The sequence below is a fragment of the Mytilus californianus genome, unplaced genomic scaffold (assembly GCF_021869535.1).
Source record: "Mytilus californianus isolate M0D057914Y unplaced genomic scaffold, xbMytCali1.0.p SCAF_6, whole genome shotgun sequence".
In the NCBI taxonomy this organism is placed as follows: domain Eukaryota; kingdom Metazoa; phylum Mollusca; class Bivalvia; order Mytilida; family Mytilidae; genus Mytilus; species Mytilus californianus.
In genome coordinates, this window is record NW_026262712.1 from 103,047,399 (window position 1) to 103,191,577 (window position 144,179).

Consider the following 144,179-nt stretch of genomic DNA (forward strand, 5'->3'; position numbering starts at 1 on the left):
ATTATACCCATATCCTCAGTGATTGATATCATCTTGCATCCAGGTCAAGTTAAGTTATGGGCATAGAAAACTCTATAGGAGAGAACCGAATATAAGATAATATCTATACATTTTAGAAACCAAAATGTAAACTACTTTGCACAATTTAATGCATAAGAGCACACTAGATAAAGCGCTGAATTGTTTACAACATAACTACTCTGGAGATCGAAAATAAAGCATAATAATCAACAATATTGTCATCTGAGATCTATCATCTGATTTACCATTAGAATGAAATAGCGAACACACATATACGAATCCACTTGCTCTCATTGAATTTTCCCGTGAAAATCGCCTCATCGGACGCTAAAGTAAAGGTGTGTTCCTTCAAACATTTGATCACATTGTAATTCTTGTGTTTTTCTAATGTTGTCTCGTGCTCATCAACCCAAAATGCAAACATGTAATACCAATAACAAATCTAAATATGAAAACCTATCCACATTTTGGTACTAATGGGTGGGAGAGGGGTGGGGTATCAACCCAAACAGTCAATATGTATTGCCTGACCAAATATAGCCCTTAAACCAACCACTTGGATGTTGAAAGAATGAATGTATCACATGTTCTTCCGCCAAAGATATCAACCAATGAGACTATACCCATATCCTCAGTGATTGATATCATCTTGCATACAGTTTATGTTAAGTTATAGGCATAGAAAACTCTGTTGTTCATACAGCATATTTGCAGGCCAATCTCATATTACACCCCTAGCAAGGCTTTCCCTTAAGGAATATTATTCCGAAACTTAAAACAAAATATCTTCAACACTTTTATTAAATAATATTCCTTTGTTTCTTTACAATGCTACTAACTATTTCAAGTTAAGTGTACACAATTCTTTATCAATAATTTCCCAATTCAAAATAATCTTCCAATTCAAAAAACTCATGAATTTGACCACATACAAACTTATCAGGGTCGCGTAAAGGCAATGAATTCATATCAAAATGAACATTATTTGAATCGATATTCAGCACGTTGAAAGCTTGTTGTAAGCAAAGGGACTTCACCTCCAAGTGTCAACCATGCTGGCTTGTCTCTTAATTTTACTGTCGTTGGATCAAACCCAATCTTAACTTCCCAATCAGGAACATTGACAAATGTATTTCCAGTTGATTACTCACAACTCTGTAGAAAATATACTAACCAGTAATAACTCGTTTAGTTGTACTTGGCCAGCATTAGCCACACTTTGAAAAGGAAAAATCCCTTCGCCTACAATCCACGTGAAAAACCACTAGGGAATCAGTGCCCCACGAACTGTAGACAAAGAAATTAAAATGTTTAACCATACATAACATTCTAGTATACATTGGTATAAAAAATCATTCAACATTATATTTCTCAAATAAAACAAAACAAAAAATGTTGCAACACTGCAATTTTTTTTTAATTCAAGTAGATATAAGAAGCTGTGGTATGAGTGCCAATGAGACAACTCTCCATCCAAGTCAAAATTTATAAAAGTAAACCATTATAGGTCAAAGTACGGTCTTCAACACGGAACTTTGGCTAAGTACCCATATTGGCATCTTCTGCCTTTCCCCTCAATAAAGACAAACATAGATTAGGTATATCCAACTTAAACTTATGTCTATTAACATGTCTTGCTAACTCCTCACTTAGAACACTTAGCAAGTTCTTCTTAATTTAGTAATATCAGAGATTCACTTGGGCCCTGTTGCATGCATAGCGTTTTCACCTTTTCTTTCAATTCTTACACCTTCTCAATATTAGTCATTTCTAATAAAGTTATTCAATCTTCAAGGCTGTCACTATCATCTGACCTTTTCCTTTTGTTATTATTATTATCAGTTGTACTACTGGTGGCAGAACTCGTACTAGGAGGCTACAAAATAACCATATAAATATCAATGTATAAACCATATTACATACATCATATGCAATCATAGTAAAATATACAATCAACCATTAACAGCTAAACTTTGAACTTTGGATGAACCTCGATCAAATCTGACTAGTTTGTGCATAATCAACTCCTAAATGACATTCACATAAATCAAATAAAGCCCCATATATGTATTAAAGTCTTAAACAGCATTTCAAAATTTCATTATTTGACCTTAATCATGAAATCTATAGGATTCAATACATTTAGAAATCAAAATACAATTAAGACCCATTATACCTATAAAACGTCTACATTGAACTAACAGACAGACAGACAACGTCTAAACTGAACTGACAGACAGACAGACAATATATATTCATTGAAATCAGAAAAAATTTCAAACAATATACCTTGCATGTTAGCATATGATCTTGATTTAAGAACGGTTAGGGTTATATTCATATTTACTCCAAATCTGGTTTTCATTTATATTTTATGAAATCAAAACATTACTAAAACTTGTACTCATCCGATTCTGATCAGAAAGATCCTGTACTTTAGGTTGACCGAACTCATTGGCATGAATTATCATGCAATGTAAAGCCCATCTTGCTTCTCCTTCATTCATCTGCTTGTCAGGTAATTCCAAAATCCCTAGATCCTCCCCTGTCATTTCCCTTACATTCTTCATAATATCCTCCATGTTAATTTTATTGGTTTCAAGTCTTTTCGTACCCTCGCATATTCCTTGGGCGATTTTGGTTGTCCTTTTTTTATTCTTTTAATCACTTGTATCAGCTTCATGTTATTTAGTGAATGTCGTTTCTTCAAAACTGTAGGTAAACCATCTGAAAACAAAAACAATCAATGTAATTCTACATACAATTAAACAGACTGCTGAACGAGGACCTCGTCGAAGACACCTTATAATTCAATACACATCACTACTCCGGTCGACAAAATCAATATCACGTGACATGTAATTTCACACTTAATTCTTTCATTTTCACAATCTTAGTAGTCTTTTCTAACAAAGTCTTAGAAGAGCATTTTCCGCATCAGTATCTACGATATTAATAATAAATAAAACTCCATAACACACAAGATACAAAAGAAACTATATTTACTATAGTAACAATTTATTATTTTACTTTCAACATGTTCAAATGCATGTCACCAAAATGGCCAGAGCCCCATTTATACATAAAATATTTTAACTCGATAGCACATGGCCCGACGTTTCACCGACGCAGGGCATAACAAATATCTGACCACCTAGGTTGATAATAACCACCTGCAAGGTCTTGAATCCACAAAATAATTCCAAAAACATTTTGCCACAAAGGCAAGTCAGTATTTCTGACAAATTTTTGCCACCAAGGCAAATGTAAAAAGTTATTAAAATGACCACCTAGGCCCATTAAGAAGCCACCATGGCAAATATAAATGACTACCAAGGTCTTTAAGCCACCAAGGCTAGTATTTTTCATTTAATGTTGCCACCAAGGCAAATGTAAGCAAAAGTTATAAAATATAATTATTTTGCCGACAACACGTGGAGCACGACCGTCCCACAGCTTGGGTGTTGAAAGAATGAGAATGTATCATATGTACTTCCGCCAAAGATATCAACCAATGAGACTAATATTCTAAGCTGTGCAAAACTGTATTATGAGTAGCAATCGATTTGCATCCACAATCTGATAATTTGTTTTATTCACTCATCTCTTATAAAAAATGTGTCCCTTTCTGTAATAACACTCCCATTGTTATTTGTATATATAATGACTCATAATGAACTTTCTTTATACTATTGAATTCATTGACTGTATTTTCTTACGTACATATTCATTTGCTATTCAGCATGTAAACACATTATCGTAATTCTATTTTTGAATTTAGGGAGACGAATTCATATAAGAGCACTGCTCTTGTTTCCTAATCTCAATTGTTGAATTACTTGTATATTTCGTATTTATGTATTTACTCTAAGCAGCTTTACATAACAAATTCTGTAATGAAAATATATTTACACTAAATGTTAGAATTGATTCAGATTAAGCAACAACCCAAACTTCCCACTTGTACAGTACGGCATTCCTTTTTAGTTTTCACAATGACAATTGTCGAGTCTAACTGTATCTGTACGAAACACTTCAGATATGTTGATTGGTAATCTATGATACATTTAATATACCGAATACCAAGATGACCCGTTAATGTCACATTTGAAAAAAGTGATTTTTTTTTCTTTTGGGTATTGTTTGTCGTTTAATTGTTATCTGTCGAATTTCGGTACAGTTGTGTCGTACATCTCCCTTTAGTTACGATTTAACGAATCAATTCCAACATTCAATATTAAGAATGATTTAAATTCATAAACAAATATGTGTCATTTCAATTCCCAATCCCAAAGTAGTACAAATAACTACTTCTTGACTAGCCGGCGAGAAAAACATTTGGCGAGTAATAATGTTTAGGTATTTGAACCATGAACCAGTGTTATGTCAAAGATTGCTCGTACTTTTTCTGAAAAAGTTTACCGGAAGATACCAAGACCTTGTTGATAAATATTTCGTATCAACTTTACAATTAATACATGATAGTCTTGAAGTGTAGATTCTAGGTACTGACGTTGTTTATTATCTTAATCACGTGTTACAGTGTTCTTTATTTGTCCTTGTAAATTATTAACCTTTACTGTTTAGTCCAATTATGGTAATATCCTTTTGGCGTGGCTCGACACGTATGCATCCCGCCAATGTGTTGTTGTGCTGTGGTCATTTTTGGTATTCTTGTCTTTTATTTTTGCTTATGTGCTTTGTCTATATGCCTTTTTGTTTTTCTTTGGTGACATATTTGTTTGTTTTTATAGTGATTAAGGTTATAACACAATGTTGACTGCTGAACCCTATTTTTGACATTTTTTACCTATTACGTCTGTTTGTTTTGTTCACACATTTTTGTCAATACAATGGAATTGCATGCGACTGTCATACAAGTGAGGGGTTTAGCTAGCTATAAAACCAGGTTTAACCCACCATTTTCTAAATAAGGAATTGCCTGTACCAATTCAGGAACATGACAGTTGTTTTCCATTCGTTTGATGTGTTTGAGCTTTTGGCTTTGCCTTATGATAAGGGACTTTCCGATTTGAATTTTCCTTGGAATTCGGTATTTTTGTTATTTACTTTTTATATATTGTTATCCTTTACCATGTTATCTATTTTGCTATTTTTAATAAATAAGCTGTTTATCCTTGAAGAACATTAATATGACAGTTCAGTATTTTTTTAAACTTTTTTTTTATTTTACTTTCTATTCTTTAAAGGAAAGTCGAATTTACATACTTTTTATTCTCTGTGTTTAGAAGGTTTGATTCGAGTGCCATTGCTGAGTCTTATAGATACGAAACGCGCGTCTAGCGTAATTATAAGTACTGTATTGTAATGAGTTATTTTAGCACCAGTATCAGTACTATTCGTCTGTGCCGCACTTTGTTTGGTTGTAATTAAAACAGTTATTAACATATGCACTTCAACCACAGCAAAACAATACAAAAACACACAAAAACGACGTAAATTCTAAATTTCTAGTGATGGTTGTTGTAAATAATCTGCCTTCATTCCCAGTACACATACTTTGCAGACCTTTCCAATTGGATTTATTTTACAATTGTTTTCGTCCTGATGATGAATTAAATAGTTGTCATTTGTCGTTTTCCAAACAACAACCAGATCAAGCAAATCCAAATTTAAAATTTAGAAAATACATAAATAAATTCAAAGAAATTAGTACAGCTTATTGTTCTCTGCCTGATAATACGACGAGTCTAATCGCAGAGTAACAACGCGAATTGTATAGGTAAATTTTATTAAGAATCACCAAAACACAATTTGATAGATATTTTCACTAAAATACCGTTTTGCATTTCCCACTTTATATTCGTTGATTATACTTGTGAGTGTAGGATTTCAGATCTTTAAGGAAGATTAATTGTATACCGCCATCTTGGATCGTAAAATAGCAGTACTCAGACGGTGTTTTGCTTTAATCTGCAAATTCTTACCGTTTGGCAGTTAATGTGTAAGACTGTTTATTTGAATAAATAGAAATACATTGCCTTGGCATTTAATTTCAGTTCAATTTTCGAATGTGCTATAATCAAGGTTTATAAATCATTCAAATATAATATTATTTATAATTCATTTGTAAATTCGGTATTGATTTTGTTTAAGATGTGATAATGTTACGTTTTTCGATTCTTAAGCAGGATCTATGCCGAATTTACAAATACATTATTGTGTAAATGATTGATAATTAAATCCTGTAAGAATTCCTGTAATAGTATTTGTATTCTTTATGTTGGATTGAAGTTGAACTCAAATAATATTTTTACAATGTATCATTACTCTGTAAAGGTGGTGTTATGTTTAAAAAACACTGTGCATTATATTAACATCACAAGAATACCAGGGGCCGGTATCAAAAAGCAATATTAGTGCTTAAGATCACCTTAAGATCATCTTATCTGCTAAAAGTGTATCTTGAAGTAATATTAGAATGATTGACAGCCCTTAAAATTCATGTTGCACTCGCAACCCTAAGAGTACTCTTTATCCTTCTCGGAACGCTCTCTTAGTTTAAATCTTATCGACTGGGTATCTCCAACGTCGATAATCAACTTAAGATCGTCTTTGATTACTCTTAGCAAATTTTAAGTGTATCAGCATTCTTTTTTTACTGAGAACTTAACAGAAAATTCTAAGAATGGTCAGGGGCACCCCTATCTCTCTCTTAGTTGATAAAATGTCGCTTGCAATGTTCTTGCATGTGCGTTCAAGAAAACAAAATAGGATATCCAAAAAGATCCTAGAGATCGAACAAATCCATTTGATTTCCTAGACGACCGTAGGATTGTCCATGATTACAGAATCGGAAAATGTCCCAATTAACTGCATTTTGTTCTGCTGAATAGCTGTCAGCATTGTTTTCAATTCATCTTTGTTAAAGTTGACTTTTCTTATAAAAATAAGGAGATGTAGTATGATTGCCATTTAGACAACTATCTACCAAAGTTCAAATGAAGTGGATGTTAGGAATTATAGGCAACCGAACGGCCTTCATCAATGAGACATGAAAAATGTCAAACAATTCAATTTAGAAAATCAATGGCCTCATTCATAACAAAACAATTTACAAAATACAAATATGACAAACATGAACCAACGACTACATGCTCCTGACTTAAGAAAGGCACAAAACGAATGTGACGAGGTTAAACATGTTTGTGATCGCTCAACCCTCCCTTAATCTGGGAAAGTGGAGTTACAGCACAACATAAGAACAATCTATAAAAATCAGTTCAAAGGGCTTAACTCATCAAATTGATACAAAGCAGAAAAAAAAACATCTAACAAAAAAACAAACCGGACTCGGCAGAGTATTTATACATTCATAACAACAAAAAAGACACAAAGTACAGATCTAAAAGTACTCGCAGTTACTGACAGCTAGTTCAAAGGCATGTATCATGTATCTAAGACTACAATATCAATCACTACACACCAAACATCCAATGGACCCCGAAAGGAAAAAAAATTGAAAACCAAATCTTTGTATCTATGGAAGAATTTAGTAAAGGTTTAAATAAATTGTGGTAACGAAATCCATGACTAAATAGTTAATCAGTTATACATAGATAACGTTCATTAAATCCAAAAACGTCGCTACAGACACGGACATACCGAACGAGTAGTTTGGATATATAAACACCGTCAGACGGTGCCAAGGAAAGATCACCGTTCAAAAAAGAAAAAATAACAACAGGGAAAGAAAAATCGTCCCTTGCTCCTTATGCTATTTTTGTTTTTATTCAATGTTTGAAAATATTTCGTTAATATATAAAAAAGGGAGATATGATATGCTTGTCAATGAGACAGCTGATGAACTATCTACCAAAGTTCAAATGAAGTGGATATTAGTAATTATAGGCTACCGTAAGGCCTTCAACAATGAAAAACCCATACCGTATTGTCGGTTATAAAAGGCCCCGACATGAACAATGGGAAACAATTCAATTGATTAAACTAACGGCCTAAATTATGACAAAACAATTTACGAAAAACACATATGACAGACATGAACCAACGACAACCACTCAATTATAGGCTTAGGACAGGTGCATATAGAATGTGGCGGGGTTAAATATGTTTGAAGACGCAAACCCTCCCCTAAACTCGGACAGTGGTTGGACAGTACAACATAAGAATAAACTATAAAAATCAAGTACTTGATTTAAGTATGTACCGATTTTGCTGCAAATTCTAATATTTTCTTCAAAAAATAACTGCGGTCACTTCGGAAGAGTCGACAAGAGAGCTCACAGTCGTAAATGTATACTAAGATAGCCGTACAATTGTTAGGAGGAACCTACGAGGGAATTGCAGATACGCTCTTAGCACCAACGTAACGTTCTCGTAATGCGTTCATACGTCTTCTCTTAAATGAAACTTAAGATAGGTTTTCATTATACTGGCCCCAGGCATCTGGGAAAAAGAACTTCAATAGCGATAACAATGTATGATGAAAATGGCAATTTCAACCAAATCTTAAAATCCCCAATATTTGTCCCCAACAGAAAAAAAGGTATTATTGTCGATGAGACAACTAGGCACTACAGATGAAAAGGATAAGAAAATATTTATTTACCCATCTGCATGACTTCGTAAGGCGTTAAAAACGTTTTAGTGACCGTTTAAAAATCCCAAATGACCACAATTGATTTGGATCCCCTACGGGAACGATTGTTTTGAGGTCATATGGGAACACAGGTATTGATTCTCCTGGCCGAATTTATTGAAATCCCTTGAGGAAAACAGATATCGAATTCAATTCGGAAAACAATTTTAGATTCATTTTGGGAATTGCATTTCCATTGGCAACTTTAAGTTATGAATGAAAAAAAAAAAAAAAAAAAGTTATGAATGATACCTCTGCAAAATGAGTTTTTCCTATCACTCTGAATGTAAATATATTAGAAACCTTTCGCAGTTAAGTGAAATTGAGTTTCTCTTGGTAGCGAAAAAATTATTTCATGGTCGAAGAGTTCAACATGTTAAAGGAAACATGTCTTGTATATAAACGCACTAGTGTTCCATAGGAACTGATAGGAACCAGTTCCCAAGAGGGACAATCTGGAGTGCGGTTTATTTATCTGCCTAAATAGCACAAGGAAAATAGTTCCGCTGATAGATGACCAGAGGTTACCCTAACATAAACGGTTAAAAATATCTCTACGGGACAGAAGATAGTGCATTATTTCCGGTTGAAAAGTAAAAGTAAGTGAAAGTATGCTACGATTTGTTCTACAGAATAAATAGCCTATTATTGCTGGCATTTAATTTTATGAATATGAGGTTTTTTTAAGGTTCGTGATTAACTTATGTCTAAGGATATTGTCATGTCATAAAGTGAAAAAAAAGTAATAAAGAAAACAAAATGACTTTTGGTTACCTCTGGTCACCTTATAGAATGTTAACTTTGGTTACATCTGGTCACCTTATGCAAATATTTATTTTGGCTACCTCTGGTCACCTAACACAGATACTGACGTTAGTTCATCATGGTAACCTAACCCTTATATTAACTTCGGTTTCCTCTGGTCACCTTACACAGATTTTTAAATCACGTGGTTTAATTTGATTCCCTCAGTTCTCTTGACTCAGATGTTGACTCTGGTGATACAGATATTGACAACGGGTACCCCTTTTCACCTAACACAGATATTGACTTTGGATACCTCTGATCAACTTACATATATATTGACTATGGTTACCTCTGGTCACCTTTCACTGATTTTGAGTTTTGTTACCTCTGGTCTCTTTACACATAAATTGACTTTGACTACCTACTTTCTCTTTACACATATGTTGACCTTGGTTTCACATGTATGATGGGAACACCTTTTTTGTCTTCTTTTGTATGGTGACTTTTTGTTTTAAGGTGAATATATTAGATTTATTAAATTACCTATACATCTTAATTTAATGACAGCCAACATGCGTATACCAAAATTGCTGAGACACAAATAATTCATTGTTCAAACTATCCTAACATTATCATTCACATGTACATACAATACACATGTAGCATAAATGACATTTGTGAAATATTATTTTATTTCAAGTTTTATTCTTATAAAATTGAGAATGGAAATGATGAATGTGTCAAAAAGACAACAACCGACCAAAGTGCAGAAACTAGCTCAAAGCAACCAATGGGTCTTCAACACAGCGAGAAAATCCCGCAATCGGAGGCGGGCTTCAGTTGGCCTCTAAACAAAAATGTGTACTAGTTCAGTGAAAATGGACGTCATACTAAACTCCGAAATATATAAATGAACTAAAATTTAAACAAAACACACACAAGACTAACACAGACCAGATGCTTCTGACTTGAGACAGGCGAAATAATGCGGCGAGGTTAAACATGTATTGTGAGATCTCAACCCTCCCCCTTTACTTCTTGCTAATATAGAATAATCAAACACACAGCAATACGTCTATATAATAATATAAGTCTATTATACAACATATTGTACTTATAATTTTAGATTTATGAAGTTTCGGTTTTGTCCTGTAAGTATAATTGCCATTCAGAATATTTAGCTGTGCACGTGAAGTTTCGCTGTAAATAAAAAAGATGTATGTTTCCATCACAAATGTATGAAGCAAACATCTACAATAATAAAATATAAATATTCTATGAAGAACTAAGTCTGGAACTGTTATACTAACTTTCTTTGCAATTAAGGAGGAAATCTATTAATTAAAGTACTTTAATTGAAAAGAAGTAGCTTTCAGTAAAATACATTTTATTTTTCATATATATACATGACATTGCATAACATTCATAGGATCAACAAACATGATATACATTTATACATGTATGTAGCAAAAAGTAATTTACTTGCAACAATGATAACCTAATTGAGATAATAAATATAATACAGTTTGCACATTTTTGTATATATCTAATTTCTAGTCATACCATTGTAATAATTACACCAATGCAATGACGAATTCAAATATATATATAAAGATAGAAACTGACAAATTTCAAATGTTGACTTGTTTTTTTGTAAAATTTTCGACCTAAATTTATTTTTTGAAAATAATTACTACTTTCATAATTCCTTTGTGAAATCAATATATTCAGTATATTTGAATTTAAAAAAATGTGTTCTTTACATGTATTAAAGGCTTATTAACCAAAGGAAACGATAAGCTATCAACCAAAACAAAAAGTCAATTATCCGCTATCGGAACAATGAAATCTTTACAGATCGATCAGTTTCAAGTTCCGTTAATGTTTGTTTGCGACCTCCCGGTTTGTTGTAATGGGAAGACAAAATGAAATGCTGATATTGCTTTTTATGATATTAGAAGTATAAAATGCTGATATTGCTTTTTATAATATTAGAAGGGTAAATAGTATAATTATATTTACGAAATTGAAATATTTGTGTGCAATAATGTGTAACATAAAATAATGTACCTCATGAAATATTGTCCGTCAGACAAAATTTCATGTACAATATTTGAGGGCTGGACAGGGGGGTAAGTTTCTCCCTGCTCCCGCCCCTCTTCTCCCTTCTCCCGCCCCTTTCTCCCTTCTCCCTCCCTTTTCATTCTTCCTTACCTTTTCCGACATACATTTCATTAAAATCCATAAAACAATACCACTGAGGCATTTTCCATAAAACATTCAGGAAGAGTTTCGCTTAGAAGATAAGTAATGCCATATATTAAAGTAACGAGTATCTCCTCTTTAACATTTAGAATTTTCTCGTGTAAAAATTTCATCAATATCCATCCAGTTGTTCAGGAGGAGATGCGCTTAAAAGAGATACATTGATAGACAGATAGGGTAATTCTTATATGTACTTAGTTTCTAAAGAAAAGAATTCTGTCAACCGGTCATTGAATCAGAAACAACAAGGATGTAATGTTTGAAGTGATTGCATATACTGAACATGAAACGACTTCCAGACACTCACTTAGTATAGACCCCACAGTATACTTGTCGTATTTGGTTCTTATTGACTAGTGCTTATAGTGACGAATTGTACGGACGGATGACAATAGACATATAGGATCATATAATGATACACAGCAATGATGAATACACACATAATCACACATGGGTGCACATACCATTTATAACACCAAATATGAATTGAACTGCATTGTAATCTCATATTAACTACAAACATATTTACAGAGATAAGACATTACATCATATACATATTTTGCATGTGAACTAAATACAAATGATAAATATAATAAAAACATTTACTTTGTTGGTAAATCTACAGAGTTTTTCTAAAACTACAATATTGAAATATTTAGGGGGAAAGTTGGGTATCAAAATTGGCGACCGTGACGCCTTTTGAACAGTTTTCTTGGTGTCCATGAAAAGTAATAATTGTCAGGCAAGTATAATTCAAGTTTTTGTTATTAACCCTACATCAGTTTTGAAAACACAAGAAAAAACGTGTCAAATTTGAATGGGGCAAAAATGGTTACCTTACGAGCCTTATATTAGTACCCAGGCATTTTTTTTCCTTCCCCTTTTAACACATTCTTAAATGTATGTGTACCGATAGCGTAAGGTCCAAAGAGTTCATTGGTATGCAGATTTTTGTTACAATTCCAAAAAAAAAAATGTCTACTGTTGCTGCTGAAAAAAAAACAATTTCAAACGAAGGTGGTCCTTAACTTTTTGAGGGGAGTGAAGTTACACATTCCAGACATATACTTTAATAATGATCAATAATAGTCCAAAAGATACTTATGAGTTCCAATTCTTCTTCCACTACGTGTCTTTGTATTATCACAGACAACAAACTCTGCTTCAAAGACGTTTTCGATTTCATTTAATTCCTCTTCGACAGAAACATGTTCTGTGTGTCTATGAATGTTCAGTTCATTGAACTTATCATCGTCCATAATGTATACGGCACCAATATCTTGACCAGAAATATTTAGACTTTCGGAAATAAAAGCACACGGAACCGATGAAGGGGAAGGTTCACAATGAAACTCAAGTGGCTGGTCTCGTTCTTTGTATAACAACACTTTGCATGTTTCGGATGCATCTTTTACACTTTCGACAACTTTGCCAATACAGAATATGTCATCTATTGTGAAGGCCAAGACCTCTCCCACATGATGAATGATGATAATATCATCTGTTGAATTAATGTTACCGCTACCATGATGATTTAAATTAATTGGTGAACATGGTGGGGGTACATTGTTTTTATATAAAACCAAAGTTGTCGGATCCTTTGTCTAGCCCCTTTGCCAAATTTCTCCCCAAATTCACGCAGTAGGCGCACATCTTCTTTTGGCAAAGCATGAACCATTTCACCCTTCGTCCTAACCAAACGTTCATCAAAAGGAAAAAAATGTTTTTTAACTTCTTCGTAAGTTGATCTGTTCTTGCTAGTGAAGTAATGAAAACCGCACCAGCTTAATCTCTTCAGAAGCTCTCATAAAATCTAAGGCGCAATCGAGTACTGAAGCCGTTTCGACTCGTAATCGTAACATGCTATGGCGCTGCTCATTAACTAAAGTTAGAAGTGAATTAACATTAAGACTTTCAATATAATTATGGTTGACTCTGTTGATGGCGTCAGCCAACAGCAGAACATTTCTCGGAGCATACAAACAGAATAAATAGTCTTGGAGGCAGGAACTCCGTGTTGTCCTTGCAATGCGTTTGCCTTCAAATGAAGAAGTTCTTTTGCGCCATCTCTCATAGATTCAAGAAAATGTAAAATGTCATTTAATGTACTTGCACAAGTTGTTATGTCAGTCCTAGGGTTTTTTCCGAGTATACTTTCATGAACGGAGAAAGTCTTATACAGCTGGCCAAGTTTTGACAAATACTTGACAAGAGGCAGTATCGATGTCACTATTCGAAAGTTTTTGACCCCAGAGTCAACGAGAATTAATGTCTATCCCTCACTACATAAACCTGTCGGTTGGGAAAATTTGCAAAAGGTACCTATCCCGTCTTCATTTCCATCCTGACCGGAACCAACTACAACGGAGATCCGAGAAAAATCATCATCACCATTTATTGCAACTCTGTACAATTTCTTATGGAGAACATCAGAAAAAAATATTTCGTTCTGTACTATTGCGATTCCATGCGGACAATAACTTTGAGTTGATTTATCAGTTATACTTGTTGTGACACCCGAGTCGAGATTTATTCTTAATATGCCTGCAACGTGATCAGACGCATACAAATCCCCATCTAGGAGGGACATTACAAAGCAACCTCCCATATTTTCGATTTTAAATGAGTTCAAGACACTGCCGACAAGTTCAAATCCTTTCCTAGTAGGTTCTTTTTTAACACAAAGTTGCATAATAGATTTTGTTTGTATGTCAGCTACAAATAGTAGGTCTTCATTGACTTTATAAACGGCTGTGGGGTTCATGTCGTTGGAACCGTTTACTCTTAATTGCAGGTTCCTTTTCTGTTCTAACTGGCCCGTCAATATCCATTACTTCAGTCATTCTTTGTCTTAAGTTTTTAACGGTCGACTTCTCAGGAGGATGAATATTTAAAAGAGTGCATATCTAATAAAGAAGTTTTGTTTGCCTTTGATATTTCTTGTTTTAATTTTTTCTTGTGATCAATGTAGGCGATCCTTTTCTTGCCACTTTCGCAGACTATCAGGACACCAAATATTTCAGTTAAGTCCAATGGACTGCTTAGTCCCTTGGCAATCAATTTAACTTCTGCTGGATAATGCAATCTGGTATAATACACACAGCCACTCCTATCAGCTATGAAAAAAAACTGAAGGTTCATTGGAAGAGCAAACCTTCAACAGGTTCCTTAAGTAGTTTCGTGTGGTTGTTATCACATTTTCTGAACTTTTCTGGAATGACAGTACACACAATATAATCAGTTCCGAGGGTGTGTTCGGATAAAGCATGAAGAACTGCAGGTGAGCTTATCTCAGCCACGACCTCTGTTGATTGCCTGTCCTTTCGTTGGACAGAATCAATTGACAAGTGTTTTCGCAAAATTTTACGAAGTTCAGATTGATGTTGCCGAAGCATTCTGAAGAGGACCAAATTAATGCGGTAATTATCAACAAGCAACCACCAATTGGCTAAACTGCCTGTGAGACATTTCCCAACACAAACACTATCAGGGCCGACTGCTGTGAGTTTCAATTCTGGAAGAATACGACCGTTAACTGAATCGTCTATAATTTTTTCCATGGTCGTCTTGTTCTTCTGCTCACAATCATGTATTATTGCCAAAACCGCTATTTTTACGCATTTCCTTCCATGTGAAATATAATTTTGACAAGCACGCAACTAAAGTTCAATGAACTGCTGTCCAAAACTTTCGCAGGTAGAACATACTGTTCCTTGACTAATACATGTGTCACAACGACTATTACAGCATTCATTTCCTGTTATAATAATATCTCTATTCATTTCCTCAATACAGCTTAAACAAATCTGAACATCATTGACTCTTTTTTCAATTAAAGTTTTTACCTCTTCTCCTGATTGGCTATGGGAGGAATAGTCAAGTCCAACTGGAAGACTTATGGTATTTGAGAGGTCTGTAAGAACAATAGTGTCGGCATCTTTTACTGTTGCATCTTTAATAACCGTAGTGTCTGGATTTGGATTCCTTTTGACAAAATCAATGTCAATATCGAATTTCGTCCCCACAAGAACTTTTCGCACAGGATCAAAAGCTAGTTCAGGTTTCAATGCGATACCGTCTCTACCCATTGAAACGCCAAAGATCAAGGAAATGTCACTGTCAAATAAAGAGGAGACTTTCCTGTCTTTCATTAGATGTATGAAAGACTTTATAAAGATTGTTATAATTCCAAGTCGAGTACTGAATGTACTATTATGGCGTCGGCATGTTCTTTCATCTGGAAGTGGGATATTTTATCTACTAGCATCAAAATCGGATGTTTTACCTCGTTTAATATTTGCAGGTCCTCTTAAAAAGTTGTAGGTTTTATTTCCACCTAGGTATAACACACTATTGCACCAACGGACAATAATGGGATCCCACTCGAATTTTACACCAGAGGTGTTGCAGGATGTGTGCTGAACATATCTACTGATGTTATCAATAAGTTTGTAAATAAAGGCAACAGTAGTATACCGCTGTTCGAAACTCATAAATCGAAAGAGATAAAAACAAATCCGGGTTACAAACTAAAACTGAGGGAAACGCATCAAATATAAGAGGAGAACAACGACACAACAAAAACACAACATTAAAATGTAACACACACAGAAACGAACTATAATATAACAATGGCCATTTTGCTGACTTGGTACAGGACATTTTAAGAAAAAAATGGTGGGTTGAACCTGGTTTTGTGGCATGCCAAACCTCCCGCATTCATGGCAACGTCAAACACAACACCAAAACGACAACATCACATGACAGGACCACAATACAAATAAATAGGTAAAATAGATCATCTTTTGGAATATGTCCTTGAGATATAACAGTATCTAATCTATGAGCAACTGCATCACCAAAAGTTATGTGATCAACACCAGAGTCATAGGATGGATTTGTCATTTAAAGGGGTAACGTCGGTAATGCTTCACTTTCATTTTGGTAATCTCGATCATGTAAATCAGACTCATAATCACTGCATGAATCATCACTTTCATTGTCAAATGTCTCATTAATCTCTTCAAACGACCTCTTATTAAATCTTTTAAAATCAGGAGTAAGACAATCATTTTCAACACTAGAACAACTTCTTGATTGGTTCTTCCTATCAAACTCTTTCGATGAATCATGAGAAGTCTTGATTGACAATTCAACCAATGTAGAATTTGAAAGTTCATTTGATATAGTTTTTGGTAATTCAGCTCATGTCATGTTTGGAATTCCGGTAAATTTGGAGTTTGGCATTTCATTAAACATAACATTTGGATATTCACATGGAACAGTGTTTGGCATTTTACTTGATGTAAAGTTTTCAAATTCACTTGATCTGGTGTTTGATTGTTCAGTCAATGAACTGTTTGGAAATTCACGTATATGTGGAATTTCATTTGATGCAATATTCAAAAACTCAAATCATTGGATCATTTGGAAATTTACTTGATATGTTATCGGACATTTCACAAGTGATTGCACATTCTCTGTGTATCATGTTTGGATTTTCATTTGATGAAATGTTTGAAACTTCGTTGTTTTGAGTTGTTTTATAATTTGGAAATACGCTTGGTTCAGTAGGTTGCCTTTCCCTTACTGTACCATTTGGACATTCCCTCAGTGTGATGTTTGGCATTTCATTTTGTGAAATATCAGGGAATTCACTTGGTGAAATATCAGGGAATTCATTCGGTGAAGTATCAGGGAATTCACTGGATTTGATTATTGGCATTTCACATGACTTGATGTTTGGCATGTCACCTGTGTCATGTGGAAGTTCATTTGATTCACTGTGTAGAAATGCATTTGAAACGGTGTGTATCATTTCATTAGATGTATTACTTGGATATTCAATGTTTTTCATTTCATCAATGTAGCATGTAGTCCATTTAGGAATTCCTTTGTCTCATAATCGACACCAATTTGATCTTTGCAAAGAAAACAAAGACTATTCAGACTTTTTATTAAACGTCAAAAAATAAAAAAACAAACAAAATATATAAAAATAACCAACGAAAAATAACAGATAAATCTCTTAAATTCAGCAATTTTGACTAGATAACTATATTATGCAATATTTTTATCACAAATATCATCGATTACATACATATCAGTCTCAACTCAATATAAAGGTAATTCAAACTGACAGTGCAGCATAACATGACCACAAAGAAAACAACTTAAATAAATACAAGAGAATGTGTCTGAAGGACAAGGATGCAAATGAATTTATTATCATGCATACTGAGTAGGAGAACAAGTTGCAAAACAGAAAAGGGGCATAACTGAGGAACGGTGAAAAGGAGGCCATCCAAATTCGATCTTTGTTTTATAATACTCTGCATTGTGTTAAAGTTTCAAAACATTTGGTTGAGGCCAACTGAAGTTGGAGATCAGAAACCAATTAGTGAATTACTACATTTCCCCCCCCCCCCTAAATGAATTCGCAATTTTGATATATTTGTATTTAATAATATAAACTGTAAACAAGAGTGCAACCCTAAAATGTCTCGCCTGTTTAATTAATTCTATACACATACTATGGATTGTCTATTGCTTAATAGTGTCTAAATATAAAAAAAAAATACAAAAAGTTATCAGTTGACTGTGATATTGAGGTCAATGTCAGGTGACAGGTGTCAGACAGACATGTACACCTTCAGATGATTCCATATACCAAATTTAATTGACCTACCATGTATAGTTGTTGAGAAACAGACTAAATCACAAGAAACAAACATGGTGAGTGGACCATGCAAATGAGGTCAGGGTCGGGTGACAGGTGTCAGACAGACATGTATACCTTCTGAAGATTCAATATACCAAATATAATTGAACTTCAATGTATAGTGATTGAAAAACAGACCTAACAACAACAAAACAAACATGGTCAATGGACCATGAAAATGGGGTCAGGGTAGGGTGACAGGTGTCGGACTGACATGTACAACTTCCGATGATAACATAGACCAAATATCCTTGACCTACCATGTTAAGTTACGTAGAAACAGAACTTGTCACATCATTTTAATCTGTTCAGTGAACCATGGAATTGATGTCAAGGCCAGATGAAAGACGCCAGACTGACATGTACATGTACACCTTCCGATGGTTCCATAGACCAAATATCAAAGGCCTACCATGAACAGTTTCTAAAAAGTAACATAATCACAAAACTTTGATAAAAGTTTACGCTGTCTCCGAAAAACAATCCCTATGTTTCGTTTTCCACGACTTTTGTCACATTCTCTAAAATATATCATTGATATTTTTGTTATGAAGAAGTGAATATATAACATGCATTTACATTAAATGTAACATGTATATCAACAATTCTGAATTGAAACATATGTTCAAACCTTTAAGTGTGTTCACTTAAAACTAAAAAATGTATGCACATAAATGATGAAAACCAATCATTTAACTACAGCACATCAATAATGTCATGGAGACCAAATTTTAACAAATTGTATTTGACAAATTTTTTACCCGTTTTTGAAATACTGATATGTAAGTTTCACATCTCTTATCTGCATAAATTGTTCCTATGTAATTAATCAATGACATTTGTATTTTCACTGGTTATATAAGGCTGATAAGTCACTTCAAGGTCGTACAAGGAAATGCGGATTTCATGTAATTAAACAAAGATGTATAGTCTGTTTTAACTTTGGCACATGCTTTATCATTTTCTTCTCACTTTGTTTCGCCTTTATCTGTGTTTGATTCAACATAACATCTTGGTATAGTTTTCTGTAACTTCATTGTCTGCTTGCATTGACTGTAATGCCCTGTAAAAGTTCAATTAATTAATCAAAAACTTGTTTCAAGTCTCCCTTGTAATGAAAAACTAGAGGCTCCAAAGAGCCTATATCACTCAACTTTTGAACTGAAATGAATCTCACAAGACTTAGTAGCAAAGAAAAAAATATTGTACATGACATAGTAATTAACTATAATTTCAATCTAGATGACATCCACAAGCATCCATTTTGAATTTCCGCTAAAAAAACACTTGTAAAGGACCTTGGTAGGAACATTTTAAGTTATATGGTTTGCTACTGACCTCTACAGATCAGATCCATAGAGAGTTAGTAATTTCCAAAGGGGGTGATGCCAAAGATTGAATCACCTATTGATTTTTGATAATCCTCTTTGGATCAATTGGGGTCAGTAGCAAACTGTTTAACAAATGCATAGCATTGAGGGCCCGTATTTTTATTTAAAACACAAAAAAGAGGGGTGGTCTGCTAAGTGTTTCACAATTAAAGCATGTGAAATGTTAATGGACTGATGGACAACAGATCCAAACGATGATGGCAAAAACTCACATTGACTTTTAGTCAGGTGAGCACAAAAAGCTTAATATTTCATGCTCTGGTAATAATAGTAGACTAACTTCAGTTACACATGACTTTTATACCAATATGACTGCATGTTTCATGTTCATTAATAAACATATACTCATAAATTTGTTAACATTTTTTATTGTGTTTTTGTTTTTGGGTTCAGACTTATTTAACTGTTTACCAAGATTTTATTTGGTTTGGAATTGTAAGGACTGTCAAGACAAAGAAAAGGAATAAAAGCCTTTTCCTTGATAACTTTCATTGTTTATGAATTATGTGGTGTTTTGTTACATGACATTTATTCAATATCATTTTATTTCTATTCTCATCTTACTTTTGACAAAGTAACCTCTGGCTCGGACTTTGTTGAGTTGAATTTTTTTTCTGCATAGTCCACAAACTACCAAAGCCTCATTCTCAGTCATTGATGATGATAAAGCTGCAATATCTGAAATACATAGGTCAAGGAAACCAAGACTATACTAATAATCAAAAAATTAAATCATTAGACAAAGACAATGCCTAGTAAACAGAAACCATTACAACAAATAACAGAAAATAACTTACAGTCAATAATAAATATTATATTAAAGTTTTACTACAATGATATCAGAAGTATGTCCACAATTATATATCCACATTGTTCATAAAAAACAACAACAGTTACAATTCATTTTTTGTTTAAGTATGTGCTTAAAGGCTTGCTTCTGCTAATAGAGAATTCTCTTTACAGTTGTACATACTATTATGCCTCTATGAGTGTGGACTTTCGAAACATCTGTCAATAGACTTGCATGTTCTTACGGTAGGTAAATCATGCTTACTTTAATTAAGATCCATGCTTCATGCGTGAACAATCAACCATTGATACCATACCGTCACAATTCAATGGTGTAATTGATTGGTACATGTAAGCACGTGCAAGTCTATTGACAGATGTTTCAAATATGAAAAAGAACAGATATGGGTCAATGGCACGAAGACATCACTAACTCACTAAATGCATTACAAAAAGAAATCGAGTGCTAACCACATGAACTTCTACAAAGCAGGAGTTACCCACCTACAGGCAGCCAGCACTGGATGGCCCTAAAAACACAAAAAGAGCAATCAGACCCGAGGGCACAGCAAAATGTACAAATATCTAATTTTAAAATAAAAGGTTTAATGAGACAAGGACACACCAATGACCAAAACACTCCTGACTAAGGACAGGCGCACACTAATGCGGCGGGGAGTCCACACTCATAGCAGCGTAATAGTATGTCAAACTACGTCAGGTACTAACTATATTTATTTTAATTAACTTCCGGGCCCAACATGCTTACTCATTTTGAAGGCTTACATTACATATTTTCATACCATTTTTTCTAACTACTTACCTTTCTTGAATGCAACAAAGAGACTTTGTTCCTCTTTGGTTCGTGTGAAGTCTGTACCACTCCTCACTCTCTTCCACAAAGAAATTCTTGCCATGGTTTCTGTGGAATGGCTCTGGTGATGACTAAAAGAAAATATTCAAGATACGATAGTAAAAAATGTACTCTGAATACATGAGAGTTTGCTTTAACTATTGTAATCTTGAAATACACTACATGTTAAGAAATGTTTTCTTTATTGTCAAGAAGACACACCATGCAAAGAGTATGGTCTATAAGAACATAAAGAATATGTGAGTTAATTTTCAACAGTAGACATACAACAAGGGTTAAAATAGGATAACTGTTTCAGCAATGTTGTTTCAGGGCAACACTTAATGCCCTATCTGTAAGGTGGAGGCATAATAAAAAAATATTTTCCTCTTTTGGTTTTACTTAAAACCAAAAATTGTGAACATGACAATCAAGGATATAACAATAATCACAAATAATCTAGAATCTTTTCAAGTATTCAAATTAATTAATCCTATTGCTTCTCATTCGTATGTGGGGGATTCCTTCTACCTGCAATTTGAATATTACAAGTAAACAGCATGCTGTCTATTTTGTGTATTTAATGTTTTTTAATTGAATACTATATTGAAATTCATGACAGGTGTGCTGTTTTGTCACCCAGCCAGAAGGGTCTGGGATATCCATATTTAATAGAAATAGTCATGACAGAATCATACTTCTTTAATCTTTTGTTTGCAGGCTTTGTATCTATAGAACTCTCAGAACTACCCTTAACATACATATTCGTGGCCCCAACATGCAAGGCATCAAACAGTTTTACTGCAAAGAAGTTAAAACAAAAATTATAAATACTGTGAGCAAAGCTTACTAATAGATAGCCCCAACCCTAACATGATATATAATCTTAAAGTCATGATTTGCTCCAGGAATTCATAACAAGAGTGCAACACTAAATATCTTGGCTGTTTAATTGATTCCATACACATAATATGGATTGTTAATTGGTTTAAGTATCTAAATATAAAAAGGTCACAAAATGTCATCATGATCAGTTGACTGTGAATTTGGGGTAAATCAGGTGACAGGTGTCAGACAAACATGGTCACCTTTGGATGAATTCACAGACCAAATATCATTGACCTACCATGAATACATGAAGCAAATGAAAATCAGACTAAGCACAAAAAATAAACCTGGTCAGTAGACCATGAATATGAGGTCAGGGACAGGTGTCATACAGATATGTACACCTTCCAAAGATTGCATATACCAAATATCAAAGACCTAGAATGTAAAGTTATCAAGAAACAGACCAATCCATAAGAAACAAACATGGTCAGTGGACTATGAATATGAGGTCAGGGTCAGGTGACAGGTGTCAGATCGAAATGTTCACCTTTGGATGATTTCATACACCAAATATCATTGACTACCATGTAAAGTAATTGATAAAAAGACCTAATAACAACAACAAAACCATGGTGAGATGGCCATAAAAATAGGGCCAGGGTCGGTTGACAGGTGTCAGATGGTCATTGGATATGTTCACCCTCTGATGATGTCACGGAATGAAAAAATGAATAAACTAGAAAATGAGTCTGTAAGACCACAGGTGTCCCTCCTGTAGATTGTACTTTCCGAGATATGGACCTAAACCAACAACTTAACCAGAGTCAATAAAGCATGAAATGTAGGTCAAAGTGACCTAAAAGTTACTGGGCCGTGGAACACTACCTAAGACGCTTCCACAGGTGAAGTACCATTACTATACCATGTATACTCCCTGAGATATGGACCTAAATTAAACCAAGAACTTAACCAAAGTGTGACGTACGTACGGACAAGGGTAACACTATATGTCACGTCCACATTCGTGGTCGGGACATAAAAAAAGTATATTGTTCTCCTGTCTTCAAGAATTGTTCTCTATAATTACAATATTTTTTTTGCACCAAACCGTAGTTATCTGAGTCTGTTTTTCCCCTGTCTTGTTAGCATTTTTTTAAAATGTATTCACGTAATTCAACCAACAGCAGACATGCGAAAATACTACAATAATAGTGTGGGCCGAAACAACTTGGGACAGAGAGGATTGGAGCTGGAGGCGATTGGATTCCGACGGGTTTGGGGCTGGAACCACATGGAAGCAGTTGTTCTATGTTCACAGAAATCCGCGATATGCATTATTTATCAGATATATGACGTCATATATGCTAAAATCTCTTTTTTGTTCCAATGACAAAATAGGTACATGTAGTTCATTCATTTCCTGTAAAGTGTTTATGTTACCCTGATTTTTTTTATACTTATTTCATTTAAAACTCCAGGGGTTAGTCTGCACACACAGGGAATTTGGAGCTGTAAAACACGGTCAATTTTGGTCGTTTGTTATAATGAAACTTAAAGCTTTTGCCTTACAACTGTACAAAGGTATGCAGGAAAATACAAAACATTTTTTCACCAGGGACTTGAAAATTTATATATGACTTACATATTTGTCACCCCCCTTTTTTATTCAGTATGATATATATGTGACAAATGATGTGACCTGTGTTCTCACCATGTAACTCCGCTTATTTCTTCTTACGTAGATCGATAGCATGTTTCCACACAAACGTGTAGTGAATTACAACCAATCTGCCTTCAGCCTTTTGGAAGATGCCGACTTCAATCTCAAAGTTGAGGATTTGGAGCCGCCTACACCTCTCTGCAAACCCATAACCCGTCTTTAAGTTACGTAAAACGGACGAAAAATCTATTTTGTGATTAAGTTCAAAGAAAAAGCAAAAATCTTCGACGGCCTTGGGTATGTTTTTTCGATATATATGTATCCTGGCCGAAACGATTTCTGTCATTTCTGTCATTTCTGCCATTTCATCGACCGGAAATGTCCAAGTAATTGTAAAAGCCAGAGGCAAGACGGAACGGGCCCGCGAACCATCGCAGCCCAGCAAATTTCGAGTATTGGCTAGTTTTTGCCAATATTGTTAACATAAGATATTTTTTTCTTATGAGTGTTTATCTTTTTATATGTTCTGATCTGTTCTATACGTTTTATATGTTCTTATATAAATGAAGTTTACCATTGATGCTCCCTACTATCCCATCTCCCTCCTCCCGCCCCCTCTCTCCCTTCTCCCGCCCCTCTCTCCCATGCTCCCAATACCCTGTCCAGGCCCTCATATTTCACTATGAAATACTGTCCATGAAATTTTTCTTAATCTAATTTTGTCTTCCCTGAGGAATCCTTTGCCGTGCAATTGTGAGCGTTTCTGGAGTTCAAATGACGAGGATTGAGTGTGGCGTTCACACAGTGCCGATTATGGCTACCGTTTGAGATCACACAGCGCTAATGCGGCGTTCACACAGTGCCGATTATGGCTCCCGTTTGAGATCAGACAGCGCTAAGACACGAAAAGTGAAAAAGTCGGATTACTATCCTCAATAATCTGGAATGTCCTATCATTGTCTGAACTCAGTCGTATACGTTCGTAACAGATCGGGAATGGTCCGGAGAGGTCGGCCAAGCACCCCCGACAGTTAGGTGCGTCCCGTAACATTCGGGGAAACTCAGCCGATTTTGTTTAGTCGGATTACAATCGTGACTATGTCGTGACAGATTCTGCTGTATCGGATCAAAATCGTAACAATGTCCTGTGTTTTCTGGACGGTTTCCTGTAGAATTTGAATTTGTCATTGCTGTTTTTTTGCCGATTGAGTCCAGATTGCATCCGGAACAGTCTCGTTATTATTACGAAATTTTGCAATAGTACCCACGTCGGAGTCCCGACAATTACAGAACACTATACGACGGAGTCAAGACAACGCCGTTTGCAATGCGGTACATCAGACTGTGATAGGATTGCGTTCCGGTACAAATGTAGTACCTGATCATCCCGAATAAGGCAATTTGCTTTTATAGGACGGGACTATCACATGAAACGGTTTTCTAACGGATATCTTCCGTCAGCGTCGGTTAACTGTCTGGTCACTGTCTGATCTCTGTCGGATCGCATTCGGCAGAATCGGGACGTTGTCGGGACATATTTGGTCGTTTTTTACTATGCGAAAGATACAAATCGAATTATAATCGGATTGAAACGGGATAATCGGGACAAACGGCTGACTTTGGACGCTTCCTGAACAATATCTGATTTTTGTCGTGATTAAATAAATGTTTTTACAAATTTTAATTAAAGTTTGAATTTCCAGCCGCGATTCACCGGATCTTGATCAGACTTTTGACAAATTTTAATCAGAAATGGTCCTATCAAGGACGGCAGTAAACATCGTGAATGTGTGACCCCGGCTTAAGACACGAAAAGAAAAAAATTCGCATTACTTTCCTCAGTGATCTGGAATGTCCTATCATTGTTAGAACGCAGTCGTATTCGTTTGTAACAGATTCCTACAGATCGGGAATGGTCCGGAGCTCGAGAGATCGGCCAAGCACCCTTGACAGTTAGGTGTGTCCCGTAACATTCGGGGAAACTCAGTAGATTTTGTCTAATCGGATTACAGTCGTGACTATGTCGTGATAGATTCTGCTGTTACGGATAAATATCGTAACAATGTTCTGTGTTTTCTGGACGGTGTCATGTAAAACGGGCATGATCTGGAGAAATTTATATTGCTGTTATTTGCCGATTGAGTTCAGATCGCATCCAGATCTTGCCGAATGCGAACCGTCTTTGCCGAAACGGTTTCGGAACGGTCCCGTTATTAATACGGAAATCGGCAATACTACCCACGTCAGAGTACCGACAATTACAGAACACGACACGACTAGGCCGTGACAAAGCCGTTTGAAATGCAGTACAGCAGACTGTGATAGGATTACGTTCCGACAGTACCTGATCATACCGAATATGGCGACAGTTGTAGGATTCCGGATGCTTGGATTGCCTGATTCGGCTGAGTTGCTCATGTCTGGAGTATCGCATGTGTGTGTGTGAGAGAGTCATTCTTTGACAGTACTCTGACCTGTCAAATGGTGCTCGTAGGCTGAGACTTCTGCAGCAGGTTGCTGTCATGGAAATAAGAATAAGACCTTCAGTTTGCCAATTATTATTTGAACAGAAGGGCACTGCGACCCGGTAGAAATAGAAGATACTGGGTAAAGCCCTTGATATCCAGAAGGGAGCAGCTCGGCCAGTGTGACACATTAATGAGAGAGCTGAGTAGAAGACCCAGAAGCTTTCATCAACTACATGAGGCTGCCTATAGAACTGTACGATGAAGACCTCGCTCGAATCACACCCCGCATCACCAAACAAGATACCTGGTGGAGGCGTGCCCTTGATCCAGAACTGAAATTTGCCTGTACCTGGCGATAGTTACAGCAGTATAAAGTGGGATCCCAGTACCACCATGCCAAATTGAATGTTTGTTCCTGAAGTCTGCCAAGCCACCATTGATGAGTACGCTGCATAGGTAATCGCATGCCCCACTATCCCAGCTAAGTGGAAGGAAATCGCAAATGAATTTCTCCGCAGATGGAACTTCCCAAATGCGTGCGGTGCATTGGACGGCAAGCACGTTGCGTACAAGTGCTCACCAAATACCGGATCTACCTATCAAAACTACGAGGGCTTCTCCTCCTTAGTCCTGATGGCCCTCGTAGATGCGGACTATAAATTTATCTGGCTTGATGTTTGGCCAGATGGAGCAGCTTCAGACGCACAACTATACAATGCGTTTGAGCTGCAAGAAGTACTGCAGAACAAAACCATTGGCTTTCCTGATCCTGAGCCACTTCCTGGAGAAGACAGAACTATGTCATAAGCTTTTTTGTTGCTGACAATGCCTTTTAACTGAGAACTGACATGATGAAGCCTTTTCCTTTACGTAACATGACAGTAAAAGAAAGCATCTTTACTACAGGCTGTCAAGACCACGCAGAGGAAAATGCGTTTGGCATATTGACTCAGATATCAAATACTGTTGTCCACCATGCAACATACTCCTGACAATGTGAGAATCATCGACTATCACATGAAACGGTTTTCTAACGGATATCTTCCGTCAGCGTCGGGTCACTGTCTGGTCACTGTCTGCTTCCTGTCGGATCGCATTCGGCAGAATCGGGACGCTGTTGGGACAGATTCGATCGTTTCTTACCTTGCGAAAGATACAAATCAGATTAGAATCGGATCGAGAACGGGATAATCGGGACAAATTCGGCTGGAAACGGCTGAATTTGGGCGCTTCCTGAGCAATATCTGATTGTTGTCGTGATTGAATAAATGTTTTTACAAATTTTAATTAAAGTTGAATTTCCAGCCACGATTCACGAGATCTTGATCAGACTTTTGTCAAATTTAATCGGGAATGGTCCTATAAAGGACGGCAGTAATTAAAAATCGTGAATGTGTGACCCCGGCTTAAGCAATAAAAGGTCGCCGTACTTTTTTTCCAACTATTTCTATCTCCCTGTTGTAAATATAAGATTTATACAAAAGTTCTTTATGACTTCACCTACTTTCATGTACTTAATGATTTTTATTTAATCAATTTTGTAGATCTAATTAAAAATGTTATTGAATACGCTACACTTGATGATTAATAAAAGATAGAATTGTGACAGTGAGTATTATTTTGTTCATATAATACAATAAATTAGCGTTAGTGTCGTAGCTCTTGTGGGCATTGTTCACAACTATTAGTGCAATAAGATATTGGAACTTGTTAAAGAAAAAAAGTGCAATAGTTATAGATTTTAAATTATAATTTTTGTCTTAAGAAATAAAATAAATAATGTTTTATATGTACCCAGATGCGGATTCAGGAGGAAACGTAGAGGGCTTAACCTTTCCTCCTTCCAACTTTTAATTATTGCATAAAAATCGCTTCTTTGAACAACTACCTAAATGTTCTATGATAGTATTATCGAGGAGATAACATGCGTTATATGTTAAACATTTATTAATAAAGAGGTGATTTGCATTAATTAATATACAAATGCCGTATCTAGTTGTTTCGAGTATAGTTATCCCAATAAACATAATTGTCGAAGGATATGAACGAACTTAAGGGGATCATGCATTACATTACCACGATAACACTGAATCAATGTTTAATCAGAGAAAAACGGCATTATTTTTATGAATCAATTTTATCTTTAAAAATTTAAGCATATCAAAAATCAATTTCCCATTTAATATTTGAAAATAAGGAAAATAGTATAAAGTACCCTTACGTCCGATACAGGTTTACATACATTTTGCGCGGGACTTGTTCAATTATGCGTTTGTTTAATGTTTACACCATTACTATTTTAGAGAAATTCTTAAAGTATGATGCTTTAAATTTAACGACAAAACTAAGTCTTTGGCTTAGATATTCATATAATAGACCAAGTCGGATATCAATAACAGGAGGCTAGGACTATGTCACTCTGCTAAGTAGGGAAACACTTCTAAATCTGTCCTTGAGCTCTAGTCATAGATCAGCTAATTATAGATCTTGGTTTGTTCATTTACATACACATTTAAACATGCATCAGTATGTACATAAAACACATAAGAACAGTCTTTGCACGATATACATTCTGATACTGATGATTAAACAGTACACATTTTGGCAGAAAACGCAATTACACGCTGAAAGAAAGATTCAATAGGTAGGATAAAAGACCTGTATCCAACTCGGTGTATAGATTCACCACAAGGCTGCAAAGCGTATAACCGAGGGCGGGGGAGACAAGAATATCAACAATACTTATAAAACGAGCCACATAATTTTTTTTGGTGTGCATGTAGGTGTGATTTATTTTTTGGGGTTTCTTTATTTAGAAGTTTGATAGTTTTTGTTTTTGTTTTTTTTTTTAGGGTGGGGGGGGGAGTGAGGGGTAATGCATTTGCCTTTGTACTTTTTAGGCTTATGTTAAGTTTATTTTGTTCAGTTATCTCTTTCGTTCCGAAATTCCCATGTAACGTTGCATGCAGTGAAATGGTTTTTTTATAGGCAAAAATTCAGACGGAACGCCATCGAATTCCAATGACTACATGTATCTTCATCAAGATTACATAAAAATGTCATATTTAATTTAAAAAAAAAATCAAAACTCAAATAAAGGATCCCTCAAACGGGTCTTACGTATGATTTGTCGACCGAACGTACCTTTCGTCAAATTTTAGGAAAGCTAATATGAGTTAACCATAAGCCAGGATGTTTATCTTTTTTGAACTGTTTTACATTTTATCATGCTTAGTCTATTTTATCTTTACTATAACTAATGATAAGAAAGTCCTTACATCACTAAAACTAATCCATAAATGAAATGCCTAAAAGGGACGTGATGCATAAATTATAAACATTGCACTGACAAGTATTAGATACAATACAAAGGTAACAAAGAAACAGGCCGGGAACAACCGTTGCCGGATAGTTTTTCTGCACGAGTAGTCAGGTGAAGGTCCGAGGCGATAGCCGAGGACCTTGACCTGACTTCAAGTGCAGAAGAACTAAACGGCAGTTTGTTTCCGGCCTGTTTTTTTTTTGTTACCTTTGTTTTGTATCTGACTTGTACGGCGTTTCAAGAAAGAAGTAGTACATTTTGCATTTAGAACAGATAGCAAAATTAAACAGATTAGAAACTTAAATGGCCATATACCAGTTAATGTAAGTTACAGTTTAAACAAACTTTTTTTTTCACTTCCCTGCAGCCGAGAGTTTTTTTCTCAAGAAATTCAAGAATCTAATAATTTTATAAAAAAGAACCATGTCAAGTAAAAGATGAATGTCGTACACATTTGAGACTTTTTAAAATGCAACTTCGCAAGAAAGTAATGTATGAAAAACATTTCAGAGGTAAGCAAGCTAATATTTGATTTTTATTGCGGGAAAAACGAAACGGGAGGAAGGGGGGGGGGGGGGGGGGGGGGTTAAAATAAATTTAAAACAAACAGACTTGATCCTTTTTTTGTTGAAAAAATGCAGGATGTGCCATTCCATTCCTCCATTCCCCCTTAAAAAATAATAAAAATCGTACGTTTGCTCCCAAATATATGAATTCAATATAAAGGTATAAAAAGAATGAATATTTCATTAATGAATGAAATGTTATGAAAAAATGGATTTTGTCTTGTTATAAGATATATATAGGCATATATTTTGGATTTGTTTAAAAATTTTCATGCTTATATAGGTTTTTATATGTCTCTAATATTGTTGATCAGGATTAGACACGTGTCACAATATGATCCAATCGTAGCTTACCGTCCATAATTGGTGACATAAATTGAATGATTTTTTTCAAGATTTGCTGCCTATTTGAACATGTATTACACGGACACTTTTTATTTATAGGATCAATCGTGCATTGGTGAGTTGATAGGTATTTTATCTTTTGATTAGATTTGATTTTTATTTATGTATATTTCCTGTCTTTTTTATTGAAATATAATCGTATGTACCAGCATTTCTTTACTTTCAACATTGTCCAGAATACTATTCATGTCCATATATTGAAAAAAAAAAATAATACATTTACGGACCGACCATTTAGCTACAAAAGGGGGTATGTTTTTTCTGAGTAAGAAAATTATTTAGTTTTTCAACGCTATCACCCAAATATTTTTTTTCTCGAAATTAGCACTATTATATACGGTATTCGGAAAATCAGGAAACAGAACATTATTTTGTCATCTGCTTGACCACAATATATTTTTTCTCATAAAATTGGGGATCAGAATATTTTTTTAAGGAAAAAACCATAACCCCCCTTTTGAAGTTAAATGGTCAATCCCTTAGTGTACTGATATGAATAGTAATATACTGGAATTGTTTGAAAAAAATATAGTTATTGATGCCAACGTAAATATTTTAATAAAAAAGACAGGAAATATGTCGGTGAAACAAACAGTTCAAATCTAATTGAAATTTAAAGTGCCAATGAACTCACTGATCATGCACGAAGTGATTCTATTCATCCGTGCATCATCTAAAAAGTGTCCGTGTAACACCCGTTTATGTACTGTTTTTCTATAGCTCTGCTGGGGGCAAAAACGTACAATGAAACTAGTTCTTAACTCGTCCTCTTCTTCTATACGTATTAACTTCCAATTATGGAACACCTACTCATTGGAACTATTTCCGGATGAGGAGTTAAAAAAAAAACAGTTTATGTCGCACACATAAAAGTTTCTAGTAAAACTAAGAATATATACACTAAAATCCAAAGTTCACGGATTAAAATATAAAAAAAAAAAAAACAAAATAAAAAAAAACAAAACAAAACAAAACAAAACGAAATCACTTAAGCTTTATACAATAAAAAAAGCGGGACACCCCTGCCTCTACCTTATCACATATGTACAAACAGCTCATATCACAAATATTCAATATATATATACGGTTTCACTTTATTTACAGTTAATTGGACGGATTTATGATTTCTGCAAAATGCAAGTTCTCTGGGTATGCAACCTATAACACATATCGGGAGACATTTTCTGAATTTTGTCTAAATCGGTACGACTGTTAATCTCAGGCAACACGAAGGTACTGTCAATAATCAATTTAACTATATCTGATTGATTTTTAAATCTTGCGTCCATCCTGACGTGCCAATAATAGAGATCACTAATGCCTTTAGATTAGAGAATGTCTCTTTTCTCTGCTGATGTAATGCAGGACAGAGAAGTAAGAAGTGTGTTATGTCCTCATTAGATGTTCCACAGCATCTGCATAAAGAAGACTCTTTTCAACTACTAAATTTGTGTTTATTTGACTCAAAGAGGTAAGTTCCAGTTAAGAGACGTATTTGTATTGCTCCTTTCTTCACATCTGAAATTGTTGATGATAAGCTGGTCCAAATAGGGTGTACAGATCCGATTTTTAAGAGAGTTCTATCCAGATGTACCAAAGTAGATTCTATTTCTTTAAGAAAAAATTGACCAATAATCTTGGAGAACCAGTTTTACAGACGATTTTCATTTTAGTTTTGATGGTGACCGTTGCTTTAGTGAATCAATGCTAGGCAAATCATACAAGGTTAACGTACCTGCGACCTCACAGAAGAAGCTATGTTGATTATCCAAATTCATAATTAGTTGCCTGTCTACCAGATCCTGTATTGTTGAATTGTCGCATGAAACAATGTTATCAAGGAAAGAGAGTTGTCTTTTATGGATTTCAGCCTCAATTGACAGTGCGCCTAAGATGAGGTATACAGCTCCAGTAGATGTACTTGCTGGCATTGACTGGAAATTTCTTAAAGTTTTTTTTATGAAAGCGTGACAAGATGTCCAATTGCTTCTGGTTAAGTGGTAGAATCTCCATACCATACAACAGACGTGGAATGACGTAGCTCTGTTAGATTCTATAAGAAGTTTGCGGATTAAGACCATTTGTGCCATGCAGACCAGTGTTCATCAAGGAATACAACGTTCTTCTAGCAATGCTGATACGTGCTTCGATGTTTACTTCATTTTCCTTTATTTCTGCTTTTATTAGACCAAGGTGTGTAGTATCGTCTGAAGGATATATAGAGTTGTTGCCTAATGTCCATTGTAAATCAGATCTGTTAACGTTTTTAGGTTTATTTAAGATGACTGATTTAGTCTTTGAAGGATTGATGGTTACTCTAGATTGGTTGGCATGGTGATTTGTTACAGAGAGCATACATTGCAATTCCTGTTCACAGTTACTAATGAAGGCTACATTGTCTGCACATGTTGGACAACCAACATATGTTGTGCCTATTTTAAGTCCAAAACTATGTGATTTAAGATCTTCAAGGAGATTGTTGACATACACTTTGTAGAGAAACGGAGAGAGGAACCACCCTGGCGTACTCCTTCATGAATTTGGAAGCTATCGCCAATGTTTCCTTTCCATTTGACCTTTGAGGCTAGACCACTGTATAAGGTTTTTACTACAGTCCACATTGAATGGTTTTGTGTGTGTTCATGTAGTTCATCCAGCATAATTATATGATCCACTACATCAAATGCTTTCTGACTGTCAACAGTAATCAGGTACAAAGGTTTAATTGTGAGATGTTTAACTTCTGCTCTAGTCTCAGTGATAATTAGCCCAGCCATAAGCATAGACATGCCCTTTGTAAATCCAAATTGAAGAGTTGACTGTTTAAAATTTTGAGTCAGAGATGGAAGTATGGTACATTCAAAGAGCTTTGAAACAACAGGTGTGATGGCAATTCCCCTGTAGTTGTCCATCATAATTGGATTTTCCCCTTTTTTTAGCACGGGTATTACAATGCCAGATTTAAATATATGTGGAATAAGTTTATCTTTCATGATAGTATTAAAACAGTCTGTAAGAAATTGTGTAACTATTGCTGGAGAATTTTTGAAATGTTCAGCAGCGAGACCTAATTCATCTGTTGCCTTGCCAGAATGGTGCTGTGTAATGGCATCGCAGATATTCTGAGTGCTGAATTCAGTTGTAATATTTTCCTGTTCGCACAGTTGTTGGATGATTTTGTGCCGGACATTACATAGGTCTAGAAATTCTGGGTCATATCCTTTGTCTTTGAGGAGAGTGAGGTCCTCGAAATATTTTGAGAAACTTTGTGTTTGATCAGTGGCAGAGTGCTGAAGTTCACCATTTTCCATTATGCACATCGAGTCCTTGTTTCTGTTGCATCTATAACGACGAATTAGCCTATGGAACATTTCGTTGCTTTGATTGTCCATCACTTCTTTGTAAAATTGAGCCCTATCTATGTATTGTTCTCTCCTCATTTGTGTTCTTAGATTGCGTTGAGCCAAAATGTTGTCAGACTTGAAGTGGTCATCATGTTTACCATGCGATTTCCAAAGATGATATTTTTCCTTACAGATTTGAAGAAGGCTGAGGGTTGTTGGTGATGCCTTGAATTTAGGACCTTTCAGTTTGATGATTTTGGATGGAACGGCAACTGTTGCGACTTTTTTCAAACAGTTGCACAGATATTGAATGTTTTCTTCCAAAGAGTGTTTTTCTATGTTGTATTGAGTAAGTTCTGCATTTATGAGAGTATTAAAGGATTCAGAGTCTAAATCTTTCCATTGAAGTTTGAATTGCCTTGCAAAGTTTGGTTTGACTTTTATTTGTTTAACGTTTGCTTTTACTTCGATTTTTGCACTGACAAGCACATGACTTGAAGTATTTGATGGACATCTATTATGTGTTTTATAGTTAAAGATACTTGTAGAGGTGGTATTGTCTAGAATATAGTCTATTTGAGAACAGGACAGTCCAGAATGATGGAAGAAAGTTGATTTGTCAGTACAACTCTGTTTTAAGTTCATTTCTTGCACAAATGCTTGTAGCAGTCTGTCATGTTTGTTATAATTTCTCGGAGGCTCTAATGTTCCATTGAAATCTCCCGCTATGATAATTCTATGGGTTGCTGAATATGTTGAAAAGATGGAGCTAATGATATCGAGACATTCAGTATATTCCAGATAAGAGTCTCTATAGTTGTTTATATGCATATAGACACAGATAATACATAAGTTAAACGGAGACTTTATTTCAACTGCTATTACCCTGTTGTTTCCGGATTGTATTTCTTGGACGGATGGCGTCAGATGATTTTTCCAAGCTATTGCAACACCCCCTTTCCCTCTTGGCAGTTTAAAATTATCAATTTCCTCATTGGTGTCACTGCATCTTATATGCATGTTCATATTAGGTAACACAGGCCCTAAAATTTGTTGTTGAAATTCATACAACCAGTGTTCCTGGATGCAGATTATGTCTCATGGCATTTCCAATGTATTTAAGTAAAATTAATTTCATTTTCCTTCCATATTGATTGTGGTTAAGTTTAGAAAATCTTTGATAATTTTTTTTTTTCGTTTATATTTTTTAATTTTGCTGGCTTTATGAGATTCTGATTGTGCTTGGATCTGGTGGTGGGTTGATTTGGTCGACCCCTAAAAAAAAACTTGTCTGAATTTGCTTGATGGGATGTAGCTCTTACAGGCGTTGACGGGCAGTTCTGCATGGTTTCGGTTGTGTACGTATCATCTTGAGGACTGCAGTTCGAGATTGGAAGTGCCTGTTGTTGGTTCTCTTGCAGATTTACGTTAGCAGAAGTTTTATTGCACGGAATGTCCCCAGGTGAAACAAATAATGGAGTGCCAGATGGATGATTTATGCAGTTCGTATGAATTGAGCCTCCTGTGCATTAGATGGATACACGATTGGACACTTCTGTGAAGACTGGTTTTTAGACGCTTGTACAGAATTTTGATGCATATTAACGCTGTGGAATCTTGGTATTTGGGATGTAGCATGGTTCGACCTGTTGTGATGTTTGTCACGGTTGTCTGGTCGTCGTTCAGAGCTTCTGTTACATTCTGCTGGTCTTGCTTGGGGTGGCATATTGTTTCTTTTTTCTCTCTGTATGGGTTGATAATTAGCAGAGTGATGCATGTGCTGTTGGTATGCGTTTTGTCTGAAGAAGGGGCTGCTGAAAATGGAGAGGATGCTGATTTATTCTGACGGGAACATTTGGTATAATATTTTGAGGATAGCCAGGAGGAGGTGAAATATGCCTCGGTATTGACATGTGTGGATACATGGAGAAGCCGAGATTTGGCCGAAAAGATGATTGCTGAAATGGTGGTTGGAGTATATACTGTTGTTGTTGCTGCATCATTTGCTCTTCAACTTTGTGCTTGTTTGGCTTTATAACTATTTTGATCTGAGCGTCACTGATGAGTCTTATGTAGACGAAACGCGCGTCTGGCGTATTAAATTATAATCCTGGTACCTTTGATAACTATTTACACCACTGGGTCGATGCCACTGCTGGTGGACGTTTCGTCCCCGAGGGTATCACCAGCCCAGTAGCCAGCACTTCGGTGTTGACATGAATAACAATTGTATGGTCATTTTTATAAATTTCCTGTTACAAAACTTTGAATTTTTCGAAAAACTAAGGATTTTCTTATCCCAGGAATAGATTACCTTAGCCGTATTTGGCACAACTTTTTAGAATTTTGTCCTCAATGCTCTTCAACTTTGTACTTTTTTGGCTTAATAACTATTTTGATCTGAACGTCACTGATGAGTCTTATGTAGACGAAACGCACGTCTGGCGTATTAAATTATAATCCTGGTACTTTTGATAACTATTGTTGTTGTTGCATCATTTGTTGCTGTTGTATCATTTGTTGTTGCTGCATCATAAATTGCATTTGTTGATTAGCTAACATGTTGTTCATGGACATGTTCTGCATCTTCTGCATGTCTATCATTCTGAACCTTTGCTCTACAGTGTCATTTCTATGATGGTTAGAGTTTAGATGATTTGATGTTGAAGATTGTTGTGAAGAATTAATGCTGAAGGATGCTGCTTCTGGTTGCTCATTTTGGTGACGTAAGCTACTTTGCAGTTCAATAGTGGATTTTAGCTTATTGATCTCATTTTCTTATTTAATTATGTATGCTTTATCTTCAGCATTATTGATCTTAGGTTTCATTGTTCTTATAATTTGTCGTTTGGGCTTCTTCTGAATGTTATCTGACAGGGATGGTTCAGAATTTGGGAATCTTTTTGGAGTAGCTCCATAGGATTGGTTGCTAGTTTGCTGAGAATGGTTATCCTTTGCATTGTTGGCTAGGACACTAGTATCATGTTGGTCATAAATTTCCTTTACCAATGTAGTTTCATCCGAAGCATCCGATACAGAGTTTGTAACACCTTCTGGTAGAGTAGTAGGTGGCGTGGGTGGTCGCACGTAGGTATCAGGAGAGGTGTCATTTACTACTAAAGGATTCATATCAGAATGCAGATTATGAGAATTGTTACAACCAGTTGTGTCAACCTCATACAACATGTTGTCCGTGCACAGAGCACAAACAAAGTCTAAGGCGTTCAGTGCACTAACAGCTGATTGTGAGAGTCCTGCACATTCATAGTGTATCCAAAGAGAGCATTCACTACACTCAATAGTTTCTAAAAGCGATATTTTGTTGCAAATTGGGCATATGTCTGCTGTATCCTCATTTAAATCTTTGCTTTCGTCAGTTCTAAAAGATATAGCTAGATCATCCAAGTTGTTTTGACAGTTTATATTTGCCGCAGCAAGATTTTGATTTAGATTTGGCACTGTACCTGGTGAGTTTTGAAATTGTTCATGTGATGTTATCATTTAGCGATGTAAGCATGTGACCTTTTTTGGAGAGTTCATCACATAATAGTTTGTGAATATCAGCCACAAAAAGGTCTACTCTAGAGCCATTAACTACCATTGTTGAACTTGTATGGTATAGATTAACAACGAATTTTAGGTTCTTGCCCTGTGAACTATCTGCTTTGCGATTATATACTTTAATACATGTGTCTACCTTTGTCCCAGAAGTTTCTTCACTATGTCTAACCATCCCAACATATTGTGTAGAGCTATCAAGTATTGTGATGAGACATTGACTAGCATACTCGTAAGCTGCTGTACTAAATTCCAGTACCAGATTATTCCCAGATTTCACTGTTGATTCAATGTGAGGTTTAGCACATGCATCATTTTTTCTTTGAATGGCTTTCGTTTTATCCAGAACATAGTCCTTGTATATTGGGCTTGAGATGTGTAGATTACCGCCCGAGTTCATACGGGTAATTCGTCTTGTTTGAACCTCTGATGTAGCCATTTTACTGATTATATTGAACTTTATTGTTCGACTCAGGAGTTACGAGGAGAGAAGAGGTGTGCAAGCAGGTGTATCTATGAGGCAGACTTTTTTGTATATGGATATTTGATAAAGATGCAGAGCAGATAGATCAGCAGCGTATTCCACCAAGCAGTGTATTGAATATTTGTATATGTTAGCCGGACAAATATAAGATGAGTATAACTGCAAACGAAAAGCCTACGGCCCAAGGAGCCAACGCGTCGTGGATATTCCCACCGTTGGAAGGCTCAATGGGGTGACGGATTAAGCAGCAGATATGTGTTTATATGATTCAGGAGAGAGGTTATTTAAAGCAGTAGTTATATGCAAAAGATGAGAGCAATGAAAGTCAAAATCCAAATAATATGTATATAGCCAAGATTCTTGGAAGGCTGAAATAGAGAGCTTTTACATATGCAGAGGTTGAGCCAGGGAGCACGTCGTGGATATTCACACCGTTGTCTATGATATCAACCCCAGCACTGTCTTTGTATCTGTGTTGCCAGTTTCTTTAGCCAGACTTTTGACAACGTCTGTTTCGGATGACTTACATCCCTGTAGAGTTTGAACATATAGTTGTCTCTAAGGGTTAGTTTTTTGGACTTTGAGGTTTTTTCTTGGTGATGATGGTTGATGTCTATGGCAAAATTTGGTGAGGATGTGTCTAAAGTAGAGTTGATATATCGGATGTTGTTATATAATTCCTGAACGTTTTTGATTAATTGTTCCTCCTTTTTAAAGCTTGATTGATTATCGTGTTTTTTGTAGCTATTGAAATCGATGATAGAATATGGCGGAATTTCAAGAAAGGTAATTTTGCAGCCTGGATATGATTTTAGAAACTCTACTATTTCTTGATAGATGTCGGTGATTTGCTGGATGATGTTTTGCTCAGTTGAGAGAGATATGAATTTGCTGTCGTATATTGTAAGATCGCAGGTACCTAGCCAGACGTACAAATGTAGATTGCCTATACGTTCGATCTGTGCTATGTTTTGTTTTAGCCAAGTGTAGCCCTGCTGTGAAGTGCGTGAAGACTTACACCACCATCTGATTTCTAATTCTACCTGGGTGGTCACTTGATCCCATAAACCAAAGCCTTTACTGTCAGTTAGGACAACAGGTGTAAGTGTTTTATTCCCAATTATAGGAGGCAGTGCTCTTTTCAAGTATTTCTTTAATTTTCTTTCCGACATGAATAACAGGAGAAAGCAATGATGTTAACTTTGTATCTATTGTTTATAAGTATGACTGTACCAATATTATATGAGGATGCGAAGCAAGTCTGCAGCGTTCCAAGCAGTGAAATGAGGCTTTTTACAAGTTCTATGCTACTGTTGATTTTCAGATGAGTAAAACTATGTGCGAAAAGCAAAAGTTCCAAAGAGCCAACACGTCGTGGATATTCCCACCGTTGGAAGGCTCAGTTGGGTAACTGATTTAACTTCGGTTTGATAACTGGAAAGCCAATTTTTGTATTAATTTAAATTCAATTTTTTTTTAAATTGTCTATTTTATATTCCAAAATCGACTTTGTTGCACTACTAGGGTACAATGTGTATGGTAGAGGCAGAAGGCTAAAGTTTTTCTAAAAAATAATGGCGGCCATTTTTTCCCGGGCAAGGTGTGTTTAAAAAAAAAATCAAATCAAAATTATCACTTGACTTTCAATGTGCAATAAATGACAAGGATAGGATCGTGCAATATTCTATAACTCTATGCTAAAAGTTTTCTAAAACTATGTGGAACTAAACACTATAAAATCTAAAAGATTATTCTTCGTGCGAAAACAGGTGCGTCTGTGAACAGGTGCATCTTGCATTTAAATACAACCAATTAGACGTGTTACGAAAAGGTATTTATCCTGCAATCGAACTTTCTACTAGACCAATACAGGTGTACAGATAACACGAAGCGATAAACGTATACTAGACGTATATATTCTCCTGGTATCCTGCTTCTGTTGCGAGCGAACGGTTATGTCAAATTACTGTTTACATCACAGTTCAATTTGGGGTCCTCATTGCGGTCCGCGTCAAGTCATGTCGATTCCAAAAACTAATTCAACGATTGGGATGGAAAAAAATGTACAAAATTAATTGCAGGATAAAGACAATAACTGTTTAGTGTCTTTAAATATCAGGTGTATTTGTACTCGGCTCGAAACAGGAGTTATAGCTCGCTGAAGCTCGCATTACACCTGTTTCTTAGCCTCGTACAAATACAGCTGATATTTAAAGTATGGCATGGTATTGGTTGCAAAAATTTGATATTTTTCATTTAAATGCAATATTTTTATTTTAATTGGTATATTTCTTCATTTAAATGCAATATTTTTTTATTTGAATGGTATAATTTTTCATTTAAAGGCAATATTTTTTTATTCAAATGGTATAATTTGTCATTCAAATGCATTTTTTTTTTATTTGAATGGTATATTTTTTCATTTAAATGCAACATTTTTTCATTTAAATGCAATATTTTTTTCATTTAAATGCAATATTTTTTATTCAAATGGTATAATTTGTCATTCAAATGCAATATTTTTTATTCAATTGGTAAAGTAGTTTTTTATTTATATGCAATAATTGCATTATGGGAAATTCTTTGACGTCATAAGGTCAAATTTGCAACAACGTTTGTGATTGGTCTGTAATTGTTTGGATTTCTCCCCTTTCTTTCTAAACATGAGTGACCAAGAATTAAAAAACGCGTCAGAATATCACCCCTCTAACTAAATCTGGCGTTCGTGCGAGTTCTGCACTGGCTGTTAAAATCTTCTGGTCCTAACTATTATTTCTATTTCAATATTTCGATGGTCAAAACGTTCGGACCACCACTTTTCAAAAACTTTCATTATTTATGGATCTATATGCATGTATAACGTTTTTTTTTTTAAATAGATTAGACACCGTTCACTTGGTTTTCCCGTTTAAATGGTTTTACACTAGTCATTTTTGTGGGGGCCCTTTATATCTTGTTGTTCGGTGTGAGCAAAGACTACGTGTTGAAGACCGTACTTTGACCTATAATGGTTTACATGTACAAATTATGACTTGGATGGAGAGTTGTCTCATTGGCACTCATACCACATCTTCTTATATCTATATACAATGTAAACCAGACGTTTCTCAGACTGTTTTCTTTTTTTTAATAAATCCTTTGTCGCGCGTTGTGTACTAATTGGTACTTCAGTATGGGAGAACAAGATTTATTTCAGTACTAGTTGTAATTAGCTTTGAGCAAACTTCCAGTAATTGCAAATACTCTTATGTCGGTGCTTTGTGTCTATTGTCCTAATATTAGGGTTTTTTTGTGTGTCTTCTACCGATCTTTTGAGTTAATCTAATTGCAACTGATTAGTGCAGGTTGTTCTTTTATTGGACTGTTACACCACTGTCAGAGCTTCGGGATGGGTTGAGTGCTCACAAACATGTTGGTGTACTGTTACACTACTGTCCCAGGTTAGGGGGAGGATTGGGATCCCGCTAACATGTTTAACCCCGACACATTCTGTATGTATGTGCTTGTCCCAAGTCAGGAGCCTGTAATTCAGTGGTTGCCGTTTGTCGCTGTGTTATACATATTTGTGTTTCGTTCATTTTATTGTACATTAATTCGGCCGTTAGTTTTCTCGTTTGCATTGTTTTACGTTTGTGATTTCGGAGCCTTTTATAGCTGACTATTCGGTGTAGGCTTTGCTTATTGTCGAAGGCCGTACGGTGACTTATAGCTGTTGATTTCTGTGTAATTTGGAGAGTTATCTCATATGCAATCATACCACATCTTCGTTTGTATATTAACCCTGCCATATTCTTTATTTGCCTGTCCCAGGTCAGGAGCCTGTAGTTTAGTGGTTGTCGTTGGTTCATGTCTCGACTCATATTTGATATTTTGTAAATTGTTTTGTTATGTATAATTAGACCTTTAGTTTTTCGTTTAAATTGTTCACACTTTTCATGTCGGGCTTTTTAAAGACGACTTTACAGTAATAGGTTTTTGTCATTGTTGAAGGCATTACGATTGTCTATAATTGCTTACATCCACTTCATATTTGAACTCCGGTGGATAGTTACCTTATTAGCAATCATATCCCATCTCTTCGTTTTTATATTATATACCGGACTTTTAAACTCGTGTTGTCCTGAACAAGCATGAAATATTTGTCACTGGGCGTTAAAAATTAGCAACAAACAATCAATCAATTTAAACTTGTGTTAAATAAGAGGAAAACCATTTGATATTTATTTATTTGTTGGGGTGGGGGACAGAAGGATTTCATATATGAATATGGTTGCCTGGTATAAGAGCTGAAAAAGAGGCATGATTAGCGACAGATTATAATGAATAATAATGCCCTCTCATCCCTTCCCCATCCTCCATCTATAAATTAAACTGACCACAACGGTATAGCCCAATAGTGTTGAAAGTAGCGTTAAACACCAATCAATCAAAATCCCATCCCTAGAATATCAAATAATAGTCCCTTAACTGTTATTGTCCGTGTAGTTCTTATATTTATCCAGCTTATCGTCCTACAGGGATGTCCCACTAAGGCTGGCATACCATAAAAACGTTTATAACACAACTCACATTCTAATATATCTGCATACATAAATTTATTAATGTCATTTAGACTAAACGACGCCATATTTGTTATGTGCCTCTGCCGTCTAAACAACCTATAAAAAAAGGAAGAGATGGAAGAGAGCCAGAAGATCTTCCCAATGCAAAAAAACAGAAATGGACTTCTCCTGGCTCACTACCGAAGAACAAACAAACGCGCCCTATTAATATGTTTTAAAAACGCCTTGCCCCTACCCTTTTTTCCAAAAAAATTGGCATTGTTAAATATATATACATATATATAATCATCATTAAAATGCTATATTATATTTTTATAGGACCTACTTTATTACATGATCTGGGACTAATGACATCTATCTATAAGTCAAAGCATACAGTAAATTATTATAATATGAATATGTTTCTTGTTTTAATAACCACATATGATGCTATGTATGAGTCACCATTTATCAGGACAGGATTTGAGTTTACATAGAGAGAATAATGTGCAAAAAATAGATAAGGGGCGGGACCAAACCTATAGATAACATATTGAAAAAATGATGAAATATGAAGAATACATTGATTGTTTTTTGGTTGCCTTATGTCCAGTGGCAAATACTTCACGCATGTTTAGGACAAATATAATAGAGATCAAAGGATAAAGAAAAGAGTGAAATGGTAAAAACTAAAAGATATAGAATTATAGAAACGATCTTTGATCTGAACACCCTCCCCCTCCCCTCACACACACACACCATAACCATTACTGCCAATACTCGCATATATACATCTCTATACAAATATCTAAATCTGACCCCCCCCCCCCCCCCCCCCCCTAGACACAGAGGTTCTGGATCCGCCCCTGTTAAATGTATCTTATTATATACATTTTGTACGGGTCTAGATAATAGCTTAACGTACAATTCTATAATTTGTTGGATACAAATCATTAGAGATTTGTATCTAATTATATTATATACTGTGTCACAAAATAAACTTGTATATCCCCCCCCCCCCCCCTTTTCCAAATGCAGTATTAAAAAGTAAATCATTTAAAAGTCCTGAAGAAAAAATATGTTTTGAAATATGCCCTGCATACTTATTTATGCAAAGACATATAGTAATTATTGAACTACTGTGGGGCTTGAAAAAAAATCTATTTAAGGGATTCGGAGATGGGAACAGTAAAAACATCTCAGCAACGAATCCTAAATGTAAAATGATTTGCGGCATATGACATGAGAGCACATATTATAGATAGTCCAAAATATGAAGTTCACGCCTTATACAGTGTACGTCCTATGCCATATAACTATTGTTGTAACATGGGTTAGTAACTGGTTCCAATTTATCCCGAATTGTCTTTATTAAAGAATTAGTTCCGGAGTATCACAGCTCAGGTCTCTTCTTGTGGGTCTCTGGTTCTGCTGTCGTAATTAGGTGATTTTTTTTCTACATGTAGCAAAAAAGACGGGGCTTGGTCCAAATAATTATAACGTCCTGGAAGGCTTTTTATTCTTTTTTATGTTTGCCTCTTGCAACGTCTCTGAGGATCAAGAAAAGTAAAAAAAATGATATAGCATCAGAGAACGTCATGATTACATTTATCTGGACTTAGAGGGGGAGTGGGGCTAGCTGTTTTTTTTTTTTATTTCAATGTGTAGACTGAGGGGAGTTTTTGCCATGCACGCAGTCATCTCTTTCTATCCATGATCATCCATGAACAGGTTGTGTGTCAAATTAATTATTATTACTTGTCAAATTAATAATTATTATTGGCATTAACAGCCAGTGCACGAACTCGCATGAACGCCAAATTTAGTTAGAGGGCCGATATTCCGACGCGTTTATTTAATTCTTGGTCACTCATGTTTAGAAAGAAAGGGGAGAAATCCAAACAATTACCGACCAATCACAAACGTTGTTGCAAATTTGACCTTGTGACGTCAAAAAAATTCCCATAATGCAATTATTGCATATAAATAAAAAAACTACTATACCAATTGAATAAAAAATATTGCATTTGAATGACAAATTATAACGTTTGAATAAAAAATATTGCATTTAAATGAAAAAATATACCGTTCAAATAAAAAATATTGCATTTGAATGACAAATTATACCATTTGAATAAAAAATATTGCATTTAAATGAAAAAATATACCATTCAAGTAAAAAAATATTGCATTTAAATGAAGAAATATATATATTAAATAAAAAATATTGCATATAAATGAAAACTATTTAATTTTTGCAACCAATACCATGCCATATTAAAGACACTAAACAGTTATTGTCTATATACTCGACACTGAGATTTACAAATTAGACTTTAAATGTGGGGACTGTTTCAAAACATTGATTATCGATTAAAACAGGTAAAATTCAATTTGCGTGATGTTTCATTTGAAACCATGTTAATTTAGTAAGATTATTTTCTGATATCATTGCTTATGATTATAGGACGGGAAAGGTGTACGTGTGTGATGGGGAGTGGGTTGATGGTAATTCAAGTATGCACTTCTAGATTTGAAAAAAAATCACATAATAAGCCAGTTTGATTTTGTTTATATTAATTACTTAATAAGTAGCAAATTATCTCTTATTGCAAGCAACAGTATAAATAGAAATCATGCATTTTTCAATCAGTGCTATGACAGCTATCATTGACATGGAAACGGGCATTTTTTACACCGCAAGTACCCAAGTGTCTCCCTTATTTCTAAGGGAAATACAAAGAAACCGTATATTTTTTCAAAAGAAAACTTTCAGATGGGACCAAAACTGACTATTTTAACAGGAAATAACTGATCATCTCCAATTATTTCAAAGAAAAAAAACACTATATATTTGTAAAATCTATGCAAATTTAGTTATCTTCTGACACCGTTTATTTCCATTTACTAAGGTTACTATTTTGTTATATTTTTTTGTTTAAATATCTGCATAAAAGTTCATTTTAATTGTTCTGTGAACGATTAGTTAACATTTTTTTTTTTTTCAATTTATGTTTGATATGATTTATTGTTAAGAACTAGCTATTTGCCCCTACAATTATGAGATGCATATGTTTTTTGTATTCCGGCAATGTTTCTAATCTATATCATTATCATACATGATTATGGAAACACATCATGTCAATTTGAAATTAAAGTAGGCAAACTACATAACTAAGGCCAATAAGAGATTGATGAGAACAAAACCAATTGTAGTGAAATTAGTGAAACGTCTCCTTTTTTTATAAGTTAAAGGGAAATGTGTCAATATATAAGTGACACACACAGGCAACTAGGAGCCTCCGTTTTACTATTTATGTTTGACTGACCTAAATAGCCATTGTTTGGTTTGATATTTGATCATGTTGTGACATGCTCTTCTACTTAAAGGTAAAGCATAAATTCGTTTGATAATATATCTAAAACCTTTACAAACATATTTTTTCCAATCAAAGACTATCATGGGGAACACGACACAGAAATCATAAGTTGTGCATATTTTAACATATTATACAGGAAATGATTCAAAAAGAAAGTTTATGATAATCGTGGTTAGCAGTTTAATTAGTGACCATAAGATCGGAGTATTGTAAAATAAATAAATATGTTTTACTTTATTGATATATTCAAATATTTGGCCAACAATATGCGGAAAAGATGATGAAATGTTGTTATCAATGTTAATTACCATGCCGCCATTTTGCCCTCTTTTTTCTATATATATATGATAACCAAACAAATCATTACCAAGGAAAATCGTTCCAGGGCAAACAAATCTAATTTAAAGTACATTTTCATGAAAAACAAAAAGAAGAACAAAAACATATTCTAATATTTTAGGTTTATATATATGATTTTTTTACAAGGTATGATCAGTTATCGTATGAAATAAGGTAATACTTATATTCTATAATTTATGACTGACCTAAATAGCCATTGGTTTGGTTTGAATATTTGATCATGTTGTGACATGCTCTTCTACTTAAAGGTAAAGCATACATTCGTTTGATAATATATCTAAAACCTTTTAAAACATATTTTTTCTAATCAAAGACTATCATGGGGAACACGACACAGAAATCATAAGTTGTGCATATTTTAACATATTAGGGACTTATCATTTTTTACCTGGGAGGGGGGCTGGTCATTTTGAAATAAAAAATACAAATTTTCATGATCCCCCCATAATATTTCACTATTTTTATTTGATCCCCCCTGTGAAAACATTTAAAAAATGTGATCCCCCCTCTATTAAACATGCCAAAATTTTAACATGCAAAACACTTATCATTTTATTTCACGAACATATTGAAAATGAAATATTCTTAGTGGATTGAGTCCACAAACATATTTGGGGAAAATTGCCTTGAAATAGGGCTCTTCCATGAATATTAGAAGTTGAGCAAGCTAGTGCTTTGAGTAGCTTATTCTGACTTTTTTTCTAATTTCCTATAGTGGGCTATTAAAGAAAACTTGATCCCAAGTAACTCTGTAAAAATTTACATTAAAAAGTTAACTTTTCGAAACAGTAACAACACATTATTTACTAAGAGGGGTCTATTATATGTCCCTCTCTTGAACGCTGCTTAAACTTAAGGCCTTATTGAAACCTCCATTGAGTCGCTAAACTTTTATATCGATAGTTCATTTCAGCTTGAACAATTCAATTACTCATTTATTGTCACATTTCATTCATAAATGTGTGATAGTAACCTCAAAATTTAGATTTATTAGCCTAAAAAGTACAAATTTTGAGGGAGTGTGAGGTATAAATGGAGTCAAAGGGATCTTGTAATGAAAACAAAAAGATACATAAGAGTTGTTCATCATCTCAGAATCATCTTTTGTATCAATATTCAACTGTTTGTATGCAATATTTAATCATTTATTGGAAGAGATATTGCTCTACACTATATTCTTTCATGATGCGGCGTGATTTGTATTTTTGGACAAAATTTTGCACAAATCGCTGCATGCAGATTTCGTTTTAATTTATACTTATTTTCTCTCAAACTATTAAGCTGATTATAACAAAACTTGGCAGTAATGCTTGTCAATTTAGTGATCGAAGTGAGTGAAATATAACTACTGAATAATTCGGATTATGAAGCACCTATGCATTTTATATGGGACAAAATGACACAAAATGGCAGCTTCCTACATCACCAAAGTCTTGTGATGTCTTACTTAATTGTATATGAATGGTGTTAAAGATATATTTTCGATTTGACTGTTTTGAAGTATATGAACTACTAATTTCCATGTGCAAAAAATATTGATCCCCCCACTTTGAATTTATAAAAAATTTGAACCCCCCTTTTCCACATACAGAAAAAAACTTGATGCCCCCTGCATTTTGACCAGCCCCCCTCCCAGATAAAAAATGATAAGTCCCTTATACAGGAAATGATTCAAAAAGAAAGTTTATGATAATCGTGGTTAGCAGTTTAATTAGTGACCATAAGACCGGAGTATTGTAAAATAAATAAATATGTTTCACTTTATTGATATATTCAAATATTTGGCCAACAATATGCGGAAAAGATGATGAAATGTTGTTATCAATGTTAATTACCATGCCGCCATTTTGCCCTCTTTTTTCTATATATATATATGATAACCAAACAAATCATTACCAAGGAAAATCGTTCCAGGGCAAACAAATCTAATTTAAAGTACAGTTTCATGAAAAACAAAAACAAGAACAAAAAACATATTATTATATTTAAGGTTTATATATATGATTTTTTACTGAAAAAAAAAAATCTTTAGTGTACATAATATCATCATACACAATTCAACTAATTATACATATATATGTATATAATATATATGGCAAGACGTTGGGAAATTTATTCCCTTTTTTAAATTAAGAAAAATCCTTTTTTTTTATATTACATGTAAGCATGGTAATAGTTCGAATATTAACAGATTCATATTATATAAAAATTTAATTCTAATACTATTTTTTTTATACATTTAAATGACTTTTTAATTTAAAAATTCTCAATGGCTTATTACCATAAATATATGTTTGATGCACGCTCAAAACATTTAAATTTTTTCGAACATCTTTTTTTCTAATATAATTAATAGTTTGCTCCTTGATGTCGAGCAAATAAAAATCAGTCAATCATCTATTAGCATGATTAGAATTAAATGTAATAAATACTTTTTAACCGGATTTTCGAAGTAAACATCGGTGATTGATTTGGGGATGTACGGCGGGCTTTTGCCAAACAGTGTCCGTTCATTTTTCAAATTTAGATATGTTGTTTCCTGTGACTAAATAAAGGTGAAGTTCAATTTTCACGATTTTAGCTTTTCTCGTTGTTCAGTTATAGCCCTTTCCCATGCTGTACAAAGGGAAATAACTCATTTTTACAGCCAAATTTACTAATCAAATATTTGTACCTATGAAAGAATTTAGTAAAAGTTTTGCGTAATTTATGGTAACGAAATCCCTGACTTAATAATTTACCAGTGATGCATTGATTACGTTCGTTAAAATCTATGATATCACTACACAAACGGGCATAACGAACGAGTTGGGATATATAAACACCGTATGATGGAGCCAAAGGAACATCGCCGTCTAAAAAAGGAAAATTAACAATAGGGAATGAAAAGTCGTCTCTTTTGTCGTAAATTGTAGTATGGAGTTTTCCTTTAGAGATTGAAATGTCCAAATCTAGAAAAGGACAACTACTGTTGTTTATGTTAGATTTAGTTAAAGTAAGTTCTTTTGGGTAAATTTCGGTAGTATATTTAGAGAACTCTGGATTATTTAACGAAAAAATATCATCTAGATAACGGAATGTATTGTTGAATGTATCAACCAAATGTAACAATGACGTGTCTTTACTGAGTTTGGTCATAAACTGAGATTCATAGCAATACAGGAATAAATCTGCTATTAAAGGGGCGCAGATAGTGCCCATAGGAATACCTACTACTTGTCGATACACTTTATCGCCGAAACGTACATATATGTTGTCCAGGAGAAAATTTAAAGCTTCAATCATATCTTCACATTTCCAGTTAGTGTATCTAGCATACTTTCCTTTTTCGTTACAGAAAAAGGCTTTAAACGAGTTACAGCAAATAAATTTGTAATGAGATTTTTCAAAAGACCATTTAATTAAATATGAAAACTTTTTCTTGTGTGGAAGTGTTGTATAGAGAGTAGAAAAATCGTAACTGTCAACAGAATTAAAAGGACCATCAAAAGCATGTATTTTATCTAAAGCCTCTAAAGAATTTTTAACACTCCAAAAATAATTAATACCATTATTTTCATAAGCTTTATTACTAAAGTTAGTAACAAGTTCTTTGATAGTAGGAAGGGAGGTAGTTAGAAGCACTGATATATTGGTAGTAGATCACTTACTAGATGCGAAGATGAAACGGAATCTAAATGTTTTTTTGTGCAATTTAGGTAAGCAGTACATAGTAGGGACTTTCAAATGTTCGGAAGAGGCTTTAAGCTGGGTAGTGGCAGTGATATGCTTGTTTACAATTTGACTCTCTGTGGAGCGTACGGACCTGAATGTAGATGAATTTGTAATTTCGTTTTGGAGAACTTCCGTTTAGTATATGCGTCACACCACCACTACATTATTTGCTGCTTTGTCTTCCGGTACGAACACAAACCGCTTTGCGAGTACTTGGAGTTTATTTTTTATTCTAGAAATGGAAATATCATGGACCCTATTACTAATTTCAGAATTGTTTTCAAAATGAGATATACGAATATTAACAGTATTCATAATTTTATTCAAATAACTGTCTAGAGATTTTTATCAGATTTTTCACGTTTACACCAATTTTTACAGTAGACAGTCTTTAATGGTCTGACGACACTGTTTCCAATCTATTTTAGATGGAGGACGATATTTCGGTCCTTTCTTAAGAAAAGTTATGACCTCACGGTCTTCGACGATGTTGAGGTCTCCTGTAAGGACATGACCATAGTGAACATATCTAAAACTAGATGTTACCTGAATTTATAAGGAGACTTTGAGCACTGAGTGTAAATACACGAATACAATTCAGAGGCATTTTAAAATGATATTTTATTTCCCAATGAAATGCAACATTCATGACTGTACATGCTTCCAATGACAACATCACATGAGGAAAAAAACACTAAAAGATAAATATAAGTAATTATAAGAATTGATTGCTTTAAATTATAGTTTTATAGGATTGTAAAAGCGTTGATTGTGTGCACATTTTTAGTATAAATTTAAGCTTCATACAAAATGTTCTTTATTTCTTGCTACATGTATCACATCCAAATAAACTTACAAATAGAAACTTTCAATTATTAAATAAAACGATTAGTTAGGAAATGACTAGAAAGTAAACAGTTGCAATAGAGATGTCCATAAAAAAATAAGTTTACTTCAAAAATATCTTACCTATAATGGATGACATCAATAATGATTGTGAGATTTTCCTCGGTACATGGGAGATAATCCAATTTGAATCATGTCCAATCGCCTTACAAAAGCATATATGACCGTTAACTGTTAAGTCAAGGACGTCTCTAATTGATGAATATGAAGATCTTTAATAAGTTTGTAGTTTGAATTTTGGAGTCTTATTAAATAAAAGTGTTCTTGTTTCTGGTGCAGATATTATAATCTTTTTAACTATTACCACTATATTTTTTATCTCCAACTTTACAATTAACTCTGTTTATTCAATATATAGATATTTTAGTCTTCTAAGTATTAACAATTATTTAATAGTTTCTACATATAAAGATAAACTATCGGATATACATACATGTAAGCGGTTTAAGATGACAAACATATCAAAATTTAAGTGAATGTGTAATTACAACTTATGAGAATAACAATAAAAGTAAAATAAAATGATAACATCGGCTGTTGGTATACCACAGCTCCTTTTTATATTTACCTCAACAGCCAATGTCTATCTGAGATTTTACCACAACATCGTTGAGCTTATAGAGTACTAATGATGTTTATTAACATTTATATGCATGTTATCCCATTCGTTTGCCCAGTATTGTCACTTGTAACTAAAACAGAACAAACTTGAAATGTTAATTATGAATCAGATGTCATTCACAAGTTGTAAGATATGCATTAAGTAAAAAACTAGTCTAAGAATTTGCACCAGACACTCTAAAAATAGGTTATATTTTGGCAATGTGAACCACATACGTCTAGATTTAGAACAACAACTTAAAAATCATCAGTTGTAAACTTTACTTAAATTTAAGTATCAAAATATTGTGTAAAATGTTTTGAATAGCTCCAATTTAGCCAACTTTAGTCATAATGAGAAATACTTTGGATAAAATAAAGTCGAAGTATAACTGTGAAATGACAGATCTCAAAATTTTCACAATCGAAAGGATCTTAAATCAATAACATTGCATATACGAAAGCTTTCTCCTACAAATGACAGAAAAATATTAAACTTTCATTTAAACGATGTTTGGAGCCCAATTAAGTTACTTAGTAGCACATCATTTTTCTTTGTTATTTCAGAAAGTATTAGTGCACGTCTTGCAGTATCAGACGATATTTGTCTTCTTAGGATGGTCTTGCCTCGTAGGAAGAGGAAGCAACTTTGTTGACAGTCAAACTTCAAGTAAGAACATGAGGGTATTTGGTGTTAACAAGGATTTTAGTACTAACAAACTACTATAAAACTCCTTGGTGTTGGTGTTTTCTTCAATTTTACCCTTGTCCGTCCTTACGTACGTCCGTACGTCTTAAAGTTGGTTTCCGTTCTCTCACTTTAGTTTGCCTCAACCAAATGTTATGAAACTTATACAAAATGCTTATTACCAGAAAACACAGATCAAGTTTGAATTTTGGTGACGTCACTTTAACCGTTCTAGAGTTATGCCCCTTTACAAATGGAAAAATTGCTGAATGTGTTCCCATTCTCTAACTTAAGTTAGCCTGAACCAAATATTATGAAACTTGTACACAATGCTTATTACCACAAAATACAGACCAAGTTTGAATATTGGTGGTGTCACGTTTACTGTTCTAGAGTTATGCCCCTTTACAAATGGAAAAATTGCTGAATTTTTCATTTCCGTTCTCTAACTTAAGTTTGTCTCAACCAAATAATATGAAACTTATACACAATACTTATTACCACAAAACTCAGATAAAAAAAAATCATAGTTCCCATTGAAACCTTACATAAAATCACAGTTTTATTTTCATTATTATGATTGAGTGACAAAGATGACGAAATTGGATCATTTATTACCATACAAACCCTTTTGAAAGTCATATTTTCGACTTGTTGTTTGAAAGTACTAGGACAAATTTGACCATATTTATTTGATTCTACAAGGTACTTCATTTGCTTTGAATGAGGAGAAAATATGGCCACCAAATTGCCGTTCTTTAACATTTCTTTACGAAGTAAGCCACGTGTTACTACTGTTACATTTCACTGGTTGCAACAAAAGTAATGCAAGTCTAGTTGTTGTATCTGTTGATCGATACGTCTAAAAACCGCTCAGGACCTCCTGAGTGCACTCAGGACATGTAATAGATGTTTTAGTGAGCGTTGAGAGTATGCATTCGAAAGATAATTTAATTTTTGATCTTATAATTTTTGTTTTGGTAAAATCAATTCAATATTTGAGAAGTTATTTAAGCTTTTTATCGGCACGCTCCGTTATTTGGGATATGTAATGCATGACCTATGATCATATTCAATACCAATTATCATGTTAATTTGGTTGTTTGATCTTTAATAATTAAGAGTGATTAGTCATGGTATTAAACACCTACAAGTAAACTTGACAAACAAACAAAAATGGTTTCCTTGAAAAAATAATAATTCAATTCAATTCTTTATTACATATATTGTTTTTGCACAAATGTTAAATAAACTTTTCGTTTTATTTGTAATAATTGAAGCCAATTGAGAAATCTTCACGAAGTCGAGAAATATTTCCTTCATATTATTTCATTTTAAAACGTTAAAAAAAATACAGTTCTATCGAATTCAAATGTGGCGTCCTTGGGGACCAAACCCCTGTTTTAACAACATTTGTCTACTTTTGTATATTGCCGAACATTCTCTTTGATTATTTTGCCGTATATCAATTTCAATAGGAAATGTTGTGTTCAATGTTCTAAATCTACAAAAGAAGCACTTTTTTTGTCATATAGAATATCGAAGTAGGCTTCGAAAGTTAGACTGTTTTTGCATAGTCTTTACTCGTTTTTTTCCCTTAAATTTCTTGAAACTCCTGATAGAGTTGAACATTATTAATAGACATCTTACATATGCAAATTTTATTTATCTCATCATATAGTAAGATTTTATTTCTTATTAAAATAGTTCGTGTCCAGTATTACAAGCCTTGAAGGAATTTCAATGTGAAAATAAATTCTGAAAAATGAATTTATAGCTGACTATGCGGTATGGGCTTTGCTCATTGTTGAAGGCCGTACGGTGACCTTTAGTTGTTTATTTTTGTGTCATTTGGTCTATTGTATAGAGTTGTGTCATTGGCAATCATACCACATCACCACATCTTCTTTTTACATATCTCCGTTTTTCCTCTCAGTTTCTGTCATTTATCATATTTGGGTATTTTTCTTATAATCAAATTAAGTTTTTCGTATCACATTTCGTATCACACTCCGTGCAGTGTGATACAAGAAATATCTCTTCATGCAAGAAACATGCTAATGTATACATAACAGGCCACGATCATAAGAGAAACGGTATAAAAATGCATTGAAAGGGAGTTATATTTTTTTCTCCATAATCGTAAAAATGCACTACGCATAAAGTAAATTTAAACAACTTTAAAACACCGGATAACATGTATAATTCATTTTTTTCTCAAAACACTGTTCTAACAACATGATATTCATAAGCAATAATAATAAAAGTACTAGGCCAAATCTTTTGATAGTGAAATTTTGTAGTTGACAATTGCCTATTCAAGACTGCTACACTGATATACATGCATATGCACATGTAAGTATGTAGGATTCATGTGTTATTTATTTATCATTTTGATTTTATTCATACAGATTTTTTTTATCAGTATTCATTGAATGAAATTAAATACGTTTTTTATACATTTTGTTATTTTTACATTGAATTATTGCTAGGATGAGTTGTACAAGTAAAAATCTTAAAACTCTCATTTTATGTATCTTCCAACTCCTTAATTTCCTTTCCCAAACGTTTTGTTGGTAGAATTTCAGATTCGTCCTTGCGATGGTACTGGCGCACTCGAGCTGGAACCATATGACCTAATTTTTCTCCGAATTTTATATTATTGTACTAAGACTGTACTAAATATTGAAAATAGGTAAAGGATTAGGTACATGTAAATAAAGAAAGATGTGTATTTATTCTTGCTGACCATGAAACAAGAAAACGATGTCTGTATGCTAACCCGTTATTTGATATCATATATTTGTAATATCAGAGCAGAACTTTGTCACTTCAAAATTGAAATATTTGTTCCACTAGATTTTTAAAAAACTTTGGTTATTGTCTAATCCAGACACGTAGGTATGCTAAAGGCTGAAATATCCTCATTTAAATGAATAACTCGCCCCTTTAGATGTGAAACTCGGTGCGACACATTGCAATTCAAACGAAACAGTTAACTTAAAAACCAATTTGGTTGTTATTCTATGATATGAATTAATTTCTATATAAAGGTGGCAGACCACCCATTACTCCCTCCAATTTAGAACGTATGTAAAAGTAGCCCTACTCTGACACAAAATAGTGCTTTTGATGTCCTTGTTTACTTAAACTAACCAACAAATTTGCAGAAATGAAACTTTTGGTGAAAGAGAAATATATTTAGACCATTTTGAGCCAAAATTTACTTGTCTATGAGTTTGCATTAAAAATTGAGGATTAATGCGCTCCATAGTATACTAATTTAAGATTTCTAGAAAACCAGGGGTTATTTTTGAAGTACCTCTTTTTGAAGGTCAGTTTTTTTTCTTAGACGGCTTTAACGGTATGTTGAAAATTGGCATGCAGAAAGCTGATACATGTACAATTCAGGATATACATGGTTTCTATGAAGTTAAACTTAAGGTAAAATAATTAGAAAGCTGTGAAAATTGCAAAATTTGGTTGAACAGATAGGGATATTTAATTGGTGGTCTGAAACCTATAAAGTATACGGAAAAAGGTCGCCGAATAGTATATTTTATCTTGAAACTTGTATCTGAAGTCTCAAAATCTGCGACACGGAAAACTGAGGAAGAGTGTTTGAGAAAATAGAGCATTTAGCTAGGGACGTCTGCTTCTGCTTGTTGGAAATAGATTATGGGTCATTTTGTTATTCAATTTTTCACCGCTTACAACTGTCTGCCTCTTGATTTATTTTATACATTAACTTTTAAGTAACAGTTACTGTTCATTTCATTTTGTTTCGTTTCTTTAAAGTTTTCGTTTTGTTCGTTTCGTTCCGCTTTTATTCCGTTTCGCACTTTACATGTACCCCGAACGCAATAATGATACGTATGGTCTCTTTTCGCCCGTTTTTCTATTTTTGTATTTTAATAAAAAATAAAAAAAATAAAACTTTCTAAAAGCGAAATAATCAAAACTGCACGTTAAGTTTAGTACTTTTAAAGTTTGATCAAATATCTAAATTATCAAATTTTAAAATGATTTTTAGAATTTTAAAGTTTTAATTATTTGGTGAAAATTTCAAATTTTTTAAAAAATTTGGGAATTTTGATATTTTAAAACTTTGATCAAAATTCCAAAAAAACTAAAATTTGAAAACTTTTTAAAACTTTGAATTGATAAGTGTTACACGGACAGGTACCTTCTGTGTACTATATAAATTGGTGCTAAAAATAAAAATTATTAAAAAAAAAGAAAATTTGATACTTTTTCTTACGTTTCACTTCGCTTCGGAGCAGCCACCCCGTGTCAAACTGTGTCAACATCCCGCATGTGGCTTTCTACTTAGTGAATTTAATTTTGATTTAATCTTTTAGGTGAGTCTTCTAAATTACATCCTGTTTGTTGTTGCTATCAACAAATGGATAAACTCCACTACAACTCCGGTTTAAAGATTCGGAATCGAAACCCTTCCTTTGTAATATTGTTTTTACTTTTTTAAAATACACAACATCGATATCAATAGACTTTTTTCTAATATGACTAAATAGGTTGTGCTTGCTTAACGTCCAATAGCAAAAAATTCAAATGAAAACGGAAAATGTAATATATCAAAGAAACTGCGAAAAAAATGTGAATAAGTTAAACAGAAACTATCGAAGTTCTGCATTCAATATTAAACTCATAGGACAACTAATGACGAGGTTCCTGACGAGAGACAAGTACATGGACACGAGGTGGGGTTGAATACGATTTTTTTTTCAAAACTCAACGTTACCCCCTTTTAATCTCGATTAGCGGACTAGCAAAATGAACATAATAGAGAGAAAAGGCACTCCAAATTTAAAATAAATTAAATGATTAGGGAGCTACCATGGTCCTGTCTTTTTTTTTATTAGTTCATCCTGACTTTTTTTACATAGATTGTCATCCTGCCTTTTTTTTTGCCAAGTTGCTCATCCTGCCTTTTGTTTACTCAAAACTCCTGTCCTGCCTTTTTTTTCAAATTTCATCCTAGCCCTCCATAAAAATGGTAGCTCCCTTACCTAGACAATGAAAATACGTTTATACAAAGAATAATAAAGCGAGCTTAACTGAGATCGTTACAGGACGGCTGATCGATATGAATTCAACTAAAAAAAAAAAAAACCTTTAAAAAGAAGATTCAATTAGGGTACCGTACTGTGCTTGCATATGAATATTTATGAATATTTATGAGTCTTAATAATAAATTATACGTAAATAAAAAAATAAAAAAGTTTCAACAGTATCAAATGTACAGTTAAACATTAAAATGAAAATATTATTCAGCTTAAGACATTACTGTTGAGGTGGCAGCTACGTTATTGCGCGGTCTTCTGGATTGATAAATGGTAGGATAAGAGACCAGGTGTTTCTGCATATGAGTATCGAAAGAGAAACAGAAAAGCATGATGCGCTTTATATACGGTCAATTTGCTGTACTTAACATTTTAATTTGATCAGGTGATAACTATTTTGTATTTCTTTTGATTCAAGGATTTTGCAAAAGAGAGGTGAAAGATAACGATCGGACATTTAAACTCACAAGTCGAAAATAAACTAACAACGCCATGGCAAAAAAAAAGGACCAAAAGACAAACAAAACACAACATAGAAAACTAATGACTGAACAATACGAACTACACCACAACAAAAACCGGGAGTGATCTCAGGTGCCCCGGAAGGGTAAGCGGATCCTGCTCCACATGTGGCAACCGTCTTGTTGCTCATGTAAGAACAAACCTGGCAATAAGTCTAATTCGGTAGGTGACATTGGGGGAAAGAGGACGGGATTGTGGTAACGATAATTAGAACATATCCGTCGTCACCTATGAAACAGGTATTCCTTAACGATAAACCAACTCGTAATGGCGTCCGTAATTTTTTCGTAGGGACGATTTCAACTTCACCACTTGGGACTCTTGGTTTAATAGCTTCCTTGTGAGCAGCAACCCTCTGTCAAGGAAATCATGATAGGAAACGCAAGCCCTGGAATATCGTATCAACTGAGAGATATATACTTCATATGCAGGCGCTGCTGGAATGTTGCTACATAGAAATGGAAAGTTCACAATTGGGAAGCTGAAATCATCTCTTTTGTGGTTAAGTTTTTGTTCTCAACTGACCCTCATTGTCAATTTATAGATGTAAGTCAAGATATGAGGCAGACCTAACTGTATCTGTTGTATCCTATATTTTAAATTCGATGGGATAGATGCTTTTAACATAGTCACCAAACTTTGATTTGTATTTAAAGAGAAGATAGAATAGGTAGTTTCATTATGATTTTGAAGCCCGACTTTGATTGCTAATTAAATTGATTGAAACCTGATTGGTTAATCACGCGGGTGTAAATAACACCCCAACCCAGTTCAACTATTTACAATCGAAAAAGGTGTTATAAAATCTTTTCCAGCATATGTATTTCATTCAAGATACGGATTGCAGCATTATAATTGTTAAAGTGATGTCAATGTTAATATAAATTAACATTTTGATCTATTAGAGGAGGAGGTTCAATTTTCCATTGAAGGGGGTCCAAATGCCATGGGTAAGAAAATGTGCTATAAACAACATATGTTTTACATTTAAGATTGCAGTATTATAACTAGTTAATGTGATGTAAAAATGAAAACAATACGTTATAAATATCATGCTCCTGAAGCGCTTAAATGGTTGTCGTTTGTTGATGTATGTCATATTTGTTTTTATACGACCGCAAAAAAATTTTTGTGGTCGTATATTGGTATGACGTTGGCGTCGTCGTCGTCGTCGTCTGGCGTCGTCCGGCGTCGTCCGAAGACACATTGGTTTTCGCACTCTAACTTTAGTTTAAGTGAATGGATCTCTATGAAATTTTACCACAAGGTTCAATACCACAAAAGAAAGGTTGGGATTGATTTTGGGGGTTATGGTACCAACAGTAAAGGAATTAGGGGCCAAAAAGGGGCCAAAAATAAGCATTTTTGTAATTTCCAGACATAACTTGTGTGTTAGTGTATGGATCTCTCTGACATTGTACCACAAGGTTCCATATCACAAAAGGAATGCTGGGATTGATTTTGGGGGTAATTGCTTCAAAATTTTAGGAATTAGGGGCCAAAAAAGGGGCAAAAAACAAGCATTTTTCTAGTTTCATGACAATAACTTGTGTGTAAGTGTATGGATCTTTCTGAAATTGTACTACAAGGTTCCATATCACAAAGGGAAAGCTGGAATTGAGTTTGGGAGTAATTGCCGAAACGTTTAGGAATTGGGGGGCCAAAAAGGGGCCAAAAATAAGCATTTTTCTAGTTTCCAGACAATAACTTGTGTTCAAGTGTATGGATCTCTCTGAAATTGTACTGCAAGGTACCATACCACAAAGGGAAGGCTTGGATTGATGATGGGGGTAATTGCCTCATTATTTTAGGAATTAGGGGCCAAAAAGGGGCAAAAAATACATTTTTCTAGTTTCCAGACAATAACTTGTGTTGACAAGTGTATGGATCTCTCTGAAATTGTACTGCAAGGTACCATACCACAAAGGGAAGGCTGGGATTGAGTTTGGGGGTGATGAATCATAAGGGGGTTCAAAAAATTGGGGGGGGGGGGGATTTGTTTTTTTTTCCTTTTTTTTTTCTTTTAAAATTTTCCATTTTAAGTTGGTTATTTCTGATTTATATTTAAAAGCAAATAATAATGATATGGTAGGAGATACACACCAAACAGGATGTGTAAATTATTATATAATAAGTATTGTGCAATAGCAAGAAATTTTCAATTGCACAGTATTGCACAATAGAAAGAAATATCCAATAGCACAATATTGCGCAATAGCAAGAAATTGTCAATAGTACAGTATTGCGCAATAGCAAGAAATATTTAATTGCACAGTATTGTGCAAAAGAAGATACTTCGTATAAATTGCTTATTTCTTGACCAATTTCAATGGGATTTTATTCTTGAATTCTTGGGGTTCTTTAATATGCTGAATCTAACCGTGTATTTAGTTTTTGGAATTTGGGCCCCTTTTTAAATTGGTCCACATTGAGGTCCAAAGGGTCCAAAATTAAACTTTGTTTGATTTCATCAAAAATTGAATTATTGGGGTTCTTTGATATGCCGAATCTAACCGTGTATTTAGATTCCTAATTTTTGGTTCCGTTTTCAAATTGGTATACATTAAGGTCCAAAGGGTCCAAAATTAAACTTAGTTTGATTTTAACAAAAATTGAATTCTTAGGGTTCTTTGATATGCTGAATCTAAACATGTATTTAGATTTTTGATTATGGGCCCAGTTTTCAAGTTGGTCCAAATCGGGGTCCAAAATTAAACTTTGTTTGATTTCAACAAAAATTGAATATATGGGGTTCTTTGATATGCTGAATCTAACCATGTATTTAGATTTTTGATTTTTGGGCCCCGTTATCAACTTTGTCCACATTGAGGTCAAAAGGGTCCAAAATTAAACTTTGTTTGATTTCATCAAAGATTGAATTCTTGGGGTTCTTTGATATGCTGAATCTAACCATGTATTTAGATTTTGGATATTGGACCATAATAGGTGAATGTCCAATTAAAATTTTTTAAGTTCTTAGACCACATTCATTCTGTGTCAGAAACCTATGCTGTGTCAAATATTTAATCACAATCCAAAAGCAAAGCTGTATCAAGCTTGAATGTTGTGTCCATACTTGCCCCAACTGTTCAGGGTTCGACCTCTGCGGTCGTATCAAGCTGCGCCCTGCGGAGCATTTTATTTGTTTATTGATTTGTACATAAATCAAGCCGTTAGTTTTCTCGTTTGAATGGGTTTACATTTTTCATGTCCAAGCCTTTTATAGCTTGATATGCGGTATAGATTTTCTTCATTGTTGAAGGCTGTACTGTGACCTGTAGTTGCTAACTTCTAAATCATTAAGTCTCTGGTGGAAGGTTGTCTTCTTGTTCATTGTTGTCTATCGTACCACATCATCTTATTTTCAAATTGACAAAGTCCTTCATATTTTAGTGTATAGTTGTCTCATTGGCAATCATACTACTTATGGGTATATCTATAATGCCAGAATTATAAGTATCGACAGGATTTAGTGGGAGGGGGTTCACTTTTTCCGTGGTAGGAGGGTCAAACTTTTTTAAGTTCCATGGTTAAGAAAAAGAGTTCCAACTTATGTTTTGCATTCAAGATACTTATTGCAGCACTATAACAAGTTAAAGTAGTGTCAATGCTATCTAATGTTAAACAAATTGACCTATTAGGGGAGGGGATTCAATTTAACATGGTAAAGGAGGGGGGGGGGGGGGTCAAATACCATGGCTAAGAAAAGTGTAATCAATATTTTCAACATATGGTTTTCATTTAAGATACTTATTGCAGCATTATAATTAGTTAAGTGAATGTTTAAATGCGTAAAAATGCTTTAATGAATTATGTTGGAAAAGAATTTGTAGCATTTTTAGGTAGCAATTGTTTTTTGACCCCCTTCCATGACAATGTAGACTTCACATTTTCAAATCATCATAGATATTCAAACTGCTCCATATAGTATAAAATTGAGAATGGAAATGGGGAATGTGTCAAAGAGACAACAACCCGACCATAGAGCAGACAACAGCCGAAGGCCACCAATGGGTCTTCAATGCAGCGAGAAACTCCCGCACCCGGAGGCGTCCTTCAGCTAGCCCCTAAACAAATATGTATACTAGTTCAGTGATAATGGACGTCATACTAAACTCCAAATTATACACAAGAAACTAGAACTAAGAATGATACAAGACTAACAAAGGCCAGAGGCTCCTGACTTGGAACAGGCGCAAAAATGCGGCGGGGTTAAACATGTTTTTTGAGATCTCAACCCTCCCCCTATACCTCTAGCCAATGTAGAAAGAACAAACGTACAACAGTACGCACAGTTAAACTCAGTTTAAGAGAAGTCCGGGTCAGATGTCAGAATAGGAAACAAAAGAAAATAAACAAAATGACAATAATACATAAATAACAACAGACTACTAGCAGTTACTGACATGCCAGCTCCAGACCTCAATTAAACTGATTGAAAGATTATGTCTTCATCATATGAATATCAGGCACAATCCCTCCTGTTAGGGGTTTAGTATTATACCTTATAAAATATATGAGAAGAACATAACCCGTGTCATGCCAACAACTGGTGTTAGAATAAATATGTTTAATTCCGATGCAAAGACCCTATAAGTGCATCAATATTAAAGCCAAAATATGCAATTTTTAATGACCTGACAACAGTATCGTAACTATATCCCTTCTTAATAAGTCTGTTTAAAGGTTTTGTTAGCTTTTGAGGTGAATACTGACATTTTTGTGCTTTGTAAAGAATATTACCATAAAAGATTGGATGTGAAATACCCGAACGTATAAGATGTCTGCATGTTGAGTTATATTTACGACTGATGTCCTTATACCGATGATAAAATTTAGTAAATGTGTAAACCAATGAAGATTTATACAAAGTTCCATTTATCTTCACACAATAGTTGATGTAATCTACTAAGAATATCAGCTATCCTTTGTACATCAGTTGACGGCTTCAAAGAGAAGAATTCAATGTCTGCTCTTTCACAAATATTCTGAAAAAATGAATAACATGTACATAGTTTAACCAGGAAATATACATAGGATAGCAATCCACCAAAATATATAAATTAATCACTGTAAGATATTTAACTTTTCTGTTGACCAAATATTATTAGTTACATAGTGTGCTAGTGAGCTAATACAATATATATGGGGTCAGTTACGTAATATTTTTCGTTTTTGTTTCTTTTTCAAAATGACATAAGCCACTCATGCAACGGCACGTAAAAGTCAAATTAACCTTTAGACCAACAAAAAGATATATATACGCTCCATAAAGTTAGACAAACTTACAGACGGAAATAAACTCACATCTTTAAGATATAAACATTCAAATAACCATAATGAAGGTATTGAAATGGTCAATATCACGTGCACCACTGCGAAATTGTTCCAAAACAATTTCAGTTCACTGCCATCGCGCGTTATGAATCCTTTATGTCCTTTATTATCGTCTGTCCATGTAAATCTTTGATTACAATCTGGTGCAGTAAATCTACAAATGAAGCTTACTAAGGTCAGTTGGGCTTTATTAGCTCGAGTGCCATTATAACAACATATTCCATTCAAGGGAAATGTCAGCTCCAACATTAGTACAATTTTGTGCAAATGCAAGCAAGAATTTGTATAGTATAAATTAAGTCTAACTATAATATTTATACTTTACAAAGTCTTGATAGCCGAGTGGTCTAAGTAGTTTATCTACTGTTCCATTAGCCTGTAAAGTTGTGAGTTTGAATCCAGTACGCGACAGGTGCGTTCATCTCCAACCTTAATTGACTAGGATTGTAAGTTTTCCTGCAGAAGATTGTTAGTTCTCTCCGAGCATACCGGTTTTCTCCACCAATAAATACTGACCGCCACGACACAGTCAATAGTGCTGAAAGTGGCGTTAAACATAACAATCAATCAATCAATTGTATGACCGGAGTATTTGGCCTTTATCTCAAGTCCTGGGTTGATTGGCAAATAATCGCAAACAATTTTGTGTTTGCACACATCTGCTAAATTATTATTGTGTTATATTTATTTGTTTAATAAATATTGATATTGAATATATTTAGAAAAAAAAATTAAAGTCCATTTTAGGCATTTTCATTTAATCACATTTTCAGAAATATACCTTGTATTGGAACTTTAAAGTATTAATTAACAAATTAAAAAAGCTTTTTAAAAATGATCTCCTTTTATTGCTTTCTATGTCGTATGGGTTTTGATTATTGTTTAAGGTCGTACGGTGACCTATAGTTGATAACATCTACGTCATTTAGTCTATTGTGGATAGCTGTCCCATTGACAATCATATCACATCCCTTTATTTTATATTGAATATTTAAAATAATTTCATAAAAAAATAAGCGTCCTGAATAAAAAGGTGATGAACTGCATTGCTTTATAAATAAAGTGGAAAACAATAGTCATGCTTGTTGTGCAATACTATTCATGTTTTCCTTAAATCAGACGCAGACTTCTGAGAGATGAAAAAACGCAGTGTCTTACCATATTCATTTTGTTATCCAAATGAACTATAAATAGCCTAACACCGCCCTGAGTTGTGATTTTAGATAGTATATAGAATTTAAACGGGGTTGATATGTTATATTTATCTGATATATTGACTATGATAACGAACATCAATCTAGTTGAAATTGGTGAAAACCTTAATATATTCAATGAAAAGAAAACACAGTCTAGACTATTTTGTAAGGTGCAAGCTTTTGCTCAGTGTGGAAGGCTCAACTTTGACCATGAGATGATAGACAGCAATATACATGATATCAGCGCTTTTCTGTCGCTTTCGTTTTGACTATTAAAATGTACAAGTAGGGACTTTGTTTCCTAATATCTTAATTCACCATATGCCGTCTTTTCAATTCTAGTAAAGAAATATCGATATTGTTGTAAGGCAGAGCCTGAGGAGGGACGACAGCTTAGGTGCTGTGTGCTGTGTGCAAAACTTATCAGATAACGTGGTACAATTTTTAGCGTTCCTTTATCAATTTCATATATAGAAAAAGATCGATTTATTGATGTATTTTTAGCTCACCTGGCCCGAAGGGCCAAGTGAGCTTTTCTCATCACTTGGCGTCCGTCGTCCGTCGTCGTCGTCCGTCCGTCCGTCGTCGTTAGCTTTTTACAAAAATCTTTAACCAAACTTGGCCACAATCATCATTAGGGTGTCTAGTTTAAAAAATGACCCCGCCAACCAACCAAGATGGCCATGGCTAAAAATAGAACATAGGGGTAAAATGTAGATTTTGGCTTATATCTCTGAAACCAAACCATTTAGAGTAAATCTGAGGGTAAAACTGATTATTAGGTCAAGATCTATCTGCCCTGAAATTTTCAGACAAATCTGACAACCTGTTGTTGGGTTGCTGCCCCTGAATTGGTGATTTTAAGGAAATTTTGCAGTTTTTGGTTATTATCTTGAATATTATAATAGATAGAGATAAACAGTAAACAGCAATAATGTTCAGCAAAGTAAGATCTACAAATAAGTCATGACCAAAATTGTCAGTCGACCCCTTTAGGAGTTATTGCCCTTTATAGTCAATTTTTAACAATTTTTCGTAAATTTTTGTAATCTTTTACAAAAATCTTCTTCTCTGAAACTACTGAGACAAATTTAATCATACTTGGCCATAATCATTATTAGGGTATCTTGTTTAAAAAATTTGTCCGATGATCCAGCCTTCCAACCACCATGGCCGACTTGGTTAAAAATAGAACATAGGGGTAAAATGCAGTTTTTGGTTTATATCTCTGAAACTAAAGCATTTAGAGCAAATCTGACAGGTGGCAAAAATGTTCATCAGATCTAGATTTATCTGCCCTGAAATTTTCAGACAAATCCGACAACCTGTTGTTGGGTTGCTGCCCCTGAGTTAGTAATTTTACAGAAATTTTAGTTTTTTGTTATTATCTTAGATATCATTATAATATCTAATATCTAATACTATTAATTATGATTTCAACCTTATTTTACATGATTTCCAAAGCATCAGTAAATACAGGTGAGCGATACAGGCTCTTGAGAGCCTCTAGTTATCGAATGTACTCTTTTGCATCTTAGGAAGTTATGTATCGACGATCGATGATCACATTCATATCAAATGTTTACTTTTTTAAGGGTATTCTTATTATTAAAGAAGCTGTCTCGTAATTGCAGGAATATTTTTTTGATTTCTGTAAAAATACGAGGCACATTTTTTGGTAAATTTTTCAAAAATTTGTCAATGACAAACATTGTAATTAAATCAGTAAATCAGTTTACTGCTCATACATTCTAAAATTCAAAAAGTCTCCTTAAGTCTCCATCCATTGCTGCCATGATAATAAGTCGCTGAAAACGAGCGATTTGTTTCCGGTAAGGAGTTTTCTAATGAAATTTCCCTAAAACTGTTCAAATTTGAACATTTTAGTTATATTTAAGATTAAATGAAAATAATGCAATCTGCAGAAAAAACAACAACACGTAAAATAGCTTTTTATTTTCTATATTATTTATATATAGCGCCTGGATATGTAGTATATATCTCCCAGTTGATACGATGTTCCATTGGAACCAACTGTGCTCCGCTTCTTGTCGCCTTGTTTCTTTATTCATATGAGGCTGACTTCATACAGAGCTTCTTAGAAATAATGAAAAGAAGCTAGCATTGTCCTTTAACTTCACTTTCCGCTATATAGATGATGTCCTTTCACTAAATAATTCAAAGTTCGGTAAGCAAATCAACAAGAGTAAAAATCAATATAAAAATCAACATACTACATACTAAAGAAATTATAGCGTTTCTTTGTTTACATTGAAAATGACCCTAAATCCCTAACAACAGGACGAACATCTCGGAAACGTTTCCGTATTTCCGTTTCTATTTCAACAGATTCTGGAGTTAAAGTATGCTTGAATTAAAAAAATAATGTATTATACGGTAACACCTGCCACATATTAGGTTTCAAGATGATGGTAAACATGAGTTAAAAATTTGATTTAAAGGTATCAACAGCTGTAGGAAGGCAATTGACGATTTAAACCATTGAACTTATTTGTTGAACCTGCTTTGTTGTGTATTTTTCCTTGTTAAAAAAAAAAAGAAAAAAAAAATCAATCTTCTAATGAACTCAAAATCGTTAACTTTTTTTCAGACTTTTTTTTAGTTTCCCGCATCTGCGAATCTCTTTCTTTCTTCCGGTCACGTTTGTCACGAGACTTTGAGTAACATATATATTTATCAGTCTAGTAAAATATAGGAAGAAGCACAATAACAATTTCATTTAAATTATTCTTTGATTTGAAAAAAAAAAAAACGTTACCTGATGATAGCGTTTGAAAAAAATTCTTTGTTTACATTGAAAATGACGTCACAACAAAATTTCCTAACAACAGGACCAACGTCGGAAACGTTTCCGTATTTCCGTTTCTTTTTTAAACAGATTCTGAAGTTAAAATCTGCTTGAATTAAAAAAAACTAATGTATACAGACTTCGTCCCTTTTCACAGGTAACGCCCGCATCATATTATTACTGTAGTTTTCACAACAAAGCAAAACATTGGTAAACATCTTCATTAAAGGGCAATAACTTTTAAAAGAATTCGATTGACTTCTAGTATTTTGGCCATGTAACTTATTTCTGGATCATTTCAAGCTTACCATTTTTGCTGTTTAAAATCTCTCCCTACTTATAACAGATTTCAAGATAATAGGAAAAAAAGAAAATTGGTAAAAATCGTCATTTAAGGGAAATAACTCTTGTAAGTAGTCGACTGATGATTTCGTTCATTTGACTTATTTGCGGAACTTGTTTTGCTGAAAATTTTTGCTGTTTACATTTTATTTCTATTTACTATAGGCTCCATCAACAAATCCCGAAAAGATAGATAAGATCGTCATTAAAGAGCAGTTATAGATCGAAACAAAGTGTCGACTAACGATATTCGGCCATTTGATTTATTTGTATATCTTGTTGATCATTTTTGCCTTTTCAAGTTTCTCTCTTCATGTTCATGTATCTATTGTAGTGTAAAGGATGATAGCATAAAACGTATAAAAATTGATTTCAGGACTATAACTCCGTAAGGAGTTGTCTAACGACTTCGGTCATGGTGACATAATCGTCGATCTTGTTTTACTGATTTAGAAGTTTCTCTCTATCTATAATTGTTTTTTAGATAATTGCAAAAAAGAGCTAAAAATACCATGGTAAACTCGACATTTCAGGACAATAACTTCTATCAAGAGTTATTATCCTAGTGATATAGGTCATGTTGACTGCCTTTTATGTCATGTCTTGTTGATAATCTTTGCTTAAAAAGGTTCTATATTTCTATTCATCTTTTTAGACAATTACAGTCAAAAATGCCAAATAAAATGATTACAGTTGTAACTTAAAGGAAACGGTAATAAGGTGGTCATCTGACAATTTTGATTAAAATGGCCATTTGGTAGATATCGACATTCTGATTTAATTGAACGACCAGATTGTTTAAATCTTTTACGGTATCAAGATATTTGACAGTACTTTTATTTTACCCATGTTCTATTTTAAGCAATGGTGGCCATGTTGGTTGGCCGGCGGATTCACAATTTTTTAAAACCCAAATACTTTTAAGAATTGATGGGGCCATGTTGTGATGCAATTCGCCAAGTGATTACAGAGGAGAAAATTTTTGTAAAAGATAACAGACTATGAGCTCAAAAGGCGAATGACTCACTGTAATTTCCGCAATGTCAAATAAATGGAGAATGTGTCTATGGGCCACAGATTATACATGAGTCAACTTCACATACAACACATACAGGTGCAGGATTGACGTAGTTAAGACTGTTTTGTGATTATAAACATTATTTAGCAATTTTTCCATTTATAAAGGGGCATAACTCAAGAACGTTAAAAGTGACGCCACCCAATTTCAAACTTGATTTGTGTTTTATGGTAATAAGCATTGTGTATAAGTTTCATAACATTTGCTTGAGGCAAACTAAAGTTATAGAACGGAAACCAATTTTGTGGACGTTCGCGACGGACGGACAAGTGTAAACATACAATACAAATGAAAAAAATGAAGATAAACATGAAATTTTGAAAATAATGTAAATGCGTATGTATATATACACGCCAGTTTACCAAATCGTCTTACACCAACCAAACTGATTTCACTGTCATTTTTAAAACAAAAATTATATCCTGATACCGCTGGAGAAAACTAATTCCAACTATATATGTAATTTTCAATTATTGTTTTCCATAAAGTGAACGACGCAAGCCCTCTTTCAGTAATCTGTCGCATGTCATTCTCCATTGTCACCCACAAATCACAGTTGTGCAATAATTTGACGATAGGTCAACCTACCTCTATAAAAATCTGTATTTTCGTACTAAATAAGCACAGCATGAAGTTCAAGTAAACTTTTTTCATTTTTAAATGAACTATAAATGCAACTCTTTTACATTGACGATCACAAAAAGTATACTTTTCTTCGTCACAGCTACCATTCTGATAGTCATGTTTCCATAACGTATAGTAGAGGTTTCCCAATTTGCTACCGTACCAACCGTATTACGAACTGGGAGCCGTCATCAAACGTTTGAAAATAATTTATTGATGCCCTTAATGTCAACGTATGTTTTATGAATCATTATCAAACATGTCAAAAGTATTTGGATAATTTTAATCTACAACTTTGTAATAATTTCATGTGGATATTTTTTCTATTCATAGCAAACGATATTGTGTATACTCAATTATGCTTTCAACCAACCGTTGCAAGTAACCGTTGCACGAACGGTTTATTGTTGAGATTATTTCCCCTGAAATTGCACAGGCTGAAAGAAGCTAAAGATAAAGCACATTCATATTTTATCTAATGTTCGCTTGTTATATTGATAAAACAGTATAGAATGAATAGGTTGGCATTTTTGGGTAGTCTTTTAAGAAAACGTGATAGAATAAAAAGTAAAATCACAAAAATACCGAACTCCGGGGAAAATTCAAAAAGGAAAGTCCCTAATCAAATGGCAAAATCAAAAGCGCAAAAAAACATCAAACGAATGGATAACAACTGTCATATTCCTGACTTGGTACATGCATTTTTTATGTAGAAAATGGTGGATTAAACCTGGTTTTAAAGCTAGCTAAAACTTTCACTTGTATGACAGTCGCATCAAATTCCATTATATTGACAACGATGTGTGAACAAAACAAACACAGTAGGTAAAAATGTCACAAATAGGGGAACAACAGCAACACGAACCCCACCAAAAACTGGGGGTGATCTCAGGTGCTCCGGAAGGGTAAGCAGATCCTGCTCCACATCTGGCACCCGTCGTTTGCTCATGTTAATACAAAGCCGGTAAATAGTCTAATTCGGTAGGTCACATTCGTGAAAAGGGAACGGGATTATAGTTACGACATAAGGAACATATCCGATATTATCTTTGAAACGGATATTCCATAACGGTCAACCAACTCGTGATGGCGTCCGTAAAATTTACGAAGTGATGTTTTCAACTTCACCATTTGGAACTCAAAATGGAAAGGTCATGATTGGGAAGCTGAAATCATCTCTTTTGTCGTAAAGTTTTGTTTTCAACCGACTCTCATTGTCAATTTCTAGATGTAAGTCAAGATATGAGGCAGACTTAACTGTAAAACGGAAAGTCCCTAATCAAATGGCAAAATCAAAAGCTCAAACACATCAAACGAATGAATAACAACTGTCATATTCCTGACTTGATACAGACATTTTCTTATGTAGAAAATGGTGGATTGAACCTGGTTTTATAGCTAGCTAAACCTCTCACTTGTAATAAGAGCTATTTTAGCATACAAAATTGACCTTATTAAAAATGTATTAATGATGAACATAAATACAAAACCGGTTACACATGATTTCACCTACTTAAGAAATTTTCCTGTACAATTCAAATGAAAGAATCAAAATATTATTCCTACTGAGCCATTCTTATATTTTGCTGCATTTTCACAAAAATCGTCAAACACACGTTTGAGAAATTTTACCAAAGTTAAAAGTACGAAGAAAGGGTCAAATAAAAGATCCGCTAATAAAATATTCAAAGAACACGAGTGTCGGTACAATTTGCTATAATTATATGATAATTGTTCTAGTCTTTTTTAAATTCAATGATTCAAGACATTGTTTTTTTTCATCGGCAACAGAATAGTGAATATTTATTTTTCAATATTTTTTTTCAGTTTACTTCTTTAGAATGCATGCATTTCTAGAAAAAAAATCTTCAGTTGTGGACAAAAAAAGATGAGAAGAGTGCCTTTTTTTCACTCAATATGAAATCTCAGCTCTTTCATCCTCTCAAGAAAAATTATTCTGCTGTAATGATCGAAATAGATTACTTAGATAATAATAATAATAGAACTATATGAAATCAACACAATTTTGACATGTTTACGAATATAGCCAACATCAGTAACAATGCGACGTGTTTTAGAAAGTAGTTCATAGATGATATTGTAATTATTCCAAATTCTGTTTATACATAAGAAAAAAAATAATCTCTAAATAAACAAAACAAAAACATTACCTATAACAAACAGCAACACAATTCTATATTTAGAATTTCAAGGTCGTCTCAACTCAGTCCGTGTAAGGTCTGTTTGATTCATGCACTAATTAAATAGTCGTATATAGAGTCACAAACAATGTGTTCAGACATTTTTCAGTGTTGTATCGTTCTTTCAAAGTTAGAACTGACACGACTTCGGAATTGCGACTTAAATTCCTACGTTTAACGTTTTATGTTCGAAGGTACAACTTTACCTGTATCTATCGGAATAGATTCTCTCTCCATGAAAACTCGGCGAAGGTATTTTTTGTTCGACTTATGGAATATGCGAGGAGTTGTGTTTATTTATTCCGATGTCGAATAGACACATAGGCGTAGTGGTGATATCACAAGTTTAAGATTGATTGATTGATTTTGCTGTTGAACAGTTACACCATTTTTAGCACTATTGGCTATATCGTAGTGGCCAGTTTTTATTAATGCAAGAAGCCGGTGTGCCAGGAAAGAACCACCGACCTTGGGCAGGAAAGCTGGAAATCCTAGTCAATAGATTATTTTCATATTACCGACTTTTGAGTTCATTGTATATATTTATTCGACAGGTTACATTATCTGTGGTAGGACGTTCTGGTACTCGGTCAAGTAAGAGCAACCAAAAGAAGTAAAATAAGCTTACAATCGGTGCAATGTTGGGACAAAATAAACTGATTTCCGAAAATTTTGTCGTGAAAAGAAAAATTAAAAAAGTAATTTTTTCTCCTAAATTGCACCGTTTTCTAAGCTTGATTTTACTTCTTTAACTAACTCTTACTTGAACAAGTACCAGATTGTCCCACTACAGAGTAGGGACCCTGTTGAAAAAAAAAAATTTCTCCGGAGTCAAAAGTCGGTAATATGAAATTAGGTTATTTGGATTGGATTTGAACGCACCTTCTATGTGCAAGGTTAGAATTACAACATCAATGTTGATAAGCTAGTGATATAGTAGATGCAATACTTACACAACTCGGCAAACGAAACCCCGCTCAAGTTTGAGAAATATGGCCGCTACCTTTGCAGCTGCAACTTGAATATATATCAAATTTATCAATCATCTTCTGACACATTCTTTTATCGGGGATAGATGCTTTATTAATGTGATGTTTACTGAATTTAAGTTTAGACAGTTTAGACTAGTAACCGATTGATAGCAACCTTATATAACGTTTTGGTTATACTTAGATAAAAACATAGAAATAATATTCGGCGGGTTAATTGTAAGTCAGGTCAAATGTAAAGGGATGTTCGAAGGTAAATTTTAAGATAAACAATGAGGAACAAAAGTCAACATCCCTTCTGCAATAATGGTAAGGCCCTAAGAACCGTATATAATCAGACGATAATTCTGGTTCAGTATCCGATCGTTAGAGACCCTCATGGGTAGTCAAGGTCGTGAAACACCCCATAGTAGTGGTTCATTGTCATTCGTCTTAAGTCTACGAAAATGATGGTCACGATATGAACATTACATGATTATTAGAGTTTGTATAGTTTCTAATATGAAATTGCTCTGTATTGCAGCAAAGGAAAAGGTTAGTGCCTGTTCTTTAAGACTTGTATTAGTCGTTGCTTGTCAAATATAAATTGTACCGTATTAGACAAGTCGTATAGCTTGTAAGGTACCGAATTGTACCATTAGGACAAGTTTGTTCCTGACCAAGGATACATTTGTAATTGAACAAATTTGTACCAGTTGTAAACATAGCACACCTCAAATGGAATCGTAACTTATTTTATCATTACTTTTGGATATTTCTGGAAATATTTTGCACCAACAAGCACACAAAAGGTAAGACTTTGTATATATGCACAAATTTCTAGCCGTCAATGAAGATTTCATAGCAAAATTGGGTCTCAAAGTTCCGCCCAAAATTCTCTCTCAGACGAAAAATTAGCTTCAGTATATGACGTCGCAGGAAGGCGTCACAAAAAAAAAAATAGCCTTCCAAGACGTCATAATAATTTGGACTATATAGAACGCAAAGAGCGGTTGCACAATATTTTAGTTCATTGATGTCAGTTTATGTTTAATAAAGTTTACTTGTTGGATAATCTGTAAATCAAACATTTTGGATCCATTATCAAACTGGTAACGAAAATTGTACATAATAAAAATAAACAATAAAATCAACTTAATATACCGACTCATGCAAGCTTTAATGGGCTTTATTTCAGATTTCACTTTATTTAGATACGTGTACCCTTAGTAAAGAGTCTTAATTATGTTAAAAGTCCATATGTCACAAAACTTGTTCCCATTTAAACAATTAAGTATTGACCAAAATCCGATTTTGGAAAACGTTGTTACAGACCTTGAATGATTTACCGACACAAATGTATATTGAAATTGACATTTTTCCCATTTGTATGCCTCTTGATTAAGCAGAAAATACGTATGTTACCACCAAAAAAAACATGGGAAACCTTCAATAAAATCATTTGAAGTTAACACAAATGACAGGTCGAGTGTTATGCTTTAACATTTTTTTTTAAACTTCAAGACAAAGTTAAAGTTTTATATAGTAATTAAGTGTGATTCAACAAAGTTATTTCCCATTGTAAATGGTGCTAGGAAACATATTGAAAAATTATAAGGCCCCTTCAATTTTATTTGAAATTGCTTGTTATATTTATTGTGTGAACCCTTAATGGAATGTTTTTAGACCTTACATGAGCGACAAACATATCTAACGGAGTAAAGTGAAAGAACTATTTTCCTATGGGCGTATATCTGTAATTAAACTGTGCCCAGATTTTTAAATTAGTTAAACATAATTCGGTCGTAACAAAATTGGGATGCGATGAAAAGCTTATAAATCTTACTTGAACAAATGTTGATACGTTTTAAATTTTTCAGGCAAAAACCCTTAGTTTTAAAAATGTATTTTATTTGCAGAAAGACAAGTCAATATACGATAGTGTTTAATACAATTATGTTCTTTTTTTTGTAGAGCGCTCGTCGTATTTCTTGTTACTGATTTATATAGAATGTGAGCAAGAAACGTTACTATTACCAAATTGTATAAATATATTTCAGTTTCCTGGGAACCATTGGAGCCGCTTTTGTTCAACGAGGATGTCATTCTTAAGTGCAACATTAAAGACTGTTGTCCAGAGGGAACACAGTGGACTGGTGGGAAAACCAATTCACTTCTGACATTAGGACGAGTGTCAAATGATAAAACCAAATATGAGGAGTTGTGGGGTGTGGATGCTTCATATTTAAGAATAAAGAAGTTTGGATTAGAAGATGGAGATAGCTTGTATACTTGCTTTCATGGATTTTCTAAACACTCAAAAAACCTCACAATCAATGGAAATAACTTTGCGTGTAAGTATTTCAGGTGAAATTAAATGTGTTATTTAGTCTTTAATTATTATTAATACAATCCCTTTGCAATATTGTTTAACTGTAATACGCAAATAGTGCGCTTTGTATTAATAAACTGAAGAAGGGATGAAAGATTATCACTCTGAAATTGAACTCTTCAGTGTATGGCACGTTCTCTAAGTGCTCTAAGTATATTAATCATCCGAAATGGATAACTTCTTATTTCGGTAATAGCAGGATGTAATTTAATATCAGCTCTAGTAGTACTTAAAGCATTTAATGATATAGAAATTTCAAATTTCAAAAAATAAATATAGTAATTTTACATTGCATACTCTATGAAATCACCTCTTTGAGAACTGGTGTATTAAATTCAAACCAGATATGTTTAGTAGACTTATCTTCAGTATTACCAAGATAAGCTTTTATTTGCTAAATAACCATGAACAATCATACAAACAGTTATATTGTTGCATGCCAATCCCAATTGAATGTATATTATAGTGATGCCTACAGAGGAGAGTGTAAAAAAGAATGTTACTGTAATTGATGGTTATCTAAATGCAAACGTTGAATTTTTGGAAGTTTACCCTGAGCCAGTATGTAACTGTACATTTCAGGTAAGTAAAATACCGTTCTTATTTCGATTTCCTCCTACCGTGAATGAATGAGTAAGACAGTGATTTCCCAATTTGAGATGCTCGTTCTAGGAGCTCGTTCCTATGGGTATGATGATATCTGAAAAACAAAAAAATACAATCTTTGTCATTTCTCATTAATAGTTCACCGTAGTTAAACTATATCTATAAATGAAAGTTTTGGAAATGTTATAGAATACATATGACTATGACGGGCTTGGCGACAATTCTTTCCTAATATATATTGTAAATATAATTTCTGTGATGTTCTATTACCTTCTTCTGATGACCAAACGGAGTTTGAGAAGTGAAATATCTGTCAAAGATACCGGGCCCTCAAAACAGAAAACACTCAAAATTACACTTAAAGGGATTCATCGATGGGGTATCTAAGTACTAGAAGTTAGTGTTTTGTACGAGTGTCCAAAGAATCAACTCAGATTTTAATAAACGTTATAATGTGTCTTTGCTAATTAATATTACATGAAGACGATACATTGATATGATAGCATTAATTATAGGTTTCAAAACGAGTGCACATTGGATGTTGCTTGCTATCAACTCGAGTCTTTCTTAATTTTAATATAGTAATAAACGAGCCATTGGCGAGTTTATTATTACCATTTATGTAACATAAACAAATTTGTATCAAGTTATATCCAATTCTCATGAGTTGTTTGATCTATATCTCTTATGGTAAACATTCTCTTTCATACTTAAATTCGCAGCCTATGTTGTAAATATTAATGTTGCGTGAACTTTGAAATTTTTGAATCATACAAGCATATTACGGTTTTTGATTTGTATTACATTCAAGATTGTTTTAATGAAATCAAAATAGATTGATAAGATACATTTTACATCATACTGATGAGGGATATCTGTTATCAGAAATATTTATTGATACTTGTATTTACTGTTTCATTTTTTGTCTCGCCTTGACGTCGGCGGCGGCGGTGGCGTTAACAATGTATTAGTTTGTGATTTAGTCGGTTTATGAGGAACCGCTAGCGGTAGGTCAATGATATGTCGTATGCAGTTGCACATCTCATTTTCATGGGATTATTCACCCCCGTCTCCTCAGTCATGTTCGATTGACTTTGAAACTTTTGCTTAGTTTACATGTATAAATAAAGGCAACAGTAGTATACCGGTGTTCAAAAGTCATAAATCGATTGAGGGAAAACAAATCCGGGTTACAAACTTAAACCGAGGGAAACACATCAACTATAAGAGGAAAACAAAGCAACAAGAGGAACACGTAAGTGCAACAAAAAAAAACGCCAACATACATAGAAACGAACTATTTGATAACAACTGCCATATTCCTGACTTGGTACAGGACATTTTAAGAAAAAATGGTGGGTTGAACCTGGTTTAATTGCTAGCCAAACCTCCCGCTTTATGACAATGTTAGAAAATATCGCTAAAATGACAACACTACGTGACAAAAATACAGCACAAACACACATAAGAACATTCATCACAGAGAAACGCACAAACAAATAATATAATAGTCGACACAACATGCAAACCGCAGAACAACAACGAACATTTTCCATCAACGACAAACACCACATGATATCACAAACAATGACACGCTTACGTAACTTAACATGCAATCTCGAACTTTATACAATTATTTTCACAATACTTGTCCAAATAATTTTCATGACAATGATGGTATTGAAAGGCAATTTTATAATTATTTGGGCTACAAACGATAAGACATAACACATTATCCAACCGAAACCATCAAACATCAAAAACGAATACATTAATGTTGGATGTACAAAATACCGAGACACGTCGTATAGCGATGCAAATTCACACTCAGTATAACAATCATATTCAGGAATATGACCATGATGGTATTGAAAGGCAATTTTGTAATTATTTGGACAACAAACGATAAGACATAAAACATTATTCAACCGAAACCATAACAAAAACTTTAAAATAAATACATGAATGTTGGATGTACAAAATACCGAGACACGTCGTATACCAATGCAAATTCACACTCGGTATAACAGTCATATTCGGGAATAGGTCACTTTCGGTACTTAGCAGACATACGACATAGATGTAAAACCACTATCTAAGACATGGTAAAAATGTCATTAGTTAGTTGAGACACAGACACATCGTATAGATCAACCAATTCATGATGGTTTCCATGAAATTTACGGAGTGTCATTTTTAATCTTTCCTTCTCATAACTCTGTTGGAGCAGTTTCTGCGTAAGGAGTACACTCCTGTATATGAATTCAGTATAGTGTGAACATGCTCGAGCATAACGTAGCAATTGAGATATGTAAACACCATATGACGGAGCAGAGGGTATGTTACTGCTGAGAAATGGGAAATTGATAATTGGGAAGTTGAAATCATCCCGTTTGTCATAGATTTTAGTGTGAAGTCGTCCGTCTGTGTCAATATTGAGAAAAAGATCAAGGTATGAAGCAGTTTTTCTTTTATCAGTAGTATCCTTAATTTCAAGTTCACTGGGATATATGAGATGCAAGTACTGACTGACATATGGGTTATTCAGTGATAGGACATCATCAATATATCTGAAAGTAAAATTAAAGAATTTTGCAAGGTGCTTTTTCTTTTTGTCTTTAAGAAGGTTCTGAATCTGCTTCATACGAGTACAAAAACAAGTTGGCCAGAAGGAGATCTAGAGCACAAATAGTACCCATTGGAATACCGACTGTCTGTTGAAATATTAATCCTCTAAACTCAACAAATATATTGTCGATTAAAAAGTCCAGCATTTTGATAATATCATCTTCACTGTATTTTCTGATAGAATCAGTGTGGTTCTTCACAAAATAAGAATTATCATAACCCAAAACAAGAAATTTATATCTACGATTCCCATTTTAATAGAAAAAGCTATGTTTTTAATGAGATGGTGAAGTCGATCTTTCAATTTAGCATAGGAAATAGTAGTGTAAAGCGTAGAATAAAGGTATTAATGTTGCTGCAAAATTGCAGATATTGTGATCTGAGATTTAGCAGTAGATCTTTAGAATTTTTGAGAATCCACATCTGATTGACACCACTGGTTGAATATATCTCGTCACAATACTTTTGAAGGCCATTTACTGTAGAAAGAATAGTAGTCAACACTTTAGAAATAAGTTTTAGTCGAACATCTTGATGATCCAGCTATGTATCGTTCTTTATACGGAGTTTTCTGAAGTTTTGGTATCCAGTATAATGACGGTAGATTTTCTTCGTTTTCTTTGATGTTAATACCAAATGAAAGAAGGACAGATTTGTGATTTTGTAAAATTTCGTCCTTTGTAAATGATGTTAAAGAATATGTAGGATTACCAGTTGTGCTGTTTATTCCAAGCTCTTTTGTGAGACATTGCAAATAATGGTTTTTACATACGAAGACAATATTATTGGAGGCTTTATCTGCTTGAACAACGACATATTTGTCATGCAAAGAGGATAAAGCATCCACAACCTCCGGGTTCTTAAATGGGTTAAAAACCCTTGTGCTCATAGTACATCGTAGTTTCTGAATGCATGATCGAATAGCTTTAATCAATTCAGACAAAGTGTCCAGTTCTGGTTTGTCTGGTTTGCGCTTTACCCATTTTCTAGCATAGTCCTCAACTGCATCCATCAGGAACCTGAAGTTATAAGTTTTTGATTGAGTCAGTTTATGGGGAACCACTAGTGGTAGGTCTATTGATATTTGAAATGCAGTTGTATTTGCATTGCCACATTTCATTTCCATGGAGAATGTTTGCCCCTGTACCTTCAGTCATGGTTCAATGACTTTGAATATTTACCATAACTTACGTACACATGTTAAAGTATTGCTATTTTAATTTCAGCATTTGCGATTTACTTTCAAATTAACAAAAATGCGAGACATATCTCTGTGTTAAAAGTTTATTAATATGCTCTTTTTTCTGGATTTTTGTCTTTTTAAACTACACCAAGATTTTCTTATCGACGAATTACTACTTAAGTAAACGTTAAACCACGTAATATTAATGTAAGATTTTAATTGAAATTTATTATTTCTGACTGCTCCTCTTCCAAATGTTGATTTATTTTTTTTAAGAAATTAGGCATTACAGAACACATAAATGTAAGCAGTGAGTTTTTTTCAACAACAAGTTTTTTTTTAAATGGCAAGATACATATTGCCCATCAAATATGCCATGGAGAATGTTTAGGAACCATGCAGATTGACTGCAGAATCGGAATACATTCGTACAAAGTTTTAGAAGCAATGGAAGATATACAGTTTAAATGTAAGTACACATACAATATCATATTATACGTTTAAATATTTGAAAACTTATATCTCGATCCCTCACTGTATAACCGAAACGTATAATACAAAGTGCATCACTGTATAGTTTAAACATATTTTATTGTTCAGAAACTAAACAAATGGATGAGACACAAGTTTTGCTGTATGCAATTTAAACCTGTATACACATCTTTACTTTAATTCCAAGACGACTTTTTCCGAACGGTTGGTTTTTATAATTATCAACAAGTGATTCGTCTGATCTCAGTTCTTCTTGATAAAAAATCGTTTATGATGTTAAAATTCCGCTGACAAACGAAAAAATGCGACAATGCCTGATTACAAAATCTTAGTTTTTTAGTAGATCAGAGCTTCCATTGGTCTAAAATTCGCTAAAGAAATAAACTAACCTACCTTTCGTCGGATACGATATTTTTCAAAATTTGACTGATAATTTAGTACATTTTGTATTTTGAATTTGAAAAAATAAATTGTCTAGATTGGAGAAATATCGTTTCACATTTGACGCATTTATTCATTTTTATGCTTGGGAAAGTAGTGATTTATATTTCCGTAAAGTCTGAGTTTATTATGACTTAAGAATGATCTCTTTAGCAAACATGTTTGTCAAACTAGATTAATTTTTATACGACCGCAAAAAAAAATTGTGTGGTCGTATATTGGTATGACGTTGGCGTCGTCGTCGTCGTCCGGCGTCGTCCGGCGTCGTCCGAAGACACATTGGTTTTCGCACTCTAACTTTAGTTTAAGTGAATGGGTCTCTATGAAATTTTACCACAAGGTTCAATACCACAAAAGGAAGGTTGGGATTGATTTTGGGGGTTATGGTACCAACAGTAAAGGAATTAGGGGCCAAAAAGGGGCCGAAAATAAGCATTTTTGTAACTTCCAGACATAACTTGTGTGATAGTGTATGGATCTCTCTGACATTGTACCACAAGGTTCCATATCACAAAAGGAATGCTGGGATTGATTTTGTGGGTAATTGCCTCAAACTTTAAGGAATTAGGGGCCAAAAAGGGGCGTCGTTGTAGTCGTCAGAAGACATTTTGTTTTCGCACTATAACTTTAGTATAAGTTAATAGAAATCTATGAAATTTAAACACAAGGTTTATGACCACAAAAGGAAGGTTGGGATTGATTTTTGGAGTTTTGGTCTTAACAGTTTAAGAATAAGGGGTCAAAAAAGGACCGAATAAGCATTTTTCTTGGTTTTCGCACAATAACTCTACTATAAGTAAATAGAAATCTATGAAATTTAAACACAAGGTTTATGACCACAAAAGGAAGGTTGGGATTGATGTTGGTAGTTTTGGTCCCAACAGTTTAGGAATTAGGGGCCAAAAGGGTCCCAAATTAAACTTTGTTTGATTTCATCAAAAATTGAACTATTGTTGTTCTTTGATATGTCGAATCTAACTGTGTATTTAGATTCTTAATGTTTGGTCCTGTTTTCAAATTGGTCTACATCAAGGTCCAAAGGGTCCAAAATTTAACTTATTTTGATTTTAACAAAAATTGAATTCTTGGTGTTCTTTGATATGCTAAATCTAAACATGTACTTAGTTTTTTTATTATGGGCCCAGTTTTCAAGTTGGTCCAAATCGGGGTCCAAAATTAAACATTGTTTGATTTTAACCAAAATTGAATATATGGGTTTCTTCGATATGCTGAATCTAACCATGTATGTAGATTTTTGATATTTGGGCCCGGTTATCAAATTGGTCCTCATTGAGGTTTAAAGGGTCCAAAATTGAACTTAATTTGATTTCATCAAAAATTGAATTCTTGGGGTTACATTGAGGTTTAAAGGGTCCAAAATTGAACTTTATTTGATTTCATCAAAAAATGAATTCTTGGTGTTCTTTGATATGCTAAATGTAACCATATATTTAGATTTTGGATATTGGAATACCACAAAGGGATGGTTAGAATTGTCTTTGGGAGTTATGGCTCAAACCGTTAAGGAATAAGGTGCAAAAAGGGGAGAAAAGGGTTTCCAGGTTAATGGACAATTACTTAAGTTCAAAACATAATCTAAAAGGCAGTGTAATATTGGTAATTGAAACTCATTTGAATATCTCACCTAAACTGCTTTTAAATTATGTATTTTGGAAATTTGCCAAAAACTTTATTATCAATAAATTCCATTGGAAATTTGCCAATAACTTTAGTTTAATGAACTTCATTGGAAATTTGCCAATATAAAATTTTGTTGATGAAGCTTTTTTGTTTATCTCACCTAAACTGCTTTTAAATTATGTATATTGGAAATTTGCCAAAAACTTTATTATTAATAAATTCTATTGGAAATTTGCCAAAAACTATAGTTGAAGGAACTTCATTGGAAATTTGCATTTGATATCATTAAAAATTGAATTATGTGGGTTCTTTGATAGGCTGAGAGTTATGGTCCTAACAGTTTAGGAATTAGGGGTCAAAAAAGGGCCCAAATAAGAATTTTTCTAGTTTCTGACAATAAAGTGTGGAATGGTGTATGGATCTCTGAAATTAAATTGAATTCTTGGGGTTACATTGAGGTTTGAAGGGTCCAAAATTGAACTTTATTTGATTTCATCAAAAAATGAATTCTGGGTGTTCTTTGATATGCTAAATGTAACCATGTATTTAGATTTTGGATATTGGAATACCACAAAGGGATGGTAAGAATTGTCTTTGGGAGTTATGGCTCAAACCGTTAAGGAATAAGGTGCAAAAAGGGGAGAAAAGGGTTTCCAGGTTAATGGACAATTACTTAAGTTCAAAACATAATCTAAAAGGCAGTGTAATATTGGTAATTGAAACTCATTTGAATATCTCACCTAAACTGCTTTTAAATTATGTATTTTGGAAATTTGCCAAAAACTTTATTATCAATAAATTCCATTGGAAATTTGCCAATAACTTTAGTTTAATGAACTTCATTGGAAATTTGCCAATATAAAATTTTGTTGATGAAGCTTTTTTGTTTATCTCACCTAAACTGCTTTTAAATTATGTATATTGGAAATTTGCCAAAAACTTTATTATTAATAAATTCTATTGGAAATTTGCCAAAAACTTTATTATTAATAAATTCTATTGGAAATTTGCCAAAAACTTTATTATTAATAAATTCTATTGGAAATTTGCCAAAAACTATAGTTGAAGGAACTTCATTGGAAATTTGCATTTGATATCACTAAAAAATGAATTATGTGGGTTCTTTGATAGGCTGAGAGTTATGGTCCTAACAGTTTAGGAATTAGGGGTAAAAAAAGGGCCCAAATAAGAATTTTTCTGACAATAAAGTGTGGAATGGTGTATGGATCTCTGAAATTATACCACAAAGGGATGGTAAGAATTGTCTTTGTGAGTTATGGCTCAAACTGTTAAGGAATAAGGTGCACAAAAGGGGGGAAAAGGGTTTCCAGGTTAATGGACAATTAAGTACAAAACATAATTTAAAAGGCAGTGTAAGGTTGGTAATTGAAACTCATTTGAATATCTCACCTAGACTGCTTTTAAATTATTTATATTGGAAATTTGCCAAAAACTTTATTATTAATAAATTCCATTGGAAATTTGCCAATGACTTTAGTTTAATGAACTTCATTGGAAATTTGCCAATATAAAATGTTGCTGATGAAGCTTTTTTGTTTATCTCACCTAAACTGGTTTTAAATTATGTATATTGGAAATTTGCCAGACATGACTATGATGTCATTTTCTATTTTAATACCTTCACCATGTATTTAAATGGGCTGTTATCGTTGCAAAGTCCATTGGAAATTTGAATTGAGATTATGACCGTGCAGTTCTTGAGGGAACGATAAGGTAAGTTAATTTTTTTAATACAATGGTTCATTATGAGTTTATTTTAATTGGTATATTTTGCCTCAATATATATAAAGGTGTTGATATAAATATTGTTTTAAAGTATTTGTTACAAGTGTGGAATAATTATTTTGTAAATATGAATTTTCCTCTCATTTTTTATAAAGTTGTTGTCATGTTTTTTTGAAGGTTTATTAAAAATATCTTGGTAAAAAAATTTAAGCACAAGAAAATTCCTTTTGTTTATATTTTCCATATAGAGGATTAAAATATTTATAAAGGATTCAAAATATTTGTATGTCCCTGCTGTAGTGGAGGGGGCATTAAGTTTACCCTTGTTTGTCTGACGTACGTATGTATGTTGCTAAATTTTTAGTTTCTGTTCTCTAACTTAAGTATGTCTCAACCAAATGTAATGAAACTTATACACAATGCTTATTACCACAAAATACAGATCAAGTTCAAATTTGGGTAGTGTCACTTTTACCATTCTTCAGTTTTGTCCCCTTATAACTATATGATATGCAAGCGGGGGCATCATCTGTGTCCACATTCCACACTATCCACATTTATATTTTAGATTTTTATTTTTATTTGTTTTTCAGTGTGAACTGTGAAATATTATGCCAAAACTGAAAAGAAAATCTGCATATACATTAAGGAATGAAGCTAAAAGAAGAAAGGTAAGCTTGGTTTTTGTTCTGTAACTTAAGTTTGGCCAAACCAAACTTTATGAAAGCTATACACAATACTTAACACAACAAAACCCAGATCAAGTACAAATTTGGGTAGTGTCTTTCTTATTGTTCTTGAGTTATGTCCCTTGACAATGTTGTATGCAAGCGGGGGCTTCATCTGTGTTCATATTGTTCTTTAAGTTTAGTTTGCCTTAACCAAATATATGAAACTGATACATGAAGATATTAATTTCATTTCTTGATATACATAATGGTCCAGTCTTTGTTCTTTAATATAAAAAGAGGCAACTCTCCACAAATGTGTCAAAATTATGTCATTCCCCTTAATAACATTGCATGACTAATCCAAAAATTTAACATAATCTTGATAATAAGAGTTTACCATGCTGTTGATGTGAAAAATTGTATCAAAGTAAAAAATGACTGAATCAACAACATGTATCAGCAGTATTTAATTGTTTTATGAAAGTAATAGTGTTTATTAACATGATTGTCCTGAACATGTATGAAATATTTGCCATGGTACCTTAAGCATTGATCAATCAATCAATCATTACCATGATTACACTATGAATTTGAAATTGTTTTTTAAATTGGAATTAAATATATATATTAAATCACCTTGAAATATTATACTTTAAAGGTCCTGTAGTACACAAGAATAATCAGATCATGGCACTTTTAAAACCAGCAACTCTAACAGTTTTAAGAGGTATCACTGTTCTTGAGAAAGAATTGCCACTGAATAAACTGCCTGTACCAGTGAATGAAATTCTCTCTCATTTAAGAGAGGTCATTAGAGCTGATGCAACATACACTTATAAATATGATTTTCAAGTTATTTCCTTCAATAATGACCATCTGAAATTTAATGAATATGGTGACAGTGCTTATTTTAAAGATGAATTTAACAATGTGTACAATTTTGATTTTATTGAAATTGGATCGGACTATTTCTTACATTCTGTTAATGTCAGTTCTAATGTACTCCTGAATGAAGAAATTATAAAAAGAACTATACAGCATTTAGGATTAAGTCCTGATTTATTGGGTAAACCATCACTGGAAATTGTTCTTTACTGTAAAGTCATGGATAAAGGAAAACTAATTAACATCCACTCAAATACAAACATTGAAGAAAATTTGAAAACTATGGAAAATGTTAAAAAAATTCTGATGTGCAGAACATTTAGAGAAATATTACATACAAGTTATGGAGATGGTAATCATGTGGTTTTTTTATTGGAGAAGTTGATTTCATTTTCTTCTGTTTTATTGACATGATCAGACATAAATTTTGGATTGATTAACATTTAAATACAGGGTTATATATATTATTTATCATATATACTACAGGCAGCTGATTACATGTATTTATATTATGTCTTTTAACATTATTAGGATTTTAAAACATTTTTATTATATTATCATTTATTTCACATGATATTTCACATGTTACAGGATATTAAATTGGAATTACCTGAACCACCCAAATGTAGAAAAGTAGGAAGTGATGGACTAGTAAGTTAGCTTTAATTATAAGTACTCTGTAAACAAGATATGAAAGCTGTTATGTTTTATGTTCTGTGCAACCACTTTGTCATTCATCCATCTGTCTCTTTTCAAGTTTACATTTTTGGTCATGGTAGATTTTGATGATGTAATGCTTATTGCCACACAACAAAGGTCAAGTTTATGCAACCTTTATGAATGAAAAAATTGCAAAAACTTTAGTTTTCCTTCCTTTACATAAGTTTGCTTCAACCAACTGTTATAAAACTGATACACAATATGCTTACAGTTTGAATTTTGGTGGTGTCACTTTTACTTTTCTAAGGTTAATCTCCTTTACAAATTACAACAAAATAAAGATCAAGTTTGAATTTTGGTGGGGTCACTACAACTATTCTTGAGTTATGCCCCTTTGTAAATGGTAAAAATTGCAAAATCTTAAGTTCTGTTTTCTGACTTCAGTTGCCTTAACTTATTTGTTATGAAACATATACATAATGCTTTTTACCACATAAAATTAAAATTGGGAAAAAAATTGGAGTTATCTTCCTTTGTCCACTTTACACAAAACAATGTTTAATTCTGCTTTCTAATGATAAATTAAAGCGTCTTTTAATTTCATTTCTAAATATAATTTTCTTCTGTGAAAATTGGAGTTGTCTTTCATTGTCTAGAATGGTAGTTTAATAAAATGCAACCAATGCTTTATACAATGCAATATTAAATTGTATTTCCTACTGATAAATTAAAGCAATCTTTACCATTCAGTGCATACAAGCACTTTGATTACTGTTCTAGGCTTATGCCCCTTTACAAATGAAAAATTTGCTGAATGTTTGCCTAAATCAATTGTTATGAAATATAAGCAAAATATACATTGCAAATTTTGTTATGATTGCCAATGAAACAACTGTCACAACAGACCTATGCCCCTTTACAAATGAAAAAAATTGCTTCTGAACACAAAGAAAGATAACTCCAATTTAATCCATTTTCTCATTAATACTGATAGACTAATTCAAAATCTGTCTTCATCCTTCTAACTTTAAGACATTTAGGTTCAGGTATTTTGAGTCATGGTGCAAATATAGAAGGTCTTTGGAGGGGGGGGGGGGGAGGTCTTCACTTTCTATCGTTTCTTTTTAATGCCATTTTTCTATATATATTCTTAAGTTATTTTGCCAATTAATAAATACATTCTTAGAATCATGCAAATAAAATAAATCAATTAGGCTTTTAAGCTTACATCAGTATACCAAAAGAAAAAAGAAGAGATATGAGACTATTTCAAGAGTAAAAAACGGTGCACACAGAAACCTCACAAAAATTGTAACCCTAAAATTCTGGTCGCGCACTAAATCCCCCATGGAGATTTTCAAAAGTTGGCAGGTCTGAAATCTTAAGTTCTGTTTTCTGACGTCAGTTGCCTTAACCTATTTGTATGAAACATATACATAATGCTTTTTACCTCAAAACATTAAAGTTGGAAAAAAATTAAGAGTTATCTTCTTTTGTCAATGGTTATAGTTGAATCAACTATAATCAATACTTTATACATTGCAATGTTTAATTATGCCTTCTAATGATAAATTAAAGCAATTTTTAACCTTCATTTCTAAATATATTTTTAAGTCTTCTTTGAAATTGGAGTTGTCTTTCTTTGTCCAAAATGGTATTTGAATAAACCACAACCAATGCTTTATACAGTGCAATATTCAATTTTACTTATTCGTGATAAATGAAAGCAATCTTTACCATTCAGTGTATACAAGCACTTTCATTAAATAGGAAATTTTGGTATGATTGCCAATGAGACAACTTTCACAACAGACCAAATGGCCAACTAACAATTAAAGCTCACTGTAGTGGCTTCAACAATGAGGAAATCCCAGTCATAGTCAGATATAAAAGATCATAAATGACATTTGCCAATGCAATAACTCTCTACAAGAGACCAAATGACAAACTTAAAACTACAGGTCAATGAAAAACCTTTAACAATGAGCAAAGCCCATATAGCATAGTCAGCTATAAAAGGTCGCAAATGACAACATAAAACAATTCAAATGAGAAAACTAACAGCCTAATTTATGTACAAAAGATGAAGGAAAAACAAATATGTAACACTTAAACAAATGACAACCACTGAATTACAGGCACCTGACTTGGGACAGGCACATACATACATAATTTGACGGGCTAAAATATATTAACGGGTCTCCTCCCCTCCCCCCCCCCCCCCACCAGACATTGACTTGAAATTTGTTATATTTTCTACACCAATTTGTTTTCCAGGACTCATGCAGTCTAGACTCTACTCCAAAACTTGAGTATGAAGAAATGTTGGAAACCATTAATGGAAAGAATTTAAAGCTACCATTCAACTACATAATTCCTAAAAAAATTACTACCAACAATTTACAAAGTTCTCTGAATGATTCTCATGCATCTACTAGTAAGGATATTTCAAATAGTGATACTAGAATAAGGTCAGACAAAAAAAAGTTATGGTTACGAAAAAAAAGGCAAGACCCAATATATAAATCAATGCAACAAAAAAGAGATGCACAGCCAAAACAGTTGAAGCGGAAATATCCACAAGTTTTACGGGAAGAAAGAGAATACAAAAAAAAAATTCGCCAAAACCCAGAAGTCCAACTTAAAGAAAAACAGCACAAGAAGGAATTCCGTGTAAATCCAGAAGTCCTACAGAAAGAAAAAAAGCACAATAGAAAACTCCGCCTGAATCCAGAAGTCCTACAGAAAGAAAAACAGCACAAAAGGAAGGTTCGCGAAAACCCAGAAGTCCTACATAAAGAGAAACAGCACAAAAAGGATGTCCGCCAAAACACAGAAGTACTACAGAAAGAAAAACAGCTACAGAAAGAAAAACAGGACAAGAGGCAAGTCCGTGAAAACCCACAAGTCCTACAGAAAGAAAAACAGCACAAGAGGGAAGTTCGCGAAAACCCACAAGTCCTACAGAAAGAAAAACAGCACAAGAGGGAAGTAAGCGAAAACCCACAAGTTCTACAGAAAGAAAAACAGCACAAGAGGGAAGTTCGGGAAAACCCACAAGTTCTACAGAAAGAAAAACAGCACAAGAGGGAAGTTCGCGAAAACCCACAAGTTCTACAGAAAGAAAAAACAGCACAAGAGGCAAGTCCGCGAAAACCCACAAGTTCTACAGAAAGAAAAACAGCACAAGAGGCAAGTCCGCGAAAACCCAGAAGTCCTACAGAAAGAAAAACAGCACAAGAGGCAAGTCCGCGAAAACCCAGAAGTCCTACAGAAAGAAAAACAGCACAAGGGGGAAGTACGCAAAAACCCAGAAGTCCTACAGAAAGAAAAACAGCACAAGAGGGAAGTACGCAAAAACCCAGAAGTACTACAGAAAGAAAAACAGCACAAAAAGGATGTCCGTCTAAATCCAGGAGTCCTACAGAAAGAAAAACAGCACAAAAGAAAAGTTCGTCTAAATCCAGGAGTCCCTACAGAAAGAAAAACAGCACAAAAGAAAAGTTCGTCTAAATCCAGGAGTCCTACAGAAGGAAAAACAGCACAAAAGAAGAGTTCGTCTAAATCCAGGAGTCCTACAGAAAGAAAACCAACAAAAAAAAAATAAACTTAAAGGCTAATAGTATAGAAGAATTAATAACAAACTTTCACAAAATAGTAACTGAGGGACCACTGTATATATGTACCTGTTGTAAGCAACTTTTATACAAAAAAGCAGTCACAGAAATAAGTAAAGCAAGAATTAAAAAAGGAGATAATTCTGCTGCTCTTGCAAGAATAATTGAGAAATGTGTAACAGGTATTAAAAGTGTTGGTGGAAGAGAATGGATTTGCAAAACCTGTCATAGTCATTTAAAGAAATCAAAAATGCCACCATCTGCTGCTGCAAATGGAATGGAATTTCCTCCTCAAGGAATTATGCGAAACCTTAATCCATTAGAATTTACTTTTCTGTCACCATTGCTACCATTCATGAAGATTCATAAGGCTCCTGTAGGTAAACAGTTGAAAATTCAAGGCAATATGGTTGTTGTCCCCTCAGATACTGTTAACACAGTACAGTCTCTTCCAAGACTTTCTAATAACACTTCAACTATAAAAGCCCAGCTTTAAAGAAGATTGAGACACAAACATTGTGTGTACAGTTCAAATATTCGGCCAGAAATGGTACGAGAAGGTGTAAAGTTCCTTTCACAAACAGGTACATTATACAAGTCTTTAAATATTAAATACAACCTCAACTGGACAGAGTCACTAGATGCAAGTACTGAAGAAAACCAAAACAGTGATGATTATAACGACAATAACAACGACTATGCTGAGGAAAGAACAGAAGATACAACTGTCAATACAGAAAATTTAAATGTTGACAGCGAAGATGAATGGGAAGAAGAAAAACATGATGAACATGTTGCAGGATCTACTGATACGTTTTTAACTACACCTGATTTCTTTGAAACTAATGAAAGAGATTTAGTTTACAGTTTTGCTCCAGCAGAAAATAACCAACCAATAAGTATATTTACGGAAAAGACAGCTGAGGAACAGGCATACCCTGGTATCTTCTGTGGTCAAGCTCGAATTCCCAATGACCAAAGAACTGTACCTGTTTCTTACGGAGAAATTGTCAAATCAGAATTAAGAAATATGGATAGGAGGTGTGCTAGAAATGTTGAAAACATTTTTTTTAAAACCAAAAAACTCCAAATGAAGTACCTCATTGATCAAACAAACATTGCTTTAAGAAAATTTAAGACCGATGGGCAACACCTGACAGCCAAAGATGTGAAACAGCAAAATGTACACAACCTCATCCATTTAGACCAGGGTTACAAAGTTCTGAAAACACTGAGAGGATCTCCTCCATACTTCCAGGCTATTTCCAAAGAATTGTTTGCCATGATACGAACACTAGGACCAGCTACATTCTTCCTAACACTATCTGCTGCTGAAACTCAATGGATCCATCTTCTACGAATTCTTGCAAAGTTAGTTGATGAAAAAGACTATTCTGATGAAGAACTTCAAAATTTAACCTGGTCAGAAAAAAGTCGTCTTATACAATCTGATCCTGTTACATGTGCAAGACACTTTGATCATTCCCTTCAGTCTTTTATGACAAATTTTATTTTATCAGATCTCCATCCTGTCGGAAATGTTACTGATTGGTTTTCCAGAATAGAATTTCAGCAGAGAGGATCACCACATGTTCATATGATGATCTGGTGTGATAATGCCCCAAATTTGAATGATAACAACAATGAAGATATTTGCAAGTACATTGACAAATTTATTACATGTTCTATTCAAAATGCAGATGATAGTCTCACTACATTAGTGAAGTTACAACAACATAAACACAGTCGGACTTGTAAAAAAAAAGGGAAAAAAAATGTAGATTTGGCTTTCCTAAACCACCAATGCAACAAACAGTTATTCTTCATCCATTGGAAGACACTGTCACATTAAAAGAAAACCACAAATGTAATTGGAAGAAAATACATGACACACTAGTAGCAATGAATGATGGAGAGAACATTTCCTTTCAACAATTTTTTGAAAAAGTAGCACTGAACGAAGTAGAATACATTCTAGCTGTTCGATCATCTATTGAAACACCAACAGTTTTTCTAAAGAGATCTTTACTGGAAATTAGAATAAACAGTTACAGTACTGCATGTCTGAAGGCATGGAGGGCAAACATGGATCTACAGTTTGTCATAGATGTATATGCTTGTGCCATCTATATAGCTTCATATATGACAAAAACTCAAAGAGGAATGAGTGAATTATTAACAGCAGCATGCAAAGAAGCAAACTCCGGAAATAAATCAATTAGAGAACAAGTCCGTTTAATCAGCAACAAATTTCTTAATGCTATTGAGATAAGTGCACAAGAAACCAGCTACCTTTCTCTCCAACTTCCATTGAAAAAATCCTCCAGACAAGTTATTTTTATTAATACATCACCTACAGATCAACGTGTTGTACTACTTAAACCTCAAAATCAATTAGAATCTATGAATGATGATGATGATGAAATAGAGTGTAAAGGATTACTTTCAAGATATTCAGAACGACCAAAATCAATGGAAAACCTATGTTTGGCTGAATTTGCATCTTCACATGAAAGAGTTACATCTACTTACATTTCACGTTCAAAATCTTTGTGTAAAAATACAAAAGATGGTTATTTACCTGAAAAACAACACCAAGAAGATGAAGATATTTCAGACAATGAAACCACGCCATCAACTTCTACCTATAGGGAACGACGTAAAACGAAAATTATAAGAACAGTCCACTATAACCCAGACAAAGACATTGAAAACTACCACAGAGAACTCTTAATGCTTTATTCCCCATGGAGAAATGAAGAATCAGACATTTTAGGAAAATTTTCAACATACACTGAAAGATTTCAAGAATTAGAGTCAACAATTGAGATAAAAAGGCAACAATTTGAACCCTTTCGTACAGCAATAAAGTGTGCAGAAGAATTGTTGTCAAACCAGCCAGAATTAGAAGAAGGGTGGAACGGTATTGCACCTAATACACAACACAGGGAGCAACAAGATGCAGCACAAAGAGAAAAAATAACAAACAACAACTTATCTGACTATGACATTGGACCTGACTTAGGAGTAAGAGTTTCAGCTACTGAGGATTTAAACTCTTACAATGAATTATCAAATAGTGACTTTTGTGTTCATATGAGATCACTTAATCAGCAGCAAATACAGTTCATATATAATGTTGTCCATCAAATCAAGACAAGTGACAAACCAGTATACCATTTTCTCAGTGGGGGAGCTGGAGTTGGAAAGTCATTTGTAACTAAGGCTCTCTATCAAATGATTTTAAAATTTTATAATAGAAGACCAGGAGATGATTTCACTACTCCAAAAGTTTTGTTGATGGCACCAACTGGAAAAGCTGCTTACCATATTCATGGAAACACAATTCATTCTACACTGCGTATTCCATGCAATCAAAGTCTTCAGTTCAGATCCTTAGAATCTAGTTCTTTAAACACATTACAGACCAAATTAGGAAATGTGGAACTTATATTTATTGACGAAATTTCCATGGTAGGATTTAAAATGCTAAATTTCACACATCAAAGGCTGATGGAGATCAAACAGTCTAAAGAACCATTTGGTGGAATTTCTATTATCGCTGTCGGTGACCTGTTTCAGTTGAAACCAGTGATGGATTCTTACATTTTCCAACCTCCAAAATCTGGGTACATGCCTTTAGCTGTAAATTTATGGGAAGACCACTTCTGTATGACAGAACTGAGCATAATTATGCGTCAAAGAGAAAATAAAGAGTTTGCAGAATTATTAAATAGACTCAGGGAAGGAAATCATACATCTGATGATATCAAACTACTAAAAACTCAATGTATTGAAGAAAGTAGTGAAAACTACCCACATGATACTCCACATGTATTTTTTTCAAATAAGAAAGTGAATGAACACAATGCTACTATATTTCAAAAAACTACATCTGTAAAAACAACTGCCAAAGCTAAGGATAGACTAGTTGGTAACTACAAAGCAGATGTAAGTACTAAAGTTTTGAAATCGTTTCAAAATAAGTCTAAAGATGTTTCTCAACTATCAACAATTTAAGAAATAGCAGAAGGTCTAACTTATGAAATAACATTGAACCTTGATTGTGAAGATGGGTTAATTAATGGAGCAGCTTGTATAGTTCAAAAAATTAAATTAACTGAAATTCCATATGCATCAGGCATAATTTGGGTAAAATTTCCATCAGAAATTACAGGGAACTTTTTGCGAAAACATAAAAAACACTTGTATTCAAAGGAAATACATTCTTCTTGGACACCAATTGAACCTGCAACAAGACAATTTGCTGCTGGCTATAAAGGTGAATCCCAAATTCAAAGGATGCAGTTTCCACTAAGGCCTGCTGCAGGAAAAACTATTCACAGATCTCAAGGAGATACATTAAATGTGGATTTAACTAGTCACTGCAAGATAGACCACATTCATTATGTTGCATTAAGCATTAAGCAGAATAACAACAATACAAGGATTAAAAATTCTTCATCTTCAAGAAAATAAAATAAGCATTAATTCTGCTGTAAAAAAAGAGATGGAGCGCTTGAGAAAAATCCCACCTGCAACATCACTGATTTTTTTAAATGAAATACCAAATAAATATAGAATAGTATTTCTGAATGCTAATTCGTTACATAAACATATTGAAGATGTTAGGTTAGACTACAGTTTGACATCTGCAGACTTAATTTGCTTCTGTGAAACAAGATTTCTACTCAGTGACAATGATGATGTCACAAAATTACAATACTTTCACACTTATAGACAAGACTCTAATGCCCCACAAGGTCACATCAGACCTTCATATGGGCTAGCAATTTACTACAAAAAGTGTACTTTTGTAGAAGGATATCCTATAGATGTTAATTCAAAAACAATAGAATCATCTCTAATTCAACTACAGCATCCAATTAATGATTTGTTGGTTTGTTTCCTGTACCGTCCACCAAAGATTCCAATAAAATCCTTGTTATCCCATTTGAAGAACCTTGAAATAAAATATTTTACAAGGAAAGAAGTTATAATTATGGGTGATTTCAATGTTAACTGGTCTGAGCAAAATGCTGAAAAACAACAACTGGAGCAGTATTTCAATTCAATTTCATTCAGACAATTGATAACAACTCCAACAACTGATGACAATACATGTATTGACCTGATATTCACAAACTTGCATACTAATTCATTTCAAAGTGGAACACTAGAAGTTTTCTTTTCACCCCATAAACCAGTTTGGATAGCAATTTAAGAAAGGGACATTTTTTCCACTTAATATATAATATTATAATTGTATATATGTTCCTTGTCAAAAACCTCATAGAAGTTTTCTTGTAACTTCATAAAGCAGTTTGGATAGCAATTTAAAAAGAGATATTTTTTCTGATTTAATATATAATTAAATTATATAAATGTACCTTGTCAAAAACCTTATCATTATCATATATTTGTGTATTTATTTGTTATTGTCTTCTACTTGCATGTAATTATTTGTATGTCATTTATTGAAATGCATTAATTCTGGAGGCTTAAAGCACAGGATATATTTATATAAAGTATTATTTACTTATACAATCTTCTGTTTTAGTTTCCGTTCTCTAACTTAAGTTTGCCTCAACCAAATGTTATGAAACTTATACACAATGCTTATTACCACAAAAAACAAATCAAGTTGAATTTTGGTGGCGTCACTTTAACCGTTCTAGAGTTATGCTCCTTTATAAATGGAAAAATTGCAAAATTTTTATTTTTTTGAGACTAACTTAAGCCTTGTTCAGAGTAAAATATCCTAAAATTGTATTGATTACACATAAACTTTTAAAAATATTGAAGCAAAACGCATAAACAAAAAACAACTCACTAAGTTTTCAGCAATTGAATAGCTAAAAAATTAAAAATAAGGACTTAAAAACCCTACCCAATCAAACTTTAAGGTACCTTCATTATGAATATTTATGAAAAAAATTAAAGAGAGGCTCAAATGAAACTTGAAAATATAAGACAAATGTTATAAGTTTATACAAGACAAGCAATTGTGTATTGAAATTGCATGATAAAAATTAATGAAAAATATTACAATGCACAACAAAAAACAAACAAATCCAATTCGATTGATTGTGGATACAAAAACACCTGACCACTAATCAATCCTAACAATGTAAGGACAGAGTATTAAATCCTAGCCTCCCTAACACCTTCTCCCACAAACAAATCCAATTCGATTGATTGTAGATACAAAAACACCTGACCACTAATCAATCCTAACAATGTAAGGACATAGTATTAAATCCTAGCCTCCCTAACCCCTTCTCCCTTCATTCCTTTTAAAATCAAATAGAAAAATAGAACACATATAACAGTTAAGAAATCTAATGAAAAAACACAGTTAAAAATCACTGACAAAAATATGTGTATATATATAATACAGATATTTATGTGTATGTATGTATATTGAAACAATTATTTTAATAAAAATATAAAAAAGTCACAATTTAAACTTTTACAAAAAAAATCACACCCACTAATAGGAAACACCTATTGTAAAATTGACAAGCAATTAAACTAAAACTTTTTCCACAAAATATTGCATAATTTTCATTTTTCAATATATATTTTATAAATTAACAATATTTATCTTTTTTCCTGCAAAATATATTTGTGACATTTTTATTTTAAAATATAGAGATATACATACACTCATAAAAAATATATATATCTGAATTCTTTTATAATTATTTGACAGTTTTCTAGTTATATTTATATAGGTTCCCTTAATTTAACTGTTCAAAATATTTAATAGTACGTTATACTTGTATATATATATTTGTGTGACTTTTTAACGACCTTGACTGGCTACTCAATTCTTGCACGTTCGGTTACACTTGAATGGTCATCTCTTAATATAGCTAAAATACACAGTTGGAGACAATAATGATGTAACCAAATTTCATCACATGATTAAGATACAATTGTTTTGATTGGTTAATTAAATTAAACAAAACAAAGAATCTTGACCTATTTCAATCACTTACGATGGAGCATTTGTACGAATTGCATGTCCGTAAAGATCAGTACCATGAGAAGTCGAAATTTTTTTCGAATTCTCTGGAACTGGTAAAACAGTTTGTTGAGGAGGCAATGAATCAACCTAGTTTAACATACAACAAAGCTTCCAAAAGAAAAGTGTACATCAAAGCATACCGACCAAAATTGGGTATTCTTCTGATGGAAAACATCTTTACATTTTGAAAGTTATTGTCAAAAGAAACAGGCTGGTTTCTGCCTTTCCAACATAACTTGTATATATTTGTTTGATAAAAATGCATTTGTACAAATGTGAATTGTAAAAACGTTTATTGTACAGAATTGTATATACAAATCAAACTGCTCAGTCGAGCGGTTGCCAATCAAAATATTAGATCTATACCCATTTTCCTTCTTTTCTCTCTCTATACAGTATGATTAAACTAACCCCCCTTTCGGGGCTTGTTTTAATCATATTGCTCTTTATACAACTGCAAATAAGTGCAGATTGTATAAAACGAAACTATACAGGTGGTGTAACGTTTTTTTTTTTTAAATTCAAGAGAACGCGAGAAGTAACGGATGAGAGCTTTACTTTTGATTGCATATTATTTTAATTCTAAAAGGGGATGCCATATTGGATTCTGCCTCAAACTGTCTGTAAATTGATATTTACAGTTGAGGTAGCCAATTCTCAAGTGTCCAAAAAAAAATCCCCAAACATCTTCCCCATTTTGTTAGGAAATAGTCACGAAATATCCACGTCCTGAGGCACATTTCCATTCTTAAAACTGGTAATTGTTTACTACAAAGTATATACATTATACAAAAATTGCATTTATATGATTTACATATTTATTTCTAACACAAGAAAAAACAGAATTTCGTAAGTCACAACGTACTACAGGAATTTTCACTATGAATTTTAGTGTGATTGTGTTTCACTCTAAAAACATGCAATTGCAAAACATATATATTACATATATTCGTGGATGAATAGAAATCAAAAAACGAAGAAAACTATAATTTATATACTTTCTAACAATTTTATATCGTAAGGCAGCCTGAAAATCAACAATACTTCCCTCTGTGTTATGGATATTCAATGTGAGACGGGCACAACTGTGTCTCGAAATGCGTAAAAAATTATCACAAAATATATAAATCATACACCAATATTCTTCCTTATTTATTTCCCTGTACCAACAAACATATATTTATATATATAAAAGGCCTTGAAAAACAAACCTGGCGATGTTACAGTAGATCCGATTCGTAATTTTCTCCCCACAAGAGAGGCTGAAACCTTTACTTTGTATTTATGTCTAAAAAAAGGACATAGGGGTAAAATGCAGGGTTTTTTTTCTCAAACTAAAGGAAATCTGACAAGTGCTGCATCTGAATTGGTAATAAGTACCCTACAGACAAAGTCAAGGGGATTTTATAAGTTTGCACTTTGTTTGTTTGTCTGTCTCTCTGTCCATCCGTCATTGTATCAAATCAGTTTTTTGTATATGCCAGTATTAAGGCATACCGTTGACTGTCTGTCCGCTTTTAGGACACAAAATTTCTTTCTGTTATCTTACTTAAGTATGTCTCAACCAAATACAATGAAACTTATAAACAATGCTTTTTACCAAAAAACACAAATCAAGTTTGAATTTTGGTGGCGTCACCTTTACCATTCTAAAGTTATGCCCATTAAAATCTTGTGAAACTTATACACAATGCTAATGACCACGAAACACAAATCAAGAAGTACTCAGGTAAGGTCACTTTTACCATTTCAGAGTTATGCCCCCTTACAAATTGAAAATTGATGAAATATTTGATTCTGATCACTAATTTAAGTCAGTTTCAACTAAATGTTACAACAGCCTATACACCGTGCTTATTCAAACAAATTTCAGATCATTTGCAAATTTGGTAAGTGACACTATTGCAGTTTTTGAGTTATGTCCCTTATATGCAAGGGATGGACTGCATCATGTGTATTGTCCATCCATATCCACACGAAATTGTTTTCTGTTCTCTAACTTAAGTATAAAACTAAAGCAAATCTGACATGAGTAAAAAAGTTCATCAGGTAGCTGTTATTGGGTTGAGTCGAGGGAATTAGAGGTTTGCACTCCGTCCACTTGTGTGTCTGTCTGTCCATCCGTAAGTTTGTCAAATCGGTGTATTCACTATTTATATAGCCAATGAGGGGATTAAGTTTTACCCTTGTGCGTCTGTTCGTCAGTCCATATCCACACAAAATTAAAGCAAATCTGATTTTATTGGGTTACTGTCTGTCCATTCGTCAGTGTGTCAAATCAGTGTATTAACTTTTAATATGCGCCTGTCATAGCCAATGAAGAGATTAAGTTTTACCTTGTGCGTCTGTTCGTCCGTCCATATCCACACGAAATTGCTTTCTGTTCTCTAACTTAAGTATGAAACTAAAACAAATCTGACATGGGTAGACATGTTCATCAGGGTAGCTGTTATTGGGTTGAGTCAAGGGAACTAGAGGTTTGCACTCCGTCCATTTGTCTGTCTGTCTGTCTATCCGTCAGTCTGTCAAATTGGTGTATTAACTTTTTATATGTGCCTGTCATAGTCAATGGGGGGATTAGGTTTTACACTAGTGCGTCTGTTCGTACGTCCATTTACACACAAAAATAAAGCGAATCTGATTTTTTTTGGGTTGCTGCATCTGAATTGGTAATAAGTACCCTACTGACGAAGTCAAGGTAACTCTAGGTTTACACTCCGTCCGATTGTCTGTCTGTCAGTCTGTCAAATCAGTGTATTCACTTTTTATATGCACCTGTCATAGCCAATGGGGGGATAAACTTTAACCTTTTGCGTTTTTTACGACTTTTAAGCCGTCAGAAGAGGACCTTTCACACCATACATTATGCACTTTTTGTCTGTGATAATCTACTTTTCTCTAACTTGGATTTGTGTGTTGTTTTACAGATTGATATAACTTGATTTAATCCTAGAAACAAAAATATTGACCTATGAAAAGCAGTCAGACAAAAAATCAGAATGCTTCTTATGCATAAAAGTGAAAAGGTTTTGAAATGTTTATTTTGACCATATACTAACCAAATTTGGACATTTTTTAAAGAATTCCTATCGAACAAAACCAAAAATTTTAATTTTTTTTTTCATGCTATTTGACAATTTGACACCATTAAATCAAATACAGATTCTAATTACTAATTTTATCTGTTGAATAGAACCCAAAAACAGTTTGTCAATAGGGCACTTAAGGGGACTAAAAATACACCGTGCGATTTTTCACTGTCTTGAAATTTTTATAACTTGAAAAAGGTTAAATGACAAAAATTCTGAACTCCAAGGAATTCAAAACAGAAAGTCCCTAATCAAGCAAAATCAAAAGCACATCCTATAAACCAAACTATTCCACATGAAAAACTGTCAGACAGAAGACATAATGACTCTTATTAACAAAGTGAAACGGCTTTCAATTGCCCATTTTTTCTATATGATACTGAAATGAGAATTTTGCAGACTTTCTTTCAAATAGAATTTATCAAATTAACATCATTAAATCATTAATGGAAATTCCCAAGGTACAGATATATATATCAGGGGAAATAAGAGCTATCAAAAAAGTCCTTAAAGGCAAAATTTAAACTACAAAAATCCATGTCAGCTTGTAATCCAAGTATTGATACTGCAATCCATTTATATGATCACACAATAAAACCAATTTTATTATATTGTAGTGAAATCTGGGGTACCTTTAAGATTAACTCTGCTGCTTGCAAGAAAAAAAGTGATTATCTATTTGAATTAATTTACATAAATGATTATTCGGAAAAATCACATTTCAGGTATCTAAAATATATTCTTGGTGTAAATAAAAAAGCCTCAAATTTGGCAGTGTTATCAGAGGTTGCAAGATTTCCTCTTTATTTTTCTGTCATTATATCTATGGTAAAATATGTACACAGGCTTAACAAATTGGACGATGGGTTACTTTATGATGCTTATGTTTGTAATACAATTTTAGATGCAGGAAACATTAATTGTTGGTATTCATCTATGAGATATGTCCTTCAATCACTTGATATACAAAATTTGAATACAAAGCTCAATAAATTAATTAAATTTGTAAAATGTAAACTTTGTAACAGTTTTAAAACATTTTGGGTGGTCAAAAGATCTGATACCTTATCACAAGGTAATAGTAAATTAGAAAATTATTTCAACCTCAAGACTGACTTCGTAAAGGAGGCTTATTTATCAATTAAAGATTTTAATATAAGAAGAGCTATATGTAAATTGAGAATAAGTGCACATGATCTTAAAATGGAGAAAGATAGATATAGTAAAAAATACATAGAGAGAAGTCAGCGTCTATGTCATCACTGCCTGTCACATGGATCAAATTCTATTGAAGATGAGACCCATTTCACAGTAAGTTGTCCTTTATATAACGAACAGAGAAAATTATTATGGGATAAAGTAAACAGTTTTTGTAATAATTTTAAAGAATTACCCAAGGATAAAAAATATTTCTGGCTGTTCACAAATGAGCATTTACCAACTCTTATGTGCCTAGGCAATTATATAATTAAGTGTTTAGAAATAAGATCCAGGTGGATACAAAATATATAAAATAATATTTAATTATTATGAAATTATTGTTATAGTTATGTAAGACACATGATGTGTTAGGCTCTGATCCTGTCCATAAAATGATAGTATTATATTAGGATTTAGTTTTTCTTTTTTCCAATCATATTGTGCTTAATATTGTTGTAAATGATGCCCTTTATGGGTTCTTGATTAGATTAATAAAGTTCTATATACTGATTTCATCATTTTAATAGGTCAAAAAACACATTTATTTCCTGTTTATTTGTTTTAGGCAAAAAATTCACACCGGCAAGTTCTCAATGATGTGTGTACTATCCCAGTTTATTTACATATAAATTTAGTTACAAAAGTTGTCAACACAATTTCTGGTTTTTAAAGTATTGTTGATTAATTTATTGAAACAAAATTATATGCATAATGTTTTAGACAATTAGAACAAGTTTATGTAATATGACTAATTTTTTATTTCATATTCTGATTTAAACATGTTATCTCACATAAAAAAAAAATTAAAACTTGACTTAGACAAAAAACTTATGTGAAAGTTAAACATATTTTATAAGCAACTTTCAATAATCTATCTTTTTACAAATTTGTCTTACTGGTGCCTTATGTGAAAGTTAAACATATTTTATAAGAAACTTTCAATAATCTGTCTTTGTAAAAATTTGTCTTACTGGTGCCTGATTTTGAGAGTAAAGATTACGAAAATTCTGTTGTTACCATACTTTTAATTGAAAATCAGTTTTGTGACAACAAGTATGTTTCGAATTTTTCAACAATTGTGAACTCTTTTAACAATTTTAAATTGATGCATTTTTTTTTTCCATAAATATTTTCAATGAAAGACATTTATTAATGTCACAAATGTCATCAACAAACTTCATATATTTATCTTTTTTTATCTTTTTTATAGCTTGAGTTGATGAATTTATTAATGTTTTAGACAACCAGGACAGTCCAAGGTGTTATAAACATTTATGTTATTAGTCTGATTTCAAACATTTTTTCACAAAAAACAAAAAAGTGAAATTGCCCCTTATGCCACAAAAAAAAACCTAATAATCCTTGACAAGTTATTTGCTACAAAAAGTATGTTAAATAATGTTTTGCTATAAACTATGTTATATGTTTTTGCTATTTAAAGTTATGATTTTGATGTAATAATTTAAAAAGTGTATATAGTTAAATTTTGGAATGTTTAATGAAACTATAAAACAAATACATTTTTAATTCCATTTTTAAAAAAATAAGGATTTGTTTCGTCAAAATCAAATATTTCATAATGATTCAATTCTATTTCGATACGTAACTGTAACATCTAAATCTTATATAGTTTGTCATCACTGAATTTTATATGGGGAGGAGTTAATTTTCCATCTCCATGACACTATAAATTTCTCTTCATCTGATTGGCTAAAATATACTTTACACTGTGTGTGACAAAAACTGCACGCCAGCCAGTCAAGGTAGTTAAAAACTTTCATTTGTTTTCTGTACGCCATTCTTACAAATATCACTGAAAATATACATCATGGAACACATTTACCACCTTCACATTAGAAGAAACCAAAATTCAGAAAAGGGTAAATTTTTTACTAATAACAAAAATATTGTTTTTGGCTTAGTAAGGGAAAGTTTAAATAATCCTTCTTTATAGAGGATATTTCCAGACAAAACTGTGTTCTTGAAACAATATCTGACTGCAATAGGAGTTGCAAATGATGGAACACAGTTATTTGTTTTGAAAGTTATAGTCAAACGAAATAGGGTTATTACTGCTTACCCTACATAATTGTTTGTAAATAATTTTACATATAATTTATTTATGTATATATTAGTAAAGACTTTACTTTGTATATAATACAAATTGTAAATGTTCATGAATTGTAAATAGTGAAAAATTTGTACATACAAATTAGCTGTTCAATATTGAACGGCGCCCAAACAAAATGGTAGAACCCCAAATTCCCTTAGTTTTATCAAGAAATCGTATATTGAAGTAAATATACAATTTCTTGATTTAATGAAGGATTTATACAAATTCTTGATTTTATAAACAAATGCATAATATACGTGTGATTTGTATGAAAATGTCCCCAAACTAGACAAAAAGTGCAGTAAAATTTCTTAAATACTTTAAGGGCAATGACTGCCTACAAATAAGTAAGCTCCAGACTTTATTCATTGATTCCCTATATCATCAATCCAGTCAACGTCGTGAGAAACTGTATTTTGTCCCCTCACCCTAAATCATTCTCTGGGAGGATTTTGACCGATAACACAGTCATTTTTATTATTTTTGTGGAACTTTATATCATGATTTTTTTTTTATAAATTTAGTACCCATGAAAATTGCACAGTCCTATAGGATAGTTCCTCTAACTAAAGAAAATAATACACTAATAACATAAAAATATTAATCAACAAAAATAAAAGGTCATATAAAAATATGTTGGACATTCCATTTAACTCATGAACATAGGGATGTGTTACCTTGTCCAAGATTCCGATATTAAATGGAATGGTCCATTCAATAGATGTGTAATACACATTACAATTAAGTTGACAAAATCAATCATGCATTACATATTTCTCTGCAACTTCAGTGTTTTTGATTGAGATGAGGGTGGTAAAGAGGGGCCTCTGAACACGGAAACACGTTAAATAAAAATAGGAAAAAAACGTTCCACGGAAAATAAAAATTGGGAAAAACGAAGCACAAGAAATAAAATAGTTAATATTAAGGAAAAGTGTACTAGTACTTATTACTCAATCGTTCTTAAAATTATGCAACATTATTCATGTCAGAACACAAAAACGCTGAACCGTACCTTATAGCGGCCGCTAGTTGCATCTGATTTGAAAAAAAAAAAAACTATTCATAGTAGTTTAATAAACTTTAGTTCATTAATACATAATTAAAACCAATGTCCGACCTGACTTTGAATTAGTCCAGATTTACTTGTTATCATAAATGAGGGACAAGCACGAGAAATTAAGAGTACAGATAAGAAACACGGAAAATAAATAAGAGGAAAAACACGAAAGCACGCACATCCAACCAAACACGAGAAAACGAGAAATAAAATATCCAAATAAGAAAACACGTCAAATAAAAGAGGCCAAAACGTTGCACGAAAATAACAATTACAACCCTAATAAATGAACATTACAGTAAAAAAATATTTCTCAACACTCATAAAGTAAGGCATCTAAGCTAGTCAAAACTTGATGACAAAAAAAATAGAGGGGGGGGGGGGGGGGGGGGGGGGGGGGGGGTCAAACATGTTTTTTTTAATTTTACCTTCTTCTTACAATTTCAAACAGAGTTTTCAGTCTTAAATTTTCAGTGAACATTACTTTTATAGTAAGTAGTCCCAATCAAACTAATATAAGCCTTGTCCCTAAATCACATTATAGTAATCATAAAGTTGATTACAAATATTGGGATCCATCAAATTGTTTTTTACTCAATATTAAGAAGATGAAAATACAACCACTGGGCATCATGCAGTTTTAAAAATATACGTACCTACACAACTGATGTGTATTAAACAAAAGATAAAGGAGTAAACCAAGTAAAACCACTTTTTTGGTCCCAAAATAAAGCAATTTTACAAATTGTTATAAAATATGAAAAAGTAAACTTTTAACTATTTATCGGATAGTAGAATTTATTGTTACAAAAATATGGGTTGTTTTAGACAATACAATGCACATGTGTCGGGTACCAGCATCATTAAGTCATGCTACATTACTGAAATTTTCAAATGTTTGTATTTTCGTTAATTTTTAGACGGTTCCTGTCTGAAATGAAAATCCGTATTCATGTTCATTCTTAATAATTAAATGCAAGTTGTATTTGAAAATACATAACATATACAACTGTATTTCCTTTTTATTTTCTAGTGTATTGTCTATAGCAGTTGTTTGATATAAAAAATTGTACTGACTATGCACTATTGGAAATAGAATTTATCTTATCTTATACAAAGGTTGAGAATAAACATGGATGCGGCCGCTGTCATTTCTGACAAAACCCATATAAAAAGTGACATATTTATGGCATATTTGATACCTTTTTAATATCTAAGCTTAAATTTTAAAGTCTTTAATGATAAAATCAGTTCAAATCTTTCATTTAAACAAATTAAATCTACTAAAGTAAACACTTCAGGGTTTAAAAAGTGTCCAAAATCTTCATTCAGATGAACCTGAACTTTCATGCCAGAATCGGTCATTAACGGACATACTCCTTTCATTCTAATATTTCTATCTGACTCCTTTAATTCTAATAATATCCCATTTATATCTGCTGTATCAATATTTTATTAGTCTCCTACCACTGAACAGAGGTGACTTTAGGTTTGCACTCCATAAGTCTGAATGTCTGTCCATTGGTCAGTCTGCCAAATCCACAGTTTTTTAAAGTCATGCTTGAAGATATTGATTTGTTATTTGATGTCTTGATTTTTCATGACAAGTTACAGATCAAGTTCGAATTTTGTTCAGTTCTGATGATTTTGTTCAGAGTTTTGGTCATTTGACTTAGAAAATTCACTAAAATAATCAGTATTCCACACTTTTTGTCGCCATGATTGAAGATATTGAAGTGATATATATTATATAATTTACACCATTCCAATACTATAAATTTTTTAACCAGTAGTGGATAATGCATTGCCATGCAATTATCACAGAATGCTGGTTATTGAAAAAAACCCATAAAAGTTAAAAGTACATACAAATATCAAAAAAACCTAGATAACCATAAAAGAAGCGATCTTTAAATTCTTTGTAAAAACAACCCCTACTTAACCGGGACCCGTATTAATAAAATTTCTTAACTGAAATGTTTCTTAAGTAGTACATACAAATATCAATAAAACCTCGATAAACCATAAGAAATATTCCTCAGCTAATTGAAATCCAATTATTCTAATTAAATTCTTGTGAAATACACCCCTCATTAACCACGGGCCTGCTTATCGAGACAGTCTTAGGATTAGGAATTGTATTAACTAATGACATATCTTAGTTTTAAGTGGATTTGTCAAACATGTCTCTCAATTAGGATTTGTCCTAACTTTAGGATACACATTTAGGTGTCTTAAGATGGTCTTAGGATGGCCCTAACTGTAGAATATATTAGAAATTGTTATTTTATGACAAATATGGCCTGTATTGGTTGCATTTACTTTAGGGAACTACTATTTAATTTTTACTAAGGTTGGCTGTGAAAAGGGGGAGGGGGAAAGAGCTGAATGAACATATAGTCCTCCTTTTTTTTTGTAATCTATGTCCTTAATTTTATTTTATTTTTCACACTATTCTCAGGACAGATCTCAGGACAGATTCGATAAACAAGCCAACTAGCACCAGAACCCATATGCATAAAATTTCTTAAAGGGATAGTAGCTACGATGTTGACAAAATTATGATCTAGCTTTAAAGCTGCTAAAATCAAAGATATGTACTTTAAATTAACAATAAGATCGGTGGAATGTTTATATAAAGTACAGAAGTGTTAATAATTGATAATTCTTATCGTGTAGAGTGCCTTTTCATCTCATTAATTATGCATCGGGTTTACTTCCCGAACTTTGCAGACACAGCGAGTGAGATGACCAAGATATAAATCAATATGAACATGTGCTTTTGTTTACTTACGTATTTGACAATTTCTTTACATTAAACGTACATATTTGAAACCACTTATCAAATTATGTAAACAACAAAATATAACAAATGCCTGCATATTATTCGAACCCAAGGTTCTACAACAATGGCGATATTATACACTTGTTTTATATTTGTATGACAAAAAAATGCCTATAACGTATACACGTGTTTGTGAATTGAATTGGGGCCTTCATGCAGGGTACACCGGAAGAATAATATTAAATTGTAAGAAGTTGATTTTTAATGTCTTCTATGTTGTGAGATCACAGCTCTTAAATTTATAAAGATATTTTGGACAACAATGATTTAAACACCTCGCAATTTATTTTCATGTGATCTGGATTCGAAAAGTTCAGAAATGTTTTTCACATTTCGCAAACCGTCGTAATGTCGACTGCTTATATAATGACTTTATCTGCGTGACGAGTGTTTGTAAATGATTCTAATAACCAATCTCATCGCCGTTATTTATTTTCAATTTACAAAAACTTGTCTGCACCACTTTACTGTTTCTTTTTCTAGCAGAAACTGTAAACACACGTTCCATTTCATAGATAACATTCTTCCCTTCGAGGGACAACTTGCGATTGCGCTTTGGGAACTGCGGAGTTAAGGTCAACATATGTCATATGAATAAGGGTTAGCTTAACATCTAATTTTTGTCTATAGACAAATATTAAATTCAGGTGTAAAACGTTAAAAAGCTTCTAAATGCTAATTGGAAAGTAAACAGTGATGGTTTTATTCATTCTAAATAAACCTTTTGTACAAAATCCGGAATATAGATTAGAAAAATAATTTTAATGAAAATCGTAGCTACTATCAGTTTAACTGAAATGTTCCTTTTAAACTCATATTTCATTAAGAACTTCTTTAGTAAGCTAAAATCCTTAAGATGTATGCATAAAATAATTCAGCTATTTTTTTTTTTTTTTTTTCAAACCTGCATACATTTTTTTTTAATTGTAAATTATATATAAATAATGTGTTTTATTGAAATTTTACTGTCTCGGAAGTCTATATAGGCTGTGTATTGATCTTAGTTTTTACTGTTTTGTGTATTGAACTTATATATTTACTACTTGTAAGATCAACATGTGACACTTTAATAAAATAGCCATTATCTTATCTTACTTTGTAAAAAAATTATATAACTACTTCCTGTTATATATTAACCTCATGTCAACTGCCGTTTTACACTTGATTTAATAAATGTGAACAGATAATATCTAGCAATAAACAATTGAATAAATACTAATATAAATTATTACTATGTTAAAAAAATAGCTGATAAATTATGTTCTTCAAAAAAGCATACTTTTCAATGATTTTAACTATTTTTGAAAATTTTAGGGAACTATATAGGTACCTCCTGTTTGCATACCACAGAAGTGTTGTGGACGTGACTTACACAACTAAGATTTCAATTAGGAATATACTTAGTTTCAGAATATGGGTAAAAAGCCAGGAATTTCATCTTTTTTTTTTTGCGGTTTTATATGACTTTAAGCTTTTTCAATCTATATATATGTTTACACAGCTTATATGGTCCAGTGGAGGATCCAGAAAGAGATTTCAGGGGGCTGGAACCCCCCTTTTTTATGGACAATCAATGCATTATAATGGGAACATATGGTTGCGACCCCCCCCCCCCCCCCACTCCTTCCCTTTTGAAATTGGCTACATCAGCCCTTGTGGATCTTGTGACTTCGGAGGTCAATTCGTTTTGTTAATTAGATGGCGACTAAACTAAAATGGGGGTCTATTTGGCAGGGTTTCTGCTCCCTAATCTCGTCTATTGTTTTATCAGAAACCCGTATCCGGTTTCGTTGCCATAATAGCGCATGTAATTCCCAGTGTCCAGTCAGACTTCATTTCCCGTTTTCAAGCAAAATTATTTGACTTTCACGTGTCACCATAAAAGTCAGCCAATCCCGCGTCAAGTTTGAACCCCAATTAGACCCACTTAAAGACGCCAAAACGAAGCTACATAATATCGATTCCATGTCCTGTAAATTGTTTACTTTAGACTTTTAATAGTTTGTACAAATGTCTTACATTGTTATAAAAATAAATATGAGATACTCCTGTTCAGCCCTTTTCAAATTTCATCCTAGCACCCATCACACTACACACTCACAATAAAAATCAAATGGTAGCTACCTTACACAAAAAAACCATAATAGAAAGGGGGGATTCGGAGGGTCCTGATCTCGAAATCTATTGCTTAATTGCTTAAAAACATGAAATGCAGAGGTCCATAATTTAAAGAAATTGAAATCCTTACATCATGAAATTAGAAAAAAAATTCAAGGATCCAGAAAGAATCAATCCCAAAATCCAGAGCTTAAAAACACCAGATCCAGGAGTCCTGATAGAGCTCTACATCCCCCTACCACCCCCCCCCCCCCCCCCCCCCAACCCCAAAAAAAATAAATAAGATCTGTAAAACAACAATATTCATTGTTATTATATTCATTAGCAATGTATTTTAAAAAATAATACTGCCTACATCAAACGTTTTAGTTTGGTAAAAGATCTAGGACTATTCAAATGGGACTGGAAACTTATTGATTCTTGTTTTGATCTACAGCTTATCTTGTCAGGTGGTAAAATAGCCTTTCGGTACATGTAAACTACAGAATGCGACAAATACGTCAGTAAAATAAAATTAAAATTGGTGGATTTGAAATAAAAAAAATAATTAAATAAAATTAAATGCAAAATAATACATTGTTAACGAAAAATGATTAAGAAGTAGTCAAATATATTAGTGTTGAAAATAAAACAGAAATAATTGAAATGCAGTCGCTTTACTTGACCGCTAAGAAAACAACGTGTCAAAGTTAACAGATCATAATTAATCCTGATTAAAACAATTAGTGAGCAATAAAAACAATGTTTGCAATTTCAGTTCATAATTAATTCATAAAACAAAAGTTACCCGAGTCTCATGAAAATGGGAGAAATCCAGTGACTGATCCAAAACATTTCATAAGGAGGGGCCTTTGACTGGCCTAAGGGGGGCCCTCTCCAGTCATGCTTCAGTGATTCCCTACATAACCACCAAATTTTTCCCACGAAAGGGGGGACCGGACCCCCGGGGCACATTTCATCCAAAACTTTTTTCTCCTATGCTAAGTTTTCGCCACCTGTTTTAAAAATACATAGTAACATTTTTGCAAAAAATAAAATATCGATTGCCCCAATTGAAAGAAAAATGTCTTTCCTCCTCCTTCAACAGCACTTTAGACAGGCTGTTCAAACTGAAGGGGGTAAAGTCAATTTTAGCCATTTAATAAAATACTTTAAAACATAAGTACAGTCGACAACATATAAATTATATTAAAGGCAGCAATTTGAAACTCATTTAACACAAAAAGTTTCCGAGACTAAGTTCTCAATCTGCATTTTTCACATACTTTTTATATGAAGCACTGTGATTCCCTATATAATCAACAAAATTTTTCCCACTTAAGGGAGGGAACGGACCCCCTAAAAAACCCTCTAAATCCGCCTCTGTGAAGCCTTCATCTTACTGGTGCTGCATGGGTACTTTGCAATTTATGGCCATCTAAAACAACAACCGGCCGAATACCACTTTTTACCGAGGATTATCTCAATTAGATTATATTTTCTTTATAGATATATCAATGTTATCTGAGCAAAGACTTCTCTCAAACTGATATCTTAATATTTTTCACTACCAAGTGTAACAATTATTTAGAGAATGACATTTTATACGCCAAAATTATAATACATATACATTAATCTTTAATATTAGAAAACAATTACCAGTAATGGATTTCTGTTAATATGTATGATAATAATGCGTACATGTAAATTGCCTCAAATGAATTTACAATATTGGCGCAATTGATACAGTTGAAATGTTCTTTTTAAACAAATGATTCCCCTGAAAACCAGTAATATTGGCGCTAAAGGACTCTACCATAAAAATATAGCAGCATTGTTTTGTACTTTTATGAACTTCATGTTTACGCCAACATTTCAATATCGCAGGAAAATAGATGTGAACAGGCCTACTTCTGTAGTTATGATTGTGGAACCTAGTGTACATATTTCACGAAGTCATATGCCAATACCTCCTGAAGACCATTACTAATCAAAATTAACCCTAATCTTAATAAAAAAAAGTGCTCACATAAAAAGAAGTATACAATTCATAGGAACAGTACCGACCGTGCGAGGGATGTATATCCAGTCAAGGTCGTCAAAAACTTCCATTTGTTGTAGGAACAGTGTAATTTATTTGAGCCTTGAATGTGGTTTAAGGTTGTAACGAGTAAGAAAATTATATTCTAATTTCCACTTGACAATAAAAATAGGTAGACCCAACCTATAACCTATAAATATGATTTTACAACAAACCTTACTCTAGTATCTCTTTTCAATCAACAGTTATAATACGAAATTTCATGAATCATACTTTTTCCCCACATCGTCCCCACGCTATTATCATCCTGAAAATTTCAACCTTTATATGACATTTTTTACACTTAAGATGGGATTTGGTGATCAGTAAAAACTATCAAGATCGAGATATTTCTTATCATTATAGAAATCTGGTTTACATTAAGGATTATCAATTAGAATAACTATAAGATAAAAAAAAATTACCTAATTTATAAGATCAAGGCATGCTATCACTGTCAAACAATATGGTGTAGTTTAATGCACAGGTAAAATCTAGTTCAAATACCGTGAGTATTATACCATACAGATCAGTGTACCACTTTCCAGTCCAGTTAATATAAAAATCAGAACAAAGATAAAGGGAATAATATAACCTTCGTGCACTAGTTTACAAGAATCGATAATACTAGATAACCCCGAAAGTATATGGTACCTCCTCTAAACACAGGGGACCAATTTAAAGAAAATTTTACTGCAATGTCAATCTCCCACTAAATATATACAACAACCTGTGCATACATGTGAACCTACAAACCATAGTACAATAATCCAGTTTCCAGGGGTCTACTCCCGTCCTCCCATTGAAGAGAAAAAAAAAATCAGTGTATGAAATATTCCAAACCAAAACTTTCAGCATTCATATCCGGTGTAACTGACATTACCTAAAGTTAAATTTTACCTGTAAATCAATCATCATGCACAATTTTATGGCTTCATTTGCCAGCTTGGGTGTCAAACATACTGGTAATCAACGATTTTCACCTCAGGCTAACTGCCGTTGTGTAATAAAAACTTTTAGTACTTAAAAGTAATTGAAATTAATGTTGGTTACTTCCCTTGTTTTATTCTGTTTTAATGTTATTTTCCTTTAAATAAAGTCAATTGTTAAAAGAATATAAATGAAAAATAAATTGAATAAAATAATAATAAAAAGATGGTTATTAAATGATTTTAAATGTCTTAAAACAAATAAAGACATAATAATTTGACAATTATTTGAGGGTTCTTTACTTCTTTTCAAAGCTTAAATTGTAATTAATTATATAAGTATGACCTTCCATTTTACTTTAATCATGAACAATATCATCAAAGATTCACTTTGAAGTATGAGAAAAAGAAAAAAATCAGTTTGAAGTGATGATTTTAATGTATAAAGGTTAAACTGAAGACAACAAGCATTCTGAGAGTACTGCATGGCAATACATAGTCCACTACCAGGTATACCTTAATAAAAATAGATTATTATCTAATTAAAGGATTTCACTTAATAACAAAAAAAATATTTATATAAACATGTAGCATTCAGAAAATTAGTATACAAAAAAACATATAAACCTGCCACAAAAATCCTCACACAATTTACCAAAGAATGTTTTAAAAAAAATGACTTATCTCCCTTTGTACAGATTATATGGTTTAACATAGTACTCGAACATTAGTTATGGAGTTTTTTTATGGACCATAACTCTGGACTAGATCATCAGACCGCAACAAAATTCGAACTTGTTCAACTTGTCATGATAAAACTATATACCAAATATCAAATCAATATCTTCAAGAACAAAAAAAAAAAGTGGAAAACTGAGTTGCTGGACTGACGGATGAACAGACAGACGGACAGACAGCCGGACAGAGTGCAAACCTTCAGTCAACTTCGACTTTCTCCGTAGGGGACTAATAAAAGATAATAAAGAATTTAAAAAACAAAAAGAATGTTAGATAGAATAAAGATAAAGAACATTTAAAAATACAAGGGAACTATAGATAGAAAGTTGAAAAAAAAACACTCTAAAAGACAATTTCAACAAGGCAGAGTTACATTTACGACAAAATTTATGTGGATACAAAACCTCCTAATCTGACACCAAATCTCCTGACCAAAATTTCCCAATCTCATGATCTGAGATTCACAGTAAATCACATGTATGCCTGTGAAAACATATTCACTAAAAAATTGAAAACAAAACAACTAAAGCACACAAGTGCAACAAAACACAACACCAATAAACATAATAAGAAAATGAACTATTAGTTAACAAGTTTCATAAATCTGATTTAGAACAATATATTTTTACAAAAAAAAAAAAACCTTTTACAGAAACCGATTATCCTAGAGCCGAATCCAGTCATTTATAAAAGGGTGGTTGCTACTGCTTTTTTGGAAGATAGTTGACCTTTGTCATTTTTTACAGTATTTACTTGCATAAGAAGAGCTTGTATGATTTTTAATTTTAGTTTCTTTTATATGCATGTTATAGTTCAGAGTCAAGTATGACCTCTATAATAACTGATACATATTTTGCTTTAGGAACCAGCTGAAGTATGCCTCAAATGACAGATTGTTTTCTGCTCTTTGGTCAGGCTATTTACCCCATTTCTATTTTGGTGGGGTTCGTGTTGCTTAGTCTTTAGTCTTCTGTACTATTGTTTGTCTGTTTGTCTTTTTAATTTTAGCCATGGCAATGTCAGTTTGTTTTCAATCTATGAATTTGACTGTCCCTCTGGTATCTTTCTTCCCTCTTTTAAGTGTCTCTTTTACATGTATAACCTCCCACTTTCCTTATTGTTAGTCTTAATTGGGTTTTTATTTTCATGATAAAACTTTTCATAATGACCAATACATTATCAATCACTTTCAAACAAAACCTACAGACTGCTGATGCAGAGACATTTTTTCTGTATTGAATTTTACCTTGGGGCTGTTTTGAGTGTTCTCTTTGATACATTGCTGTACGTTAATGCAAAGTTCTCTCATTGGCATTTAAAGTAACTTGTCATGATAAAACAATATACCAAATATCAAATCAAGATTTTCAAGCATGAAGATAATAACCTGAGAAGATGAACAACAAATTTAACACCTACAGAAATAAATGCCCCATACCTAAGTAGGTATGTACAGACAGACAAAGGTAAAACTTAATGCCCCATTTTCTACAGCGGGTGCATAAAAATGTTTTTATCAAATAAATCTCAACAAGTAAAGACCACATAAATTACCACAATTTTTAAACTGTATCAAATGAACCAATATCCATTTATTTCATTCACTATAAAAATGTAAAAATGCCAAACAACCCATTTATTTTTCCTTCTTACTGAAAATGACAATAGCCTACAATTCCCAGTTCCATATATACACTTAATTTGAACTCAAGTCTCATTGGCAATAATCCCAAACATTATTTTATACTGAACAGACATACAGTTAAACAGAGCAAAAAATTACACAACAAAAACAACAAAACCTTCAACTAATTTTTTTAATTTCTTTAAAACAAAGACAATGTCCAAACTAAAACAAAGGGCAACATATTATCTGTCCATTTTCTATTCTATTTTGCTTTGTTCAACTTTTTTTGTCTCATGTATATTCTCTGTACAAATTAATCTATACCTTATACTTTTCAATAAGACCATTTTCAATTAAAAATTATTTTTTACCCTGCCTATGTCTTCTTTCTCAAACATGTTATATTGTTAAACAACAAACACACATTCACAATGTAATTTTTATTCAATAAAACTAATAGGAAAAAACAAAAGATGATAGAAAATACTAATATTATTCAAATGGTACAAAAAAATGACAGCCAAACTTTACTTCTATACTACTATTTTGTGAAAATAACTTTGTCAACAAATTCAAATATTACCATCAATACTTAACCAAATGTACTTTTATCAGAATAATGCTCAAACAAAGTTCCTACATCTACCTGCAAATCATTATTCGCAATTTCCTTTTCAACTTTAACTTCATCAGTTTCCTTCTCAACAAACAAATCTTCTTCCACCTTTACAACACTATCCTGCACAGCAATATTGTCCTTCTTTGCACTGTCCGACTCTACAATAACAGTTTCTTCTTTGCTACCACCTACACCTTCCATAGATGTAACAAGTACCTCATCATCATCATCAGCTAATTCATTTTCTACTTTAACTTTCTTTGTGCTTGCTTTCACCCCTACAACAATAACTTCATACTGCACTGACTTGTGTTTCTTACATAATCCACACCTACTAATATATGTCCTTTAAAAACAATTCCTTTTGCTTCAAAGCCTTCTCCTTCCTCTGCAAAATATACATTTTACGCTGACACTCCATAGTATTTATTGACAGCTCAGTCCTCTCTTTCACAGTTTCAATCAACTTACTAGTTGCAGCAGTTATATCCATAATTCCTATAATACACAAACAAAATATTCTTAATAATTGTTGTCTTCATAATACTAATAATAATTGTTGTCTTCATAATACTAATAATAATTGTTGTCTTCATAATACTAATAATAATTGTTGTCTTCATAATACTAATAATAATTGTTGTCTTCATAATACTAAAAATGTAACACTTGTTTATTAACAAACCCCACTGAATTACATCCAATTTCCAAAAAGCAACTTCTAAAACTTCACACCAACTTTTTCAGTAAAATCACTAAATCCTCATTCAATTAAACAGTATTTACTAATATTTGAAATTGTTTAAAATATTAATAACCCTTAAATAAAACACATACATTTAAAGTACAACCTCTAACAAAAACATTTCATTTTAAATCTGTTACTATAAAAAAAATTACAAAAAAGACAAAAATTTTAAATTCGATTAAGAAATAATAATATAAACAAAACACTTACCTTCAATCACAGTAGAAAACTAATGATAGCAAACACTTATCTGCATAACCTATTTATACATAAAAAAAAATTAAAATTAGACATTGATGCCATAATTATTTTTAACCATGATATCCATCCAATCTCTATGAATTGTGCAATTCATATATATTATCTGTAAAAACAAAACAAAACATTTTAAATCAACATAACCCAAACATATTAATTAATTTTAACATTCTTTATTATTTATAAAGAATCACAAAAAAATAAAATTTAAAATCAGTATAATTTTAAACAATTTACATTATTTAGATTACAATTAAAGGAGAACTTCAATAAAACCTCCCAATGACTTTAATCCAAACATATATATTGAACCACCTTACAAATCAAAAGTTTCCATATTATATGATACTAACATACATACTACTGCTAACATTTAAATATGATTTAGAGAAAATATGGAAACATGATTATAAAAATATGTACATGATAAGACAGCCAGTACAAAGAGGGATAACTCTATAATTTTTATCTCAACTTTTGTCTATTTTTCTCTGTCAGATCTAAAAAAAAAATTAGATATAGACTAAAATGTCATTATCCAGGTTAGGAGATTTTCTAAATTTATGTTTTAATTCAAATATATTTACAAATCAGAAATTTCGACATTGTATGATATTAACATACATACTGACTGCTAATAATTAAATATGATTCAGAACAAATATGGAAACATGAATATAAAAATATGTAAATAATAGAAGACAGCCAGTACAAAGAGAGATAACTCTATTATTTTTATCTCAACTTTTTTCCATTTTTCCCAGTCAGATTTACATAAAAAAAATAGACATAGACTAAAATGTAATTTCAATAAATTTATGTTTTTTAAATTAAGAAATTTTTAAAATACACTTTTTAACAATTCTAATCATAGAAACAATATGTATGGAAAATGTCTTGTCACAGTAGCAGCTCTTAGTGTATAGTATGATGTCATTCACCTGCTTTACATGGAAGTTCATCTTTGGACATTGACAACATGATTTTATCACCCTGCAGACAATGGTGGCATGTTCAATATGTCTAACACATTCATTAAAATCTTACATGCACACATGAAAACAAAACCACTTATATTTACAGTGTAGCCATTTCCATTGTCAATTACATATTTAGTATGATCTTCACTGAAACTATGCAAGTTACTTGACTTTCTTCGAAGTGATTGTTGCAATTTTTGTTAATTAAATTTCAACCGTATTTACTTAGGGCCCTGTTATCAAATTGGTCCACATTGAGTTCTAAAGGGTCCAAAATTGAATTTTATTTGATTTAATCAAAAATTGAATTCTTGGGGTTCTTTGATATGCTAAATCTAACCATGTATTTAGATTTTGAATATTGGACCATAATAGGTAAATGTCCAAATAAAAAATTAAGTTCTTAGACCACATTCATTCTGTGTCAGAAACCTATGCTGTGTCAACTATTTAATCACTATCCACATTCAGAGCTGTATCAAGCTTGAATGTTGTGTCCATACTTATATATTTTTGATTACCTCTCTTACACTGCTTGAAAAGTATATATAACAAATGATGATTGTCTTGAGATGATTAGCTGTAAATTTATTTTTAGAAGTTACTATTAATTAATATCAATTTTATCCATGACTGTATGTCATTTTATATTTTAATATTTTATGATGTATTTAAATGAGGAGTTACTGTTGCAGACTCCATGGATCTTTATGAAATTGTACTACAAGGTTCCATATCACATAGGGAAAGCTGGGTTTGAGTTTGGGGGTAATTGCCCTAAACGTTTAGGAATTTGGGGCCAAAAAGGGGCCAAAAAACAAGCATTTTTCTAGATTCCAGACAATAACTTGTGTTCAAGTGTATGGATCTCTCTGAAATTCTGAAGGTACCATGCTACAAAGGGAAGGCTGGGATTGAGTCTGGAGTGATAAATCATAAGGGGGTTCAAAAAATTTGGGGGGAGGGATTTTTTTTCCCTTTTTTTCCTTTTTTTTCTTTAAAATTTTCCATTTTAAATTGGTTATTTCTGATTTATATATAAAAGCAAATAATAATGATATGGTTTCAATAGATAAATCAAGTTTTTTTAAGTTCTTAGACCATATTCATTCTGTGTCAGAAACCTATGCTGTGTCAAATATTTAATCACAATCCAAATTCAGTGTTATATCAAGCTTGAATGTTGTGTCCATACTTGCCCCAACTGTTCAGGGTTCGACCTCTGCGGTCGTATCAAGCTGCGCCCAGCGGAGCATTTTATTAAAATGATACATTGATAACACCGATACAATGTACAGATAACTAAGGACTTTTATATATGTAGAAACGACATTAATGTAGTTTATAGTAGTGACGCTTAGGGAAATTATAGAGCTAATGTCTTGGGTAAAAAGTGCGATTACACCTTTCCTCCCGTTTTGCTCGGGTAATACATAGCTTTAAGTATGTGGATGCTAGGCGTGCAAAGAAATATATTCAACTACTCCTTCATTTCAATGCATACCTATATAAGCTATCGGGAAATTCTTTTCATTGATAACAAATCACTTATATTCGGAAAGTATTCTTACTGAATATTAGTACTTGAAACATTCAATTGATGCACTGATTCAAATGTATTGCAAAATATTCAATATGTGAATAACGACTCTGGAATATTGGTATAGACAAGACCAATGTATAACAACAAAGAGGATACCATGGGTCCTAATAATTTTAGCAAGATTACGCAGGACCAGTGTAAACCATGAAATGTTTTGCCTATACATTTTACCTTCTGTTGTATGTTGTTTTTTTTATGTTTTTGCATTTATTTTTGAGTTTTGATGGACAGGGTGGTCTGTTAAACTTTTTAATATATATAATCGATTGCTTGCTGTTTGCCTTATGTCCAGTGGCAAATATTTCATGCATATTAAAAAAGAGATCCAAATATCTAGTAATACAATAGGTAGGTTCTGCAAGGCTTCCACTGGAAAAGTAGGATGCATTGGATAGGGAAAGAAGATTTGAATTGCAACAGGACACTAGCGGTCCCATTCTAGTCTTCTATAACGTACTGAGAGCGTTGTCATATCCCTACACAAGTCATATAACAATCCTATTCAGATTGGACGTAGCTACGTATTTTAATACAGCAATTTTGCTTTTTGCGGAGTCAAATAGCATTGACCGTATATTGATTAGTGATATACAGTCACTGACAATATATCGCCTTGTTTTTGACGTGGACAATGCATTAAAATAAAAGTTTTATTTATGACGTCATAATACGGATGCGCGGCAAAGCTTCTTTTTCTGTCTGTTTCTAACCCTTGTACAAATAAATGTTTTATTTCAAACAATGTATGGGTTTTCTATATATACAAAACACACAGTCAAAATGGACACTTGACTTAAGTATGGTTCGGAGAGGTCCGGCGATTACCATACTTCTATAACCCAGTCAATCCTTTTGGTATAGAATATGTATTGTGGGTTTTGTAAACCAAATTTCCTTTATTTACTTAAATCAAGCAATTTTTCGTCAGTCACGGTTATTCTTTACCTGTTAATTTTGTTGTATCACATGCCTTGCTATCACTTATCAGTCTTTTAGAAGAAAAAAACACCAATATTGTGCATTTTGTTGATTTTTGGAAGGCTTTTGAGCACTGTTTGCAGTCAACAACAGAAAACAAAAAACATTTGGCAAGTCTTTTTTAACGAACGATATGGAAACGTTGATTGTAATAAAAATTCGATTAATGAATAGGCTGTCAGATCATAACTTTACATACGGGTTGATCTTCAAGAACGAACACCATCACATATCTGATTGCAAACTAAAGCTATTTGTTTTCTTTCAGGGCGTCCTAAAACAAAGACCACAGAGCATGTTATTATATGTACTGTTCTTGCAATTGTACTGACTGTCTTTGCCGTTGTACTTGTCTTTATACTGCGAAGAAAATTTAAAGGTAAGGCCACGGTTTGCTCACCTCCCTTTGTGGATTTAAAATGTTCATTTGATGTCTAAGGTTAAATCAATCCGCAATATTTGGATGTTAAATTCATCCAATATTTTGTATTCAAATGTTCCGGATGTTTTAGCTTTTACAATGAGTATCACTTTTGTTTTTGATAAGAGGTTGACAAATCCGTGGCAATCAATTGGGGCAATATGCGTAATTGATTTTACATAGGCGGTTATGGTAACGTTTCCCTCTGTAGCACAGTCCATATCGTACACTTGGATATGCATGATGGCTCATTTCGAAGCTAAGACATTTGCACATATGTGGTTAAATTTTCGGGGTACGAAGTGTGATTCATTTTTCCGTAAATTAGCACATATTGTCCTCTACTTTTCAAATCAACACAAATGGTTAAGCTCAGTCAATTGTTAAACATAGAAACATGTCTAATATCACTACACAGAGATTTTTTGTTTACACACAACTTTTGTGTTCCTCAATTTGAGGCGCATTAGGGATATTGACCCATATTGAAATCCTTAGTACTGATTTTTCCAAATATTCTTGTGTCATCTTCATTGGTATGACTTTCTGAATAAATCTGTGTATTTTTGTCCATTTCTGAAAGAAAATAAAATTGTTTCAGCACTATAAGGCAATGACCCTTTTATCGTTATATTTGTCAATTCGGAATACAATGTGTAAGTATAATTGATTTCTTCCAGTATACCTTTACTAGTCAAAATATGGATAAAACATCTGAGGATAACCTTCAGTTACAATACACTGACCCTGTTAAAGCATTTAATAAAATTTTCTGATGTCTTAAAGTGCATTTTGACTGAGAAATTATGCAAAAATGTAGATTTCATCAAAAACCCTAAATAAATACTTAATAATTTTTACCACTGGAAATCTGTTATTACAACCTTAGAAACTACTCTTAACTGCTGTGAATGTCATATTTATCATATAATTAAAGCACAACGAAGTGCAAATTTTAAAAACTTGTCCTTTCACATAATTCTATTTAAAGAAAAACTGGAATGATATGTCTGAAACTGAAACAAGACAAAAAATTGACTCCGGTTGTTTTTTCATTTCATTTAAATACAAACTGTACTATTGAGAGAGAAAAAATCAAATTCTTCAAAGTTTTATCACAATAAAAGAGAGATGCTTCTCTCTGATGACTTCACAACCTTCGGTTTAACCTTTTATTATAATCGGTAATAGCTTAATAGCTAAATATGTGAAGCACTTTGTTTTTAAAAGGTTTGACCCTCCCCCTTTTTCACCGTGAAGACAATATCTTGTGATTTGCTACTGTGCATTTAATATAGCAATTATACTTTTCTTTAAATATGTGTGTCTGTTTATTTGCATATTTTAATGACCAGCTGCTTATTAATGATCAAATATTGGTGTAAAACACTTGTATCAAATTATACTCGTACGGAAAGTGTTATTTCCCTTGATTATAACTCAATATAAGCTATTCCTGTACACTGGAATGATAATAACATAACAATGTCTTTAGTGTGTAATGTTGACTTACTATTTAAAAATATTAAATGTTTCCATAAGTAGTTAGTCCCTTTTTCAAGTAAATGACATGTGCCTTCCTTCAGCGTCTCGCTCATGCATATAATTGTTAACAAAGATTTGCCTAAAAGAAGTGCTCCAGCCCCGTGCCAGTCATACATTTCAAATGCGAAAAATGTTGCTGATCTTTATAAATAATGTTAATCAAGAACCAACTGTGATAACTAGGTATTTATAAAAGACAACTAACCTTCATTTTCACAATTTTCTCTGGTGTACAAGATGCAATCATGCATAATTCAGTCTGACAACTTCTCAAATTCATCTTGTAAATTGGGGCAATATGCGTAATTGATTTTACATAGGCGGTAATGGTAACGTTTTCCTCTGTAGCACAGTCCATATCGGAAACTTGGATATGCATGATCGCTCATTGCGAAGCTAAGACATTTGCACATATGTGGTTAAATTTTCAGGGGAACGAAGTGTGATTCATTTTTCCGTAAATTAGCACACCCCGAAAATCCTTTCGTGATGCGGCTCTTGGTGGTAAAAAATCCCTTTTTTCACACAATAAGTTCTTTGAAAATTTAATACTTTTCATACATTTAATAACTGCATTGTTTTTACACATTTATTTTATGGTCCTCTACTTTTTAAATCAACACAAATGGTTAAGCTCAGTCAATTGTTAAAAATAGAAACATGTCTAATATCACTTCACAGAGATTGTTTGTTTACACACAACTTTTGTGTTCCTCAATTTGAGGCGCATTAGGGATATTGACCTAATTGCTTAGGTTTTCAAAACACACTGTCATCGATCTTATGATCTTATTTACAACAACAATGGCTGATGAACACGATATTAATCTTTGCATCACTGATTAGAATACAGAATACAAATTTCCTAAATAAAAACATACATATTTCCATTTAATATGTTAATGTCCTGAAGAAATCGTCTTATGATTCCTAGTATAAAAGATAGATCAGTTTCATAAGTTTCAAGATTGCATGAAATGTAATCAAAACCCTTGTGTTACTGACTTGATCTATTTTGTTTATCCTTGTACAATGTATATATATTGTATTTAATTTGTTCTTTATCGAGGAAATTGTATACTATATATATACGGAATAAAAAGAGAGGCGAAGGATACCAAAGGGACATTCAAACTTACAAGTCGAAAATAAACTGACAACGCCATGGCTAAAAAAGAAAAAGACAAACAGAAAAACAACATTACACGAAACAACATAGAAAACTAAAGACTGAGCAACACGAACCCCACCAAAAACTGGGGGGATCTCAGGTGCTCTTGAAGGGTAAGCAGATCCTGCTCCACATATGGCATCCGTCGTGTTGATCATGTAAGTACAAACCCGGTGATTTGTCTAATTCGAAAGTTCAATTTGGGGGGAAAGGGACGAGATTGTATTTACGACAATTGGAACATATCCGTCGTCATCTGTGAAACAAATATTCCATAACGGTCAACCAACTCGTGATGTTGTCCGTAAAATTTACGAAGGGATGATTTCAACTTCACCACTTGGAACTCTTGGTTTAATAGCTTCCCTATGAGCAGCAGCACTCTATCAAGGAAATCATGATAGGAAATACAAGTACTGGAATATGGTTCAAGTAGGAGGTATATACTCCGTATGCAGGAGCTGCTGGAATGTTGCTACATAGAAATGGAAAGTTAACAATTGGGAACCTGAAATTATCTCTTTTGTCGTAAAGTTTTGTTTTCAACCGACCCTCATTGTCATTTTTATACGACCGCAAAAATTAAAAATTTTTTGGTCGTATATTGGTATGACGTTGGCGTCGTCGTCGTCGTCGTCGTCGTCGTCGTCGTCGTCGTCTGGCGTCGTCCGGCGTCGTCCGAAGACACATTGGTTTTCGCACTCTAACTTTAGTTTTAGTGAATGGATCTCTGTGAAATTTTACCACAAGGTTCAATACCACAAAAGGAAGGTTGGGATTGATTTTCGGGGTTATGGTACCAACAGTTAAGGAATTAGGGGCCAAAAAGGGGCCAAAAATAAGCATTTTTGTAACTTCCAGACATAACTTGTGTGTTAGTGTATGGATCTCTCTGACATTGTACCACAAGGTTCCATATCACAAAGGGAATGCTGGGATTGATTTTGGGGGTAATTGCCTCAAAATTTAAGGAATAAAGGGCAAAAAAAGGGGCAAAAAACAAGCATTTTATTAGTTTCATGATAATAACTTGTGTGTAAGTGTATGGATCTTTCTGAAATTGAACTACAAGGTTCCATATCACAAAGGGAAAGCTGGAATTGAGTTTGGGGGTAATTGCCCAAAATGTTTAGGAATAAGGGGCCAAAAAGGGGCCAAAAATAGCATTTTTCTAGTTTCCAGACAATTACTTGTGTTCAAGTGTATGGATCTCTCTGAAATTGTACTGCAAGGTACCATACCACAAAGGGAAGGCTGGGATTGATTTTGGGGGTAATTGCCTCAAAATTTTAGGAATTAGGGGCCAAAAAGGGGAAAAAAACAAGCATTTTTCTAGTTTCAGGACAATAACTTGTGTTCAAGTGTATGGATCTCTCTGAAATTGTACTGCAAGGTTCCATACCACAAAGGGAAGGCTGGGATTGAGTTTGGGGGTGATGAATCATAAGGGGGTTCAAAAAATGTGGGGGGGGATTTTTTTTTTTCCTTTTTTTTCTTTTTTCCTCTTTTTTTCCTTTTAAAATTTTCCATTTTAAGTTGGTTAGATCTGATTTATATTTAAAAGCAAATAATAATGATATGGTAGGAGATACACACCAAACAGGATGTGTAAATTATTATATAATAAGTATTGTGCAATAGCAAGAAATTTTCAATTGCACAGTATTGCACAATAGCAAGAAATCTTCAATTGCACAGTATTGCGCAATAGCAAGAAATCTTCAATTGCACAGTATTGCGCAATAGCAAGAAATATCCAATAGCACAATTTTGCGCAATAGCAAGAAATTGTCAATTGTACAGTATTGCACAATAGCAAGAAATATTCAATTGCACAGTATTGTGCAAAAGAAGATACTTCGTATAAATTGCTTATTTCTTGACCAATTTCAATGGGGTTTTATTCTTGAATTCTTGGGGTTCTTTAATATGCTGAATCTAACCGTGTATTAAGTTTTTGGATTTTGGGCCCCGTTTTTAAATTGGTCCACATTGAGGTCCAAAGGGTCCAAAATTGAACTTTGTTTGATTTCATCAAAAATTGAATTATTGGGGTTCTTTGATATGCCGAATCTAACCGTGTATTTAGATTCTTAATTTTTGGTTCCGTTTTCAAATTGGTCTACATTAAGGTCCAAAGGGTCCAAAATTAAACTTAGTTTGATTTTAACAAAAATTGAATTCTTAGGGTTCTTTGATATGCTGAATCTTAACATGTATTTAGATTTTTGATTATGGGCCCAGTTTTCAAGTTGTTTCAAATGGGGGTCCAAAATTAAACTTTGTTTGATTTCAACAAAAATTGAATATATGGGGTTCTTTGATATGCTGAATCTAACCATGTATTTAGATTTTTGGGCCCCGTTATCAACTTTGTCCACATTGAGGTCAAAAGGGTCCTAAATTAAACTTTGTTTGATTTCAACAAAAATTGAATATATGGGGTTCTTTGATATGCTGAATCTAACCATGTATTTAGATTTTTGATTTTTGGGCCCCGTTATCAACTTTGTCCACATTGAGGTCAAAAGGGTCCTAAATTAAACTTTGTTTGATTTCATAAAAAATTGAATTCTTGCGGGTCTTTGATATGCTGAATCTAACCATGTATTTAGATTTTGGATATTGGACCATAATAGGTGAATGTCCAATTTAAAATTTTTAATTTCTTAGACCACATTCATTCTGTGTCAGTAACCTATGCTGTGTCAAATATTTAATCACAATCCAAATTCAGAGCTGTATCAAGCTTGAATGTTGTGTCCATACTTGCCCCAACTGTTCAGGGTTCGACCTCTGCGGTCGTATCAAGCTGCGCCCTGCGGAGCATTTTATCTAGATGTAAATCAAGATATGAGGAAGACTTAACTGTATCTGTTGTATCCTTTATCTCAAGTTCGATGGGATAGATGCGTTCAACGTAGTCACCAAATTGGGAATTATTTAGTGAGAGAATATCATCTATGTAGCGGAATGTGAAATTAAAGGATACTGCTAACTTTTTTTCTTTCTTCCTAAGAAGTTCCTGTATGAAGTCAGCCTCATTTGAATAACAAGTCGGCAAGAAAAGGAGCACAGTCGGTTCCAATGGGAGTGTCGATTGTTTGTTGAAAAACACGTCCTCCAAACGTAAAAGATATGTTGTCTATCAAGAAATCAAGCACCTTGATAATTTCAGTTTCAGAGATTTTATTTTGTTTGAATCAGAGTGATTTTTAACAAAGTACGATTTATCCTTCCCTTAGACAAGAAACTTGAATCTACGTTGTCTTTTTTATTTTTGGCCATGGCGTTGTCAGTTTGTTTTCGATCTATGAGTTTGACTGTCCCTCTGGTATCTTTCGTCCCTCTTTTTTAGCCTTTTTTTTGAAACAAAGCATGACCAACTCTTTCAATTTGCCTTTTAGTTTGGAATGGGGAATACTTGTGTAAAGTGTAGAAAAGTCAGATGTTTTAATTCTATTGGAAGATGGAAGAGTCTTAGATTGTATGGTACTCTTTGGAATTTTTCAGTATCCACATCTGTTTCACGCCACCTCTTGAATAGGTAGTTTCACAATAACTTTGAAGCCCGACTTTGATTGCTGTTAAAATAGATGTTAAAATAAACTATCAACTGTAAAAACTGTTTTATCGGCGTCTTTGTCAATTTACTATCAATTGCAAAAACTGTTTTATCGGCGTCTTTGTCAGTTTGCAATCAACTACAAAAACCTTTTTGTTGGCGTCTTTGTCAAATTTACTATTAACTACAACTCTTTTGTTGGCTTTTATGAAATATTTATTTTTTTAGTCAGTTGTGTTGTTGGTCTGTGATGTATGTTTACACAGTGTTGGCTGCTGGATCCCAATCATTGTCACATGAGACTATTATGTCTGTTTGGGCTGCTCACCCAATTTTGTCAACATAACAGACCTATATGCAACTGTCATACAAGTTGGAGATTTAACTAGCTAGAAAACCAGGTCAAACCTACCTTTTTCTTCAGATAATGCCTGCATCAAGTCAGGAATAAGTCCATTGATTTTCACTTTACCTTTGATTGATAACGTTTTATGTTGTCAGTTTTTATGGACTTCCCCTTTTCGAATTAACCTTGGAGTCTGGTAAATTTGTTATCCTTTTTCATATATAAATCTTCCAGTGTGTATAACTACCTTTATTAAATAAAACAACAAAACATTCATCCAGCTAATGTCATGCAATTTGTTAATCATATCGATCGTATGATCAGATATTCAAGTTAGAAGATGTGTATTTGAATAATCATACTTTTAAAAATAATTATTCTATCTAAAATAACATAAGTTGTCAAAAAGATTCAACTTCTCATGTACAATTATAAACAAAGAAAGGTAACTCCAATTCAAAATATAAGTATTTTGTCTTTATGTATTCCATTGCTAAATGCAATGTTCAAGTTTCAGTTCAAGTTCACATATCAAAATGAATCAAAATGAATATAAAAATAAGAAGATGTGGTATGATTGCCAATGAGAAAACTCTCCACAAGAGACCAAATGACACAGAAATTAACAACTATAGGTCACTGTAAGGCCTTCAACAATGAGCAAAGCCCATACCGCATAGTCCGCTATACAAGGCCCCGAAACGGTATATGTAAAACAATTCAAACGAGAAAACTAACGGCCTGATTTATGTACAAAATGATGAACGAAAAACAATTATGATATACAGTTACAAACGACAACCACTGAATTACAGGCTCCTGACTTGGGACAGGCACATACAGAATGTGGCAGGGTTAAACATGTTAGCGAGCGCCCAACCCTCCCCTAACCTGGGACAGTGGTGTAACAGTACAACATATGAACAAACTATAAAAATCAGTTGAAAAGGGCTTAACTCATCAGATAGACACAAAGCACAAAAACAAGTAACAAAATCACAGAGTGGACGTGGCAGGGTACTTATACATCCCCACAACAAAAAGACACTAAGTACAGATCTGAGAGTACTCGCAGTTACTGACAGCTAGTTCATAGCCAATAACAACTAATAAAAGAAATCATGCATCTAAGACTACAATATCAATCAGTACACATCCAACATCCAACGGATTGAGAGTAAAGACGTCATAAACAGTCAGAGAAAAAACATGACCTTCGTTCAATGCAAAGATACAGGTATCGAATAGCTCATTTACTAATGAGCTAATTTACTAATGTTCGAATTAAGTAAACTATAATCTAATCAATAATTTAATTAAAGCCTATTTTATATAAAAAAAAAAAACACACAAGCAAAGACGTGATGATTTAAAGTCACTGATGTGTCTGGCTTTGCGATTGTAAGAAATCTTCAAAACTAGTGATTACTAGGCGTGTGTCCTTAGATACGATAAAACAGATCTTGAATATCTTACATGACTCTCAACTTGAATAAAGATATAAAATTTAATATTCACTACTCCATTGAAATTAACTATATTTTTATTAAGGCGAACAATAGGTTGATTTTGGTTTTATGGTAAAAGATTTTTCTTTGTGTAAAGAATAAGAATAAAAAGAATAAATATTATAATACTCTTATCCTATGAAACTTCGTGCGAATTGACAAAGCTTTAACTAAAAGGAAAAGTCCGTCGTACGGATTAAAGTTTTTAAAAATAAGTTTTTATTTATGATTGAAAGAGATTTCAAATACAATGACAAACGTAAGAATCTATTGGAGCCAGTTATTGTCATCCTATGAATATTGTTAAATACGTCGCTAAGTTTTAAAGTAAATATTCAAAGACTATTTAAACTAAACACTGGAATTTTCGACAATATCAAGTTATTTTAAGATGAGGAAAAATGGTAGACATCATGTAATTTAACTAATCACGTGATTATCAAATTTCCCGACCAAATTTTCACTGTCATAAGATCTCGTATCCCTTACCTACCATGTGATTGATTAGAGTTATCTTTCATGGTTTTGACTCGGACAATGTTTTTCAATATACAGTGTACTTTGCAGATAAATGTGCAAGTATGCTACAATGTTTTCGTTATTAGATGTTCCTTTTTTCTATCTTAACTTTTTTTTTGATGCGGGAAAGATGAGTTAGAATGAAAGTTTCGGACAATTTCATAAATATCGAAATCAAAGTGTTGTCAGAATTGGTCCCTCTTAAAAGTTGAAAATTGAGTTTGCTTCACATTATGAAGCATCATTTTAAACTCACCTTCTGCATATTGTAAGGAATATGAAAATTAAGTGAAGAATCGTCGCTCCCTTTTTATATCACTATTTCTCCTAGTGATATCTGTAAGGCTCGTATATTTTCTTATGAAATATATACACCAAAAAAGTACATTTGAAAATCAAAAAGGATTTTTTTTTTAGAAAAAAGAACCTTTTCAGTAAAACCATTACACAAAACCCATAAAAAATGAAAAAGATACAGATCTTGTACTTTTTCTAGTTTTACAGAATTATATATCTATATAGGTCGAAGGCAGTCTATTTATAAAAATATTTGAAAACATTATTTTTGATAAAAGTTGTCTTACCCACAATGGAAGAAAGAGAGTTTGAACATTGCATTAACATCCCATTTTAAGACGGACCATAAAATACCAATACTTTAGTTAATCCACCCCAAAAAGACATCCGGATGTACGGTCTCTAAAGGTGACCGAGTAACCTCGATGCATGGTAAGCTCTAAATCAAACGACAAGATATTAATAAATTCAACAAATATATATGTAAACTTATTCTCAATTGAAAAATAAACGTGAAGAGCAATAGAGCTATGACGAGGATCGGGACGTTTGTCAACCTCTAAAACATTCATATCATCTAAGTTAAACGGTCGAGGTTGTGAGTACACAACAAAATAATATTATTGAGAGTACGATTTAACTTTTATCCAAAATGTAAATCTTACAAAAAAGTATTTAACATTCATAATAAATCAATTGATTTTCGCTATATAGATTCTATGTTGGAAGGTTTGATTGATTAGAAATTTTGCTGTGTGACTTAGACGAGACTTACATTTTAAAATAATGTGCGAGTCCAATACAAAATATATATCCAGGCAAAAAGCTTTTATATATATATATTTAAGAATATAAAGTTACATTACTTTATCAATTTTATATACAGTTTATTTAGGGTCACTGAATTCTTAAACACTCAATAAACCATAGAAAATAAATGCTTAAAGCAGTCGCCATGGCATGCTTATTTTTGCCTTCGGTGTTGCTTCTTTTTTCATGCAGTACTGATCTATCTGATTATACTCAATACACAAATTTACAAGGGTCGGTGAATTCGTTTAGATGAACGACAATGGAAACATTAAACAACTCTTGAGACATCCATATCATTAGAGTTAAACAAGATTTATAGTTTTAAATCGAAGATAAGAAAATATAGTTATAGCCCGTTACTATCATAGGCGGTGCATAACACTACAAGAATGGGATCTTACTTAAAACACTGCAAAGGAAGATTCCATGCATGACCGTTTTCCATGCGTATTTTCTTAGTCAAACGTCATATATTTCATTGGAACAATGTGTGATCGTTGCCGCTAAATTACACAAAAGAACCATCCTCCATTGTAATTAAGGACAAAAAGTAAACTAACAAGTTTTGTTAAGTGTAAACAAATATTTTTGTCTTCATAATGCATCCTCATAAATTATATTTAAAACGTAAAGAGCAAGAAGACAAATGCGCTCTGACTCGAATGTGCTTTGTCTAATTCGATAGGTCACTTTCGGGGGGAAGGGGACGAGATTGTATTTACGACAATTGGAACATATCCGTCGTCATCTGTGAAACAAATATTCCATAACGGTCAACCAACTCGTGATGTTGTCCGTAAAATTTACGAAGGGATGATTTCAACTTCACCACTTGGAACTCTTGGTTTAATAGCTTCCCTATGAGCAGCAGCACTCTATCAAGGAAATCATGATAGGAAATACAAGTACTGGAATATGGTTCAAGTAGGAGGTATATACTCCGTATGCAGGAGCTGCTGGAATGTTGCTACATAGAAATGGAAAGTTAACAATTGGGAACCTGAAATTATCTCTTTTGTCGTAAAGTTTTGTTTTCAACCGACCCTCATTGTCATTTTCTAGATGTAAATCAAGATATGAGGAAGACTTAACTGTATCTATTGTATCCTTTATCTCAAGTTCGATGGGATAGATGCGTTCAACGTAGTCACCAAATTGGGAATTATTTAGTGAGAGAATATCATCTATGTAGCGGAATGTGAAATTAAAGGATACTGCTAACTTTTTTTCTTTCTTCCTAAGAAGTTCCTGTATGAAGTCAGCCTCATTTGAATAACAAGTCGGCAAGAAGAGGAGCACAGTTGGTTCCAATGGGAGTGCCGATTGTTTGTTAAAAAACACGTCCTCCAAACGTAAAAAATATGTTGTCAATCAAGAAATCAAGCACCTTGATAATGTCAGTTTCAGAGATTTTATTTTGTTTGAATCAGAGTGATTTTTTACAAAGTACGATTTATCCTTCCCTTAGACAAGAAACTTGAATCTACGTTGTCTTTTTATATTTGGCCATGGCGTTGTCAGTTTGTTTTCGATCTATGAGTTTGACTGTCCCTCTGGTATCTTTCGTCCCTCTTTTTTTGCCTTTTTTTTTGAAACAAAGCATGACCAACTCTTTCAATTTGCCTTTTAGTTTGGAATGGGGAATACTTGTGTAAAGTGTAGAAAAGTCAGATGTTTTAATTCTATTGGAAGATGGAAGAGTCTTAGATTGTATGGTACTCTTTGGAATTTTTCAGTATCCACATCTGTTTCACGCCACCTCTTGAATAGGTAGTTTCACAATAACTTTGAAGCCCGGCTTTGATTGCTGTTAAAATAGATGTTAAAATAAACTATCAACTGTAAAAACTGTTTTATCGGCGTCTTTGTCAATTTACTATCAATTGCAAAAACTGTTTTATCGGCGTCTTTGTCAGTTTGCAATCAACTACAAAAACCTTTTTGTTGGCGTCTTTGTCAAATTTACTATCAACTACAACTCTTTTGTTGGCTTTTATGAAATATTTATTTTTTTAGTCAGTTGTGTTGTTGGTCTGTGATGTATGTTTACACAGTGTTGGCTGCTGGATCCCAATCATTGTCACATGAGACTATTATGTCTGTTTGGTCTGCTCACCCAATTTGGTCAAAATAACGGACCTATATGCAACTGTCATACAAGTTGGAGATTTAACTAGCTAGAAAACCAGGTCAAACCTACCTTTTTCTTCAGATAATGCCTGCATCAAGTCAGGAATAAGTCCATTGATTTTCACTTTACCTTTGATTGATAACGTTTTATGTTGTCAGTTTTTATGGACTTCCCCTTTTCGAATTTACCTTGGAGTCTGGTAAATTTGTTATCCTTTTTCATATATAAATCTTCCAGTGTGTATAACTACCTTTATTAAATAAAACAACAAAACATTCATCCAGCTAATGTCATGCAATTTGCTAATCATATCGATCGTATGATCAGATATTCAAGTTAGAAGATGTGTATTTGAATAATCATACTTTTTAAAATAACTATTCTATCAAAAATAACATAAGTTGTCTAAAAAGATTCAACTTCTCATGTACAATTATAAACAAAGAAAGGTAACTTCAATTCAAGATATAAGTTTTTTGTCTTTATGTATTCAATTGCTAAACGCAATGTTCAAGTTTCAGTTCAAGTTCACATATCAAAATGAATCAAAATGAATATAAAAATAAGAAGATGTGTTATGATTGCCAATGAGAAAACTCTCCACAAGAGACCAAATGACACAGAAATTAACAACTATAGGTCACTGTAAGGCCTTCAACAATGACAAAGCCCATACCGCATAGTCCGCTATACAAGGCCCCGATATGGTATATGTAAAACAATTCAAACGAGAAAACTAACGGCCTGATTTATGTACAAAATGATGAACGAAAAACTATTATGATATACAGTTACAAACGACAACCACTGAATTACAGGCTCCTGACTTGGGACAGGCACATACAGAATGTGGCAGGTTTAAACATGTTAGCGAGCGCCCAACCCTCCCCTAACCTTGGACAGTGGTGTAACAGTACAACATATGAACAAACTATAAAAATCAGTTGAAAAGGGCTTAACTCATCAGATAGACACAAAGCACAAAAACAAGTAACAAAATCACAGAGTGGACGTGGCAGGGTACTTATACATCCCCACAACAAAAAGACACTAAGTACAGATCTGAGAGTACTCGCAGTTACTGACAGCTAGTTCAAAGCCAATAACAACTAATAAAAGAAATCATGCATCTAAGACTACAATATCAATCAGTACACATCCAACATCCAACGGATTGAGAGTAAAAACGTCATAAACAGTCAGAAAAAAATATGACCTTTGTTCAATGCAAAGATACAGGTATCGAATAGCTCATTTACTAATGAGCTAATTTGCTAATGTTCGAATTAAGTAAACTATAATCTAATCAATAATTTAATTAAAGCCTATTTAATATAAAAAAAAAAAAAACACACAAGCAAAGACGTGATGATTTAAAGTCACTGATGTGTCTGGCTGTGCGATTGTAAGAAATCTTCAAAACTAGTGATTACTAGGCGTGTGTCCTTAGGTACGATAAACAGATCTTGAATATCTTACATGACTCTCAACTTGAATAAAGATATAAAATGAAATATTCACTACTCCATTGAAATTAACTATATTTTTATTAAGGCGAACAATAGGTTGATTTTGGTTTTATGATAAAAGATTTTTCTTTGTGTAAAGAATAAGAATAAAAAGAATAAATATTATAATACTCTTATCCTATGAAACTTCGTGCGAATTGACAAAGCTTTAACTAAAAGGAAAAGTCCGTCGTACGGATTAAAGTTTTTAAAAATAAGTTTTTATTTATGATTGAAAGAGATTTCAAATACAATGACAAACGTAAGAATCTATTGGAGCCAGTTATTGTCATCCTATGAATATTGTTAAATACGTCGCTAAGTTTTAAAGTAAATATTCAAAGACTATTTAAACTAAACACTGGAATTTTCGACAATATCAAGTTATTTCAAGATGAGGAAAAATGGTAGACATCATTGTAATTTCACTAATCACGTGATTCTCAAATTTCCCGACCAAATTTTCACTGTCATAAGATCTCGTATCCCTTAACTACCATGTGATTGATTAGAGTTATCTTTCATGGTTTTGAATCGGACAATGTTTTTCAGATATACAGTGTACTTTGCAGATAAATGTGCAAGTATGCTACAATGATTTCGTTATTAGATGTTCCTTTTTTCTATCTTAACTTTTTTTTTGATGCGGGAAAGATGAGTTAGAATGAAAGTTTCGGACAATTTCAGAAATATCGAAATCAAAGTGTTGTCAGAATTGGTCCCTTTAAAAAGTTGAAAATTGAGTTTGCTTCACATTCTGAAGCATCATTTTAAACTCACCTTCTGTATATTGTAAGGAATATGAAAATTCAGTGAAGAATTGTCGCTCCCTTTTTATATCACTATTTCTCCTAGTGATATCTGTAAGGCTCGTATATTTTCTTATGAAATATATACACCAAAAAGGAACATTTGAATATCAAAAAGGATTTTTTTTTTAGAAAAAAGAACCTTTTCAGTAAAACGATTACACAAAACCCATAAAAAATGAAAAAGATGCAGATCTTGTACTTTTTCTAGTTTTACAGAATTATATATCTATATAGGTCGAAGGCAGTCTGTTTATAAAAATATTTGAAAACATTATTTTTGATAAAAGTTGTCCTACCCACAATGGAAGAAAGAGAGTTTGAACGATAAACAGATCTTGAATATCTTACATGACTCTCAACTTGAATAAAGATATAAAATGAAATTTTCACTACTCCATTGAAATTAACTATATTTTTATTAAGGCGAACAATAGGTTGATTTTGGTTTTATGATAAAAGATTTTTCTTTGTGTAAAGAATAAGAATAAAAAGAATAAATATTATAATACTCTTATCCTATGAAACTTCGTGCGAATTGACAAAGCTTTAACTAAAAGGAAAAGTCCGTCGTACGGATTAAAGTTTTTAAAAATAAGTTTTTATTTATGATTCAAAGAGATTTCAAATACAATGACAAACGTAAGAATCTATTGGAGCCAGTTATTGTCATCCTATGAATATTGTTAAATACGTCGCTAAGTTTTAAAGTAAATATTCAAAGACTATTTAAACTAAACACTGGAATTTTCGACAATATCAAGTTATTTCAAGATGAGGAAAAATGGTAGACATCATTGTAATTTCACTAATCACGTGATTCTCAAATTTCCCGACCAAATTTTCACTGTCATAAGATCTCGTATCCCTTAACTACCATGTGATTGATTAGAGTTATCTTTCATGGTTTTGAATCGGACAATGTTTGTCAGATATACAGTGTACTTTGCAGATAAATGTGCAAGTATGCTACAATGATTTCGTTATTAGATGTTCCTTTTTTCTATCTTAACTTTTTTTTTGATGCGGGAAAGATGAGTTAGAATGAAAGTTTCGGACAATTTCAGAAATATCGAAATCAAAGTGTTGTCAGAATTGGTCCCTTTAAAAAGTTGAAAATTGAGTTTGCTTCACATTCTGAAGCATCATTTTAAACTCACCTTCTGTATATTGTAAGGAATATGAAAATTCAGTGAAGAATTGTCGCTCCCTTTTTATATCACTATTTCTCCTAGTGATATCTGTAAGGCTCGTATATTTTCTTATGAAATATATACACCAAAAAGGAACATTTGAATATCAAAAAGGATTTTTTTTTTTAGAAAAAAGAACCTTTTCAGTAAAACGATTACACAAAACCCATAAAAAATGAAAAAGATGCAGATCTTGTACTTTTTCTAGTTTTACAGAATTATATATCTATATAGGTCGAAGGCAGTCTGTTTATAAAAATATTTGAAAACATTATTTTTGATAAAAGTTGTCCTACCCACAATGGAAGAAAGAGAGTTTGAACATTGCATTAGCATCCCATTTTAAGACGGACCATGAAATACCAAAACTTTAGTTAATCCACCCCAAAAAAGACATCCGGATGTACGGTCTCTAAAGGTGACCAAGTAACCACGATGCATGGTAAGCTCTAAATCAAACGACAAGATATTAATAAATTCAACAAATATATATGTAAACTAATTCTCAATTGAAAAATAAACGTGAAGAGCAATAGAGCTATGACGAGGATCGGGACGTTTGTCAACCTCTAAAACATTCATATCATCTAAGTTAAACGGTCGAGGTTGTGAGTACACAACAAAACAATATTATTGAGAGTACGATTTAACTTTTATCTAAAATGTAAATCTTACAAAAAAGTATTTAACATTCATAATAAATCAATTGATTTTCGCTATATAGATTGTATGTTGGAAGGTTTGATTGATTAGAAATTTTGCTGTGTGACTTAGACGAGACTGACATTTTAAAATAATGTGCGAGTCCAATACAAAATATATATCCAGGCAAAAAAGCTTTTATATATATATATTTAAGTATATAAAGTTACATTACTTTATCAATTTGATATACAGTTTATTTAGGGTCACTGAATTCGTAAACACTCAATAAACCATAGAAAATAAATGCTTAGAGCAGTCGCCATGGCATGCTCATTTTTGCCTTCGGTGTTGCTACTTTTTTCATGCAGTACTGATCTATCTGATTATACTCAATACACAAATTTACAAGGGTCGGTGAATTCGTTTAGACGAACGACAATGGGGACATTAAACAACTCTTGAGACATCCATATCATTAGAGTTAAACAAGATTTATAGTTTTAAATCGAAGATAAGAAAATATAATTATAGCCCCTTACTATCATAGGCGGTGCATAACACTACAAGAATGGGATCTTACTTAAAAAACTGCAAAGGAAGATTCAATGCATGACCGTTTTCCATGCGTATTTTCTTAGTCAAACGTCATATATTTCATAGGTACAATTTGTGATCGTTGCCGTTAAATTACACAAAAGAACCATCCTCCATTGTAATTAAGGACTAAAAGTAAACTAACAAGTTTTGGTAAAATGTAAACAATTATTTTTGTCTCCATAATGCATCCTCATAAATTATATTTAAAACGTATTGATAAGAGCAAGAAGATAATAAAATAATGAAAACAAGTTTACATGTCAAAAAAAATAATTGTTAAAAGACAATTAACATCAAATGCGCTCTGACTCGAACGTGTTTGAATCTACTACTATAACCGTATAATTTATAAAAGCAAATACAAAATGAGAATATCGTCAGACTCCGAAATTTTGATTTTTTGCATTTAAAAATTAACGTTTAAAAACAATAAAGCTTTGAGTAGAATTTAATATATGATTATGTGTTACCATAAAATGGTTGTCAGTAACATTTGATAACAAAATATGGAAAAACAATTTTGAGAATGCAATTTTGATAACAAAATATTTACAAACAATTTTGGAAATGTAATGTTGTTCAAATTTTCAGGCTATCCATGATAGACTGGATTAGACATTATCATGACATTTTCTTGCCTTTTAGCGCAAAAGAAGTCATTTTTGATGTGTCTGAGGATTTTTGTAACTGCAAAACAGTTAATAATATTTGTTGCTTTTAATATTATATTTATTATACAAATGTAGAAGTAAGAACATATTGCCCACAACATATGGTGGGATATAATATTTAAAATATTGGAAAAGTATAGGAAAAATTCTATGTATGTTTCTTAACCCCTGCACAAAAGGTTAAGATAGATCAGTTGTGGCAATTGTTAGAAGCAGCATTTAATTAACCAAATTAATTGTAATATCACATTCCATATCATACTGACTTGATCAATCTTACAAGTGTTACTTAAGTTTTACAATTTGTGTCTAATACTGTAGTATGTAAATTCAAATGTTTCATCATGATAAATACATAAATAACAAAAGAAAAACCAAAATATGTAAATATTTAACATCGCAGATTAAGTTTATGTTTAAATAAGATCTATTCAAGCAAAACATGTATAGTCAAAGAACAAACAATGCATGCAGTCTATGCTTTCCTTAGTCATGCTTCAATACGAGATAGGTTGGTAACGTCGAGGTATGTCATTTTATTTTAAATCTCTACTAGGAGATACACGTTCCCATCATTGCTTTATCAGTTGAGATACACCACAAATTAAGAGAGAGGAGAAACTTCAGACAAATCACGGAGTTCTTTGCTTGTAATATATTTTCAATGTTTATTTTAATCAGTCTATTAGAACGATACCATCAAATTTGAAATGCCTTAAAGTTTATGGTTAACAGTTTAATTTTAATACTATTTTATGGCAATAGGGTAGAAAAAACGTATGGTTAACGTATGGATGTATGTAATGATTCTTACATAGTTTGGTAAAAGATAAGCTTAATAAAACACATGCATTTACTTTGTAGACTGCTTTGTGAAATGTATAACGTTTGTAAACAAACCTCCATCAGATATACATCTTAAAGATATAAGAGATATGCATTCACGAGCTACAATAGATGAGCCCACTTCTGAAGAGTCGTTAGTTTTGAAGGCAAATGGATCTGCAGGTAAAATATAATAATGTGGAATTAATGAGTAACAACTTAAGAATCAATCATCAGTTCCACGATTACGGGAGAAGGATATGCTCATATTGTGCGCATTTAAAGACGAAAACAAATTGATTGCTTTAAAGAGCTAAGATTGTTGATCAATATTTTAGACGAGGTATATTTTATTTGTGGTGCTACCCTTGTATAATCCTAGGTAATTCGATATAGAATGTCAGTCATAGGGTTGTCACATATTTAGACGATTAAAAATGAAAGCCGATTGAAGTATGTTCAAATCCAATATTGCGATTAAGTAGAGTTGTCATGTATGAATCTATAGTCTACATTTTTGAAGTTTGAATAGTAAACTAACAAAACATAAGATAAATAAAAATATTTATTACTACATGTCTCTAAACAGGTTTAACCTAACAATACTAAATGTATATACATAAACAAAATTACAACTTGGGAACTTACATTTGTGGGACGATTTTGAAATTGAATTTGAGTTATTCTCTTATTCATACAAATATAAAAAGTTAAAACTTGTTGCCAGTACAAACCGTTAGCAAAACTTCTGTCTGTCTCTCCTAATTGATTTTGATCAAACCCAAGAACATTTGGAGAGGTATCTTGTGTATCAATTCCAAGACCAACTACTAAGTGTTTGAATTAAATGATCTTCAAGACGAGAACAAGTAGCTGCACCGATTCGAAAAGATTGTCCAATGTATGATTCACTAGATATACCTAATTAGTCAAGTACAATTTTGACATTTAAGATAAAAGCAGAAATACTATTTAAAGATTTTCTTTCTTCAAAAACTATAAAAGGGCTCAGAATCGGGCAAATGCAGACTGCCTCAACTGAATGTATTTCAATATACACAAAAAGGACATATAAAATTGCCTGTCATGTAAAACAAAATAGTTAAACCTTGTCGAAAAGGATCAGTTTTTGACTTGTTAAGAATAACAAAAATACATTCAGTAGTAACTTGCATATGATTGCAGCATAAGTGGCATTCAGGATCAAACTGATTCGTTAAAGTGAATTCACCACTTTTTTAAAATAAAATAAAAAAGCTATTGTACAAGCAGCCTCTAACATAATACTATTAACACTAAGAAAAATACACATACGCAGTAATTCATATATACTAATCGAAGTTGCATAAATGAATACATCGCAGTTCAAAATGCAAAATTAGTTTAATATTTAATCTAAAAAAATACGGACACATCAATTATTCGATCTCCGTTCCTGTTGTATATCTCACACAAAACAAAACACCTTTTTTGTCTTACAAAACGCACATGTACTTGAGGCATATGCAAAACATACACATTTAAATGAACATGCAGATAGATTTCTGGAGAAGATAGATTAACCAATAGAAATTTAAAGATGTCGGTATACGAAAAGCGAACGAGTGTGAGAAGGGAAACATATGATGATCGATTTGGTTCGATTTGGTTTGTTAGTACATACAAAATATCAACCCGAACATGTATAATGTTAGAAAAGATACATATGTTACGCAAAACGGTAAATCTTAAGGCAATCTTAAAAGCAATTGTCAGCCGAAAACAAACTTTAAAAATCCTCATCAGAGCGTAATTAAGAGAAAACTTATCTAAATTATTTAATTCGGTGATACGTGTATAGTGAGTGCTAAGCGGAGTAAACATTACGCTAAATGAAAACCTGAATTGTCAACCCGAAAATCTCATTCACTGCATATATATATATATATACTGACTGGTAAACATAAGTTTTATACTAGATATCCTAAGGGTCATTTACCCCAAGTTAATTTGAAATCGGTTTATATGTATAAACCAATTTTAAATAAACTTAGGGTAAATGATCCTTGGGATATCTAGTATAAAATTTATGTTTTCCAGTATATAAACCAATTTCAAGTAAACTTGGGGTAAATGATCCTTAGGATATCTAGAATAACATTTATGTTTTTCCAGTCAGTTAACAAACATAGCCGCCTTGGCTAAAATAGAACCTTGAATTATTTGCCTTATATCTTAAAACCATAACAGATAAGGAAAATCTTACAGGAAAACAATGATCAAAATGTGCAGATTTACCTACTTTCTATTTTCATTTAAATTATCAGATGACTCCTTAAATGATATTTTAAGACTAATTTTTGTTTTTTCTAATACTTTTTTAAGGGTCTTATCTGCTGAAACTAGTGTGATGAACCGAATTTAATGTGAATGATCCTAAGGGTATCCAATATGTGTTTTTTTTTATCCCCTTCAGTCAACAAACATGTTTGCCACAACTAAAAGAGAATATAAGGGTAAAATGTATTCATTGTCATATCTTGAAAACCATGAATGAAAGAGAAAATCTGACAGGGTAAAATTATCTAGAACGTCCAGATTTACTAACTTTCTGTTTCGCCAAATTTATCGGACGACTCCTTAACGAGTTATTGCCAAAACATATGATTTATGACTTATGTTCATGTATATGAGATAAATGTAAACTGGACAAGGCAAAAAAATTAGCGGTACAAAATCTCATTTTATTTGGTGAACTGTTTGTCTGCCTATCAAAAAACATGGGTGGCATGACTTAGAAAACAACCATGGAAGTGTTGTTTATTTTTGCACTTGCAATTGACATCATTCCATTAGATATGTTAAAGGAATCGAATTCAAAGCTATTTATACATCAATGATATACCACCAGCTTTGTGTTAAGCGCACACTTCCATCCGATCAACTACATGTTGACTATGACAAATATAGCTTTCGGTAGACTGTTGATGGCTTAAGCTAAGGTTTTAAAAATCATGAAAATGGGTTATATCTAAATTAGCAAAGAAGATCCATTAGTAAAACTCGAATCAAGAATGTAACAGTAGAATAGCAAAATCAGTTACGAAGTTGAAGAGAATTTAAAACCAAATTACAAATAGTTCTGCTAGTTCGTCTTACATTGAGACTTACAATGTGAGACCTGCTTTCAGACGAAGTTTACATGAATTGTGGTGTTAATGCATTTTGTGCATATGTCTTTGAAATGATAACTAATAAATGAAACAACACAAAACCGGCAAACTGTACAAAACATAAACTTGATGCAGTGTGTATTTCGGCGAACACTATCGCAAGAAAGTTGTTTATATTACAGTCAGTAAGAAAATCCATTTGTAAGTATTCGTGAAACTACTACATATTACAGAAAACATCAGGGACTGAAAGAAGAAAACGAAAGATTTTTATGCCTTTTTAACTGTCAAAAATGGTCCTCTTATGGTCATTTTTACACACTTATACCACTGCCTATTTGAAAAATCAAAGAAGGTATCTTTCCATTTTGTGTTTAATTTTCACTTTAATGTCTTTTCAAGGGAATGGATAGAAGACTGATAGAAGAAAAAGAAAACAGAACTATTTTGTGAATTTCGTCCAACTTCGTCATATTAATCCATAATTTCCCTTATAAAAATGTCATAATTTTTTATGATGAGCTTTCTTCAGTGCTTTACTTCTTGTAGGCTTTGTATTCCGGAGTTACAAAACATGAATGTTCATAAAATACCAAATTTGAGATAATTTTCTTAAATCGTTATTCATAATTTAATTTATTTTTGAAACGTACCACAAGTATATAAATTCACATGATTTAACAATTTAAATGAAAACAAAATATTGGTAAACAGGATACATGCCTATTTTAGAGTTCACTATCATGCCTTCAATGTGCAGTCATTTAAATACAGCTGCCTTCAATGACTTATTTGTCGCTCCCTAACACAATGCTTAAAGGGGCACTAGCTACGAGATATATAAAAAAATTTAAAATATGATTTTGTTTTTGTTCAATCATTAATGAAAGTAAAATAGTGAAATAATAATTCGCTTTAAGCAGCAAATATGGTTCAATATTGTCAAAATAAGGTAAGAAATATCGATGATGAATTATTCACTTGCAAGTGAAAAATTCGACCTCATTGAATCCGTATTCATGTGAACTTCAATTTAACCCCTTAGCTAAAGATGGATAACGCATAAATCGTGCGTGATCAGTTATTTAAAGGAAAAGAATGTCAACATTGATAATGAAACAAAGGTAAATAATTTGATTGACTGATTCGATCCACAAAAAATCATTCTTTTACAGGTAAAAACGATGATTAACCTATATTTTTAATCTATATAATGAAATTAAATAGACCTAGAAAAATCCAATTGCACGAGTAGCTTAATCTATTTATATTTATATTTATGTGTATATCCCTTATATGGCCATCGGAGGTTTTCCGAGGTCAACTCGATAGTTAATTAGATGACGTCTAGACAAAAATACTCACGATACGAAGCTACATATTTTCGAGTCCATGTCCTGTAATTTGTTTATTTTAGACTTTTAATGGTTTGGATAAATGTTTTACATTGTTATAAATCAAACATGAGAATGTGAGTCGAATCGGTGAACATGAATTTGACAGCTAGTACCCCTCTAAAACGTTAAATTTATATTGCATAATTTTGCTTGAAAGTAGACAAACTAGTCAAAACATAACTTTGCTTGACAGTAGACAAACTAGTCAAAACATTTACTAAGTTTTATCATCGGTATAAGGACATCATTCGTAAATAAAGCTCAACATGCAGACTTCTTACACGTTCAGGTATTTCACATCCAATTTTTTATGGAAATATTCTTTATAAAGCACAAAAATGTCAGTTTTCACCTCTGAAGCTAACAAAACCTTTAAATAGACTTATTAAGAAGGGATATAGTTACGATACTGTTGTCAGGTCATTAAAGATTGCATATTTTGGCGTTAATATTGATTCACTTATAGGGTCTTTGCATCGGCACTAAACACATTTATTTAAAAACCAGTTGTTGGCATGACACGGGTTATGTTCTTCTTATATATGTTATGATGGTATGATACTAAACCCCTAACGGGAAGGATTGTGCCTGATATTCATATGATGAAGACATAATCTTTCAATTAGTTTAATTGAAGTCTGGAGCTGGCATGTCAGTTAACTGCTAGTAGTCTGTTGTTATTTATGTATCATTTTCATTTTGTTTATTTTCTGTGGTTACATCTTCTGACATCAGACTCGGACTTCTCTTGAACTGAATTTTAATGTGCGTATTTTTATGCGTTTACTTTTCTACATTGGCTAGAGGTATAGGGGGAGGGTTGAGATCTCATAAACATGTTTAACCCCGCCGCATTTTTGCGCCTGTCCCAAGTCAGGAGCCTCTAGCCTTTGTTAGTCTTGTATTATTTTTAATTTTAGTTTCTTGCATTTGTGTACAATTTGGAGTTTAGTATGGCGTTCATTATCACTGAACTAGTATATATATTTGTTTAGGGGCCAGCTGAAGGACGCCTCCGGGTGCGGGAATTTCTCGCTACATTGAAGACCTGTTGGTGACCTTCTGCTGTTGTCTATTCTATGGTTGGGTTGTTGTCTCTTTGACACATTCCCCATTTTCATTCTCAATTTTATTATCATAAAAATTATGTCCTGCAAAAAGTAAAATAACAAAAATACCGAACTCCAAGGAAAATTCAAAACGAAAAGTCCTTTATCAAATGGCAAAATCAAACGCTCAAACACATCAAACGAATGGAAAACAATTGTTATATTCTTGGTACAATGAGTTTAGATTTTAGTCTATTAAAGAATAAACACCTAAAGGTTGCACTTTGTAAATACAGCTGTTTCAGAAACGCCTCTTTTGGGGAGATATATAATATTCATAGATATTTTGTTTTGTTTAACTACTGGTTCCCGGATTTGATCTTTATGTTTCATCTCGTAGCGACATAACTGGGGAATGTTACCAGTATAACCACACATAGATAGCGGCTATATTGAATTTTGAGGAAGACCCAAAGTGAAGGGAGGGGTAGTTCAGAATTTTAGTATAAGTTTAAAGTCTTAGAAGTTCGCGTCATATAAATGTTGAAAATATGCCGCACAGCCCTATATTTTGACCTTTGAAAAAAATAGTAGTGCATATGAGCTTTCCATTCTAGGATATATTTTTTAACGAAACGTCATAGAAAAGTGGTACAGTTTTAA

General features: G+C 32.9%; 1 protein-coding gene and 1 long non-coding RNA gene across 2 annotated transcripts; both read left to right on the top strand.

The window, feature by feature from the left end:
• Positions 1-52,127: 52,127 nt before the first annotated feature.
• Positions 52,128-119,727, top strand: LOC127706267 (uncharacterized). Its single transcript, XR_007984347.1, has 5 exons — positions 52,128-52,216; positions 74,456-74,749; positions 75,254-75,369; positions 79,481-79,673; positions 119,623-119,727. It is a non-coding gene; the product is annotated as an uncharacterized LOC127706267 (long non-coding RNA).
• LOC127706241 (trichohyalin-like) lies at positions 84,125-91,210 on the top strand. Its single transcript, XM_052210739.1, has 3 exons — positions 84,125-84,195; positions 85,672-85,731; positions 88,018-91,210. Exons 1-3 carry the CDS (start codon positions 84,136-84,138, stop codon positions 89,251-89,253), a joined length of 1,356 nt encoding a protein of 451 aa, XP_052066699.1. The 5' UTR covers positions 84,125-84,135; the 3' UTR covers positions 89,254-91,210.
• Positions 119,728-144,179: the final 24,452 nt, after the last annotated feature.

Coding starts and splice junctions, on each gene's coding strand:
- LOC127706241 (XM_052210739.1), top strand. CDS start 84,136: ATGCCAAAACTGAAAAGAAAATCTGCATATACATTAAGGAATGAAGCT. Junction 84,196..85,671: donor ATGAAGCTAAAAGAAGAAAG/GTAAGCTTGGTT, acceptor CACATGTTACAG/GATATTAAATTGGAATTACC. Junction 85,732..88,017: donor AAGTAGGAAGTGATGGACTA/GTAAGTTAGCTT, acceptor TTTGTTTTCCAG/GACTCATGCAGTCTAGACTC.